The following is a 127,916-nucleotide window of genomic DNA, read 5'->3' as shown; positions in this document are numbered from 1 at the left end:
ACTTTTCATCATCTGCCTATTGGGCATAAAAGCAACCAAGTAGCAACCATGCAATTTCACTCTCGTTATGTTTATCACCCCAGTCCCCCGTGCCTTTTAATATGTGAATCATCACACTGGCTCGTGCATTCACCTCTACTAGCTTGCTGGCCTACCTCTCTCCTAATGAAAACTTCAACAGACTACCACCTTTTGTTAGAGGTTGCCAGCTTGCCACCTACCACCAAGTCCTCATTACCAGCTGGGTAGTGAATAAGTCTCATCTTGATGCCTATTTTCCTGAAGTTGTCTCTGTATCAGCTATTACAAGTTGGGTTTCAGCACAGCAAATACACAAAGTTAAAGTACAAAAGTTTATTGAAAAGTAACACCTGTTAAAGGAGATGGAAAGAAGCAGGACTGGGCAGGGGTAGCTGTCAGAGAGCAGTGACAATCTGACAACATTTCTCCCAGGCCAACAGGGAATTTGAAATAAATATTACTTGTTAGAGAAATCCATATTGAGTGGAAATAGCTAGACTCTTGTATCATCACCTTGCTCAGTCACTGGCTTGGGGGCCACTGGGAAAACAACATGTTCTTGGCTTGAAAGCTGAGGAAGGCCCTGACAAACCTATTAGTTAGACTGTCATGTTGTACTAAGCATGTCCTTTTTTTCTGATGCTTTCACATCTGCAGCCTTATTGACCCTGGAGGGACTGCCCCACCCAGGGCTAACTAATTCCCAAAGATAGCAAATGACTCCTTAGGACTAGCCTGTCATATGCAAGCCAACCCTTCCCACCTGTCTTATGGAGCTCTTATACTCCAAGCCACTATTAGGGCCTCGCCCTAAACTCCAGGGCCAGGTATCATGCAACTAATGACACCCCCTGCACCTGAGAGCCCCTGAAATTATTCAAACTAGCCAATCCGAAGCCTGCTTACCTTGTCCCACCTGTTCCTTACCACAGAAACAATAATAAAGGTCTTCCTTAGAGTACCTCTTTCACCCCTTTCCTTCTGAGTGACCCTCATGCTTCACTGTGTGGCATGGTGTGCACCCTCCTCTTGGGAACTGGGAGTAACAAGCTGTCTTTTCAGTGGCAATCTTCTTCTGATCACTTAGCCTCACCATACCTAAATAAAAAACAAATCTGTAATTAAAAGACAGACACTCATACTCTTTGCAGTTAAGCACTAAGCTTTGTCTTGAAGAAGGATCTGAAGGATAGCTCCATGTCTGCTCTAAGAGTGAATTTTGTAACAGCTGAAACACAGTTACAGTATGCAGAAAGCAGTGAAGGTTTATTTACTCACTCAATAATTCAAAAATTATTCAAATAAATTAGTTGAGTAATTTATATAAATTATTGAAATTATTAAATGAATGATTAACCCCATGCCAGGTAAGGATAACAGGCTTTGAGAATATAGCAATCCTTTCTTTTGTGGACTCTATTGTCTACTGCCTAGGCAAATTTCAAAAAAGTATGCTGAGGCCAGGCACAGTGGTTCACTCCTATAATCCCAGCACTTTGGGGGGCCAAGGCGGGAGGATTGCTTGAGGCCAAAACTTTAAGACCAACTTGGGCAATCTAGCAAGACCCCCATCTCTACAAAAAATTAAGATATTAGCTTAGCATGGTTGTGCACACCTGTAGTCCCAGCTACTAGGGAGGCCAAGGTGTGAAGATTGCTTGAGCCCAGGAGTTCAAGGCTACAGTGAGACACAATCATGCCAATGCACTCCAGCATAGTCTATGGAGGAGTGAGATCCTGTCTCAAAATAAAATTAAAAAGTATACTGAGTGTTGTAATGAGTATACGAGGAGAAGTAAACTGATGAATCACACTGCAGAGGAACCAACCTACCGAAAGAGAAAAAGCCTATAAGTAGACCTTAATGATTATTCTGATTTGGGAACTAAGAAAAAAGTTTATTGAAAGAGGTAGAAAAAGATAATCCAAGCTAAAGGAACAGAACTGGAAGAGATAGAGGGGTAGCATATTGAAGTCACTAAAAGAACTTCAATGGATAGAGTGTAGAGTATTAGAGGTATGGTGGGAATGAGCATGAAACGTGGGCAAGGGCCAGATACTACAGGGCATTGCCACCCATGTTAAGGAGAACAGATTCTATCTTAAGTGTACGGGAAGCTATTGAAGAGTTTTTAAAAGAATAGTGACATAATTCAATTTGTAATCATCATTCTTATAGCTGAGTAAGCCAGAGTGGGAAAAGGATTAGAGGCAGAAGGGCCAATTAGAAGGCTGTGACAATGATCAAGCTGATGATTACCATGGCCTGGAGTCATGTAGTGGCAGTGGGGATGAGAGGGAAAGAAATTGGTTCAATAAATATTTAGGTACATAGGGCACCAAGAAAAGAGATAGAGTCAAGGATGACATCTTAGTTTGTTAGGTTTCTGGAGTTCAAAACTGGGTAAATGGGAGTGGACTTTGTGGAAATAGGGAATACTGGAAAAACAGGTTTAGAAAAAGGAGAGAAGAAGACATGAATACAGAGCACAATGAAAAGATTAGCCTCCCAAGGGATGAGGAAACCTCTTCTGCTATAACAGGAAGAACATGGGCAGATGGGTACAGATCTGTAGACATGATAGCAGGAAGTGAAGGGAGTGTCCATCTGAAGGCTTCTCTTTTGTTTTTCCAATAGTGGAGAGGTAAGTCATCTGCTGAAAGCAAGTGCAGTGAATAAGGAACGGGACATACATACTGGGGAAGAGTAGAAAGATTTGAAGTGGTTTTAATAAACCCTAGCTTGACATTGACCAGGGAAACCTAGCTGTATTGTTAGGCAGTACTGAAGGGCCAGCTAAGACCAATAGTCATAAATTTATAATGTCCTAATTCATAAATTTATAATGTACTAATAGTAGTATCTCTTTAATAACAGAGTTTATCAGTCAGATCATCCAGTATGTGAAATGATGTATGATGTTGCATGCTAAATGTATTAGATTTATTTGCTCTGATTGCGTTTCTCAATGTCGAGAAAAATTACAAGAGTAAAATATGTGAATGCATGCAGGAAAGTGAAATTTACTCTCCACATAAGAAAACAACTCCATGCAGCTCAAAGGGGACGATGCAGAAAACTTAGGAGAGGGGTAAAGGATACACACGTCTTCCTTTAACAAGATTAAAGAATGCCTCTAGTCAAGATGTTTCTTTGGCCTCCTATGGTTAAGTGCATGTAAAAAAAAAAAATACTTGTGGAAAACACAAGAAAATAACTGACTGTCAACATGAAAGCCATCACAGTTTGTAATGAGTGTTGGATTTCTTAAACCATGTTTGTATGAATGCTTTAGGAATAAGACTGATTTGTAGAAGCAAAAGAACATGCCAATCTAAGCAGGGGCAGTATTTTGGAAACATCCAGGATCAGTTTCAAATTGTATGAGGTCTCCACTCCTTAGAGATTATGACCCCTACAAACACACACACACACACACACACACACACACACACACACACACACACACACTGCCATGAGAACAAGTACCCTGCAAACTGAACATGACAAGTGCTTTACATTTATTAGTTCATTTCATTTGATTTGACTAAATTTAGTTTTCGCAACTCTATGAGAATGGTATTTTAACCCAATTTTCACATGTTAAAAAAAACTCTGAGGCTTACAGAGATAAATAACTTTTCCTGACCTTGCGGGGTAGTAAAAAGAAGAGTCAATATTTTACTTAAAGTGTATTCTAACTCCAAAGAGAATACTGTTTCCATTACATCATGCCTTCTAAATAGACAAATGCCTTTGAAACATGGTAGAATGTACTTGTACCTTTGCCTCCAACTACCTGCAAGTCATAAGCCACAAAATTACATTTAGCCACACTAGCAAAATCCAATTATTACCCAATTTTAAAATTTACATTTATAATAAATATAAATACTTGTATTTAAATAACATTTATAGCTTTCTTATGGTGAGCACATCCATTCTTTTTTCTTTTTCTGCAATAACTCTGTGAGGGAGGTCATGACAAATATATAGCCTACCATAGCCTTATGACTGTGCTTTCCTGGACTTGATGACTAAACAAACTTCAAATTCAAAAAAACACTACTGGCCCACACCTTCTTAGGTCATCTGCTTTTTGGTTGTTTTTTTCTGCTAATATTGTTATGACGGTCCCATTGAATGATTCATACTTCCTTCTAAACCAAGTGTGTTAATACACATTTATAGGGAAATATGCCCAGAGTTTAAGGTTTCATGGATCTCTTAACCACACCGTCTCCCCATCAGCAGGCAAAATAACCAGTCTTAATAGTTCTTACGTAGCATAGTTCATCTTCCAGAAATATAAGTGATCTCTACTATGTCCCTGAAAACTGTTCCTGTCATTCCTTCTCAGTCTAGCTGCCTTGGTTTTGTGACTGTTCAACCAGAAGAATGAAATCAGCCTGTAACCAGAAGGCAGACTACTTTTATATTTTTTGTATAATCATTTCTCATTCATGCAATCTCTTAAAAAGAGAATAGGTCAAGGCCTATCCTGCCACTCCCTGAGGATCTAAAGATGAAGAGTCAACATCTTTAAACTGGTCCCTGTTACGAACAATTCCTTTGCCTCACAAACCATAATTTCCTGCCCCACCTCCCTTTCTGTGTTGAGCTCATCATGCAGGAAGTCACTTTCAGACTGAATCCAATTTTCCCCATACCTTTCCCCCGACTCATCCCCAAGTTCTGTTGTGAATAGTAATAGAGCACTGGGATTTGCGCTAATATGTTAATTACGAGACATCTAAACAACATATGTTGAGTAAGTACCTTTGGTAAAAAGGTGTTTGCTGCTGAGCATTCCAGGAAATAAAAAGACATACAAGAAAGAGCATGCATAATTAGAGAAATTTTCTGTAAACAAAAAACAGAAGATAACACTTTAAATCCTAGTAAAAATTATTAAACCAAAAGTAAAATTTTATAAGCCATTAAAATATTTAAATTACTTGGCTCAATAAGCCTCTTCAGTTTATTCTGAAGAAAAATTCAACTGTAGGATGACAAAGAAAAACTATGTTTGTGAAGGTAGTCATTCAAAGAATCATCTACAATTAAAAAAAATAGAAAATATCTAAATACTTCACATTAGAAGATAACTTTGGTACTTTATGATAAGTCCATTTAATGTAATATGATTTACCTTTAAAATGCAGCCATTAGAACTGCTAATAAAGGATGAATCTTGTGAGTTTTAAATTATATAAAACTACAAAGTTATAAATATATAGCTACTAAAAATAAAAATTAGTAATACCGATGTTTGTGAAATAATATTAAGTATAAAAAGCATAACACAAAATTATATACCATGATATAACTATATTTAAAGGTACTTGAAATTAACATGTAAAATTTAAAAATGTTTTGTTTATGTAAGTTTATTTTTTAAACATTTAAATCTTGTTATATTTATTTATTTATTGCTAAAAAAATGGCAGAATGTCAAGCATGAGATACAGTATGTAAAAAATATATTTGGGAAGGGTAGAGAGTAACCACTTATTCCTGTCTTTGTTGTTTGCTTTGCACATTATATTTTAAAAAGTCAAATAATTGAACACATCTGAAGTTGCAGTACTGGAGTAAATTTAACCATTAGTGGTCAGTGCTTTACAAGATGAAGTCAAAGAGTTTTATAATTGAAAGAGTCCTTTAAGACCTCCTGATTCAACTTCCCATTTTCTTAGTAGATACATGTGACTCATGGAGAAATAAGTAAATTTTTTCCCTTAAGCTACACAATTAGTTGGTGAAAAAGCTAAGACTAGAATTCTTATTGTAATACTAATAATATTGTAATAATTCTATTACAAGTTCCAATTCTTTAGCATTCATTAGTTCTCACAAAGTAACCCCAGTATAACCTTCCAAATTTGTATCCTGCTTTGCAATGTTAGACAGGAATGCCCTTTTTCCCCTCCATGCTAGTCTTGCCTGCTTTCTTGAGCTCTCCATCTTTACCCTAACCCCCTACACACTCATACTGTCTTCTTCCATCTGCTCCTTTTCTAGTAGTAGTGTGTTAGAATACTTTTTTTCAAATGATCATGTTTGGAAAAAGACAAAGTGGATTTTAGTTCCAACTATTCTGTTTGCTAGTCTTACTTTGTGCACTTACTCAATTACTGCTCTGTTTCATATATTATGAGAAAAACAGCATTTAATCATAGAGATGAGGGAATTCAGAGGTAGTCCCCATTAATGTATGGAAAGTATATTCTGATAGTTCTTGGCTGGCTGTAGCGAGGTATGAGGTATATGACAGTATGATAACACGAGCAAAAGAAGTGTCAAATCCTCTTGAACTAAAAGTGATTCTACAATTGTGAAGTAGTCACGGGCTTTCACAAAATACCTGTTAACTGTAATTGTGTTTAATCTCAATTTACCAGAATAAATAAATTTTTTGCTAATTTGTGAAATTCCCTGTCTATTTTTAATTACCTTCCACAAGTCATACTATTGGTTTGCTGATTCCCTCAAACTTGTTTAACAAGTTAGATTTTAATTACATGAGATTTCCTCCTTTGTCCTCAACTATAGATCACACGTAATACATGAGAGTCATTCATTTGAGTGGGAATCTCAAAGCAGTTGAGTAGGCAGAAAAAGGAGCCTCTTCATTAAGGATTAAAATGTATAGGTAAGTCCTGTTTTTGTCTTTGTAGCTTTAAAAGTTTTACTATATCTTACAGTATGGGAAAAATATAAAGAAGCTTAGGAAATTTTGACTGTGTCTAGCAGTCTTCCAGTTACTTCTCTGAAAACTTCATTGAAACTCTTAGATATTGTTTAGATAATATGTGATATTATTTCCATAAGGTACATAGTTGCTTAACTGAATTTTTTATAAAACAAATAACCACAAAAATTCAGCTTAGCGTTATGACAACGTATCTTTAAATAAGGAAGTGGTTTCGTTTCCCATGTGCAACATTTTAAAAAGTGGTATGTGGATTTTAAAATTGCAATCTGTAAATAATTCTTCTGTTGTTTAGAACTTTTTGAGGATTCTGTATTTTGACTTCCATTACAGTTTTATTGCTAGTTATTAAATAAATATGCCGTAAATCCTAAAGTACACTTTTAGAAAGTAAAGACAGTATTTTTGTACTTCGTATGTAGTCATGGAATTATTTTCAAGAAATTTGTTGCTAATATTTAAGAAAAAATAATATCTCTCTGGTTTTCTTTTTAGTTAATGAATAAGTATTTTCATATACTTTCACATAAAGAAAGCAAAAATTTGTGGGATAATCAAGTCACACGTTAAAAATCTCAAAACAATGAAATAATTATATAACTTGGTATGTTTATATGTGCACTTAAGTGTATATATATGTATATTATTTACAGAAAAACATGATACTGGTGAGTCATGCTGAAAGGATCTACAAAAACATGAACAATGTGTTGGCTATAATAAGTGTAGTTGAATTTATTTTAAATCTCCTGAACACTGGAAAATTCAATCAAAAGTCAAACCATTTTAAATAATAAAAGTATATATACAATTATATGCACTTGAATATATATATGAGTGAAAAGTGGATAGCTGTCTAAGCTTCCAATGATAGAAGAAATAAAATTATTTCATATTCATGTAATAGATACAAGACATTTATTAAAGTAGCTTAAAAACCTATGAAGTGGCCGGGCGCGGTGTCTCAAGCCTGTAATCCCAGCACTTTGGGAGGCCGAGACGGGCGGATCACGAGGTCAGGAAATCGAGACCATCCTGGCTAACATGGTGAAACCCTGTCTCTACTAAAAATACAAAAAACTAGCCGGGCGCGGTGGCGGGCGCCTGTAGTCCCAGCTACTCGGAGGCTGAGGCGGGAGAATGGCGTGAACCCGGGAGGCGGAGCTTGCAGTGAGCTGAGATCGCGCCACTGCACTCCAACCTGGGTGACAGAGTGAGACTCCGTCTCAAAAAAAAAAAAAAACTATGAAATAATTTGCATACTGAGTTTGTTCTCATTTTACGTGAAAAAAAATAACAAATCACAAAATCATGTTTACTCATCAACTACTACTTTGTAAAGCTGTGCGTGGGGGAAAGTCTAATAAAGAACATAGAACATTTATCAGGTTTGTTATACTAAAGCAGTGAGTTTATGAATTATATTTTTTATTATTCTTAAACCATCTATAACAGTGTAATATTATTTGGGTAATATAGTGCATTTTAAAATGTATTTTGCAGAAATATTTTAATTTTAAAGAAATTGCTCTGATTTTAAAATATTGCCCTTATAAGCAGCCAAGTGTATATCAAAACATCATTCAACGGAAAATAATAAAAGAAGACATGTAAATAACACAAATCCTGAAAGAGCTGTACAATTTCAGAAGGCTTTGAATCAATCAAATTTCTAAGTTGATCCATCATACAGGAAATTTGCCACTCAATCAGAGCCAACCTTGCCAATTACAAAGAATTCTCCTGTGGAATTTTGGTTTCTAAGGATCACACTTTTTGGAATATTTTATCTCTTTAAGAGTCTGTACCTACTACTAATAAATAGTAGCTAGGTGTTTATATTATATAACGGAAGGGAAATTAAATTGTACAATATACTTTTTTTAGGTAATTCTAGGTAATTTTGGCATAATTTTAGATAGGTCTTCAGGTAATTCTGAAATACTTTTGGTTGAAAATGGGCTGCCTTGGATGGTTTGATTGCTTTTTTATAAAAATTAAACTCCTAGCTCTCTTCCAAGCTGCTGCAAGATGAAACGCTCCTTTCTTTGTCTACCCTCTTCCCTTCTTTGGAGAAGGAAATCCCACCACAGGGCCCAGGAACCAGAACAGCTGTGTTACTCATTTCAGATCCTTGGTCACTTTAGATTTTCTCAGGTTCACCAAGGGAACATCTGTGCCCACCAGATTACATAGAAAGTGAGAGATGAGGTTTGGGAAATAGGATAAAGATTTATAAACTGGAATTCAGAATGTAGTTTATGGAAAGATTTAAGGTAAATGAGCATATCTCAGCTCAGGGACAGACAAGTCTTAGCAGGAGTCCTCCTACCAAACAAATCTTATTTCCATTTCTTCCCTTTTCTCAAGACATGATTAACTGACTGCAGAGACATGCCAAAGACAATCAGATGTCCTGCCTCCCAACAGTCCAAAAGAACCTGAGACAAAAGTTGGGGGGGAAGAGCCATCACTGTCAAAAATGCATTACAAATTCTGCCTGTTGTTTCAATCCTGGTTTTTGAACTGCTATAGGAACTTAGAAAAACATGCTTAATAAATTGTAAATCATTAGGCAAAGAATATATTTCTTCATAGAAATTAGACAGGTGGACACCAATTTATATTTACAGTCATGAAGCCCAAAATAGTGCATCTAAAGTACAAGTTGTTGCCTATAAAATCTTGGGCCACATGCTAAAGCAGCTGCTGCATTTAGCCCAAATGTTTTTCTAATGATGGTGTGGGATGGGCCCGCAGTAAGTCCTCCACACTGGAGGATGAGCTGCAGTAAGTCATCTGGGATTATATATTTTCTAGCAAATTATCCAATGCCACTGCCAACGTGTCTTCCAGAAGGCACTCCCAATCTATTTTCTCAGTAATTCATTACTTACCTAATTCTTACGCTACTGCAACTCCTCAATAGCTATGACTGGCACCCCTAAAATAAGTCATGAGGAAGGGAATCAATATCTACTGTTGTAAGGGAACCTAAAGTTACCCAATTTAGGTTGTTATCCAATCCAATTTCGTAAAAGGTATTGCTCCCATTTGAAGGATCCCATTCTTTTGAGCAAAGAAGACTTGGCACGATTTCACAGTTTGGGGGAGTATTCTTTCTCTAGCTTTAGTGTGTGCTCATGACATATAAAATAAAAGCACCATCCCAAGTCTAAAGTCATTAATTGGATAACTGCCTAAGATAGTTGTAAATAAAATGGACTTTGGAAAAGTTTATACTGATGAGTCATTCAGCAGAAAGTAAAAGCAGATTCTATGGAATATTTACAATATCCATTTGCCAGAGGTTTTAACAAGTGTATCAATGATTAATAAAATAATACATGCACTCAGGGTTCAAGGCAGTGGAGCAATAAGTCATTGATGGGCATGATGGTGCATGTATTCTGTGTATTCCCTGAAGTCCGAAGTAGGAGGATCACTTGAGTCCAGAAATTCAGTGTTGCAGTGAGCCATGATCATGCCACTGCACTCCAGCTGGGGTAATGGAGCAAAAACCTATCTCAAAAAAAAAGATTAAAAATTATAAATAAACAAAAGCCACCAAGTATATTTTTTCTAAATTAGACAAGTTTTTATTCTGACAAGCTTACTTCTTAGCCAAGATATCTACCTGAGTTTAATAGTGCAAGAATAAATTAAGATGTGATGTTTCCTTCTCTGCTGAATATTTGTCAGCACAAAGACATGCCATACTATCCCCAATTTTTAAAAAATCCCTCTTTTGGCCCATATCCCCTGTCCAGCTATTGCCTCATTTCTCATCTCCTGCTCTTAAAAGCAAAACTATTCTAAAGATCTGTCTAAACCTATTGCCTCTATTTTTATTTTCTTCCTCCATTATCTCCTTTTGCTTTTTAACTTTTTATTATTAAACATATCACGTATAAATTCTAATTTTAAAAAATGAACCTCTGGGTACGAGACATCTATTAATAAAAACAGCATCACCAGTATCTTAGAAGACCCCGTGGGCACTTCCTGTCTACTAACTGACCTTTCCCCACTTTTCACGATGTAACTGTTACATGGCATGGTATCTTAATTTCTTTCATTTTCTTCATGGTTTTACCATTCGTAGATATATTCCTAAAAAACTTATGGTTTAATTCTACCTGCTTTTGAAAATCATATAAATGAGAACAATATTATATATTATATACAATAAAGTGTGCATCACTTATTCATGTTCATAGCTATATAATATTTCGTTGCAAGACTGTCCTATAACTTAAATATTTACTTTTCTAGTATATTGCCATTACAGATAATGTAGCACTGAATATTCTTACACAGGTCCAATGGTACAAACATGCAAGAGTTTCTCTTGGCTATGTTCCCAGAAATAGATTTTCTGAGTCAAATGGTGTATGCATTTTTATCTTTAACACATCCTCCCTTTTCCCAGTGCAATAGTTTCTGATCTTCACAGCTCTGAAATAGCTCTTGTCTTGCTCCACATTGCAAAATCCAGTGGTCAGATATCAGTGAGTTTCCATAATCACTCCACCAGAGACCATTCTTTTCTTGAAACGTGATCTTCACAGAGCTTCCAAAACACCATTCTTTCCTTTTTTTTTTTTTGCCTATCCCATAGGTCAAATTTTCTCAGTTTCTGTTACTAGATTCTACCCATTTTCCTGCCCCCAGAGTTTAAGTGCTTTTCTTCTTACATTCTGTGTGATTCCATCAGTCTCATGGTTTTCAATATTACATAAGCTAATGATTCCCTAGGATAGATAATGATCCCTTAAGTCCACTATCATTCACTGGAAAACACAAAATACTGTCACTTCAAAGCAACTTTTAATATATGGCAAAATAAACCATTTTGAATCCTAAATACCTTAGTGCTTTATTTATACTTATACATCTTTTATGATATATATAATTACTCCATATATATAGACATGTTTTGAGACAAGAGTCTCCCTATGTCGCCGAGGCTAGAGTGCAGTGACGCAATCTCGGCTCACTGCAACCTCTGCCTCCCGGATTCAAGTGATTCTCCTTCCTCAGCCTCCTTATAACTGGAATTATAGGCACATGCCACCACACCTGGCCAATTTTTGTATTTTTAGTAGAGACGAGGTTTCACCATGTTGGTCAGGCTGGTCTCAAATTCTTGACCTCATGATCTCATGCTCTGCCTGCCCTGGCCTCCCAAAGTGCTGGGATTACAGGCATGAGCCACTGCACCCAGCCAATTACTCCTTATATTATAATTCATTCATTTATTCATTCATTGAGTGTCCAATTTGAGTGAAGAACTGGTAGGTGCTAGGTGTACAGCACTGGAACAAAAAGGCCCAGACCTTGTTCTCATGGTGCTTGCTGAGAAGACAAACACTAAAATACATTAGGCAAGCGAATACCTATCTGATTATAGTTTTGGTGGTGCTATCAAGAAAAGTTTAAGGACTTTGGGTAATTAAGATAAATGGAAACAACCTTCATCGAAAACATTTACTCTGTGAAAATCTCAGTAGGGCAAAATGTAGTCTTTACTGAAAACCACAGACCTTCCCATTCAAAAGACAACCGTTCCAGTGATTAACATGGAAATATATAATTTCATTATGATTTGTTTAATACGACGACACTGAAATAAGTATCATAATAGTGAAAACGAAACCAGTCTAGAAGCTCATGGAAGACTTCTCTGAGGAAGCATTGTTTAAGCAGAAACTTAAAGGCAGGCAAGAAACAGATCATGTTGCTTTTTGAAGACCATGTTTAGGATTTGGGATTACATCCTCAGAGAAACACAAAATTGTTAAAGATGTAGCAGGGCAGATATGTTATTACATTAGAATCTTTTTTCTTTATAAATTACCCAGTTTTAGGTCTTTTTTTTAATTATGCTCTAAGTTCTGGGGTACATGTGCAGAATGTGCAGGTTTGTTACAAAGGTATACATATGCCATGATGGTTTTTAAAAGATGGTTTTAGCTTCATATAGAGAACGATCTCTGTGGAGAAAGGAGATATCTTTTGATGAAGGGAGACTAGTTGGAGGCTCGTTCAGTATTTCAGAAAAAGGATAAACATGGCTTGGATAAAGTGGTGGGAGTGGCAATACAACTTGAGATATGTCTAAGAAGTCAAAAGAACCAGATTTGACATTCAATTGGATGTGAACGATGAGAGAGGTGTCGAGTATGATTTTCAGGTTTTTCACATGAGTAACTTGGTGAATTTTGACATCATTTACTGAAAAAGAAAATGCCAGAAAAGGGTCTCTTTGACGGGGCAAAAGAAGGTTGTGAAAATCAGAAAGATGATGATCAGTTCAGCTTTGCAAATGCTGAATTCTAAGCACTGAATAGAGATATGTGAAAGATGCAGCTGGATATTTTAGTCTGGAAATCATGTACAGATCAGTGTTTCTCAGGTGTAATTTTTGGTTTATCTCTTTCTGAATCGCCCATGCTACTTGTATAAAATGCAGAACTCTGAGACACAAGACCAGACCTACTGAAATAGTCTGGGTGGGTATTGGATTCAGTACAGGAATTTGCATTTTTTCCAAGTTTTCAAGTAATTCTTACTCACAAAAATTCAAGAACCATTGGCTTAGATGGTAATTGAAACTGACTGAATGAGATCAACTAGAGAGAAAGGAGAATACCCAGGATAGAGCATGGAGCAACACCAGATACTTAGGTTGACTAGAGGAGATGCAACTAGCAAAAGATTTAAAAAAAAAAAAAAAAAAAAAAAAACCTTTTTATTATAGAATACTTTAAAGATATACCAAAGTACAGAGAACAATAGAATGAATCCTCACACCTATGGCCAGTTTCAAGTTACCACACCCCAGCAGTCAGTATTGTTTCCTCCATACCCTACTCACAACCAAAAGATACTTAAAGAGGAGATGGGGCCAGAAAGAAAAAAGAGTATGAAATCATGGAAATCAAAAGAAAAAGAGTGTTTCAATAAAAAGGGGTATTCAAGGGTGGAAAATGCTGCTAAGGGGCTATGTAATATCCTTCTTCAGTAAGACATGAGTACTTTAAGGGAAGGACAATTATTTGGCCATTTAAAAAAATGTCCTAAGTGCTTGGCAGAATATTGCAGTAAGTACTTATAGCTATTAGTTTTTCCAGCATTCATTCAATAAGCACTGTACCTACAGAGCACCCACCATGTCTTGGGCTGCAAAAAACAATAAGGCTTCAGAAAAAAAGCACAGACAAAAACGTCAAGAGGTCCAAATGCTGGCCTCTCTGTAGTACCACTTAATCTCACTGCAGATCAGTTTATTTATCTGCATAATCACAAAGTCAGAGTGGATTTTTTTTTTTTTTTTTTTTTTTTTTTGAGACGGAGTCTCGCTCTGTCGCCCAGGCTGGAGTGCAGTGGCCGGGTCTCAGCTCACTGCAAGCTCCGCCTCCCGGGTTCACGCCATTCTCCTGCCTCAGCCTCCGGAGTAGCTGGGACTACAGGCGCCCGCAGAGTGGATATTTTTGAAACTCTCTTCCTTTGCTAACATTCTATGATTCCGCAAAATGCTATCGATCTTATAAAATGTTATTATAAAAATATATCATGTCGTACACCTTGAATATATAAAATTGCATTTGTCAATTAAATATTTTAAAATAAAAATAAAATGTATATATTCTATTGCATGTTTTTAAAAAATGTATTATTTTTAGCCAAAGTTAGGTTCTACATGTAGAAAGACTAACAAATTTATAATTTATTGAACATACAACACAATCTAAGTACTTTATAAATAGCATCTCAGTTATTCTTCACAACCCTCTGAGGCATGTGGCTATCTCCATTTTATGAATGAGGAAACTAAGGCTCAGAGAGGTTTTATTACTTCCCAGTGATCACATGGGTCTGTCTGATTATAAAACTCATGGTTATTACTATTGTAATATATTACCTTTCTGCACTGCCTGTGTAGTAATTAAAAACACAGGCCTCTGGACAGGACTAGTGTTTCATAGTAATCTTTATATAAAAAGAGAAGAAAAAATAAACAAGTACATTTGTTCAGGAGACAGAAAAAAATCCCTTTTTTATGTGACTCTTTGTGCCAGTATTAGATTCCATGGTGAGATTCACAAAGTAGACAGAGCCTTCCTTCCATCATCTAACCTATCCTTTTACTGTACAGATTCACTTAACGAACAGATCATTAAATACTTTGGGAGATACAGCAGAAAAGAAATCACAGTCCGTGCTTGCTTTCGTTTATTTGATTTACCAAGCACTGACATAGGGCCAAATGCCAGACATTATTTGAGTTGTGTTAACACGTTTTTAATTCATTGTGCTCATAAAAACAAGGAGGTAAGTACTACTGTCACTTCCATTTTGCAAACAAGGAAATTGAGGAATTAGGTGACTTCCCAGGCTCACACAGCAAATAAATGGCAGAAATGGGATTTGAACCCAATTAGTCCAGTCTCAGGGTCTGTGCCCTCAGCTGTTATCCTGTGCTGTCTCTCTCACGGAGCCGTTTATTTGTAGGGACAGGTTGTGGATGCAGAGACAGGTAATAACAATATGAGCAAACAGACCTTCCAGGGGAATAAAGTACTTGCAAAGATGAGAGTGTGTAGGAGTGGTGGGAGGATCTATCCATGGCCTAGCCATGGGAAGGAAGAAGGAACCTTCTTGTTAAGAAGGGAGGATAAAGAGAACAGTGTGAAGGTGATGAAGAAACTTGCTGAGTCTTCATTCAATGACAAGGAAGAAAACTGAAATCCAAAGAAGGGATTTGCATCCTGTCGAGCAGCTTTTTCTGATTACAACAGCTTTCCCCTCTCACCCTGCCAGTATGCATACTGTCTCCCTGGATAAGAGAATATATATGCAGCAGTTTTCATAAGCTCTGAGGAACACATTGTATAGGCATCAAAAGTATTCATTCCACAGACCTTGGAACTCTGTTCATTTCATTATAACACAAAATCATCCTGGGAAAATAAAACTGAGAAGCTTGATTCTTTCCTCTGCTTCTGAAGACAATCTGGGCAAAAAGCCAGTAGGATTAAATTCAGAAGGGATTGAATGCAAGATATTGTTTTTAAAAATATATTGATGCAACTAAATATTACTCAAGCACATTTCAAAGAACTAATCTCAGGTTTGGTCCATGATTCACTAAAAGTCACCTTTTTTTCTGTGAGAACAATTACGATTTAGTACGTATGGTTAAATAGAATGAACCATGATGAATACAAATGAGGCTCTGATTCCAGTATCTACTCCTCTCTACTAAATGACCCTCAACCAGTTGCTGTGAGAAAATAATTTCAGTAAATTTCTGGATTCCCTACTCTATCATCCCCTCTGACTTATTTCACCCAATATATGTTGAAATGTCATCTTTCTTTCTTTAGGCTCTTTATTAACAGATTTTTATTTATTTAACCTCTGCATTTAATGATATATTTCTTTCTTACTTATTCTACTCCATCATTCACAGTGCCTCCCTTCTCACCTCCTCACTCCCATCCCCAACATTTTTAACATTGTAACCAATGTTATGGTTTAGGTCTATCTATAAAAATAAAATCAAACATTGGAGGATGCCTACATTTGGAGCAAAAAACACTGCCATGAACTCCTTTAGAGTGTAATGTACCAAATTTCTCACCTCTTTGGGACACATTTTGTAGAGATAATGATGGGTGGAGAATATCTTGACACTTTCTATTGAACATTACAAATCAGATCACACTGAGCTATGTATAGGAACTTCTAAATCCTTCACTGATTTATATCCTACAGGAAGCAAACGTGGATCCACCAGTCATGCATTACTTGACAGGGAAACATTCTGAGAAATGCATCGTTAGGCAATTTTGTCCTGATGCAGGCATCGTAGAGTATACTTAGATACACCTAGATGATATAACCTACTACACACCTAGGCTATGCAGTCTATTACTCCTTGGCTACAGACCTGTATAGCACATTACTGTACTGAATACCATAGGCAATTGTAACACAGTAGTAAATATTTGTGTATCTACATATATCTAAACATAGAAAAGGTACAGTAAAAATGTGTATAACAATTGTATGGGACCACTGCCATACATGTGATCTGTGATTGACAAAGATGTTGTTATATGTTTCATGACTGTAGTTCTATAATAGGGTCAGTATATTTTGATGAAGCAATAAGTTCAGGTTTTGAACATTTCATAATAATCCTATAGCAAAGAGGATTGCCTATTTACTTGGGCTTTAGGAAATAGAGAAGGATCTATTATGCCTTCAGTACAATCACTCCACTTTTCTCTGATCTTTTCTAATGTAATTGTATTTAAAACCCTTGCTACACAAAACGTAGTCTTTGGACCAATAGCATTTCCGTTACCTGGGAGCTTGTTGGAAATGCAGACTCAGGTCCAACCCAGATTCACTAATTTAAAATTTGCATTTTAATTGGCAATTCACATATCCACTAAAAATTGAGAAGTGCTGGACTAAACAACTTATTTCACCCAATATGTGCTGAAATGTCATCTTTCTTTCTTTAGGCTCTTTATGAATAATTATTTATCTAACCTGTGCATTTAATGATATATTTCTTTCCTATTTATTCTACTCCATCATTCATGCTACAAGCTACAAGTTACAAGCTTAGTCTCCTAGATTCCCAAAATGGAAGAGAGGGGTACAGTAAGACATTTCCTTGTGTATTTAAAGACGAATAAACATGTCTCTAACCTGAGTGTGCAATAGATTTCCCCATTCCTCTCTTGCAGAAACACTGAATGCCTTGGCAAGTTAGAACTCACAGAGCAGCACATTCCTGAGTTCCAGGAATACTGTGCTCCTCGAAATGCTAGGTATTTCCAAAATAAATGTTTCTGTGCTTTGATAAGTTTGGGAAACACTGCTGTTTCATCAGTTCAGGCTACAGAAGGAAAAGAAGAAATAGAATTAGAAATGTGCAAAGAGCAATTGACTTTTTGTCATTTGGCATCTTGAGGTTAAACATGAACTTTTCTCTAGGCTTTCCCAGTGCTTTTTCCACTCTGACATATGACAGTGATGAAAATATGTGACACATCTCCATGGGTCCAACCAGGTTTAAAGCAATTCCCAATGCACTATTTGTAATTCCACCCAGAAAACAAAAACAAACAAAAAAAATGCACATGAGTGGGAAGAACATTATCCTAGAATTAAGTAGTTTAAATTGCATAAGAAGTAAATCATTTCAAAACTCGGATGCGTTTTAACCATTATGTGTAACAAATTGTTTGTCACGAATACTAACAGACTCCTGTATTCCAATGTCTCACTAACAATTGCTACCTAGGAAACAGCATTGAAACCTGAACTGAATGGGCTATTGAGTCTTTTTCTGTTCTGGAAGTTTAAGTCCACCCTCATTGTCAATTACACACAGGAAACTTGGTAATTGTATTATTCCACTAAGTTAACAATCATTAAAAGATAAATTTAATTTTAAACACTTTATTGAAATAAAATTATAAAAGAGAAACTTCATGTGTTTAAGGTGTTATGGTTCAATGATAGCTAGTATATGTACAGAGATGTGCAACTACCACCAAAATCCAATTTCAAAATATTTTCATCATCCCCAAAGATATTCAAATACATGTGATATTCAACTACTCATTTCCCAAAGAACATTTTTACAATAAAATATCACATATTTAAACTGTCATGAATATTTCTTTATAATTTGCGGTAGCTGGCAAAATTATTTTGTGCTAATAAAGGTTAGAAGACATCTTTAGTTAAAAATAAAGCGGGGGAGAGGAAAGAAAATGAAAAGAAAGAATGAAAGAAAGGAGAAAGAAAACATATCTATTTGGAAACTAAATCCAAACAGGGAAAATTTTTATTTTGGCCATTTTAGGGGGAAATAGGCAAGGAAGCAAGCAAGTCTGTAAATAGTTTTTTCTTGTTTTGAAACTGGTATGGTCTTCATGGCTCTGTCAATGACTATACTTTGTGGAACTCAGAAAAAAAATATTAACATTGAACAGCAGTGCCCTCTACAGTATATATTGGGCTATACCTGATTAACATTAATCAGTAAGGAGACAGCTAACCCGTCAGGGCTCTCTCTGTTATGGTTCTTGGTAACAGGTTACAAACACTCAGTGCATGTTCTTAAACACCAGTAGAGTCAATAAAGTATTGCTCCCATCACTTTGCAAATCTGGTGACTGCTAGACAAATTTACTTAAAATCTTAGCATCATAAAGTTCTAGAAAAAAATATTTCCATTTGTTCTGTTGTTTCCAAATCATTTTGTCAGACTCACATTTGTAGATGGTGCCACCCCTACCATAATATCACCATGCTCATTTGCAGACAGAAAAGCCTTCATAATCTGAATTATAGAAGCAAGAATCCACACTTTGGGCAGATGTAAAATGCCAGAAAAGATTACTTTCCTTAGCAAAGTAGTGTATATTAAGTGTAAGAGAGCAGTAATCAGAACATGTCTTTCAGTCTTCAACTGATTCTTCACAGAAATGGCAAGTAGTCTTCAGACATCTATTAATAATCATGCAAGGCTGACCCTATTATTAAATATGGGGATAGATGCTGAGTGAAGGAAAACATGGCAAACTTTCCTGACTTGTGTCAGCAGCATTCTCGAAACCCTACTCAGCAGTCTATACCATCCTCCTAGCTATACCATTGCTTGAAGAAGATGGGGTATGAGAGTGACAATACAGATATACCATCTCCTTCCTCAGTTTAAAATAAGATATATAGCATATGAGGATCAGAAACAGCATCTGAAAATTCTTGCCTTGCAAATTATGAGTGCAGAGCTGTATCACAGCTCTGACTGGAAAGGGAAACACTCTGAATTTCTTTAAATAAGTCTTCTGCAGTCAAGAAGTTCTTTCTCTGGAAAGGCTACAAATTAGTCTGACTAATGAATAAAGACTCTTGGCTTTGGTATTCGTCACCTTCCTTTATAGACTTTTCAATACCAGAATCAATTCCTGCTCCTAGCCAATGCCTTCCTAGGAACAGTTCTTGAATGTATTAAATATACAGAAGCCAGAGTAATGAGATCACCGTCTTTTACAATAAAGGCATTATTAATGAATTGGTAGGAAGGAAGAAAGGAAGGAACATAAAAATCCTCACCTTTATGGAGCTTCTTAACTGGTGGAGGGAGACAGATAACAAACAAAATAAGTAAATTGTGGGGTATATTAGAAAGTTATAAGTGTACTGCAAAATAATAAAGCAAATAATAATAATAAAGCAGAGAGAGGAGGTGCAATTTTAAATAGGGCACTTAGCAAGGTCTCACTGAGAAGACAACAATTGAGCAAAGACATACAAGAGGCCAGGGAGCAAGACCTGTGAAAACCTGAGGTAAGAGCGTTCCAGGCAGAAGGAAGAGCAAGCACAAAGTCCCAGAGGTAGAGAGGTCCTACTGTGCTTGAGGAGCAGCAGAGAGGCCAGGATGTCTGGAACAGGATATGGAGGCAGAGTGAAGTTAGAGATAAAGTCAGAGACTTAAGGACATACGGAACCACATTAGAAATTCCTGGAAGTTGTGTCTTGATGCAGCACCAAGAAATTAAGAGGCAAAACAGTACAAGATAAATACCCATGGCTATCCTGGATGTCTAATAAACATGTTCACTATGAAATTTTTATTTAAATATTCTAGAAAATCTTAAAATATGCAAAAACGATGTTGCCACACACAAGAAAAGCGTATGACACTCAGCATGAAGTCCTTAGTGGGTGATCAGTGTAGCACCACAGGTAGGGTAGCTTGTGCCAAGATCATCTTTTTTAATTAGAGACTTCCTTCCATTTTTGGCAGGGAAGGGTGTTTGCTAAAAAAAAAAAAAAAAAAAAAAAAAAAAAAAAAAAAAAAAAAAGGAGCACAATAGCAAATGAAAATAAGGGTTGAGCCTATATCTGTGAACTAATTGGAACAATCTATATAAAATTAAACCTTTGACCTTGGTCTCATTATAGCATACCCTAAGTACCTAAAATAACCAGCTACTGATTGATGGCTTAATGTGGTAGGTGTGGTCCTTCTACCAACTTATTAAATAACTACACACCCAAGCAGCCAGCATGAGTAATTATTTATGTTGTTTTCATTCATTACCAGTAACGCTTTAAGAATTAGCACGCACTAGTAAATGAAGTACAGACCAAATTTAATATTTCTTTCTTTTCTATTTGTAAGCCACAGTTTACAAATATGAAACAAATGAAACAAAAGTTTCTTTTTCCCTGGGTCATAAATCACTCTCTGTGTTTTTAGCCTCACATGTAAAATTATTTCACTTATGGCAATGGTATGGTCATATGATTATAAACATTAATTGATAGGTTCCTAAATTATATACATGTAATATTGCATATATATTGTAAGTTACATACATTATTATAAATTATATAACATATATGTAATCATAATTACCAACTGTTTCCTCTTATTATTAGATACCTAAGGCTATAGTAATGAGAACTTCTTTATTATATCAAATTCATGTGTGTCTACATATATGCCTAGAGATTTTATATTGAAGGTCTGTATTTTTTAATCCAAAGGCAGTGAAATAAGTGGTTTCCAATACTCTTTTTCAGAGCTTCAAATATTACCTGTAAGATAATGACTTCAAAAAAAATACTTCCAGTCCCAAGACCTTTGGTCAGCTGAGACCCGTCTTAACAGCTGACTGCGAGAAATTAACACAAAAATACTGACAGTTACTGAAGTCTCAAAACAACTCAAATTGTCTAGTCATGTGACCAATATAACTAAATCCCTGATCACAGAAGCTCAGTCTTCAAAGTTTCATCTTGGACTTCCACTCTTGCCCCTGGCACTGAATTCTCTATGAGGGAGTGGTCCTAATTCTTCATCTTCCACATTTTCCTCAACCCTTTCTTTTCCACACACACAGCCTCTACATGGCCCTTGGCACTTCATATCCCATTAATGGATTAATAAATTTGTCTGCGCGATGAGACCTCCTGCCTCATAACTCTCGCCTCTTGCAGCCCAACCGGGCCACCAGATTAACCTTTCTAAACCACTGCTGCTTTTCTTTAACTCCTCATTTCAAAAAGCTCATTGATACCCTAAGGCCAAGAAAGAGTCCAAACCCATTACTCACAAAGTCTTCCATAATCTTGACCAGCCTTATTTTTCTAGATTATTTTCCATCTGCTTTCCTATAAGCACCACACTGGGCCAATTACTTTTCACCAAACACACTTTGCACTTCTGCCTCTTCTGTTCCCATTTTTTCATTTACCCAGAAGGCCTACCCATCTTTCAAGGCATAGCTCACATGTCACATGTTCTATGAAGATTGGTGGCATTTCCTCCTCCCTCCTCTGAGTGAAGGAATTTTTATAATAGTTTTAAGGGGTAAAAGTGCAGTTTTATTACATGGATGTATTACATTGTTATGAAATCTGGGCTTTTAGTATAGCCTTCACCTGAATAGGGTACACTGTACACTTTAAGTAATTTCTCATCCTTCATTCCCCTCCCACCCTTCCATGTCTCCATTATTCTACTCTCTCTGTCCATGTGTACACATTATTTAGCTACCGTGTATAAGGGAGAACATGCAATCTTTGACTTTTTAAAAATCTTTTTGTTTTTATTATACTTTAAGTTCTGGGATACATGTGCAGAATGTGCAGGTTTGTTACATAGGTATACACGTACCATGGTGGTTTGCTGCACCCATCAACCCGTCATCTACTAGGTATTTCTCCTAATGCTATCCCTCCCCTAGACCCCTAGCCCCCAATAGGCCCGGTGTGTGATGTTCGCCTCCTTGTGTCCATGTGTTCTCATTGTTCAACTCCCACTTATGAATGAGAACATGCGGTGTTTGGTTTTCTGTTCCTGTGGTAGTTTGCTGAGAATGATGGTTACCAGCTTCATCCACGTCCCTGCAAAGGACATGAACTTATCCTTTTTATGACTGCATAGTATTCCATGGTGTATATGTGCCACATTTTCTTTCTTTTTTTTTTTTTCATTAAGAACTTTTTTTATTGTTTACTTTTTAGTTTCAGTAGTTTTAGGGGTACAGGTGGTTTTTGGTTACATGGATGAGTTCTTTATAGTAAATTCTGAGATATCGGCACAACTATCACCCAAGCAATTGTACCCTGTACCCAGTATTTAGTCTTCCATCCCTCATCCACCTCCCAGCCTCCTCCCGCTCAGGCCCCACAGTCCACTATCACTGTGTATTTTTGTGTCCTCCTAGCTTAGCTCCCACTTACAAGTGAGAACACACAGTATTTGATTTTCCATTCCTGAGTTACTTAGGTAAGAAAATTCTTAATACAAGGCTGATCAACCCATGTTGCCTTTTTTTCTTACTCTCTCAAAGTTATAACCCAAATCGGAAAACACAAGCTCTTCTGCAGAGAGGTGGACTGATTCCTAGACAGGGGCTAAGGGGCCCGTCTTGACTCCTCTCTCCTTTCTGTGTTCCAGTTAACCAGCCATGCTCCCACGGGCCTGAGCCGCTCTTGTCAGCTACGGGCCACCCGACTGCAGCTTCCCTCCCTGAGGCCCTGATTCTTGCTTCTTGAGTGTGAACTTCCTCCTGTCATTTACAGCTGGCTGTGCTTCACACTGTAAATGTGAATTTACAGCTGTGCTGCACACCTGGCCGGGGGTGAGGGGGGCTGGTGCTTGGAAATCCCAGACAATGTATATCAGGACAGTGACTGTAACAATTTTGGCAGATGGTAGGGAAGTGTCTTGTGGGAACCTTTTCATAATTTGCACCAAGTCCCCATTTGGGATAGTGTTGGGGCTGCTCAAATCTTTCTTTTTTTATTATTATACTTTAAGTTCTAGGGTACATGCGCACAACGTGCAAGTTTGTTACATATGTATACATGTACTATGTTGGTTTGCTGCAGCCATTAACTCGTCATTTACATTAGGTATATCTCCTAATGCTATCCCTCCCACCTCCCCCACCCTACGACAGGCCCCAGTGTGTGATGTTCCCCTTCCTGTGTCCAAGTGTTCTCATTGTTCTATTCCCACCTACGAGAGAGAACATGCGGTGTTTGGTTTTTTGTCCCTGCGATAGTTTGCTGAGAATGATGGTTTCCAGCTGCATCCATGTCCTTACAAAGGACATGAACTCATCCTTTTTTATGGCTGGATAGTATTCTATGGTGTATATGTGCCACATTTTCTTAATCCAGTCTATCATTGATGGACATCTGGGTTGGTTCCAAGTCTCTGCTATTGTGAATAATGTCACAATAAACATACATGTGCATGTGTCTTTATAGCAGCATGATTTATAATCCTTTGGATATATACCCAGTAATGGGATGGCTAGGTCAAATGGTATTTCTAGTTCTAGATCCTTGAGGAATTGCCCCACTGTCTTCCAAAATGGGTGAACCAGTTTGCAGTCCCACCAACGGTTTAAAAGTGTTCCTATTTCTCCACATCCTCTCTAGCACCTGTTGTTTCCTGACTTTTTAATAATCGCCATTCTAACTGATGTGAGATGGTATCTCATTGTGGTTTTGATTTGCATTTCTCTGATGGCCAGTGATGATGAGCATTTTTTCATGTGTCTGTTGGCTGCATAAATGTCTTCTTTTGAGAAGTGTCTGTTCATATCCTTTGCCCACTTTTTGATGGGGTTGTATTTTTCTTGTAAATTTGTTTGAGTTCTTTGTAGGTTCTGGATATTAGCCCTTTGTCAGATGAGTAGATTGCAAAAATTTTCTCCCATTCTGTAGGTTGCCTGTTCAATCTGATGGTAGTTTTTTTTGTTTGTTTGTTTTTGTTTTTTTGGGTTTTTTTTGCTGTGCAGAAGCTCTTTAGTTTAATTAGATCCCATTTGTCAATTTTGGCTTTTGTTGCCGTTGCTTTTGGTGTTTTAGACATGAAGTCCTTGCCCATGGCTATCCTGAATGGTATTGCCCAGGTTTTCTTCTAGGGTTTTTATAGTTTTACATCTAATATTTAAGTCATTAATCCATCTTGAAATAATTTTTGTATAAGGTGTAAGGAAGGGATCCAGTTTCAGCTTTCTACTTATGGCTAGCCAGTTTTCCCAGCATCATTTATTAAATAGGGAATCCTTTCCCCATTTCTTGTTTTTGTCAGGTTTGTCAAAGTTCAGATGGTTGTAGATGTGTGGTATTATTTCTGAGGGCTCTGTTCTGTTCTACTGGTCTATATCTCTGTTTTGGTACCAGTACCATGCTGTTTTGGTTACTGTAGCCTTGTAGTATAGCTTGAAGTCAGGTAGTGTGATGCCTCCAGCTTTGTTGTTTTGGCTTAGGATTGCCTTGGCAATGCAGGGTCTTTTGTGGTTCCATATGAACTTCAAAGCAGTTTTTTCCAATTCTGTGAAGAAACTCATTGGTAGCTTGATGGGGATGGCATTAAATCTGTAAATTGTCTTGGGCAGTATGGCCATTTTTACAATATTGATTCTTCCTATCTATGAATGTGGAATGTTCTTCCATTTGTTTGTGTGCTCTTTTATTTCATTGAGTAGTGGTTTGTAGTTCTCCTTGAAGAGGTCCTTCACATCTCTTGTAAACTGGATTCCTAGGTATTTTATTCTATTTGAAGCAATTGTGAATGGGAGTTCACTCATGATTTTGCTGTTTGTCTGTTATTAGTGTATAAGAATGCTTGTGATTTTTGCACATTGATTTTGTATTCTGAGACTTTGCTGAAGTTGCTTATCAGCTTAAGGAGATTTTGGGCTGAGACAATGGAGTTTTCTAAATATACAATCATGTCATCTGCAAACAGGACAACTTGACTTCCTCTTTTCCTAATTGAATATTTTTTTATTTCTTTCTCCTGCCTGATTGCCCTGGCCAGAACTTCCAACACTATGTTGAATAGGAGTGGTGAAAGAGGGCATCCCTGTCTTGTGCCAGTTTTCAAAGGGAATGCTTCCAGTTTTTGCCCATTCAGTACGATATTGGCTGTGGGTTTCTCATAAATAGCTCTTATTATTTTGAGATACGTTCCATCAATACCTAATTTACTCAGAGTTTTTAGCATGAAGGCTGTTGAATTTTGTCAAAGGCTTTTTCTGCATCTATTGAGATAATCATGTGGTTTTTGTTTTTGGTTCTGTTTATATGCTGGATTACGTTTATTGATTTGCGTATGCTGAACCAGCCTTGCATCCCAGGGATGAAGCCATCTTGATTATGGTGGATAAGCTTTTTGATGTGCTGCTGGATTCAGTTTGCCAGTATTTTATTGAGGATTTTTGCATCGATGTTCATCAAGGATATTGGTCTACAATTCTCTTTTTTTGTTGTGTCTCTGCCAGGCTTTGGTATCAGGATGATGTTGGCCTCATAAAATGAGTTAGGGAGGATTCCCTCTTTTTCTATTGATTGGAATAGTTTCAGAAGGAATAGTACCAGCTCCTTCTTGTATCTCTAGTAGAATTCAGCTGTGAATCCGTCTGGTGCTGGACTATTTTTGGTTGGTAGGCTATTAATGATTGCCTCAATTTCAGAACCTATTACTGGTCTATTCAGAAATTCAACTTCTTCCTGGTTTAGTCTTGGGAGGGTGTATGTGTCCAGGAATTTATCCATTTCTTCTAGATTTTCTAGTTTTTTTTTTTTTTTTTTTTCACAGAGGTGTTTATAGTATTCTCTGATGGTAGTTTGTATTTCTGTGGGATTGGTGGTGAAATCCCATTTATCATTTTTTATTGCGTCTATTGGATTCTTCTCTCTTTTCTTCTTTATTAGTCTTGCTAGCAGTCTATCAATTTTGTTGATTTTTTCAAAAAAACCAACTCCTGCATTCATTGATTTTTTGAAGGGTTTTTTGTGTCTCTATCTCCTTCAGTTCTGCTCTGATCTTAGTTATTTCTTGCCTTCTGCTAGCTTTTGAATGTGTTTGCTTTTGCCTCTCTAGTTCTTTTAATTGTGGTGTTAGGGTGTCAATTTTATATCTTTCCTGCTTTCTTTTGTGGGCATTTAGTACTACAAATTTCCCTCTACACACTACTCATTGGTTTCAAAGAACATCTTTATTTCTGCCTTCATTTCGTTATGTACGCAGTAGTCATTCAGGAGCAGGTTGTTCAGTTTCCATGTAGTTGAGCAGGTTTGAGTGAGTTTCTTAATCCTGAATTCTAGTTTGATTGCACTGTGGTCTGAGAGACAGTTTGTTATAATTTCTATTCTTTTACATTTGCTGAGGAGTGCTTTACTTCCAACTATGTGGCCAATTTTGGAATAAGTGTGATGTACTGAGAAGAATGTATATTCTGTTGATTTGGGGTGGAGAGTTCTGTAGATGTCTATTAGGTCTGCTTGGTGCAGAGCTGAGTTCTATACCTGGATATCCTTTTTCTGCTTGTTAGTTTTCCTTCTAACAGTCAGGACCCTCAGCTGCAGGTCCATTGGAATTTGCTGGAGGTCCACTCCAGACCCTGTTTGCCTCGGTATCAGCAGCCAGCAGCGGAGGCTGCAGAACAGTGAACATTTCTGAATAGCAAATGTTGCTGCCTGATCATTCCTCTGGAAGTTTCATCTCAGAGGGGTACCCCGTCATGTGAGGTGTCAGTCTGCCCCTACTGGGGGGGTGCCTCCCAGTTAGGCTACTCGGGGGTCAGGGACCCACTTGAGGAGGTAGTCTGTCTGTTCTCAGATCTCAAACTCCATGCTGGGAGAACCACTACTCTCTTCAAAGCTGTCAAACAGGGACATTTAAGTCTGCAGTGGTTTCTGCTGCCTTTTGTTTGGCTATGCCCTGTCCCCAGAGGTGGCATCTACAGAGGCAAGCAGGCCTCCTTGAGCTACTGTGGGCTCCACCCAGTTCCTGCTTCCCAGCTGCTTTGTTTACCTACTCAAGCCTCAGCAATGGCGGGCGCACCTCCCCCCACCTCACTGCCACTTTGCAGTTCAATCTCAGACTGCCCTGCTAGCAATGAGGGAGGCTCCGTGGTGGTCGTGGGACCCTTCGAGCCAGGCGCGGGATATAATCTCCTGGTGTGCCCTTTGCTAAGACCCTTGGAAAAGTGCAGTGTTAGGGTTGGAGTGATCCAATTTTCCAGGTGCCATCTGTCACAGCTTCCCTTGGTTGGGAAAGGGATTTCCCTGACCCCTGCGCTTCCCAGGTGAGATCATGCCTCGCCTTGCATTGGCTCACGCTCGGTGGGCTGCACCCACTGTCCTGCACCCACTGTCTGACAAGCCCCTGTAAGATGAGCCGGGTACCTCAGTTGGAAATGCAGAAATCACCCATCTTTTGTGTCACTTACACTGGGAGCTATAGACTGGAGCAGTTCCTATTCGGGCATCTTGTGCCACAATAGTTGATTTTTTGTTTCTGAATTGTTTCACTTAAGATAGTAGCCTCCAGTTCCATCCATATTGCTGTAAAAGACATGATTTTATTCCTTTTATGGTTGAGTAGTATTCTGATATATATATATATATATGTATATGTATATTTCTCTAATGATCTGTTGATAGACACTTAGGTTTAATGCACATCTTTGCTATTATAAATAGTGCTGCAATAAACATATGAGTACTGGTAATTTTTGATATAATTTCTTTTCCTTTGGGTAGATACCCAATAGTTGGATTGCTGGATCAAATGGTAGTTCTATTTTTAATTCTTTGAGAAGTCTCCATATTGTTTATAATAGAGGTTTTACTAATTTACTTTTCCACCAAAAGTGTGTAAGTGTTCCCTTTTCTCTGCATCCTCACCAACATCTGTTATACCCTGACTTTCTAATAACCGTTCTGACGGGTGTAACAGGTTATCTCATTGTGGTTTTAATTTGCACTTCTCTGATTAGTGATATTGAGCATTTTTTTCATGTGTTTGTGGCTATTTGTATGTCTCTTTTGAGAAATGTCTATTCATGTCCTCAGTTCACTCTTTAATGGGGTTATTGTGTAATTTTGCTGTTGTTATTTGAGTTCCTTATACCTTCTAGATATTAGTCTTTTGTAAGATGCATAGCTTGCAAATATTTTCTCCCATTTTTCAGGTTGTCTGTTCACTCTGTTGATTATTTCTTTTGCTGTGCAGAAGCTTTTTAGTTTAAGTAAGTATCATTTCTCTATTTTTATTTTGTTGCATTTGCTTTTGAGGACTTAGTCATAAATTCTTTGCCTAGGTTAATGTCCAAAAGTTTTCCCTACATTTTCTTCTAGCAGTTTAAGAGTTTCAGATCTTAAATTTAACTCTTTAATCCATCTTGACTTAATTTTTGCATATGGTGAGAGATAGAGGTCCAATTTTATTCTTTGATATACAGCAATCCAGGTTTACCACCACCATTTATTAAATGGGGTGTCCTTTCCCTAGTGTATGTTTTTGTCAACTTTGTCAAAGGTCAGTTGGCTGTAGGTATGTGACTTTATTTCTGGGTTCTCTATTCGTTTCATTGGTCTATGTGTCTATTTTTATGCCAGTATGATGCTGTTTTGGTTACTATAGCTTTGTAGTATAATTTGAAGTTCACTTCATATGATACCTCCAGCATTGCTCTTTTTGCTTAGAATCGCTTTGGCTATTTGGCTCTTTGTTTTGGTTTTATATGAATTTTAGGATTTTTTCCCAATTCTGTGAAAAATGACATTAGTATTATGATAGGGATTTAATTGGATTTGTAGATTGCTTTGAGAAGTACAGTCATTTTAATGACATTTATTCTTCTGATGCATGAGCATGGGATGGTTTACTATTTGTTTGTATCATCTCCATTTCTTTTATCAGTGTTTTGTAATTTTCCTTGTAGAGATCTTTTACTTCCTCGGTTAAATACATTCCTAGGTATTTTATTTTTTAATCTATTGTAAGTAGGATTGACTTATTGATTTGGCTATCAGCTTGGTCATTATTGGTGTATAAAAATGCTACTGAGTTTTGTACATTGACTTTGTATACTGAGACATTCCTGAATTCATTTATCAAATCTAGGAGTCTTTTGGAGGACTTTTAAGAATTTTCTAGGTATAAGATCATATTGTCAGCAGAGATAATTTGACTTCCTCTTTTCCAAGTTGGATGTCTTTTATTTATTTCTCTTGCCTGATAGCTCTTCTATGACTTCAAATAATGTGTTTAATGACGTGATGAAAGTGGGCATCCTTGCCTTGTTCCAATTCTTTAGTGGAATGCTTTCAACTTTTCCCTGTACAGTATGATGTTAGCTGTGGGTTTATCATATATGGTTTTTATTATTTTGAGGTATACTCCCTTTATGCCTAGCTTGTAAGGGTTTTTATCATGAAGGGATGCTAAATTTTATCAAATACATTTTTCTGTATCTATTGAGATGATCATATGGTTTGGTTTCTAATTCTGTTTACGTGGTGAATCACATTTATCAATTTGTGTATGTTGAATCATACTTGCATCCCTGGAACAAAACCCAGTTGACCATGGCATATTATCATTTTTATGTCCTATTGGATTCAGTTTTCTAGTATTTTGTTGAGGATTTTTATGTAGCATTCATCAGGGATGTTGGCCTATAATTTTCCCTTTTTGTGTGTGTGCCCTTGTCTTGTTTTGGTATCGGAGTAATACTGGAGTCACAGAATGAGTTAGGAAATATTTACTCCCTCTCAATATTTTGGAACAATTTCATTAGGATTGGTATCAGTTTTTCTTTATACATCTGGTAGAATTTGGCTGCAAATGCATCTGTTCCTGGGATTTTTATTGTTGTTGAAAGATATTTTTTTTCTTATTCAATTGTACTACTCATTATTGGTCTGGTCGGAATTTCTATTTTTGCCTGGTTTAATCTGTAAATTAAACTTGGTAGATTTCTACCTGGTTACATGTTTCCAGGAATTTATTGATTTGCTCTAGGTTTTCTAGTTTTTGAGAGTAGAGTTATTCATAGTAGTGTCTAACAGTCTTTGTATTCCTATGATATCATTGTAATGTCTTCTTTTTCATTTCTGATTTTGTTTATTTGAATCTGCTCTTTTTTTCTTGGCTAGTCTAGGTAGTGGTCTATCAATTTTTTTTATCTTTTCAAGTAACCAACTTTTTATTTCATTGATCCTTTGTAATTTGGGGGTCTAAATTTTATTTAGTTCTACTCTGATCATTGTTATTTATTTTTTTCTGCTAGTTTAGAGTTTGGTTTGTTCTTGTTTTTCTAGTTCCTTAAGGTGCATCATTAGGCTGTTAATATGTGATCTTTTAATTTTTTTGACATTGGCATTTAATGCTATAAAATTCCTTCTTAACACTGTTTTTACTATATTTTAGAGGGTTTAGTATGTTTTGTCCCCACTTTCATTCATTTCAAATTTTTTTTAATTCCCTCTCTATTTTGTTATTGACCCAGAGATCATTCAGGAGCATGTTGGTTTTTTTTTTTTTCTTGTTGTTCGTTTTTTTGTTTCATGTTTTTGTATAGTTTTAAGAGTTCCTCCCGGTATTGATTTCTAGTTTTAGACCATTGTAATTTGAGAAGATACTTGATATGATGATTTTTTAAAGTTTCTTCAGACTTGTTTTGTGACTTAATATATGATCTATCTTGGAGAATGTTCCATGTACTGATGAGTATATATATTCTGTGATAGTTAGGCAGAATTTTCTGTAAATGTCTATTAGGTCCATTTGGTCTAAGTACAATTTAAGTCCATTGTTTCTTTGTTGATTTTCTGTCTTGATGATCTGTCTAGTGCCGTCAGAGGGGGTGTTGAAGTTCTCCATCGTTATTGTATTCCTATCTCTTTTCTTAAGTGTGGTAATATTTGTTTTATGCATATTGGTGCTCTAATGTTGGATATATATATATTTAGGATTGTTATATCTTCTTGTTGAGTCGATTCTGTTATCATTATATAACTTTCTTTGTCTTTTTTTTTTTTTTTTTACTATTGTTGATTTAAACTCTGTTTTATCTGATATAAATATAGCTACTTCTACTCTCTTTTGGTTTTCATTTGTGTGGAATATATTTTTTCTATACCTTTACCTTTAGTCTATTAGTGCCTTTATCAGTAAAGTAAGTTTTTTGTAAGCAGCATATAGTTGATGGAGTTCTGTCATGCAGCCATTTTATTTCTTTCTCTGTCATTTCTGTAATTGTTTCATAAGCCCTATGGTTTGGTGGAGTTCTGTCATATTGCCATTTTGTTTCTTTCTCTTTCTCATTTCTTTAATTGTTTTATAAGACAAGTGAGTTTTATACTTCCATGTATTTTTATGATAGGTGAGTACCGACCTTTCATTCCCATGTTTAGAATTCCTTTGAGCATTTCTTGCACAGCCAGTCTAGAGAGTTAATAAATTAATTACTCCAGAAGAGTAGAAAACTAGTATTGACTCTCCTACTCCAAAAGTACCTCAATGGAGATAAGTGTTGACACATTCCTCTTCTTTACTGTAAAGTTACCTGTGTAATAAGAATGATACAGAGCAAGATAAAAAGTGCGGAGGAAAGTGAAAAAGGTAAATCGGTAAACAGGTAATACTGAATATTTTAAATAAATGCGTTTTTTTCTCTTGATAGTATAAGTTAAAATATATAGTAATAAATTAATTAATTAAAATTTTATTTTTCTCAAAAGTTTTTTATGGTTATTTAGCCCTTTATAATTTATACAGCATGCATGTCATCTGCTCTAATTCTCACAAAATATACTGTACAATAACTGTTGTTATTACCAACATGTCGCAGGGGAACTAAGATTCCGCAATATTAAAAGGACTCATCCAAGTTCACACAACAGTTACTGGCAGAAAAATCTTCAGTTCTAGGAATCTTGTTGTTATACTTCAGTTGCCTCTATAATAATACCTTAAATTCCAGTTTACAAACCATTGGTATATACACTGTTTTATTTGATTTTTAAAAAAATCAAATTATGAGGAAGGTATTGTCTTTATCATTTAAATTTTTTTGAAATCTGAAGCTTAAAATAATTATGATTAATGTGAGATCACGTAGCTTATATTTGACAGAGTACTTGAATCCACATCTCCTACCTCTAGTCTAGTTCCCTTTCCCATCCCCTTAGAAGTGCTTTATGATGTAGGAATTAAACACTGTGCTTAGAAGTTTAAAATCAATTAAATAAATCTTTCATATCTCAGTTCCTTCATTTGAAAACATGGCTGATATTAGAACAAAGGAAATTTCAAAAAAAATAAGAAATGATCATGTTTTAATTGGAAAAAATGTCTTGTAGAAAAATTCTTTAATACAACCCTGGGCATATCCTCAAACACTACAGTCCAATGGGAGAAAAAATACCAAGTTCGGTTTTGAACTTTTCTATTTAAGGTGGTTGTAAAGCACCCATAACACGTTCAATTAGTAATTGGAAATGATGATGTGCAGCTCAAAGAGAGAGGTCTGGGCTCAAGATCTATCTTGAGAAATATTATTATTAATAGATGGTGATTCCCTTTGCTTCCCCCCAAGTGAGGTCAGGAGAGACATGAAACCCAAAGCTTTTCCATTCTCTGTAATGTGAAGCAATGTACTTAGGGACGAAGTGTATGTGAGCGGAAGTTCATGTCTCTTTATTCAAATTTACCTGGTTTCTGTTTCCAGCTCTGTCACTCCTGAATAAGCATAAGTTATTCACTCTCTGAGTCTCACCTTTCCTATGTTTACAATGCAATCATAATACAGAATTTACAAGGCTACGAAAAGATCGTGAAGACTGACAATGTACATGTACAATGCCTGACAGATAGACTTTCACAATATAGTATGAAAAGATAAATTTTCCACCCTCATGCAATTTTTTTCAAGTCAATATAAAAGAGAAAGAGTGAGAGGGAAACTGGGTAAATGGGTCACAAATGGATATCTGCTTTGCTGTTTAAATGCAAGCACTAAAAATCTCTCTGATCAAGACCCTGCTTTAAAAGCAAAATATTTTGTTTCACATATTTCCATTGCATTATGAATTAAAATTCAGTATTTACAAACATATTCAGTATTTACAAACAAATTCAGTATTTGTGATTGCATGTAACAGGCACAATAACCCCATGAGGTAACAAATGGGCAAACTGAAACTCAAATAGTAAACAAATGTCAAACATAGAGTAAATACTGTGCACACTTTAGTTTGTGTTAGCAACGTTCAGAGGTTCAACTATAAGTTGAACATGCTATTGAAAGTTGAAACATGCTATTTCTTCAGTTGTTTCTACAGGGTGGAACAATTCATTCTTATGTAATTAGTTATGGCTTGTGAAAGTAAGGTAATTTTGGCTCCACACCCTTTGTTGAGTCATATGTCTCATGGTGCTTTTCAGTTATTGAGTTCAAGACGTTTTTCATGAACTGAAAGCAAAATTGGCTGTAATGTCATCCCTGTGGGAGGCTCATCCAAGTTAAAGCATATATTGACTCTAGTCTTTTGATTTCATTTTTTGGAGGTTTTAGCCTCCATCTTAATCCTTGTTTACAGTTCTTCTCACTCCAAGCTTGCAGATCCTGACATATCAGCTATCTCTGGAAACATAATCAATCCCTAATTGTTGCAGAAAGGAACAATTTGAGATTTGTTTAGCCTTTGGAGTTACATTTGCCTCCAACTCTGTCCCTTTTTGACTCTTTCCCTACTCAGCAGCCACTATTAATTACTGAAATCACAAATACCAAACACTATGCATTTGTGATTGCATGTAACAGGCACAATAACCCCATGAGGTAACAAATGGGTAAACTGAAACTCAAATAGTAAACAAATGTCAAAGTGACAGTTTTCAACCAGAAAATTACTACAGTAGTGGTTGCTGAACACTGGACTCTCAACCCGTGTCAGTGAAAGCCAGTTTTCATTAGTGTAGCAAAATGAACAAATAAGACAAATATAGCAAAAAGACATCATAAAGTTATAGCATTTAATAAATTGTTCTGAGGTTATTTTCTTCCTACGTTATATATTTAAATGCTCTTTTTAAAAGTGATCATGCTTGAGCAGGATCAATTTTTATAAAGTGTTCTGTGTTTATTCAACAAAATGGAAAACTGGCAAATCTATGTCTGCTTCCAACAATCTTCTGAAATGTTACTAGTTCCAGTGCCACAGCGTACAATGTGCAAGTGACACAATACAAAATATCAAGAGGTGCCCTTTTATAGGCCTGTGAGTTGGGTAGAGCCCAAACAATACCAGACGACACTGCAGTGAAATGTGTCCCACAGCACTGACCCTCAGAATGTACCCTTGTCACTTGTACCAGAATGTTGGCAAAACAAAATAGAAAAATATAAAAATTAGAATATGCCTAAATATAACTGCTTCTCAGCTCTATTGAGGCTTTTAAATCTGAAATATGTCAAGAATTAACATAGGCAATAAATATTTATAAATACCATAAGTATTTACAAAACACCTGTATAACCCAAGCATTCTGTAAAGTGTTAAACACTTTGCCTATGTTAAGCATAGGCATGAATAGTATCTTTACCTTCAAGGTGTTCACAGCCAAGTTGGATAACCTATTGAACTAGAAATATATACTTTATAACACATAACATGACCCCACTTAATCTTCAAAACAACCTTTTTTGGTAAGTATTATTATTCCTATTTTTCAGATAAAGAAAATCTCAGATAAATAACAATATGACCTCCAAGCAAACAAAGGGTAAAACTGGATTTCACACCCAGCTCCTCTGGTGACTTTCCCAGTGTGAGTGTGTGTGACTATATATTAGTACAAATTCATGGAGAAAATATGATAAATCAAATAAATCATTGGCTGTTGGAGCAGTTTTAATTCATTTCAGGTGCTTGCTATTCTCCCTGATTCTCTATGCCTCTGCCGATTTTTAATAATATGGGGAATCTTGCAATGAGAAATGCTACTGTCCTGACCCCCTTACTGCCCCACCCCTGCTTCATCTTCCTCAACACTTCTTCCCACTCAAATGATCTCTCTTCAGTACAGCCTTGGGGATGGTGCCCAAGCAAGGATGATTACTACCGTAGTGTCCAGCATTGAAGTTTGGAAGACATTGCAGTAGAACAGAGAATGATTTGTTTGTTATTCTTGGAAACTTTATCAATTGGCAGAAGGGAAAGTAATTCCAAACCATAAGTCAGACTTCCTTCTTCCGTCAGACTAATTGAACTTCAATCATTTTGTGCTGGGGAAAAAAAAAAAAAAAAGCTTGAAAAAAAAACCATTAAGGACAACCCTGTTAAGTTCAGTTTCATTTCTAGGAATATGTTTCTATGGCTAGAGCCATGTGCCAGATAAGAGATCGTGAAAGACAGAAGACAATCGTGAGCACTAAAATGATGGCTGAAATCAGTGAAATGAATGACTTTCTTTGATCTCTCTCTCTCTCGTAAGGCCAGCACGTGTACCATCGACTTCAAGATTTCTGAATCCATATGTCGTATGTTTCATTGTCGTCGCAGGGGTAGTGATCCTGGCAGTGACCATAGCTCTACTTGTTTACTTTTTAGCTTTTGGTAAGTACCAGAGCATTATTACTCTTTAGACTTAATAGTGACGTACGATTTCAGATTTAAAGTTTGGCATTCTTTCTTTTATTATGGCTTTTATTTCTTAATATAATGTGATTATATATCTTACTTATAGTTCTTCCCCAAATATAGATTCATATCTGTATTTTTCCTCAATCAGTATTTTTTCTCTTTCCTATTTTGGCCATTTTTAGTGCCCCAAACATACCTTTTGAGTATACCAAACATTGTTACTCAAAAAAGAATTATTCTATCCAAAGGAAAAAAAAACCTCAATAATTTTCTGATGCTAAAATTTACTCATTTTGTTTTTCATTAATACTATGATTTCCTTCATTGATAACCTGATAAAATCACAAAAGTGAAATATTGCAAAGAACCCTAAGTTTCAACACTAAAATTTGGATGTACCTAAGTATTTGTCCATTCTTATTAACAAATAATGCTCTGTCTTCTGAAAACAGTGTCTTACAGGCCTAACAGGATGGTCAGGAGATAAATTTTCAGTTGAGAAATAAAAAGGGGTAAAGTCAAACTTTTTAAAACATCATGTTCTTTAGTTATTTGTCTCTTTTATTTTGTTTAATTTTTTATTATATCACTAAAGCAATAGACAACATGGACAAGAAAAAATAATGTAAAGAATACACATACCATGCTCATTCATAAACAACTTTCTGTAAAAATCTCTGTGAAGGCTCTTTCAGATGCTTTAACACAGATATGTAAAATGTGTCAAATTTTACTAAATAATATCATATATTAGAATCTTTTTTTCACTTAAAATACACTTTGAGGTTATTTTTATTTCAAATATAATTCTATTAAATCACTTAAATCATGTGTGTGGGTGTGCAGGTATGTACATGGGTATGTGTGAGTGTTAAGAGAAAAAGAGACAGAATATAACTTATAGTATGTCCAATTGTAAACAGGTAAAAATGCTTAACTATGCAAAGGTTGAAATACTTCCAATGGTGTAATACAATTACCAACATTATGATAATGATACTCAATCATTTCAGCCAATCAAATGTAAAGGTTGTGGCTAAATTTTGCTTTTGACTGCATTTTGCTATCAAATCACCTGGAGTCACCTATACCTAAGGTGAACTACAGAGGTAGAAAAAAGAGACATGGAGTTTCGGATTAAATTAATGAATTTTCACTCGTAATGACACGGCATTGTCATGCCTAAAGAGTAAGCCCTTTGGTAAGTCATCTGCAAACTGTGTTCCAATGATCACTTATGGCCCCTAAATGACTTGATCTTCCACTACAAACAACCACCATTCCCCCAGTATCTCCAACTTTTGCCCCTTACCAAGGTGTTTGTTTGCATAAGTAATGCATATGAATGATCAAAGGAAAGCAGAGATTTTTGTTCTGAGACAGATTCCATTAGGTTATGTACATCTTCATAATGTTTATGAGTTGTGTACAGATATGTTTTAGAGACTTTTGTCTCTTTCACACAACTGAAAAGGTCCTCTGGAAGACCCCTGTCGTTATTGTTGTTGTTTTTGTTGTTTTAATGATACATAACATCTTACGTATTTATGGGATACAGGTCATATTTTGTTACATACATAGAATGTGTAATGATCAAGCCCGGGTATTTGAGGTATACAGCACTTTGAGTATTTATCATTTCTATGTGTTGGAACAACTCAAGTCCTCTTTTCTAGCTACTTTGAAATACATAATATATTGTTGTTAACTGTTGTCACTCTGCTCTGCTATTAAACTATAAAACTTACACCATTTATCTAACTATATGTTTATACCTGTTAGCCAACCTCTCTTCAATCCCCCTCACAATGCTCCACCCTTTCCAGTCTCTAGTATCTGTCATTCTACTCTCTACATTGATGAGATCAACTTTTTAAGCTCCCACATATGAGTTAGAACATATTTGTCTTTCTTTTTTATTCTTTTTTTAGTTGTAGAGATGGGGTCTCACTTTGTTGCCCAGGCTGGTCTCAAATTCCTGGCTTCAAGTGATCTTCCCAGCTCTGCCTACCCAAGTGCTAGGATTACAGGCATGAGCCACCATGCCTGGCTAATTTTGTCTTTCTGTGCTTGGCTTATTTCACTTAACACAATGACCTCCAATTCCATCCATGTTGCTGCAAATGACAAGATTTCATTCTTTTTATGGCCAAATAGTATTCTATTGTTTGTGTATATATATATATACGTAAATATATATGTATAATATTTTCTTTATCCATTCATTTCTTGATGGACACATAGGTTGATTCCACATCTTGGCTGTTGTGAACAGTGCTGAGATAAACACCCAAGTACAAATATTTCTTTGACATGGTGATTTCTTTTCCTTTGGATAAATATCCAGTAGTAGGATTGCTGGATCATATGGTAGTTCTGTTTTAGTTTTATGAGAAATCTCAATACCGTTTTCCACAATAGCTGCACTAATTTACATTTCCACAAACAGTGTATAAGAATTCTCTTCTCTCTGCATTCTAACCAGTATCTGTTATTTTTGTATTTTGGTAATAGTAATCTTAACTGAGGTGAGATGGTATCTCATTGTGGTTTTGATTTGTGTTTCTCTGATGATTAGCAATGCTGAGTATTTTTTCATGTACCTGCTGATGATTTGTATGTCTTATTTTGAGAAATGTTCACTCATGTTCTTTGCCCACTCCTTAATGAAATTTTTATTTTTATTTTTTTTTAGTGTTGTGTTGTTTGGGTCCTTGTATATTCTGGATATTAGTCTCTTGTCAGATGAACAGTTGGCAAATATTTTTTTCCCATTCAACAGGTTGTCTTTCCATTCTGTTGGTTGTTTCTTTGCTCTGTAGAAGCTTTTTAGTTTAATTAATTCCCATTTGTCTATTTTTGGTTTTGTTGTCTGTGCTTTTCAGGTCATAGTCATAAATTATTTCCCTAGACTAAAGACATGAAGTGTTTCCTCTTGGTTTTCTTTTAATAGTTCTCATAGTTGTAGGTCTTACATTTTAGTCTTTGATCCATCTTATGTTGATTTGTGTATATAGTGAGAGATAAGGGTCCAGTTTCATACTTCTGCAAATGGATATCCAGTTTTCCTAGTACTATTCATTGAATAGAGTGTGCTTTCCCCATTGTTTGTTCTTAACACTTTTGTTGAAATTCAGTTGTCTGTATGTGAATTTCTTTCTGGGCTTTCTATTCTATTTCATTGTTCTATGTGTCTGTTTTTATACCAATACCATGCTGTTTTGGTTACTATAGCCTTGGAGTATAGTTTGATGCCAGGTAGTGTGATGTCTCCAGATTTGTTCTTTCTGCTCAGGTTTGATTCGACTATTTGGGCTCTTTTTTGTTTCATACAAATTTTGGGATGGCTTTTTCTATTTCTGTGAAAAGTGATGTTGGTATTTTGATAGGGATTGCATTGAATCTATAGATTGTTTTGAAGAGTATAGTCATTTAAATGGTATCAGTTCTTTCAATCCATGAGCAAGAAATGTCTTTCCATTTGTTTGTGTCCTCTTCCATTTCTTTCATCAGTGTTTTGTAGTTTTCCTTGTAGAAGATGGAATTACCTTCTTGATTTGTTTCTCAGCTATTTCATTGTTGGTGTATAGAAATGCTACAGATTTTTATATATTGAGTTATATCCTGCAACTTTATTGAAATTATATATCAGATCTAAGAGTTTTTGGTGGAGTCTTTAGGTTTTTGGGGTATAAAATTATATAATCTGCAAAAAGAACAATTTGAATATGTAACTTCTTTTCCAATTTGAATGCCTTTTTATTTCTTTCTCTCACCTGATTGCTCTGGTTAGGACTTCCAGTACTATGTTGAATAGGAGTGATGAAAGTGGACATACTTGTCTTGTTCCAGTTCTTAGAGGAAAGGCTTTCAGCTTTTCCCTATTTGGTAAAATGTTAGCTGTGGGTTGGTCAGCCTTCATGTTGTTAAGGTATTCCTCTTCTAAGCCTAGTTTGTTGAGAGTTTTTGTTATGACGGGATATTGAATCTATTGAACGTCTATTGAGATGATCATATGTTTTTTGTCTTCATTCTGTTTATGTGATGTATTAAGTTTATTGGTTTGCATACGTTGAACCATTCTTGCATCTCTGGGATAAATCCTAGTTGATTGTGGTATATTATCATTTTGATATGATGTTGGATTCAGTTTGATAGTATTTTGTTGAGGATTTTTGCCTCTGCGTTTATCAGTAATACTGGCCTGTATTTTTTTTTTTTTTTTTTTTTTTTGAGACGGAGTCTTGCTCTGTGACCCAGGCTGGAGCAAAGTGGCTTGATCTTGGCTCACTTTAATCTCCACCTCCCGAGTTCAAGCAATTCTCCTGCCTCGGCCTCCCAAGTAGCTGGGATTACAGATGCCCACCACCACACCTGGTTAATTTTTGTATATTTAGTAGAGACAGGGTTTCACCATGTTGGTCAGGCTGGTCTCCAACTCCTGACCTCGTGATCCACCCACCTTGGCCTTCCAAAGTGCTGGGATTACAGGCATGAGCCACTGCACCTGGCCTGTAGTATTATTTTTTTTTATTGTGTCCTTGCCTGGTTTTCTATCAGAGTAATACTGGCTTCATAGAATGACTTGGGGAGAACTCCCTCCTGTTTGATGTTTTTGAGTAGTTTGAGGAGAATTGGTGTCAGTTCTTCTTTGAAGGTTTGGTAGAATAGCAATAAAGCCATCAGTCCTGGACATTTATTTATTAGGAGACATTTTATTACTGATTCAATCTTATTACTTGTTATTGGTCTGTCAAGCTTTTTATTTTGCAAGGTGCCTTTTGATGAAAATAATTTACATTGGATTACTAGATTAGATATCTTGTCAGATGACTTATCTTCTAGCTTACTCCAGAAAAACTAATGGAGAATCACTAACTCCTCTATAAAGAACATTATTTGAAAATAATTTTTTAAAATTTCACAATTACTTTGGGTTCTTTCCTAATGACACATGAATAATAGTATATTACAAACACTCATTAATATTTCCTGAATAAATACACCACAAACCTCCCTTAAAATATAGCAAGAACAAAAATTATAGTATTTCTGACTATTTTTAATTTCTCAAATAATAATTCCACTCTGATTTTAAAACATCTACACCACTCTGGCTTTGCCAATCTTTTTAAAAATGGAAAAGATAATAATTTTATCATAATTACACTCATATTAAGCATAGAACTTTTTCTTTCAAGGAAAGCAAATTTTTGAAATTCTATAATATGACATCCCATAATCCCGAATAAATTAAAAGTTTAACTACTTAGTAAAGTAAGACTGACCCTCCCTTTTATTTCTTTTCCAGATCAAAAATCTTACTTTTACAGGAGCAGTTTTCAACTCCTAAATGTTGAATATAATAGTCAGTTAAATTCACCAGCTACACAGGAATACAGGACTTTGAGTGGAAGAATTGAATCTCTGGTAAGTTAATGTTTGTCTCTGCTCTTTATTCCATTATAAAATGAATATGATAATAAACCTAATGTTTTGTAATATATTTTCAGTTGCTAGGTGCTCTACATATTTTCCTTCCTTGTATGGTGAAACATGTGTTTCTCTCTGCTTTTATCAAGTTAGTTTACTCATATACTGGTTCTTATTCACATATTTGTCATGAGTAAAAAGTGTTAGAAAGGCCATGATTAAATATGCATTTTATTTGTTTATGAATTCAAATACTGAAAGTTTTTTATTTGTTTAATTAAGCATTGACATTGTCTTTTTAAATTGTTTTCATTTTGCCCCCTTCCCTCTTCCTTGTTCAACTAAAGACACAAGGCAGGAGGTGTTAAAAGACAGGTTTACCATGTCAGTAATAACATAGTTTGGACAACATTACACTTTGGTTCAATGATACACATGGAAGTTTGAACAGAAATATGCAAGGCAAGCTTGAGCTCTGACTTGAAGAGGGCCTCTGGCTGTCTGCCAGGAAACCTCACCAGTGAACCCTTAACATTCATGTATCAACACAAACCAGGGGCTGCCCTTTAGCTTTGACCAGGCTCAGTGTCACTCACTTACCCTTACCTTTTCAAAAATATGTCCTAAGACTATAAAGTAATTCAATGGTTCTACAATTTTAGCATGTAACTGAGTTACCTGGCAGGGTTGCTTTGGTGAGTTCAAGATAAAATTTTATCAGCATTTCTACATTTTCTGAAATATTCCTTAATCCAGGCTTTTAATCCCTTGGTGCTTTTCTGAACCACTGCAATGAGCTTCTAACTGTTCTCACTGTGCGCAGGCTCTTTTCCCTCTAATCTAATTTAAATCTAATTTCTGAACACAAATCTCTCACAGCCTGTTTCCTTCATGTTACCTCCAGCTCAAAACTTCTTGCCTACAAAATAAATTCCAAACTTGTTAGCTAAGCAACTTCTCATGTCTATGCTTTGGCTCATATTTCAGTCATCGTGTGCCCTACTTATTCTTATAGCCAACCTGAAAAGCCATCTTTTATAAGAAATTACCTCTGATCTCCATGGTTGGATATAATTAATCTTCCTTCCACATCACCTCACCACAAAATCATATCTGTGTGGATCTCATGCCACATACCTCTATGTATTTTATGTTAAAAATATTTGTAGACTTGTTTAATCTGCCATGTTAGACTAAGTTCCATGATGACAGCTCCACATCCATTTGATTTTTGTATATCCACAACATTTGGTGGGGTTGATACTTAATAAATGTTGATTGAAGGAAGAGAAGTCTCCCACTTCTGACATAATGAACTTATTTCCCCCAATGTTAACCCTACATCTGGTTCCTGCCCTAGATTCTCTTCCCAAATCATTCTGATTCAACTGTTCATTCCGATCTCATTAAACATTTAAATGATGTATCTAACTCCCCTTGCTTTAGTCTATGCTCACCCTGCAGTCTTCTCATAACTTAGTTTTCAATGATGCTTGCTTCTAGAGAAAAAAAAAATGTGTTAAACAAGCTTATGATTCAGTCCTGCAGCTGTGATGGTTCTCACTGGAGATTAACTCAGTGGTTTTCGAAATATGGTCTCTCTAGCATCACCTAGAAACTTGTTAGAAATGCAAATTCTTGGGCTCGCCAAGACCTACCAAATCAGAAATTCTGACACTGGGGCCTAGAAATCTGTGTTTTAACAAGCCTGCCGGTGCAGCCTGGTCTCTTTGTTCCTCGGAGCCCCGCTCAAAGCTTTCAGCGCTCATCTCCCACCAATGACAGGGTCCTCTATGGAAACCGGCAGGAGGGTTTCCAACTCTAACTACGTTTTAGAGTTTGCTTCCTAGGGCTATCCAGGCACCAAGTATCACAGGTTAGGTTCCCAGGGAAGCAGACTCTAAGACCTGCGTGCAGAGAGTGTCTCTGGAGTGCTCTCAACCAACACCTTCAGGAAGAGAAGGAAGCAGCATTGGGCAGAGGCAGAGTCAAACTACAGTACTGTTGGCACAGAAGACTGAAGGGAGCCAGAGGGAGGGGGTAGAAGTGGGCCCTTAGCAACCATCCTTCACCACTGGGTGTGAGTTGCCCCACCCCCTTTGTGTAACCTCAGTCCCAAGGTGGGTGGTAGTGCAGTAGTGCAGCCCCTACAAGGGCCAAACCAGAGACACACCAGGTGCCAGGAGTGCTGCCAGGGAATAGAGAGGAAAGGATGGGCTTAAGGTAAGATCCACAGAACTTGGCAATGGATTAAAAGACAGAATGAGAAGTGGCAGGTTAGCACTGACACAGAAATGTCTAACTTGGGTAGATAATGGTGCCGTTGGCTGGAAGAGAAAACCGAAATGAAAACAGGTTGCTCAGGGAGACAAAAGTTCACTGTGGACATCTTAGCAGAGTGATTCAATGGGAAAGGAATGGATGCCTAGACTACCTCAGAGGTAGATCTAAGCTGGAGCCAGCAATAAAGATACAAGATGAACAATCCCTAACGAACTGCTCCTCAGCCATGCTCCCCAGCCCCACTGCTTCAGTTTTACCATCCAAGGGAGGCTAGGAGGTGCACCTCCCTCAGTGGAGGACAGCAAAGCACCAGTGGCTCCAGGGAGTTGAGATCTTTTGATACATTTTGTTCTACCATCTATCTGCAAAGCTATCTCTCAGCCATTGCCTGCCTTTACAAACAAGTGCAGTCCGGAATTGGGAGACGGGTGAGATTTATTATGCCTAGAGATCTGGATACCCAGTTGTTTGGGAGTGTATTTTCTGAACCACTTGTTGGTTTAAGTAATGCAGGTTTATTGACGCCACTTCTCTTGAATCCGTGACTCTGGACCCATCACCTAAGTGAATGTGCAGAGGGAACGGAATGGCTGCAGTAGATCTCCATTAAAACCAGTGCATCCTCCCAGACACATACAGTAGCAGGGAAGTAAGTCAATGCCAGGACAGCACCAGCTCCCGCTTCGGTACATTTCCAAAGCTCTCAGTCTGTGTACAAAAGTTTGCTCTGGGGCAGCAGAAATGGCCCTGGGCAGGTAGTCAAAGGTCTGGTTTGATTTCCTCCACTTCCAGGCAAGTCACTACAAGGCTCACAGACTTTTTTCTCACCTGCCACATGGGTCCAGTGAGATCTACTGAGCTGTAAATAATGAAATGAGTGTATGTGCAGTCATCTATAAGTTGTAAAGTGCTACAAAATGGTGAAACTTTGGGATTTAGGTTATTTAAGGCTGAATGCTAAAAATATCAGGCATTGTGGCAAAAGGAATTGAAAAATAAGATTGATCGACTGGGATTTAAAGACAAATGAAGGCATACACGCAAGTGCACATACACACTGACACTGCACAGCTCCCCTTGGAGGCAGATCCTGACAATGCAGACCTGGGGCTCTGCCTCTCCAAGTGCACTCTTTTACTATATAAACCCTCCTTCTCTTCTGGGGCTGTCACCCCACAAGAGCTGGCACTGAACCCCTGCTGCTGCGCTTCCCTGGGGCGTCAGCTTTTGACAGGGGGCTAACTCCCTCTGTAGGAGCCTTAGCATCCCTGGGACCTCCTTCCCCCACCCCCAGCCCCAGCAGTTTGTATCTATTCCTAACTCAGTCACCTGACATTTGTTAAGTTCTAATGAGTGTCAGTAGTAACATTTTCACCCACTCTGTGAAATATGGAATCTTATTCATAGGCCTCTTCTTTTATATTTGTATTTGCATATCAACCAATTAATCAACTTGCTTTCTTTATGTTGCTTATTATCTTAGTCCTTACTAAATTGCCTCTTAATGTTTTCCACATAACAGAAATGTTAAAATGGATCTTTAACATTTTGGTCCAGTCTAACCTGTGCCAGTGCAATGCCAAATCATGAATTAAAATATAATTACAAGAACCACTTATCCAAATTTTAACAATTCCTTCAACTTTACGACAGTATCTTCTACTTCGATTAAAGTCAAGTAAAATTAAAGTTCAATATTTTTATTAAAATATCTCCTTTAACATTCCATATTAATCAACATATTAAAGCTCATGATTCTAAGTAGATTACTGGAAGTTACTTTATCCAATTACAGCAATGGTTAATTTTAGATTATAGAATTTAGAATGACTTTTGCCTTCTTTTTTTTCTTGTTTTTAAACAGAGTCTTGCTCTGTTGTCCAGGCTGGAGTGTACTGGCGCGATCTTGACTCACTGAGACCTCTGCCCTGCAGGTTCAAGTGATTCTCCTGCCTCAGCCTCCTGAGCAGTTGGGATAATAGGTGCCTGCCACCACACCTGGCTAATACTTTTTTTGTATTTTTAGGAGAGACAGGGTTTCACCGTGTTGGCCAGGCTGGTCTCGAACTCCTGACCTCAAGTGATCCACTCACCTCAGCCTCCCAAAGTGCTGGGATTACAGATGTGAGCAACCATGCCTGGTCTGACTTTTTGCTTTCTTCTTAATACTTACTAGTATTTCTTGAATTTTTAAAAAAGAAACATAAAGTACCTTGATAAAACCAACAGTCTCATTGTTCTTAAAATTGCTCAAATGTTCTCTAGAAAAAAAAAAAAAACAAAGTTATCATTTGGTTAAGAATCATGTTGGTCTGACATCAATCATCCTATAGGAGTGAATATTGAAAAAGTAAGATATATTGTGGTGTAATCGACATTGCATAAATTTTACCATTTTGAGAAGAATCGGCTTCAAATCCTGGCTTAATGTAATACCCACCATGCTAGTTAATTTTCTTATCTTCACCTTTTCATATCCACATCCACCTAGGTGCCACCTCACAGGATAAGCCAGCATAATCCATTCTTCTTAATGAAACCACAATACATCTGACCCTGCATCTCAGGAGAACTGTATCAGGCACAGCACTTCCAGTTGACTGTGAATCTGAATGTTAGGCCTCAGGAGAAACATCCTTGCTGGGACCGAGTAGTGATTCAAAGAGATAGTTCATGTTCTGATACAGGCACATAATGTTTAATAATCACATCAGAGTAATTGGGATATCCATCACCTCAAGCATTTATCTTTCTTTGTGTTAGGAACATTCCAACTCCACTCTTGGAATAGGCACCCTGTTGTGCTATTAAATGTGAGATCTTATTCATTTCATCTAACTATATTTTTCTACCCATTAACCATCACCACTTTTCCCCTCTTCACCACTACATTTCCTGTGAGGCTGGAAGATTCTTAAACACAACAGTTAGAGGCCAGCCTGGGTAATATATAAGACTCAATTTCTAAAAAATAAAAAAGATACTACCAACTAATGCTAAAAAAAAAAAAATAGTCCCTGATGCTTAGGTATGAATTAGAAATGACAAAAAAAAAAAAAAAAAAAAAAAAAAAAAAAAAAAAAAAGGCTGCCCTTTGCTTCCTTCTCCCCTTCTCTTCAAGTTTTCCATTGCTACTCATTTTAGTCTGGTTTAATCAGGTTTCATCCATTAAAAGCAATTGTTGGGATCACACATTTTGAGTTGTGTCAGTGGACTTCCCTCATGCTGGCATGACTCCTGCCCCAAGCCCTTAGAACAGTCACCAAGCCATATAACATAACCTCTCATTGAGTAAAACACCTGATGTGTTTAGAATGATTTCTAGCAAAAACCCATCCTGTCCAGCATCATCTCTGTGTAACAGATAAAGGAATAGGTACTGCATCAAAAGGTTACAGAACCTGTCCAAATCAATCCCATGTGTTTTGCAATGGAACTGGGTTGAACTAAAGTGAAAATTCAGTTTTCTACTCCTCATTAACATGTCTCATGTTGCAAGGTTGAGAGGAAGGACAACTGTAATTACAGAGAGTTTCCTCCCTCTTTCTTTCTACAGATTACTAGAACATTCAAAGAATCAAATTTAAGAAACCAGTTCATGAGAGCTCATGTTGTCAAACTGAGGTAAGTAGAACTGTAGAAAAAAATATTTAACTATAGATACAATGTGGCATATTTGACTTTTTGTCACAGAATGAATAGTAAATGACATGTTCAGATAAGTTGTTGCAATATTATGAAAATAGTATTTTAGTCATCTTAAAAAAACAATGCCAAAAAAGTCAAACATATGATCTATTTAGCTACTAATGTAAATAACCATATTACATCTATTCTTATTGGGAAGAGGAAGAAGGGGTGGAGAGAGAGTTGGGGTGAAGGTACAGTAACAAAGTCATCCTATTGTAAAACTCCAGTGGATATCACTCACAGTGCAGCCTATGTCAATAGTCCTTCCTGGAGTTGTACAGTGCTGTGGTTTGGGTGTATCCATCCAAGATCAAGACACTATGACCATCATCAAAAGTGGTTTTTTGGTTTTATCTGCCTGACGTGCTATAATGAAAGGGTATTATGGCCAAATCCAAGGCGTGTTTATCATGAATTAATAATAGGAAGAGTAGCAGCATGCATGCTAGTTATTTGCCATTCCTGCCTTAGTTAAATATGATGTGATAAAACCGGCCTTTCCAACTGAAATAGTCACCCTTACTCACTCTCCTGTAAATGTCTCAAATGACCACATTGCTCTAGCCTTTAAATAATATGCAATAGTTCTTTGGCAGAAGAGGAATTATACCAATTCTTTCTCAAATACTAGCATCACAAGAAAATTAATTCTTACTCTCTGGAGAGTCACCTAGTAAGTATCTGGAGCACACATGTCTGGTCAGGTAAGTTTTGATGAGGAGTTAAAGGGGTAAGAAGAGTCTATGAGAAGGAAATTTTCCAAAACACCTCTCAGTCAATTCAGTGCACATTCACTTAGTACTTTCTTGTGAGTATCTGTATCAGCCACTAATGCTCAAAAGTAAGTAAGCCCTGAAAACCTGTAGGACTACATGAGCCTTCTGCATTTTCTCTTTTCGGTCACTTCCCACTTATCACTCAATCCTCTGCAACATGGCTTCAATACCATCACAAAATATAAACTGCTCTTGCCAATTCAACAATGACATCCAAATTACAAAATCCAAAGAAACCACATCAGTCCTATTCTTGGACCTCTCAACAGTATTTCGTCCTGTTGGCCTGTCACTCCTTGAAATAGGACTATCCCTTGGTTTGTATGGCCTTGTACACCCTGATTTTCCCCTTATCTCCCTAGCTATTCCTTCTTGGTTTCCTTTACGAGGTCTTACTTCTTTGTATATTCCTCATATGTTGCTGAACATCAGGCTGTGCTCTAGGCCTCTCATCTTCTCAGGTCACACTCTCTCTTTTCATTGACCTTCACTGCCACCCATATGCTGAGTGCTCTCAAAGTTATATCTCTAGGCCAGTCCTCTTTTGTCTCTAGACATGAATATATGCAGCCATCTACTTGGTACCATCACGTGGATAATTCTCATGATCTCTTCCAGTTTGACTGCTTCTTTGTTTTTTTCTGGGCTCTTTTTTAGCATTGCTTTACATGGAACTTTATCATGTCTCTCAACCTCTATTTTATCTTTTATCTATGTTAGATTCTGTGTAATTTCTTTATCTCTTTTACATAACGAATTTCTCTTTAACTTTGACTTGTATTCTGTGTAACCCATTTATTGTGTTTCCAATTTTCATGAGTATGATTTTCTATCTGAAAGTTCTATTTGTTTCTTTTGAGAATCTGCCTGGTCTTTTAAAAACATTTCTTATTTTAATTTTTGTGGGTCCCTAGTAGTTGTATGTATTTATGTGGTACATGAGATGTTTTGATATAAGCAAACAATACATAATAATCACATTGTGTAAAATGGGGTATCCATCCCCTCAAGCATTTATCCTTTGTGTTACAAACAATCCAAATATATTATTTTAGTTATTTTTAAATGTATAATTAAATTATTATTGACCATAGTCACTCTGTTGTGTTATCAGATACTAGGTGACCTTTTAAAAATAATGTTTTCTACTTAATCTCATTTTTATGATTCCCTCTTTTATGTCATTTGTCACTTCAAATATAATCACTTGTCTGTTGATTCTATTGTGTGAAGTTTTTGAGGATAATCTTTTTGTTATTTTGATTCCACCTTGGTATGGTTTGGCTGTGCCCCCACTAAAATCTCATCTTGAACTCTGGTTCCCATAATACCCACATGTCGTGGGAGGGACCTTGTGGGAGGTGATTAGATTGTAGGGACTTTTCTCCCCTTTGCTCTGTTCTTCTCTTTCCTGTCACCGTGTAAGAAAGATGGGTTTGCTTCTCCTTCTGCAATGATTGTAAATTTCCTTAGGTCTCCCCAGCCATGGGGACCTGTTTTCTTTATAAATTACCCAGTCTTGGGCAGTTCTTTATAGCTCCGTGGGAAAATATTAATACACTCCTCATGATGTGTTGTTTACCATTGAAATTGTATGCTTAAATTTAATCTCACTTGGGACCCTGTACAACCTAGACTTAACACATCTACCTCCAGAGCAGCTACATCTGTCAGACATTCTAGAGGAATCAGCAGCACATGGATTTTGTTGTTTTTGTTAATTTCTTAGTTTAAAGGTTTTGGGAGTATTCAGGTAGTATTAAGGAAGATTCAGACATGATGCAGCCAGGCCCATGATTACGAATTTTCAGGTGATATTTTTTTTTTCTTAATTTAAAGCTGGATCTTGGAAACAGATAAATTTATTTTTTTATGAGATGATGAGCATATTTTTTTTCATTCTAGTTCATGCCGTTATTGGGGGTTTAGTTCGAGACTCCTGGCCTTATTCTAAAACCTCAAGTTCAACTTCCTATTTTGCACTAGCCCAAGGTCCCATCTCCAGCCTCTATGTAAATGCTAAACACAAGCCTGTGGAATATTCTAGTCTTACCACATACTATTCATATTCTTCTTTATTTTTGGTCTTCCAGGATTTTCCTTACTTTTCTATGAGCCCAGTTTTACACTTGAAATGGAATTTATTATATATTATCTATCGTTTTTATTTGTGTTATACAGAAAGTGTTTTCTAAAATTATTTAGGCTTCCATGTTGCTAGACATGGCAGTGGTAATTATTTGTTCAGTGCCTGTTTCTACATCTAAACTGCCAGACCCATATGGCAACTGTGAATCTTGGTCACAGCTAATTTCTGAAGCTTAGAATAGTGCCTAGCACAAGAAGTCGTTTATCTAACATTTTTTAAAATAAATATTAAATTAGTATCTGGAATGAATATTAAGTTACAGCTGGTCATTGAGGTGAGAGGAGGAAGCCAAGGGAGAATATGAGGACCTCAAAGCCAACTATCTTTAATGTACTTTTTCAGAAAAGAAGATAGCCAATGTTAGGTAGAGAAACTGGTTTATGAGGTAATTTTCATGGAAGAAAATAGAAATTACTGAGGCTTTAGATAATCAGAATATTTAATCAAGTCACCAAGGTTTATTGTGAGGAATATTTATCGTTAATTAAAATGATTGATGAAATCTTAATATATGACAAAAGTTAAAATTTGCTTTTGTAGCCAGATGAATGGTCCAGGTACCAAGAAATTAAGTTGAGTCTCTCACACAAATTTAGAATCTCATCACTTTATGAATTTGTTTAAGGAGATTATTTTTAATAACATTGGCGAAGTCTAAGAATAGCTAATATTTATAGTACACTTACTGTATATTATTGACTCTTCTTTGAAGTTTTGCATATAGTGATTCATCTAATCTTCATAACCCATTTTACATGTGAAGAGACTTAGATATAGAAAGATCAAGAAACTTACATAACTTATCCAAAGTTACACTGTAAAATTCTGGCATTATAACTTCAAAATCAGCTCTCCTATAGTGAGTACAATGTTCTGTGCATTGAAATCAAATTTGTGAGATAGCATCGTGATATAGTATTATGTATACAAACACTGTTATAGAGATCTATCTGAAGTTAAATTCCACAAATGAATTCTTTAAAAGGGTTTAATCAAGAAGAGTATATAAACAGGATGGTGAAAAAGTATCATGTTATTTGTTTTTTAAAATATCTTTATGATTTACAGTCAAGATGGTAGTGGTGTGAGAGCGGATGTTGTCATGAAATTTCGATTCACTAGAAATAACAATGGAGCATCAATGAAAAGCAGAATTGAGTCTGTTTTACAACAAATGCTGAATAACTCTGGAAATTTGGAAATAAACTCTTCAACTGAGATAACATGTAAGTATAATTTTTCATAAACAATTTTATTTCAACATATCCCTCAAGTTTACCAATTCAAATTCACATTTTAATTGAGAGGCTGACTTTTCTTTCTTTGAAACTAAACTATGAAAACAATACATTAAAAAGCTAAATATACCATATAGCTCTCTAACATAAAACATTCTAAGATTTAAAGAATCATTTGGCATTTATATAGTAAATTTTATTTGCTAAAAATTCTCATTAATTATCCCTGCAACATTCCTTATGAGTGATGTTACTGTCAGATGTCATTTGTGGATATGACATAGGAGGGGTACATAGATGCTGAAGGTCAGAGAACTATTTAATTAATGATCCACCTCAGAGGCTCCTTCATTTTTCTTTGTAACATTTATCACAATTGAAATTTCAAAGTTATTTGTGTAATTTTTGTATTGTTTGGCTTTATCCTACACTATAATCATCCTAAAAAAAAAAGAACCAGTCAAACTTCTTCATCCTACTACCCTGCTACCACCTGGTCTCCCTCATATAACACATATTCAATAAATAATTCTTGCATGACTGAAATAAAAGAAATAATATATGCATAGAATTTAGGACATTCCTCCAAGTTAGTCGCGTTCTGCTAGTTTAGTAAGTCATGATTTCTTCACTATGAGCTCAAGATTAAAAGGATTTTGATGATTCCCACACTAGACTGGTAGGTACCAGTTACAGATGTACTAACTGTTAAATATTGAAATGCTTTCCTATTTGTTAGTAAACAATTACTGCATCAGGCCCACAAAGTTGTCTTCCGAGATGCTTCAAATCCACTGCCCTTGCAGCTAAAGAGTTATGCTTAGCAAAGCAAAGAACTCTAAGACACTGCTCTAACTCCATAGCCTGATTGCATCTTTTATGACTGGCCGATGCTCATGCACTGCAGTTTGTTAGGTAGTTGAATATTACCTCTGCTTCCACACATTAAGGAATTCTCATGAATGCACTTCATGAGTGTTTATTTACTTAGCATTATACCAGACAATATGGTGATACAATGGTAACATAATAGCAGTTTCCACCTCCAGAGCCCATAATCTAGTTGAAGGGAAAGATATTCCAACACAAGAGTGTTGACAATCAAGATAGAATATGATCAAAGGCCCAGTGTGAGGCCCAGGCAGTGACCACTGCAGGAAGCTAGGGAAGAAAGAGACCAGTGTGCTTGGGATATCTAGCAAAAGTTTCATGAAGGAGAATGGACTTTGACTTTGAAATATGGGTAGGATTTACATATTCTGAGATGAGAAAAAGAAAATTGCCAGAGAAGGAAAGCGTGAAAAAGGAAAATAGTCTGTACCGAACGTGATGCTTTGACAGAACAATGAAGAAAGGGGCCTGCTGGAATGATTGATTAGTGTTCATCATTCACATCATCATCATCAAAACACTTATTTAATGAGAACTTACTATTTTTAGGCATGGTTTTAATGCCTTATATGAATTTTTTTCTTGATTAATCCTTACAACAACCATATCCCGTAGATAGTTTTATTGTCCCCCTTAGAAGAGATAAATTGCCCAGACTGACACAGTCAGTATATGAGGCAGTCAGGATTCAAACTAAGTCTGTTTTGTTCAAAAAATTAAGAATGGCCAGCTTTTTAAAATGTTCTGTCTCCAAAAGTATGATTTGGCTCCACTGAAGCTTGCAAAACAAATGTGATACCCAAACCTTGTGAAACTTTTAGTGGGAAATAACTTTGGATAAATCGGTTTGAGAGAGCATGGGAACCTGTCTTGAAAAGTTTTAATTTATCTTGCAGGAAATAAAAATGACGGGTTTCTCAATTAAAAATTTCAATCAAGGAAGGATATGATGTAACATAACATTTTTTAGAAAGGATCAGTCTGGTAAGGTAGAGGTGCATAAACTGAAAAGAAGCAAAAGTGGTGGAATTCAGTTAGAAAATTGTTGTAACTGTACTGATGTCAAATGATGAAAGCAGGAACTAAAGTAGTAGCAAAAGGAATGAAGAGGAGAGAATAATTCAAAACATAGAGGACAGAGGTACAGAATCTGGAGATTATAAGACGTGGAAATGATGAGAAAGGAGGAGTTTGAGACAATTTCAGATTTTGGAAGTGGTGTCATTTTACTAAAAGGAAAGAATGAATGGCAAATTTTGGATAAAATTGGGTCACATTGCGTTTGATATGAGTGTTGGACATGCAGAGAAAACAGTCTTGTATGCAGTTCTTAAATTGAAATAGACAGACCTTTACCATCTGATACTGACATATTTTCCTTTCCAGGCTCACCCTCTATTTCCCTAAACACAACACATGCTCTAGCTCTCCTTACTTTATTGCTCCACAAACATCTTACACCTCCAAGCATTTGTGCCCACTATACCTTCCATCTGAAATCTCTTTTGTCCCCTTGTGTGCCTGATCTTCAAAATATAGTGCAGATGCTATTTCCTCTAGCTCAAATGTTATCTCCTCCATATAATTTATATTAGTTATTCTCTTTTTTCTTTTCTCTACTTTGCACTTACATTTATTTGAATGATTGCTTGATTAATTTCTATCTGTAAATTATGTGAAGGCAAGTCCTCTATATTTTGCTCACAGTTAAATCTGCAGCACTTATTATAGAATGGTATCATTAGAGTAATATGCGTATATTTAAGTACATGATAAATTAACTTCCCTTATAGCATTTATCATATTGCATCTCAATGACTTGCTTATGTTTCTGTTTTCCCATATAAATTGAGTACCTTGAAAGAAGAGATAGCTATTAAGTATTTAATGAGAAATTAAAGTACAAACTTTAGTATGCATAACAACAAATTGGGAAAAGGTGGTAAACAAAGAGATTTGTAGGGCCCATGAGTTAGAGATTGTTTCAGCAGGTCTGAAAGGGAGCCTAGGAATCTGCATTTTAGAGGACTCCCCCTACAACAAGTAATTCTGCTTCTTGTTGTCTGAGTACTGTACTTTAAGAAATTATGGTGAAATGATATACAGCCTTTACTGTATTTATCTTATTCCCATTTTTAAATTCTAGCACTTACTGACCAGGCTGCAGCAAATTGGCTTATTAATGGTAAGTTTTTAAATTATTTTGTAATTATAATTTGCCAAATCATAAAGAGTAAAAGTGCAAGTCTTTTGTGTACTTTTGGCCAGGGCAGTGTCTATCAAGTTGATGTCTTTGTTCTTAGTTCGCTCATGTGGTGTTGAAACAAGACAGTGCTGATCCCAAGTGTCCCATGGAATGGACTTTAGGTTTCCCCTTTCCTTTTAGAAAAAGGAAGAAGTTGTAGTGGAGGACTACCCACTCTGTACTCAAAATTGGCCTCATGAAAATTTCCTTGGCAGCTTTGAGAAGCTTTTACTGCCCTGGTTCTAAAGTGGCATTTCTGCAGACTTACAAATTATGTTTGATGACACCATTTATGTAGCTTCTCCTAAACACTAGAGTAGCTTGCTTTGTTGTGAATTCAGGTTAATCACAAAGTATAATAAAAAAGAATTATGAGAAGTCTTCTCAGCTTTGGGTCTATAACCTGAAGGAAAAGTCACTACTTTTCAACATCATCCTATGTATTCTCAGGCTAGGATAGCAGAAATGCAATCCCTAGAAAACAGCAACTTACTTCTCTGACCAAAAAAAATGCAGTTAAAAATGAGTTCAATATACCTGGTAGCTGGCCTATCTTAGGTACCTAAGTGATTTTACAAAGTGATGCTAGTCCCATCAGTGTTTTTCAGCTTCACTACATATTTAATTCATGCTTATTGTTAATGAAACTGTGATAAACAATTTACTAGGGTATTTGTTTGGGTGATGCCACAAAGGAACATATGTATATCTTAATGAAAGCCTGGTCCTCCTTTATCCAGGAAATTTGCTAGGAAAAAAAGCCTTTAGATGTTTGTGCTATTAAACCAGGGCACTACTTAAGAGCCAACCCAGCAATAGTTGTGCAATTTACCATTAATTTCTGAGTAATAGACCACAAAAGAGAAGAAAATCATGGGAATGGGAGTTAAGAGGAATCGGGTGATCAGCCTACCCCAGCCCATTTCAGCTCTGGTCAGTAGAGTGGTCACAGGCTCTTTGAAAACATTTAAATAAACCTTATTTAAATGAAACCCTCTGTCACCCTCAAGAATATTCTGTGGTATAGCAGCTCCTTTTTGAGGGCATGTTTGGTAATACAGCATCAGTCTTAGACTGGATTCTACAAGATGAACTGCAGTCACTAAGGGGTCTTTTGGATGAGACAAGTTTTCCTCCAACTTCAGTGTGTGCATGAACCTCACATCAAAACACAGCTTTAGATTTGTCCCATGATGTGGTTCTGAGAATCAGCACTTCTAATAAGTTTCCAGGGGATGCCCATGCTGCAGGTCCACAAACCACACTGAGCATAGCAAGACCATTGAGAAAAAGGAAATTTCCCAGGAGTCTGTGGCCTGAGCTGGCACATTCAATAATGATCTCTCTTAACCTCAACTCATAGGGAATTCCAGGGAACTCTGAAACTGTCCAAAATTTGAAGCCCATATGCCAACTAAATTCAGAAATGTTCTCCAAAATGCCATCTATAAGCAACAGTAGTCACAAATGAGTTGTAAAAATACATTGATCATGCTTTTTGGAAAGTCCAGCATGTCCTCAGGAAGAATGTATAAGGCATAAAAGTCATAAATTATGGAAAAACTCTTCAGCTTCTTCCAAATGTAAAGGAATCATGATCTTCCCAGCACATTAATGCCCTTTTCTCATCAGAATGTGGGGCCGGTCCAGACCTAATAACATTGTCTGAGCAGAGAATCATTGGAGGCACTGAGGCTGAGGAGGGAAGCTGGCCATGGCAAGTCAGTCTACGAGTAAATAATGCCCACCACTGTGGAGGCAGCCTGATCAGTAACACGTGGATCCTGACAGCAGCTCACTGCTTCAGAAGGTGAGAACACCGCTACCTACCCATCTGGGAACAATCAGAATAGACAGGTCATGAAGACTGCACCCTAGGATTGAATTGAGCCAGAAATAATTCAGTACAAAAAAAATCAATAAGAATTTTCTTCCTATTCATGAGAGGAAAAGCATTTTTCCCCTTTAGCATGCTAATTTAGTGCTATTTCTCTGTTTCAGGTAATAGTATATTAGCACAGTAAAGAACAAAAATTTATATGTCAGAATGTTTTTTAAATCCTAGCTATAAAAGCTTAAGAAATTTACTAAATCTCCACAAGCTTTATTTTTTTTTTCCAAATTAAGGGACAACACTGTTATCTGTGACTTAGTGTTACTGGTAGCATTGAGTACACCAATGTAAACATATGTTAAATGTCAGCAAAATGAATTGTTGTGGAAGATTTGTACATTATATCATGGAAGCTGATGGCTAACCTAGAGACCACCCCATGCCATTAATTTATTCATTCATAAAGATTATCGAGTATCTAGTATGAGCACAGTGTTATATATTGTAGAAGCTACTAGTATAAACAAAGTATTGCCTCTGCCTTCAAAGAGCTTACACTCTAATGTTGGAATTAGAATGCACAAAAATAATGATCAATTACAATGAGTAGCATAAATAAAAAATTTTTTAAAGAGGCAACTTATAAGAATTCTTAATTGAGGTGACTAAACTATTGCCAACACTAGGGTGATATGCTGCCAGTGGAGAGTAGGTTGCATAAACTTACCCTATTGGTAAAAAGAAAAGTTCACATTGCTCATAAAAGAAGGATTTTAGACTTCAGCATAACTAAAATCTGTTTGTTTCAAACCTGCCGTGTTACTGGGGCATTATAGACCACAACAGTTGTTGGGAACTTAAATCAAAAAGTTCACCCAGAAAAATAATGGAGATTTGAACTCGTGTGCCCGTGATCATATCAATTTTCTTCTCAGACTCTTACTCTAAATTGGACTTCCTTATCACACACACACAGTCTTCTATAGCCAGATCAATCCAGTCTTATTTCTCAAAGCATGTACCTTGAGCTTCAGATAAACAGCATTGTTCTCTTGCCCTGGACTCTTCCTACATTTCCCTACCTATGAGTATCTGCTCAATCTGCTTATCCTTGAAATGTCAATGTATTTCCCAAATCTCTATTTGAATTTTATGAAATTTTTGATAATTTCTAAGTAGTCTTTTTCAGATTTATAGGCACTACTTCATGGTACAGTGCCTGTTACAAAAGTATTTGTTAAATTTAGAAGGAATAAAGGTTTAAAAGACGAGGGTCGTTTCTGAACTAAAGTTTTAGGAAATCCCAAATTATTTTGAATTTTTCTTATAGTAATTTTATAACAATATTTTTATATGCAGTGAACACATTTGAAATTTCAAAAGATACTTCCAGAATTACCAGTTTTCTGATATAGATTGGCAAATTTATTACTACATCCCAAATAACCCAAGAGACAAAATTCACAAAAACATTTCAATCTTCATTGCCACTTGAAAGGTCAAAAAGCAGAAATGACACGCACTGATTTCAATCATACTCTTGAATGTGGGAACCAGGCATTCAAATACCTGGACTTATCAGGCACTTAGCATAACCAAGAATGGAATAGAAACCTTACTGGATTCTAAGCCCTATTCAGGCCCAACCACCAAAAACTAAGTAAATGATATCACTATAATGAAAGCCACAGTTATAAACATCACCAATGATGACCAAAGGAATCCATGGAACTTTGAATTTTGCCACCCCACATCCTTCTATTCATTACCATGATTGATCCACTAAAGCTAACAAACTGCGTGAACCTTGTATTGGGTCCTTCCCTAAAGACCTGATTGTCACTGAGAACCATCAGTGAGCATTTGTTTGGGGCACAACCAGCCTTACATCGAAGTACATAGAAGTGATGAGGTGTTATCATAGAGGATTATCGAATTATCACCTCTTCTATGTAGCTTTCCCTGATACTCTCTTTCCTCTACATTGAGTTCCACAGAAATTTGTTTATCTGCCTTTAACAGTTGTCCTCATGATTTGTGATATTTGACTTACCTCTTGTCAGTTTCCTTCACTAGTGTGGAGTTCCTCAAGGAAAGAGATCATAATTACTTTTATTTTTATTCCTGGAGACTCATATTATTCCTTATACAAAGTAGACACTTAACAATGGCTTCTTGAACTATAATTAATGAAAATAATAGCTACCTTCATGAAAGTTCACTTTGTGCCAAACACTATACTTGACATAATACATTTCTCATTAATGCTTAAAAATTGTGTGAGAAGGTATCACCACTCACATTTCATATGTAAATAAACCCCAGAGCTATTAATTAACTTGTCATAAATAACACTTTTAATATGTGGCATAGCCAAGATTTAAATATAAATGTGACTAGTTCCAAAACGATGCTCTAATTCACTAGCTGGAAAGAAGAAAAGGAGGAAAATAAACAAGTAGGAGGAAGAGAGGGAGGGAAGAGAGAAAAGGAAGGAAAGAAAGAAGAGTCTCTTCAGAACTTTCACTGTAAAGACTCCGAGCAAAGGAAGTTGAATATAAAAACAATCATGGGTTTGTTTTCTAATGTTTTTTTCTTCAAAATTTTTAACTCAGGTTCACTCTTACACAAACTACTGTGTCTTATAAAAGTATTTCAGGTCATAGAATTTTTATTTTCTGTATTAACTTCACTATCTAATCTCCATAAAACTCCTAAATTGGTATTATTTGGTTACATTTTGTTTTTACTCAACCCTTAGGAACAATGTTAAGTTAATCAGCCCTCCAAATCACAGATCCTTATTTTCATCAGTCTGTACAAGGCATTTCTCTCATTTTATTTTTTTTTTCCTCCTGTCATCCCTGGATTTCACTTCCACTGCCCTCCTTCTGCCCATATGCCTCATACTAATATGTTCGAAATATACATGTCTTAAAAGTACATGCATGCACCTATAAAACCTATAGTGCTTTTTGGTATGTATATGTATTTAATTTAAATAAGTAGCATTGTGTAAAAGTCTAACATTGTTTCTTACCGTTTTCACTCAATCCTTGGAATTTTCATCTGAAGCACTGCTGCATAGCACCCCACAGTATGCAGTCACCATATTTCCTTCATCCAATTAGGTTGCATGACCTACCTTCCCATTGCCACAAAGAGCACACACAAAATATTTGTGCTTATCTTTCTGTAAACCTCCAGTAATTTCAGAAGCACACAAGCAGGCTGTAAAATATACCAGACTACTCTCTGGGTACTTAAATCTTTACCAGTAATGCAAAAGAGGTCCAATTTCCCTCCACATCAACATTTAGTATTATTCTTTTGTTTAAGTTTTATCAGTCTTTTAAATGTACATAAGATGCTCATTTTTATAATTTTAATTTCTCAGATTCCTAGTTTGAGTATCTTTTCATATATCTAAGAGCTGTTTTGATTTCCCCTACCATGAACTGCCATTGATATTCTTTGCCTATTTTATAATGGTTTTACTGCTTATTTATTACTGGTTTACAGACTTTTAAAATATATTCTACACAAATTTTAGATAGTAAACATTACCAATCTTTTCCCATGGTTTCTCATTCATCTGGTAAATTTAGATACAGTATATCTCATTTTGATTTAATAGAATTCATTCTTTTTTAATCTTTTAGTTTGTGTTTTTGTTGTTTAGCCAAAAAGTCCCTATTCCTAGGTCACAAAGGTAATGTCCTTTTTTTTTTCACGCTACTGTTCTATCTCTGTCTTCCTCTATGTATATAGACGCACATATACTTGTATAGACACACATATACATATATATGAGGGGAGTTCAATAAGTTTATGGAAAATAAAATTAAAAGATAAAATAAAAAATTATAAACTTTATTTCTCAACATAAGCTCCATCAACTTCAAGACACTTTTGTAAGCAATAATACCAGCCATACAGTCCATCCCTAAAGAACTGAGGGTCCTGAGAATTTAACTATGTCAATGCAGTCTTTTTTACATTACCTTTTTACAGTACTTATTGAAGAAAAACGGGTGCCCTTTAAAGATTGTTTTAAGATTAGGAAACAAAAATAAATCAGAAGGAGTCAAATCAGGACTGAAAGGTGTATGCCTAGTGATTTCTTACTGAAACTTTCATAAAACTAACCTTATTTGATGAGAGGAATGAGCATGAGCATGGTTGTGGTGGAGAAGAACTCCGGTGGAGCTTTCCTGGACACTTTTTCTACTAAAGCTTTGGCTAACTTTCTTACTCTCATAAGAAGAAGATGTTAGTTTTCATTGACCCTTTAGAAGGTCAACAAGCAAAATGCCTTCAGCATCCCAAAAATCTGTTGTCATGACTTTTGTTCTTGACTAGTCTGGTTTTGCTTTGACTGGACCACTTCTACCTCTTAGTAGCCATTGCTTTGATGGTGCTTTGTCTTCAAGATTGTATTGCTAAAGCCATGTTTCATCTTCTGTTATAATTCTTCAAAGAAATACTTCAGAATCTTGAACTGAAATGTTTAAAATTTCTACTGGAAGCTCTGACCTTGTGTACAGCTGATCTGGGCAAAACAGTTTTGGCATCCATCAAGTAGAAAGTTTGCTCAACCTTAGTTTTTCAGTCAGAAATGTATAAGCTGAACCAGTTGAGATGTCTATGGTGTTGTCTATTGTTTCTCACTGTTAATTGTTGGTCCTCTTTAATTTAGACATGAACAAGATGAAATTTTTCCTAGCAAATTGATGTGGATGATCTGTTGATGCGGACTTCACCCTCAACCACATCTCTTTCTTTCTTAAAACAAATTATCCATTCATAAACTGATGACTGGGGGAGACGTTGTCCCCATAAACTTTTTGTAAGGCATAAATAATTTCACCATTCTTCCAGTTTCATCATAAATTTGATGTTTTTTTGCTTCAGTTTTAGCAGCATTCATGTTGCTTTGATAAGAGCTCTTTTCAAATTAATGTCTTAGTCCTCTTAGTGCCTCAAACTGATCCTGTTCAGTATAACAAGTTAGTATAAGTCTATTTGCATGCAAAAATTTTTGAAATCCATGCATAATTTGTTTATAATATACATTTTCCATGAACTTTTGAAGACTCCATACGTACATATGTATATATATGCACACACACACCAAGATCTTCAACCATTATCAGACTTAGTGCAGAAAAATTATTCATCCAGTAATAAGATAAGAATGCCCCTTGTCATCACTACTATTTAAATGGTGCTCCTGGCTAAAGGAAAAGATAGGAATTGAAAGAAATTAGTTAAATCTAAAATGTTTATTATTTCAGGTTTCTTAGTTGCTTAAATGGGAAGGGAGGTATGGACAAAAGAGAAATCAAAGATATTTGTGTTATGCTACTTATCATTAACGTATCAGCATAACTTCATTGGAGTAGAAAAACACCAAGATCACCCCAAGATATGTTTTCTAAAATCTTCTCCATTTCTTTAGACAAGTGACCATGTATTCTGCCAGTGAAGAATTAAACTCACTTGCCAGCTTATAATGCAGGAATATATAACAAAGAGATGTGGATCCAATAGTTTCTGGATAGTGGTACAGTATGGCTAAGACAAATTTATATATCTGAAATGTTCACAAATTCCCTACTCATATAACATGTTTTCATAATGTTTTAGCAACTCCAATCCTCGTGAATGGATTGCCACCTTTGGTATTTCCACAACAAATCCTAGACTAAGAATGAGAGTAAGAAGTATTTTAATTCATAACAATTATATATCTGCAACTCATGAAAATGACATTGCACTTGTGAGACTTGAGAACAGTGTCACCTTTACCAGAGACATCCATAGTGTGTGTCTCCCAGCTGCTACCCAGAATATTCCACTTGGCTCTACTGCTTATGTAACAGGATGGGGTGCTCAAGAATATGCCGGTAAGTGTCTCAGAAAAAAAATTAACAATAGAAATGTCTTACATTTGCTATTATGTAATTTTTTTTAATTAGGAAATGCCTGGAATAGGTGTTTCTATTCTTCTACAGACAGAATCATTCTATATTCTGTTCAGACCAAGCTCTGGCTACCCCTGAGTTTCCTTAGCAAAGCAAAGCAATGCCCAGGAACTATGGAGAATTCTCAAATATAGTAAAAGGAAAATGTAAAACAAAGTTTTGAAGAACATGAGTTATTTAATAATACGGAGATTCTATAAGATTCAAACAGCTTCCCTATAAACAATAAGAAAGATTTTGTTTGTTTGTTTGTTTGTTTGCTTGTTTTTTAGAGACAAAGACTCTCTTAGACTGGAGTGCAGTGGCGCAATCATGGCTTACTGCAGCCTCAAACTCTGGTCTTAAGAAATCCTCTTGCTTCAGCCTCCCAAGTAGCTGGAACTATAAATAAGTGTGTACCACCATAGCCAGCTTTTTTTTTTTTTTTTTTTTTTTTTTCTAGAAACAGGTTCTTGCTATGTTGCTCAGGCTGGTCTCGAATTCCTGCCCTCAAGTCATCCTCCTGCCTTGGCCTTCCAAAGCAATGGGAGTATTTAGATTAGACATTCTATGAGGCCTTAATAATTCTCAAAGTAGTAATTGCCCTTTGAAGTATTCTAGGATAAAATAAATCCTGCCTCTATGCAAAGACTCGATCTGTACATAAGCATTGTTTATATTTGTTTATTGAATGAATAAAATGGAAACTAAAATGAGGACAATGCACAAGAGCTACTAGAACCAAAGAGAAAGTAAGAGTATCAGCAAAGGAGTTGAAGGGTAGCATTGACAATTTCCCTGGGCTTTTACCCATGTTGTAGATTGTCTCTCCAAGGAATAATACAAAGCCTTAATAGTTCTAGAACATGTTCTATTGTGTTTTTGTGGCCCAAAGTAATTTGGTGTAATAGATAAAATTTGCACCAGTCGTGAAAAACTGGTGGTGTCATTCTGAGAGTACATCAATATAAAATAGACTAGTTCTTTAGCCTTGAACCTAGGCTGGTTTCTCTTTTGCTGCTAGGTTAAAGGTTATTCAATATGTAATCTTCCAATCCAAAGTCTGTCAGTGGATAATTTAAATTCTTTTAGTCAATTTTAAGATAGCAAATTTGTTTTCTCTAAAGGTTTAAGGGGCACTGTGTCACAAAACTAAAGCAAAAAAAAAAAAAAACTGATCTGCGAAAGGGGTTATCTTCATCTAGTTGGAGAATTTTTGCTGCAAAGAAACTCCAGAGTAAATCTTTAGGAGCCTTCACTGTTAAATATGAAATAATGTTTGGAGTACACTTATTTCTTCTCAAATTTATTATAGGATCAATAATGTACATATCTTGAAGTCCATTTTTTTCCTGCTTTTATACCAAACAGGCTCCACAGTTTCAGAGCTAAGGCAAGCACAAGTCAGAATAATAAGTAATGATGTATGTAATGCACCATATAGTTATAATGGAGGCATCTTGCCCGGAATGCTATGTGCTGGAGTACCTCAAGGTGGAGTGGATGCATGTCAGGTAAGCTCAAGACAATCTCATCCATGTCATCATCCAAGAAGTGTATGAGCACTCCCTAGTATGTGATAATGTGATAGACATAAAGGGAACAGTTACAATACACAGTTCTGTTCCTCTAAAATTTATAATCTAGATTTTAGAAATAAAAATTTTTATGAAGTTTATCTATCATGAAAGCATTCACTCTGAGAGGCCACATTACAGAGTAGTTAACCATCCAAAGCCAAGAATCAGAAAGATCTCGATTTGAATTCCTTAACCTCCATTACAAAGTCACTTTATCTAAAAGCTGGGGATAATCATAATAGCACCTAACTTTTTGCGTACTAAGAAAAATTAAATGAAAACTAAATATGTCAGGCACATTTTAAGCAGCAAAGAAATCTCATCTATTTCACTGTTGTTAATGTAGACCATGGTCACTGGTGTTAATAACTTTAACCTCAACCTTTTAACTGCTATGAAGGATTAAATAAAAAATTAATCACTATATTATAAAATTAATATATATAGTAAATGAATTTTAAGAGATAAATAATAATTTTTGGACACCTTGAAGACAGAAACTTTATACAAAATCCTAGTAATTTAAGTCACAAAAGCTCCTACAATAATGAAACAGTACAAATGAAAAAGAAAAGAAATAACTATTAGATTTGGATCTAGCCCATAATTTTTAACCAAATGTACAAAAACAAACAATAAATATGAAATTCTCACTGTAAAGTGATTAAAATCAAATTTTAATTCTAAAATGTTAAATTAAATTATCTAAACATAATTGATGCGGTTATGTCTTTTAATAGGTTTTGTTCACATATCTGAAATCCAACTCCATATAGTAACAGGAACAGGTAGTGTCAGAAATGGAATATTCTTTTAGCCTGGAGTTTTAAAAAATCGATCTGTTTACTTGAGGAACTTGTTGCTGTTTTTCTGGGTGAATTGTATACAGAAGGATAAGAATTATTCTTCACATCAAAAGGTCACTGACTTTCATATTTAGTGCTCATGGTCTTTAAAAAGTGGATAAAAAGTAGTTCTCACATTTTAGGTAAAGCCTCCAATCCATGAGCACTTTTCCCAAAATGAAACATTTTTATCAACTGTAAGTTGTGTGTAGGTGGAGATTTGTTTTTCAATTGTCAAGTTACTGTTAATTACCCAGTCCTTTATCTCCTTTCGGTGGAGATGTCTCTGCAGTAGGAAATCTTCCTTGCTCTCCTTCCTGTTTCTCTGTTACTACTAGCCCTGAAACAACAAATTCTCAAGTTTCATGATAGCTTTCCAAAGGATCCATCAATCAAATAAGCAACACACCTCCACACTGACAACTCCAGACCTACTGAGAGCATTAATTAAGACTTAAAAATAAGCATGAGTTTTAAAGGGGTGTTATTCATTATTTTCCCATTTATAATGGCCTTACCTTCTGTCCCTCGGTGCATACAAATTATTCTCTTCCTTCAAGCCCAGTTCAAACCATAACTCATCATGATACCGTCCATGTGTATTCCACTCTAGGCCTCACTGATTTTTAACTGAAATACTATAATGCATAGTCCACACTTAAAAAAAAAAAAAAAAAAGGACACAGCACTTTACATAAGAACTTAAAAGATCTTATTTGTTTTGTCCATTCTTTTGTTCATTTTTACATTCATTAATTCAAAGGAATTATATTAATTACTTTCTATGCACCAGACATTATGTTAGCACAACAATACTATCCCTGCATTCAGCAAGCCTATAGTCTACAAGACAGGACACAAATTCAAATGTCTGCAGTCAGGCAATGAAGCTGGCTAGATATGGAAAAATTACAAGTCCCTCTTGCTTTAACATTTACTTGCCCACATTTGGTCAAACATCATGCAAAATAATTTCTCACTATAGAAAAAGCACTACAAAAACAGTAATAGAAAGTACTGAGAACTGGTTAACTGAAGCATGCATATGTCATATAAAAGAAGCAGGTGACAACCAGCTTCACGAAGTATTTGCCATGCATACTGGCACTTCACACACTGACTCTTCTCCCCATCTAGACCAGTAATTAAACAGGTATGGATGAGCTAGCTACTAAGAGCAGCCAATGAATAGCTGACTAATTTAGAAGCACACTTGGTAATAATAGCTGACTTTTATTAGTACTGACTATACAATATGCTAAGCTGTACTCAAAGTGCTTTGAGTTTTAAACTCATACAAACATTATAAGAGGAAACAGAGGTACAGAGAGCTATTCACCAGCTTATCAAAGGTCACATAGCTGGTAAGTGGAGGACTTAAACCCAGAATGTAAGACATACTCAATATGTCTCCCCAACTAGATTATTATGCGCACAAATGTTTGTTGGTTTGTTGGTTCATTATTATGACTGGGTGGTAAGTATCTCATTAGGAGTGTTTTGCTTATGACTATATATATTTCTTCACCAAAAGAAGACTTTTTGATGATATACTATGCATCAGACACCATGTAGTGTGCCAAGGTTAGGAAGATAAGTGAGACTTCCAGAAACTCATTCATTCAACAAACATCTCCTAAGGGCTAGAAGCTTCGGTTTCAGCAGTGTACAGAATAGGTATGTTTTCTTTCTGTTGGACCTTACAGTATATCTGGGAAAACAGACATTGAACAAATATAATAAATGCAAGTGAGTGTTTCAGAGGCATGCAGCTGCTATATCAAAAACAAAACAAAACAAACAAACAAAAAACTGACCAATGGGATTAAGTGTAAATAGGCACACAAATGCACAAATGTGCTTTTATAAAGTAGTGGAGCAGTGACAGAGACACACACAAGATGTAAGGACACAGTGAAGAACAATTGAGCCCAAAGCTGGAAAGGGTGAGAGTGGGAAGGAAAAAGGTTGCTCAGAGAAGTCTTCCTGAAGGAGAGAAAGCCTGGATGAGTAGGAGGCAACCACGCAGTGACTGAGGGAAATCTGAAAGATGTATTTGTTATCTTCTCAGACTTGCTGAAGGAACAACTTGGGTACTTTGAGGATTTCAGTGATTTTTCCACGACTTGGTATAATATTTCAAAAGGAAATAGGCTGACATTATTCATATAATGGATGTGACTCCTTCCTCAACTGCCATAGAAATAAACTCCTTAATATTTTGGGTTTGTCTTTGTACTTAAGTAATAAGTCATTCTGTTTTTTTACAGGGTGACTCTGGTGGCCCCCTAGTACAGGAAGACTCACGGCGGCTTTGGTTTCTTGTGGGGATAGTAAGCTGGGGAGATCAGTGTGGCCTGCCAGATAGGCCAGGAGTGTATACCCGAGTGACAACCTACCGAGACTGGATTAGGCAACGAACTGGGATCTAGTGCAACAAGTGCATCCCTGTTGCAAAGTCTGCATACGGGTGTGCCTGTCTTAAATTCCAAAGCTTTACATTTCAACCGAAAAAGAAACTGGAAATGTCCTAATTTAACAACTTGTTACATAAACATGGTTTAACAAACACTGTTTAATCTTTCTTTATTATTAAAGGTTTTCTATTTTCTCCAGAGAACTATATGAATGTTGCATAGTACTGTGGCTGTGTAACAGAAAAAACACACTAAACTAATTATAAAGTGAACAATTTCATTACAGTTGTGCTAAATACTAGTAGTGAGAAAAACAGGAACCTTGAGCATGTATACTAGGGGAATCTGCACAGGTCTAATGGGTCATGGGGTCTTCTCTGAGGGTTTCACTGAGGATGAGAAGCAAGCAAAATGTGGAAACATGCAAAGGAAAAAGTGATGGAATAATATTCAGGACAAAAAGAACAATATGAGGCAAGAGAAATAATATGTATTTAAAATATTTGGTTACTCAATATCTTATAGTCAGTATGAGTCCTAAAATTAAAAATGTGAAACTGTTGTACTATATATAACCTAATCTTAATTATTCTGTACGAACATGCTCCCATAGGAATTAGTGGATAATTTTCAGCTCTTTAAGGCAAAAGGTAAAATAGTTCACTCCTCAACTGAGACCCAAATAATTGTAGATATTTTTCATGATGACCCATGAAAAATATCATTCATCTACCTAACGGAGAGACTATATCTACTTTACAGAGAAGTTAAGAAATATACCTACACAACCTTCTCAGGTGCTTTACAACTACATAGTACTTTTAACAACAAAATAATAATATTTTTAAGAATGAAAAATTTAATCATCAGCAAGAATTTCCCACTACAGACTTCCTCTCACTGGTAGTTATATTTTTGAGAGTAAAATGATCTTCAAATGCTAAATCTAAGTAATGAATTGAAAGTTTAAAGAGGGAGAAGAGTTGGTTTGCAAAGGAAAAGTTTAAAAGCTTAATATCAATAGAATGATCTTGAAGACAGAAAAAACTTTTTCACTCTTCCTCTCTCATTTTCTCTTTCTCTCTCTCTCTCCCCTTCTCATATACATGCCTCCCCCACCAAAGAATATAATGTCAATTAAATCCACTAAAATGTAATGGCACAAAAATCTATGTAGTCTGAATCATTAATATTCCTGAGTTTTATGAGCTCCCAGTGCAGCTAAAGTTTGCCTATGCATGATCATCTACGCGTCAGGGCTTCCTCCTTCTAGAAGCTAACTCCCTACATCTGGACGTCAGGACTGCTCCATACATTTGCTGAAAACTTCTTGCATTTCCTGATGTAAAATTGTGAAAATACCTACATTAAAGCCATCTGCTTTAAGGGAAGGGGAGTTGAAAATGCAACCACCTCTTGGCGAAATGTACAAAGACATCTTTGCTATACTTTATTTCAAATAAATTCTTTTAAAATAATTTCTCTGCCTAATTATTTATGGAAGTTACGACTTTTGAAGGACAATTCAAAAGCATTTATTTAATTGGTTCTGCAATGAAAGAACTGCCACGTATACTCTAGTAAAGGCCTGGCACTTTCTCCTACCTTGTAATCAAGAGCTATAATTGAGGCAAGCGTCCAGCTTGACACTCCTCAGCTGCACCCTGTGAAGACAACATTGAACTGGTAATTTAGAGTAAACCTCAAGGGAAGGGAGTCTTTGTGCTTGAGTATGTTTGTGTGTTTGTGTGCGCAGCTGCCCTCATATAATAGCAAGCATATGTGTGTTTATTCTTATGTATTAAAAGCTATATAAAAGGAGATTATTATTTAGCAGAAAATAGAGCAAATTCAATTATTTATTGAAAACAATAAAAACTTATTTAGCAAAATATGCATATTTTGTGAAAAGATTTGAAAACTAGGGGAGCATTTATTTTAAGAGCTTTTTTTTATGTGCTGATAAATTCAATTTTTCTGACACCTATGTGTGGCTTTATGAAAGTAATTTGAGTAGTTACAGAGGAGTGGTGATTTATAAATGCTTTCAATTCTTAAAAAATCATTCTGGGAGCTCTGGAAGAAACTTTCTAGCACCCTAATTCAGTTGTAGAAAGAGTTTTTGAACAGGGAAAATCCTGTTCAGCATACATACTAATCAATTCTTAAAAGCACACATACTAATCAATTAAAAAATATGTCAAACAAAGTGAATATTTGGCACTAAAACTGAATCCTCCTGAATTTAAAATAGTGAACAGAACTAATGAAAAGAGAATTATTCAAGAAAGTTTAGAGCAAACAGTTGACTACTTATTGCACTAATTGGACGTCTGAATTACAGAGAGTAAACTGTTCCTTTAATAAATGTATTGAATCCTACTATGTTTGACGTTCTCTGCTAACCAAAGAAACAAAGACAAATAAGACATAACACTTTCCCTTAAGACACACAGAGAACAGTGAAGTTGAAAAACATTATGCAATATAACATAAAGGATGAAATGATAAAGAGTACAACATTTCTGACCAGACAATAAAAGAATGGGAAGGTCACAGAAGACTAATAAAAAATATATTTAATTTATAATAAAATCAAAACTGAGCCTTTCAGAGCAGCAATTTGCCATAAACCATGATAAGTTCCCTGTCATTAGGGAAAAGGAAACTAAGAACTTCTCAGATTATGAATCTAAATCCTTCACAAGCTCCAGTTTACACAACTCACTTTCTTTTTTTTTTCCAACTTGCTAAATATGAAATGGTTCAATGAGACCAAAAATAGATTTCTCCCTTTATATTTATTACATGTCTACATAATCCAGATATCAAACCTAGTCCTTTTCATTTCAAAACAGTCAGTTTGATTAATCTTCTGTAGGGGAGACAAGTTATTTCCATCTCTATTTCTGGTGTTTCATTTCATTTCTTTTTTTTTTTTTTTTTTTTAATTTAAAGACAGGATCTCACTATATTATCCAGGCTGGAGTACAGTGGCTATTCACAGGTGCAATTATAGCATAATACAGCCTCAAATTCTTGGGCTCAGGTGATCCTCCTGCCTCAGTCTCCCAAGTAGCTGGGACTATAGGCATGCACCACAGCATCAGGCTTGGTGGGTTATTTATAAAGGAAGCAGTTGTCATTTGAAGAAAGAGATTCATTTCCATGAGAACATTTTTTAAATCATGGGAGACTTTTAAGCAGAAGCCGGATAATCACCTGCAGAGATATTTTGCGGAAATGTTTTGAAAGATTTCTGTAATGAGTTGGGCTTAAAATCAGATTATTCCCAAGACTGCTACACAGTCTAAGATGCTACCCATAGCAGTTCTGAGGATCATAAGATCTCTGAGAGAAAGAGGAATTTCAGAGTTTGGATATTGATTTGTTAGTTTGTTTAATCTGGTACACAACTATGAAATGAATCACCTAAAGAAATCAAACCAATCACAATGTGAATTAAGTAACAATCCATTTTGGAGAAAAAGGCAACCAAATGAAATTGAGGAGATGATTCAGAAAACAAACAGAACATTTTCCACGAATGTCATTCCATTTAACCTACCTACAATCATACAAGTTATACTGAAATTACCAGTGCAATAAAAATCTGTTGACACATGTTCTTACTTACAAGTGAGAGCTAAACAATGGGTCCACATTGACATATAATGGAGAATAATGGACACTGGGGATTCAAAAGGGAGACGTGGGTGAGGACTGAAAAAGTACCTGTTGGTTACAATGTTCACAATTCAGGTGATGGGTGCACGACAAGCCAAGACTTCACCACTGCTCAATATATCTATACAATAAAACTATACTTTTACCACCTGAATCAATTAAGATCATTTTTAAGATGGTTGACATGTTCAGAAAGAGATTTTTCTGCAGATTTTATGCATCTATCCATTCATTCGTTTTTTTATCCACCCATTTATTTATTTATCAATAGTTTTTGCTCACTTGCCATGTGCCAGATACTATTCTAGGCCAGTCAAACTGAATTCTGGGAAAGAGCAAGACAGGCAAAAGAAAAAGCAAGTATAGGCCGGGCGCGGTGGCTCATGCCTGTAATCCCAGCACTTTGGGAGGCCGAGATGGGCGGGTCACATGGTCAGGAGATCGAGACCATCCTGGCTAACACGGTGAAACCCCATCTCTACTAAATATACAAAAAGTTAGCCGGGCATGGTGGCGGCGCCTGTAGTCCCAGCTACTTGGGAGGCTGAGGCAGGAGAATGGCGTGAACCCGGGAGGCGGAGCTTCTAGTGAACTGAGATCGCACCACTGCACTCCAGCCTGGGCGACAGAGCAAGACTCTGTCTCAAAAAAAAAAAAAAAAAAAAAAGAAACAGAAAAAGAAAAGAGAAAGCAAGTATAAAGTTCCTGAGGTAACTATAAAGTTGGTGGGTTTGGAAAACAGTAAGAAGCCAATGTGGTTGGAACAAAATTAATGAAGGGAGCCTGGTATTAGGTGAGGCTGAAGAAATAGACATGTGGGCTACATAGATAAGTTTTTGTTTTATTCTAAATGTGAGGACAAGAGTATGGATGGAAATCATATGATCAATTTTCCATTTTCTAAAGATGAATCGGGCTACTCTACAGAGAACTACCAGAGGACAAGAGTAAAAGTGAAACTAATCAATAGACCATTGTAGTCATCTACGAAAAGGATGAGCTTGACTTGAATTAAGGAGCTAGCAGTGAAGATGGTAGAAAACGTTGAAATTTAGGAAATATCTATAGGAAAAAAAAAATAATTTCTGATTGATTAGATTTAGGTGCTGAAGAAAAGAGAGAAATCAAAGTTGACTAAAGCTTTGGTCCTGAAATAGAAAATAATGGAGAGAAAAATCTGGGAGGAGAACCAAGTTTGAAGAGTAGAGAATCAAGAATTTCTTTCCGAATCCGATACATTTGAAATGCACAAGTTATGAGAACAGGTAAAAAGTTGCAAATAGGCCAGACGCGGTGGCTCACGCCTGTAATCCCAGCACTTTGGGAGGCCAAGGCGGGCAGATCACGAGGTCAGGAGATCAAGACCATCCTAGCGAACAAGGTGAAACCCTGTCACTACTGAAAATACAAAAAAAATTAGCCAGGCGTGGTGGCGGGTGCCTGTAGTCCCAGCTACATAGGAGGCTGAGGCAGGAGAATGGCGTGAACCCAGGAGGCGGAGCTTGCAGTGAACCAAGATCACGCGACTGCACTCCAGCCTGGGCGACAGAGCAAGACTCCGTCTCAAACAAAACAAAACAAAACAAAACAAACAAACAAAAAAGTTGCAAATACATATCTGTAGCTCAGCGGAGGGATTGAGGTTGGAAATATAAATTTTGTGACATTTACAAGAACAGTTTCAGGGAAGTAGAGGAAAAAGTAGTGTTGGAATAACAAGAAGAAAGAATGGGAAATATAGCTTTTGGAAAATAATGTAAGATCATATCTTTTTTTTTAAATTTATTTATTATTATTCTACTTTAAGTTGTAGGGTACATGTGCATAACGTGCAGGTTTGTTACATATGTATACTTGTGCCATGTTGGTGTGCTGCACCCATCAACTAGTCATTTACATCAGGTATAACTCCCAATGCAATCCCTCCCCCCTCCCCCCTCCCCATGATAGGCCCCGGTGTGTGATGTTCCCCTTCCCGAGTCCAAGTGATCTCATTGTTCAGTCCCCACCTATGAGTGAGAACATGCGGTGTTTGGTTTTCTGTTCTTGTGATAGTTTGCTAAGAATGATGGTTTCCAGCTGCATCCATGTCCCTACAAAGGACACAAACTCATCCTTTTTGATGGCTGCATAGCATTCCATGATGTATATGTGCCACATTTTCTTAATCCAATCTGTCACTGATGGACATTTGGGTTGATTCCAAGTCTTTGCTATTGTGAATAGTGCCGCAATAAACATACGTGTGCATGTGTCTTTATAGCAGCATAATTTATAATCCTTTGGGTATATACCCAGTAATGGGATGGCTGGGTCATATGGTACATCTAGTTCTAGATCCTTGAGGAATCACCATACTGTTTTCCATAATGGTTGAACTAGTTTACAATCCCACCAACAGTGTAAAAGTGTTCCTGTTTCTCCACATCCTCTCCAGCACCTGTTGTTTCCTGACTTTTTAATGATCGCCATTCTAACTGGTGTGAGATGGTATCTCATTGTGGTTTTGATTTGCATTTCTCTGATGACCAGTGATGATGAGCATTTTTTCATGTGTCTGTTGGCTGTATGAATGTCTTCTTTTGAGAAATGTCTGTTCATATCCTTTGCCCACTTTTTGATGGGGTTGTTTGTTTTTTCCTTGTAAATTTGTTTGAGTTCTTTGTAGGTTCTGGATATTAGCCCTTTGTCAGATGAGTAGATTGCAAAAATTTTCTCCCATTCTGTAGGTTGCCTGTTCACTCTGATGGTAGTTTCTTTTGCTGTGCAGAAGCTCTTTAGCTTAATGAGATCCCATTTGTCAATTTTGGCTTTTGCTGCCGTTGCTTTTGGTGTTTTAGACATGAAGCCTTTGCCCATGCCTATGTCCTGAATGGTACTACCTAGGTTGTCCTCTAGGATTTTTATGGTATTAGGTCTAACATTTAAGTCTCTAATCCATCTTGAATTAATTTTCGTATAAGGAGTAAGGAAAGGATCCAGTTTCAGCTTTCTACTTATGGCTAGCCAATTTTCCCAGCACCATTTATTAAATAGGGAATCCTTTCCACATTTCTTGTTTCTCTCAGGTTTGTCAAAGATCAGATGGCTGTAGATGTGTGGTATTATTTCTGAGGACTCTGTTCTGTTCCATTGGTCTATACCTCTGTTTTGGTACCAGTACCATGCTGTTTTGGTTACTGTAGCCTTGTAGTATAGTTTGAAGTCAGGTAGCGTGATGCCTCCAGCTTTGTACTTTTGACTTAGGATTGTCTTGGAGATGCGGGCTCTTTTTTGGTTCCATATGAACTTTAAAGCAGTTTTTTTCCAATTCTGTGAAGAAACTCATTGGTAGCTTGATGGGGATGGCATTGAATCTATAAATTACCTTGGGCAGTATGGCCATTTTCACGATATTGATTCTTCCTATCCATGAGCATGGTATGTTCTTCCATTTGTTTGTGTCCTCTTTCATTTCACTGAGCAGTGGTTTGTAGTTCTCCTTGAAGAGGTCCTTTATATCCCTTGTAAGTTGGATTCCTAGCTATTTTATTCTCTTTGAAGCAATTGTGAATGGAAGTTCATTCATGATTTGGCTCTCTGTTTGTCTGTTACTGGTGTATAAGAATGCTTGTGATTTTTGCACATTAATTTTGTATCCTGAGACTTTGCTGAAGTTGCTTATCAGCTTAAGGAGATTCTGGGCTGAGACAATGGGGTTTTCTAAATATACAATCATGTCATCTGCAAAGAGGGACAATTTGACTTCTTCTTTTCCTAACTGAATACCCTTGATTTCTTTCTCTTGCCTGATTGCCCTAGCCAGAACTTCCTACACTATGTTGAATAGGAGTGGTGAGAGAGGGCATCCCTGTCTTGTGCCAGTTTTCAAAGGGAATTTTTCCAGTTTTTGCCCATTCAGTATGATATTGGCTGTGGGTTTGTCATAAATAGCTCTTATTATTTTGAGGTACGTTCCATCAATACCGAATTTATTGAGCGTTTTTAGCATGAAGGACGCTGTTGAATTTTGTAAAAAGCCTTTTCTGCATCTATTGAGATAATCATGTGGTTCTTGTCTTTGGTTCTGTTTATATGCTGGATTATGTTTATTGATTTGCGAATGTTGAACCAGCCTTGCATCCCAGGGATGAAGCCCACTTGATCATGGTGGATAAGCTTTTTGATGTGTTGCTGAATCCGGTTTGCCAGTATTTCATTGAGGATTTTTGCATCGATGTTCATCAGGGATATTGGTCTACAATTCTCTTTTTTTGTTGTGTCTCTGCCAGGCTTTGGTATCAGGATGATGTTGGCCTCATAAAATGAGTTAGGGAGGATTCCCTCTTTTTCTATTGATTGGAAGAGTTTCAGAAGGAATGGTACCAACTCCTCCTTGTACCTCTGGTAGAATTCAGCTGTGAATCCATCTGGTCCTGGACTTTTTTTGGTTGGTAGGCTATTAATTATTGCCTCAATTTCAGAGCCTGCTATTGGTCTATTCAGGGATTCAACTTCTTCCTGGTTTAGTCTTGGAAGAGTGTAAGTGTCCAGGAAATTATCCATTTCTTCTAGATTTTCCAGTTTACTTGCATAGAGGTGTTTATAGTATTCTCTGATGGTAGTTTGTATTTCTGTGGGGTCGGTGGTGATATCCCCTTTATCATTTTTAATTGCGTCGATTTGATTCTTCTCTCTTTTCTTCTTTATTAGTCTTGCTAGCAGTCTGTCAATTTTGTTGATCTTTTCAAAAAACCAACTCCTGGATTCATTGATTTTTTGGAGGGTTTTTTGTGTCTCTATCTCCTTCAGTTCTGCTCTGATCTTAGTTATTTCTTGCCTTCTGCTAGCTTTCGAATGTGTTTGCTCTTGCTTCTCTAGTGCTTTTAATTGCGATGTTAGAGTGTCAATTTTAGATCTTTCCTGCTTTCTCTTGTGGGCATTTAGTGCTATAAATTTCCCTCTACACACTGCTTTAAATGTGTCCCAGAGATTCTGGTATGTTGTATCTTTGTTCTCATTGGTTTCAAAGAACATCTTTATTTCTGCCTTCATTTCATTATGTACCCAGTAGTCATTCAGGAGCAGGTTGTTCAGTTTCCATGTAGTTGAGCGGTTTTGATTGAGTTTCTTAGTCCTGAGTTCTAGTTTGATTGCACTGTGGTCTGAGAGACAGTTTGTTATAATTTCTGTTCTTGTACATTTGCTGAGGAGTGCTTTACTTCCAATTACGTGGTCGATTTTGGAGTAAGTACGATGTGGTGCTGAGAAGAATGTATATTCTGTTGATTTGGGGTGGAGAGTTCTATAGATGTCTATTAGGTCTGCTTGCTGCAGAGATGAGTTCAATTCCTGGATATCCTTGTTAACTTTCTGTCTCGTTGATCTGTCTAATGTTGACAGTGGAGTGTTGAAGTCTCCCATTATTATTGTATGGGAGTCTAAGTCTCTTTGTAAGTCTCTAAGGACTTGCTTTATGAATCTGGGTGCTCCTGTATTGGGTGCATATATATTTAGGATAGTTAGCTCTTCCTGTTGAATTGATCCCTTTACCATTATGTAATGGCCTTCTTTGTCTCTTTTGATCTTTGATGGTTTAAAGTCTGTTTTATCAGAGACTAGTATTGCAACCCCCGCTTTTTTTTGTTCTCCATTTGCTTGGTAAATCTTCCTCCATCCCTTTATTTTGAGCCTATGTATGTCTCTGCGTGTGAGATGGGTCTCCTGAATACAGCAGACTGATGGGTCTTGACTCTTTATCCAGTTTGCCAGTCTGTGTCTTTTAATTGGAGCATTTAGTCCATTTACATTTAAGGTTAAGATTGTTATGTGTGAACTTGATCCTGCCATTATGATATTAACTGGTTATTTTGCTTGTTAGTTGTTGCAGTTTCTTCCTAGCATCAATGGTCTTTACATTTTGGCATGTTTTTGCAATGGCTGGTACCGGTTGTTCCTTTCCATGTTTAGTGCTTCTTTCAGGGTCTCTTGTAAGGCAGGCCTAGGGGTGACGAAATCTCTAAGCATTTGCTTATCTGTAAAGGATTTTATTTCTCCTTCACTTATGAAACTTAGTTTGGCTGGATATGAAATTCTGGGTTGAAAATTCTTTTCTTTAAGAATGTTGAATATTGGCCCCCACTCTCTTCTGGCTGGAGAGTTTCTGCCGAGAGATCTGCTGTTAGTCTGATGGGCTTCCCTTTGTGGGTAACCCGACCTTTCTCTCTGGCTGCCCTTAAGATTTTTTCCTTCATTTCAACTTTGGTGAATCTGGCAATTATGTGTCTTGGAGTTGCTCTTCTCGAGGAGTATCTTTGTGGCGTTCTCTGTATTTCCTGGATTTGAATGTTGGCCTGCCCTACTAGGTTGGGGAAGTTCTCCTGGATGATATCCTGTAGAGTGTTTTCCAACTTGGTTCCATTTTCCCCCTCACTTTCAGGCACCCCAATCAGACGTAGATTTGGTCTTTTTACATAATCCCATACTTCTTGCAGGCTTTGTTCATTTCTTTTTCTTCTTTTTTCTTTTGGTTTCTCTTCTCGCTTCATTTCATTCATTTGATTCTCAATCGCAGATACTCTTTCTTCCAGTTGATCGAGTCTGTTACTGAAGCTTGTGCATTTGTCACGTATTTCTCGTGTCATGGTTTTCATCTCTTTCATTTCGTTTATGACCTTCTCTGCATTAATTACTCTAGCCATCAATTCTTCCACTTTTTTTTCAAGATTTTTAGTTTCTTTGCGCTGGGTACGTAATTCCTCCTTTAGCTCTGAGAAGTTTGATGGACTGAAGCCTTCTTCTCTCATCTCGTCAAAGTCATTCTCCGTCCAGCTTTGATCCATTGCTGGCAATGAGCTGCGCTCCTTTGCCGGGGGAGATGCGCTCTTATTTTTTGAATTTCCAGCTTTTCTGCCCTGCTTTTTCCCCATCTTTGTGGTTTTATCTGCCTCTGGTCTTTGATGATGGTGATGTACTGATGGGGTTTTGGTGTAGGTGTCCTTCCTGTTTGATAGTTTTCCTTCTAACAGTCAGGACCCTCAGCTGTAGGTCTGTTGGAGATTGCGTGAGGTCCACTCCAGACCCTGTTTGCCTGGGTATCAGCAGCAGAGGCTGCAGAAGATAGAATATTTCTGAACAGCGAGTGTACCTGTCTGATTCTTGCTTTGGAAGCTTCCTCTCAGGGGTGTACTCCACCCTGTGAGGTGTGGGGTGTCAGACTGCCCCTAGTGGGGGATGTCTCCCAGTTAGGCTACTCAGGGGTCAGGGACCCACTTGAGCAGGGAGTCTGTCCCTTCTCAGATCTCAGCCTCCGTGTTTGGAGATCTACTGCCCTCTTCAAAGCTGTCAGACAGAGTCGTTTGTGTCTGCAGAGGTTTCAGCTGCGTTTGTTATTGCCCTGTCCCCAGAGGTGGAGTCTACAGAGACAGGTAGGTTTCCTTGAGCTGCTGTGAGCTCCACCCAGTTCGAGCTTCCCAGCAGTTTTGTTTACCTACTTAAGCCTCAGCAATGGCGGGCGCCCCTCCCCCAGTCTCGCTTCTGCCTTGCCGGTAGATCACAGACTGCTGTGCTAGCAATGAGGGAGGCTCCGTGGGTGTGGGACCCTCCCGGCCAGGTGTGGGATATGATCTCCTGGTGTGCCTGTTTGCTTAAAGCGCAGTATTGGGGTGGGAGTTACCCGATTTTCCAGGTGTTGTGTGTCTCAGTTCCCCTGGCTAGGAAAAGGGATTCCCTTCCCCCTTGCGCTTCCCAGGTGAGGCAATGCCTCGCCCTGCTTCAGCTCTCGCTGGTTGGGCTGCAGCAGCTGACCAGCACCGATCGTCCGGCACTCCCCTGTGAGATGAACCCAGTATCTCAGTTGAAAATGCAGAAATCACCGGTCTTCTGTGTCGCTCGTGCTGGGAGTTGGAGACTGGAGCTGTTCCTATTTGGCCATCTTGCTCCGCCCCCCTGTAAGATCATATCTTGATGACTTCAAGGTAAAGAAAGACGTTTTAAAGATGATTTAAAAAAAGATTTCAGTATCACAACTAAAAGGTACTTAAAGGAAATAACATTAAATTTTTTAAATTAGAAACTTTTTGTTATTCAAAAGACACTATTGTAAGATTAAAAGGCTAAATAACAGAGAGAGAAAAAATATTTGCAATTGTAGGGGTGGGAAAATTTGACTTTTGCCATCTTAAGGTTTTTTTCAGCTAGACCTGAGAATTAAGTTGACATAAGACAGATCAACAAGAGAAAATCATACAAAGTTAATAGAAGTTCTATGTGGCACAGGAGCCTTCATGAGAAAATGAAGACCCCAAAATACAGTTAACAGTTGAACACATGCTGAATTGAAGAACACTAAGGTTTAAAAAAAAAGTAACTAAATTATAAGAGAAGGCTAGAAGTTATTTTATTTTATTGTTTTGTTTTATTGTAGACAGAATCTCGCTCCATACCCCAGGCAAGAGTGCAGTGGCACAATCTCAGCTCACTGCAACCTCCACCTCCCAGGTTCAAGCAATTCTCCTGCCTCAGCCTTCCAAGTAGCTGGGATCACAGGTGCCCACCATTATGCCTGGCTAATTCTTGTATTTTTAGTAAAGATGGGATTTCACCATGTTGGCCAGGCTGGTCTTGATCTCCTGACCTCAAGTGATCAGCCTGCCTTGGCCTACCAAAGAGCTGGGATTACAGTACCAGATATTTTAACAAGATCTGTGCAGAATGTTCTCAGTCTCAGCATGCCATCCTTGATGATAAGAATTGTTCTTTCCTTTTGGTAGAGGGAGTACATCTTTGACATGGGAATGTCATCTCCTGCTTTTAAGAAACAGTACAAAGGTCAGAGTGATCTTATACCGGCTGTTTTCAAATGACTTTAACTAAAAATAGTCAATATGCCAGAATAGCATATTTTTAATTTCTATACAATACATAGAAATTAAAAAACACATATCTAGAATGTGTGAAAAAAAACTACAAACAAATTTTTTAAAGACCAATAACATAATAGCAAATGAGCAAAGAGTTGGATTAGGCACATCAGAAAAAAAGAAGTGGCCAATAAATGTAAGAAAAAAAGGCTTAACCTTATTGGAAATAAGAAAGATGAAAATTAAAACTATTGTAATATATCACCACTACACACTTATCAGAATGGGTAAAAATTAAAAGTTGCCAATATGAAGAACTAGCAAGAATGTGTGAGTGTAAATTGCTTTAATAAAATTTGAAAATGGTACTAATAAAGAATATCATATACATATCCTATGACCTAGGAATTCCATTCTAAAGTGAATATTATGTAAATGTATGTACATGTGCAGGAATATTCAAAGAAGCATTATTAATCATAGTCAAACAGTGGAAACAACCAAATATCCATCATCAGTAGAATGAATAGATTTTGTTATAGTCATACAGTAGAATATCACTCTACAACAAAAATGAAAAACATAAAATTAAACAAAAGAAGTCTGGCCAGGCACGGTGGCTAACATGCAGTATTTGGTTTTCTGTTCCTGTGTTACTTTGCTGAGGATGATGGCTTCCAGCTTCATCCATGTCCCTGTAAAAAAAGTGATCTCATTCCTTTTTATGGCTGCATAGTATTCCGTGGTCTATATGTACCACATCTTCTTTATCCAGTCTATCATTGATGGGCATTTGGGTTGGTTCCATGTCTTTGCTACTGTAAGTAGTGCTGCAATAATCTTGTGTGCATGTGTCTTTATAGTAGAATAATTTATATTACTTTGGGTATATATCCAGTAATGGGATTCCTGTGTCAAATGGTATTTCAGGTTCTAGATCCTTGAGGAATCACCACACTGTCTTCCATAATGGTTGAACTAACTTACATGGCCATTAACAGTGTAAAAGTGTTCCTATTTCTCCACAACTTCCTCAGCATCTATGTTTCTTGACTTTTTTTAATAATTTCCATTCTGATTGGTGTGAGATGGTATCTCATTGTGATTTTGATTTTCATTTCTCTAATGATCAGTGATGTTGAGCTTTTTCTCATATGTTTATTGGCCACATGTATGTCTTCTTTTGAGAAGTGCCTGTTAATATCCTTTGCCCACTTTTTAATGAGGTTGTTTTTTTTTCTCTCTTGTAAATTTGGTTAAGTTCCTTGTAGATTCTGGATATTAGACCTTTGTCAGATGGATAGGTTGCAAAAATGTTCTCCCATTCTGTACGTTGACTATTCACTCTGATGGTAGTTTTTGTTTGTTTGTTTGTTTGTTTGTTTGTTTTTTGCTGTGCAGAAGCTCTTTAGTTTAATTAGATCCCATTTGTCAATTTTGGCTTTTGTTGCAATTGGTTTTGGTGTTTTAGTTATGAAGTCTTTGCCCATGCCTAGGTCCTGAATGGTATTGCCTAGGTTTTCTTCTAGGATTTTTATGGTTTGGGGATCTACATTTATATCTTTAATCAATCTTGAGTTAATTTTTGTTTAGGTGTAAGGAAGCGGCGCAGTTTCAGTTTTCTGTCTATGGCTAACAGTTTTCCCAGCACCATTTATTGAACAAGGAATCATTTCCCCATGGCTTGTTTTTGTCAGGTTTGTCAAAAATCAGATGGTTGTAGATGTGTGGTGTTATTTCTGAGTTCTCTGTTCTGTTCCTTCAGTCTGTGTGTCTGTTTTGGTACCAGTACCATGCTGTTTTGGTTACTGTAGTCTTGTAGTATAGTTTGAAGTCAGGTAGCATGATGCCTCCAGCTTTGTTCCTTTTGCTTAGGATTGTCTTGGCTATACCAACTCTTTTTTGGTTCCATATGAAGTTTAAAGTGTTGTTTTTGTTTTTGTTTTTTTTCTAATTTTGTGAAGAATATCAATGGTAGTTTGATGGGAATAGCATTGAATCTATAAATCACTCTGAGCAGTAGGGCTATTTTCACAATATGGATTCTTCCTGAGAATCAGTATGAGGATGGAATGTTTTTTCATTTGTTTGTGTCCTCTCTGATTTCCTTAAGGAGTGGTTTGTAGTTCTTGAAGAGGTCCTTCACATCCCTTCTTAGCTGTATTCCTAGGTATTTTATTCTCTTTGTAGCAATTGTGAATGGGAGTTCACTCATGATTTGGCTCTCTGCATGTCTATCGTTGGTGTATATTAATGCTTGTGATTTTTGCACATTGATTTTGTATCCTGAGACTTTGCAGAAGTTGCTTATCAGCTTAAGAAGATTTGGGGCTGAGACAATGGGATTTTCTAAATATAGAATCATGTCATCTGAAACAGAGACAATTTGACTTTCTCTTCCTGTTTGAATACCACTCACTTCTTTCTCTTGCCTGATTGCCCTGGCCAGAACGTCCAATACTATGTTGAATAGGAGTGGTGAGAGAGGACATCCTTTTCTTATGCCGGTTTTCACTGTGGGTTTATCATAAATAGCTCTTATTATTTTTCAATATTTTCCATCAATAATCAATGAGTTTCTAACATGAAACAGTGTTGAATTTTATCAAAGGCCTTTTCGGCATCTTTTGAGATAATCATGTATTTTTTGTCATTGGTTCTGTTTATGTGATGGATTACGTTTATTGATTTGCCTATGTTGAACCAGCCTTGCATCCCAGGGATGAAGTTGACTTGATTGTGGTGGATAGACTTTTTGATGCGCAGCTGGATTCAGTTTACCAGTATTTTATTGAGAATTTTCACACTGATGTTCATCAGGGATATTGACCTGATGTTTTCTTTTTTTATTGTGTCTCTGCCAGGTTTTGGTATCAGGATGATGCTGGCCTTATAAAATGAGTTCAAGAGGACTCCTTCATTTCCAATTGTTTGAAGTAGCTTCAGAAGGAATGGTACCAGTTCCTCTTTGTACCTGTGATAGAATTCGGCAGTACATCTGCCTGGTCCTGGGCTTTTTTTTTTTTTTTGGTTGGTAGGCTATTAATAACTGCCTCAATTTCAGAACATGTTATTGGTCTATTCAGGGATTTGACTTCTTCCTGGCTTAGTCTTGGGAGGGTATATGTGTCCAGGAATTTATCTGTTTCTTCTAGATTTTCTAGTTTATTTACATAAAGGTGTTTATAATATTCTCTGATGATAGTTTATATTTCTGTATGGTCATAAGGGTGGAGGGCTATCATATTGTCTTATGCCCAATTTCTGCCTCCAAAGAAAGAAGAAGTAAAAACTAAAAGGCAGAAATGAAATCCACAGGCAGACAGCCTGGAGCTGCACCCTGGGCCTGGTAGTTAAAGATCGACCCCTAACCTAATTGGTTATGTTATCTATAGATTACAGACATTGTACAGAAAAGCACCATGAAAATCCCTATCCTGTTTTGTTCTGATCTAATTACCGGTGCATGCAGCCCCCAGTCACGTACCCCCTGCTTGTTCAATCAATCACGACCCCCTCACACGCACCGCCTTAGGGTTGTGAGCCCTTGAAAGGGACAGGAATTGCTCACTCGGGGAGCTCGGCTCTTGAGACAGGAGTCTTGCCAATGCCCCCGGCCAAATAAATCCCTTACTTTAACTTTAACTTGATGTCTGAGGAGTTTTGTCTGTGGCTCGTCCTGCTACAGTCGGTGGTGATATCCCCTCTATCATTTTTTACTGGGTTTATTTGATTCTTCTCTCTTTTCTTCTTTATTAGTTTAGCTAGTAGTCTATTTGTTTTTTGGTTTGTTATTTTTTTCAAAAAACCAGCTCCTGGATTCATTAATTTTTTTGAAGGGTTTTTCATGTCTCTATCTCCTTCAGTTCTGCTCTAACAGATATTTCTTGTCTTCTACTAGTTTTGGATTTGTTTGCTCTTGCTTCTCTAACTCTTTTAATTGTGATGTTAGGGTGTTGATTTGAGATCTTTCTAGCTTTCTGATGTGAGCATTAGTGCTATACATTTCCCTCTCAACACTGCCGTAGCTGTGTCCCAGAGATTCTGGTACATTGTCTTTTTGTTCTCATTGGTTTCAAAGAACTTTTTGACTTCTGTCTTAATTTCATTATTTACCCAGGAGTCATTCAGGAGAAGTTCATTCAATTTCCATGTAGTTGTATAGCTTTGAGTGTGTTTCTTAATCTCGAGTTCTAATTTGATTGCACTGTGGTCTGAGAGACTGTTACGATTTCATCTCTTTTGCATTTGCTGAGGAGTGTTTTCCTTCCAATTACATGGTTGATTTTAGAATAAGTGCCATGTGGCACTGAGAGAAATGTATATGCTGTTGATTTGGGAGGTGGAGAGTTCTGTAGGTGTCTATTAGGTCTACTTGATCCAGAGCTGAGTTCAAATCCTGAATATCCTTGTTAATTTTCTGTCTTATTGATCTGGCTAATATTCACAGTGGGGTGTTAAAGTCTCCCACTATTATTGTGTGGGGGTCTAAGTGTCTTTGTAGGTCTCTAAGAACTTTCTTTATGAATCTCGGTGCTCCTGTATTGGGTGCATATATATTTAGGATAGTTAGCTCTTGTTGCATTGATCCCTTTACCATTATGTAATGCTCTTCTGTGTCTTTTTAGACCTTTGTTGGTTTAAAGTCTGTTTTGTCAGTGACTAGTATTGCAAACCCTGCATCTTTTTGCTTTGCATTTGCTTGATAAACTTTCCTCCACCCTTTTATTTTGAAGCTATGTATGTCTTTGCACATGAGATGGGTCTCCTGAATACAGCACACCGATGGGTCTTGATTCTTTACCCAATTTGCCAGCCTGTGTCTAATTGGGGCATTGGCCCATTTACATTTAAGTTTAATATCGTTATGTGTGAATTTGATCCTGTCATCATGATGCTAACTGGTTATTTTACACACTGTTTGATACAGTTTCTTCATGGTTCCATTGGTCTTTATATTTTGGTGTGTTTTCACAGTGGCTGGTACCAGTTTTTCCTTTCCAGATTTAGTGCTTCCTTCAGGAGCTCTTGCATAGCAGGTTTGGTGGTGATGAAATCTCTCAGCATTTGCTTGCCCGGAAAGGATTCTATTTCTCCCTCACTTACGAAGCTTAGTTTGGCTGGATATGAAATTCTGGGTTGAAAATTCTTTCCTTTAAGAATGTTGATGATTAGCCCCCATCTCTTCTGGTTTGTAGGGTTTCTGCTGAGAGGTCTGCTATTAGTCTAATGGGCTTTCCTTTGTAGGTCACCTGGCCTTTCTCTCTGGCTGCCCTTAACATTTTTTCCTTCATTTTGACCTTGGAGAATCTCATGATTGTATGTCTTGGGGTTTATCTTCTTATGGAGTATCTTAATGGTGTTCTCTGTATTTCCTGAATTTGCACGTTGGCCTGTCTTGCTAGGTTGGGGAAGTTTTCCTGGATAGTATCTTGAAGTGTGTTTTCCAACTTGGTTCCATTCTCTCCCCATCTTTTTCAGGTACTCCAATCAACCATAGGTTCCATTTTTTCTGTTTTTGTTTTTTTTGTTTTTTTTTTGTTTTTTTGAGATGGAGCCTTGCTGTGTCACCCAGGCTAGAGTGCAGTGGCGCAATCTCGGCAAGCGATTCTCCTGCCTCAGCCTCCCAAGTAGCTGGGATTACAAGCACCTGCCACTGCACCCAGCTAATTTTTGTATTTTTAGTAGAGATGGGGTTTCACCATGTTAGTCAGGCTGGTCTCGAACTGCTGACCTCTTTATCCACCCACCACGGCCTCCCAAAGTGCTGAGATTACAGGCATGAGCCACTGTGCTCCGATTGTAGGTTTAGTCTTATTACATAGTCCCATATTTCTTGGAGGTTTGTTCATTCCTTTTCGTTCTTTTTCCTCTAATCTTGTCTGCATGCCTTATTTCACCAAGGTGATCTTCAAGCTTTGATATCCTTCCTTCCACTTGGTCGATTCAGTTGTTGATACTTGTGTATACTTCACAAAGCTCTTGTGCTGTGTTTTTCAGCTCCATCAAGTCATTTGTGTTCCTCCCTAAACTGGTTATACTAGTTAGCAGCTCCTGTAACCCTTTATCAAGTTTCTTAGCTTCTTTGTGTTGGGTTAAAACATGCACCTTTAGCTCAGCGGAATTTGTTATTACCCACCTTCTGAGGCCTACTTCTGTCAATTTGTCTATCTCATCCTCTGCCCAGTTCTGTGCCCTTGCTGTAGAGACGTTGCAATCATTTGGAGGAGAAGAGGCACTCTAGCCTTTTGGGTTTTCAGTTTGTTTTTGTTGATTCTTTCTCATCTTCCTAAGTTTGTCTAGTTTTGATCTTTGAGGCTGCTGACCCTTGGATGAGGTTTTTGTGAGGACTTTTCTGTAGATGATGCTCTTGTTGCTTTCTATTTGTTTTTCCCTCAATGGTCAAGTCCCTCTTCTGTAAGACTGCTGCAGTTTGCTGAGGGTTCACTTCAGGCCCTATTCATCTGGTTGGTTCACTCCTGTGCCTGGAGATGTCACTCAAGGGGGTTGGAAAACAGCAAAGATGGGTGCCTACTCCTGCCTCTGGGATCTCTTACCTCGAGGGGCACTGACCTGATGCCAGTAAGAATGTTCCTTTATAGGATGTCTGACAGTCCCTGTTAGAGAGTCTCACCCAGTTGGGTGGCATGGGGAGTAGGACCCATTTAATGAAGCACTTTGTCCCTTGGTGGAGGGGTTGTGCTTTGCTAGGTGGAAACTCACTCATCTGGGCTGCCCAGATTCCTCAGAACTAGCAGGAGGAAAGTCTCTGCTGCTCTGCAGAGACTGTGGCCACCCCCACCCCTAAGGGTTCATGGCCAGTGAGATCAGAGTCTATCCCTGAGCCCTGGCGGGAGTTGTTGGAGTTCATGCAGGGAGGCCCCACCCAGTGAAGAGGGATGGGTCAGAGTCAGGCCTGAAGAGGCAGACTGTAGTCTGCCACAGCCAGTGTGTTGGGTTGTGGGGGATACCTCTTAGGACCAAGCCATCCAGCCTCCCTGGTTCCAGCAGCGGTAAAGTATAGCCTGAAGCTATAGAGATGGTTGCTGCCCTTCCCTTGCCCTGAGAGCTTAGTGTGTTAGGCAGCTAGCAATCCCAGTGTTGGCTGCCACCCCTCCCCCAAGGAGCTCAAATGACTTAGACAGCAGGCAGTCGCAGCTGAAAGGCTGGCCACCCCCCACCCCCCTGGAGAGCTCGCAGGCTTAAACAGATTCTGAGCGGCTGTTGAGAATTTGCGTGGCTCCCTGGTTGGGACCCTAGGTCCCCGTGGATGTGAGCTCATGAGTGGGATCTTCCAATCCATGGTTTGCACAGTTCCATGGAAAAAACACAGTTTCTCCGGTTAGGTAGCACACTCACTCACCACCTCCCTTGGTTGGAGGGTGGGGGCTCCCCTGCCCGTGTGGCTCTCTGGTGGGCCACCACACCACACTGCTCTTCCTTTCTCTCCACGGGTCACACCAGCCTCCTAGTCAGTTCTGATGACAGAACCTGGATACCTCAGCTGCCAATGCAGGATGAGCACACTGTTAGGGTTCTTTCTGATGGGAATCTCCAATCCCCACTGCTTCTAGTGGGCCATCTTGGCCCCACCCCCCCAGTAATACTTTCAATTATGGAACTTAAAGGAATTATATATATTCATAGAAACACAACTATGTCACACATTAACTAAAAAAAAAAAATCAAAGAAAGCACTTTCAAGTAGAAATAGCTAGAGAATTTGACTAATACTAGTTTTCATGTGTTAGGTAACTTTTATAAAAATAATTAAAATATGAATTATCAACAATAAGTATACACATATATTTGTTAACAAAACCCAAGGTGCTGTTTCTCAAATTATGAATTGCATATATTCCAGAATTGACTCTTATATTAGCTTTATTCGTATTTTAATTAAAAATTTTCCATATCATGTTTCTTTTCAAATGGCTTTCTTATGCTTAAAAGCTGATAAATTTTCTTCTTTTCTAAGGACCTTCTAAAATTGAAATATATTTATGTTTTATTCTGTGTAGCTTCCTCACTGCTAACAAATTTTCCCTTTATAAAAAGTTTTCTATTTGAAAGCTGGATAGGAAAGCAAATGTATCTTATACTTACTTTTAAAAGATATTTATTTTTAAATTTCACCTGAAATGTTCAAAAGTGATTATACATGAATAAGCCAACATTTTAAAAAATGTTCCTTCATTTTAAAAGAAAGTATTGGGTAAGTAACATTATAATAATGGGAAGGAATTTAAAACTTAAAAAAAAAAATTGATGACACTGCCAACCATCAATCACTTTTCACTTTTCTATATTCTCATCTGAGAATTTTCAGTTCTCATCTAAATACATACATAATTTTACTTGGTTTATAGTCATTAAAAAACTTGCATTCTGCCTTATTCACTTTATATGTTCACATTCATTCCATGCTGCTTCATTATAATTACAAAATTTTTAAATTTAGTTTATATGTCAATGCATCAGTTACTATTCATTTAAAAAATAGATTTTCATTAGTTCATGTTGTCCTGACAACATATCTGAAGAAAGGGATATTGATGAGGTATTCTTCCTGTCCATGCTTTCCAGTGTACTGGATAAAACTTTAAAATTTGTCTGTTTAGAGCTCATTGTCACCTTGTGAATGTTCTTTAGTAGTAGCAATGAATTCAGAAGACTTTGCCACTTCTGTTTCCTTTCAGTAAATATGTACCAGTCAATTCACAAAAATATAAATAAATAATAATACAATAGAAAATGGTTTTTTAACCTTTTAAATCTCAATCCAATGGTTGGTTTGTTGACTTTACTGGTAGCTTTTAAAGTGGACATAAAAATTGTAATAAGAAGGAAAAGAAGAAACAAAGAAGAAAAATATATTTTATTTTTATTTTTGAAAGTGTTATAAATACATCATAACAAATGTTAGGGGTATAGAGAAGACACTTTCAAACACATAATATTAGGAAATTATAACTTCCTTAAACAACTTTCTATGGCATTCTTCTTTCAAAGAATATCTTAAAAGTATCTTCCTTCTTTTAATACATCTAAACATCTCATTGCTTAAAAACAATCTTTTATGAAAACTTCCTTTCTTTCTTTCTTTCTTTTTTTGAGACAGAGGCTCACTCTGTTGCCCAGGCTGGAGTGCAGTGGCACGATCGACTCACTGCAACCTCCCGGTTTCAAGGGATTCTTGTGTCTCAGCCTCCCAAGTAGCTGGGACTAAAGGCGTGTGCCACTATGCCTGGCTAATTTTTTTGTATTTTTAGTAGAGACAGGGTTTCACCATATTGGCCAGGCTGGTCTCAAACTCCTGACCTCATGATCCGCCTGCTGTGGCCTCCCAAAGTGCTGGGATTACAGGGATGAGCCCCCGTGCCTGGCTGAAAACCCCTTTTCTTAAACAAAAAATGAATATGAGCTTTAAAAGCTGCTTCTTTTTAAGCCTGTATCAAACTTTCTATTCCATCTGGCATATTTTCTTGCTGTAAACTCAATTAAGCCCCCTAGAAAGTAATTTTCTCAATTCCATCTCTCTTTCAAGCCTCCACTCTGTCTAACGACAGCAAATATACACCCTATTCTTGTTAGATTTTGCCAATTCAGGGTTTTCTTAGACAGTATGAGGTTTTCCCAGTTTTAAGTTACCATATCCTTTATCCTTCTCTAAGTTCCGAGTGACCCAGCTGATACATTGACAATGCACTGGGCTGAGGGGCTGATCTTCGGTCGTCATCTGTTCACACTGTCATCTCCTGAGATGTACATTGTGCTGTCTGGTCTTCAGTGATGATCAACCCTCCACACCTATCCTCTCAGTAGTCTGAGTTCTCATTGTGTCTCCCACTCAGAGATCATATTGCTAACGACTGCACATTCTCCAAACTGGTCTGCCAGCTTTCTCTTGAACTCATTTACAGGAATATAACACATGGTCTACTAAGCCCCACTATCACCATCAAACTCAACAAGGCTATTTCGGGGTCTCTGCCTCAATACACTTAGAGGCCTTCTCTACTCAAGGACTTAAGCACCATTGGTGTACAAGGAGCTCTGCAAGTTTGTCATTTTTCAGCTCCAAATGTGAAGGGGGACATAAGCCCTCTCTATTTTCATCTCCCTTCATGTTTATCTGAGTTTTATTATCACTACTCTCCAGCACTAACTCTGAGTTAGGGAAAAAGCATAGGAAGGGTTAAAGGTCATAGACTTTTTCTCACTCTAGTACTTTCCTTTCTGACACTCTACTCCCTGTTCTAGTCCATGAAAATGTATCTAGTCTGGTCAGATGGAGAGAAAATTTGCTCTGAACAGGAAAGTATTTTTCAAATCTATAGTATAGGTTGGGTGTTAGCTTAAAATAAGAGTATATACATTTCATATATAGTGAAATAATGCATATACAAAAGCATATTATGCTGATATATAGTTAAGAGAAAAAATTTTCAAAGTAGCACAAATGCATATATTATAAGAAACAGAACATTTTCAATAGCCTTGAATACCCCGGTGTAGAAGCTGTTTTTGATCATTAGAACAGCAGTCTCTTTCGACTAAAAATAAACACATTTTTCTTTTAAGATATTGATTCTGCCATAGGCTTAAACAGCCTATTTAAAATTGTCTGCTATGGACAAGCCTTACCCAGTGGCGATGAACTCAATGCTGTAACTACAACATGAAGTGAGGGGAAGACTGTTCCTTTCTTACCTTTAATGTATTAAGGGTAATGTATTAAGGTATTAAGTGTGTTCCCCTTAATACCTTACAGTATTCTTTCTCTTTTTCTCTTTTTTCTTTTCCTTTTTTTTTTTTTTTAAGAGTCTTGTTTTGTTGCCCAGACTGGAGTGCAATGGCGTGATCTCAGCTCACTGCAATCTCCCCCTCCCGGGTTCAAGTGATTCTCCTGCCTTGGCCTCCTGAGTAGCTGGGCCTACAGGCACTCACCACAATGCCCAGTTAATTTTTGTATTTTTAGTAGAGACTGGGTTCACCAGGTTGGCCAGGCTGGTCTTGAACTCCTGACCTCAAGTGATCTGCCCGCCTCAGCCTCCCAAAGTCCAAAGGATTACAGGCGTGAGCCACTGTGCCCAGCCTTTAGAGTATCATTTCTAATTATGTAATTAACATCATGTCAGTGCCATAACAGGTGTGCAATATATATTTTTTGGTCAATGAAGGAAGAAGATAACCCGTGTCAGGATCTTTGATCTCCAGAAACCATTTTAGGACAATAATTAGGGAAGCTTCTCACCTGGTCTCTTATCTAATATACTAATGGGATCTAATAGGATCAAATTAAATTACCAGCAATGGCTGGGCATGGTGGCTCACACCTGTAATCCCAGTATTTTGGGAGGCCGAGGTGGGAGGATCACTTGAGGACAGGAGTTTCAGACCAGCCTGGCCAACATGGCAAAACGTAATCTTTATTAAAACTACAAAAATTAGCTGAGCATGGTGGCACATGCCTATAATCCAAGCTACTTTTGAGGCTGAGGCATGAGAATCACTTGAACCTGGAGGTTGTAGTGAGCCGAGATTGCATCACTACGTTCCAGCCTGGGTGACAGAGCAAGACCCTGTCTCCAAAAAAATAGAAAAAAAAAAAAAGAAATTATGAGAAATGAAAAAACACAACATATAACATTTCAAAACGTTATTCTGAACACTTGTTTTGTTTTCTGTAAAAGGTAAGCACCACAAAATAGGTCAAGATGGTGGTGTCTCAAATATTTTATCTCAGGTATTGTATTATGTCTCCTTTTAGTCTCAACCTTGTATATTATCATATTAGCTACTCCTACCGAAATGTTTTCATTTTTCCTAAATTTTTATTAAAATATTGAATGAAGCAAAGCCAAAACAAAGTGTGTACTACATAACTTCACTAGGATTCATATTCAATTACTGATCAACATTACTTGAATAGAGTTGTTTAACAAGCTGGTCACTGACCAAGGCATTATCATGCAGCTTATTGTTTGCTATGTCGTTCACCAGGATGCCATAGATACCTTTGTCCAAACAATACTTTCATGAAATCATTCATCAGTGTTGCTTTGATTCCTCCACTCCCTCACTCCCCATACCCAGTCAATCATTAAATTCTATCAAGTCCAGATATCTCCATTTCACTACCTTAGTTCAAAGCACTGGCACCTGAATAACTGTATAGCTGTTCCCTTTCAGTTCCAGTTTCTCCATTTTCCAATCTTCTTTCCAATTAGCAAGCCAGAGTTATTTTAATTAAATGTCAATCTAATCATATTTATATTCATCACTGGCACTGTATTGCTCTGAAATCAAGTCCAAACTCCCTAAATAGACTAGCATGCCTTACAGAATCTGGATTACTTCCGATTTGCGTCACCCTCCCTCCTGTGAAAATCTTCCACCACTGCCACCCACTAAACACACACATACATACACACACATATGCACACACACACACACACACACACACACACAAACTCCTGCACCCTCTACAACTTGGTCGTTACCTTGGGGTAATTTTCAGTCACCCCAAATTGCACTTCTCCCTTTATTTTTACCAGGGTGACTCATTACCTTCACCTGTCTAAATATTACATTCCTATGCATCCTTTTAGGTGCTGGGTTAGATATGACATGTTCTGAGTATTCTTTCCTGACTCCTCCCCAGAACAATGGGATTAGGTTTCACTTCTGTGTTCATATAGTACTCCACGTATGCTCTGTCCAGTGTTCATTTTGATGTGTTTCAATTTCTAGTTTATTTGATAGCTTTCATCTTAAGATTGTAATCACCTTAGAGTATTATTTCTAATTCTATATTTAACATAGTGTCAATGCCACAGCAGGTGTGCAATATATATTTTTTGATCAATGAAGGAAGAAGGTAATCTGTGTCAAGATCTTTGACCCCCAAAAGTCATTCTAGGACAATAATTAGGGAAGCTAATTATTAGCTAATTATTATCCCTGTTCCCTAGTCTAATATACTCCAAGTCCTGTGTACATTTTGTTGCAAGATACCAGGAGTTTATGAGCTTCAGACGATAAAGCAATATGTTTTGAGAGGCCCACATGGAGAAAGTAGGATTGAGCTAACCTCAAAGGATTAGCAGGATTTACAATGACAAAGAGAGTGGGAATAGTATATTAATATATTAGAATTTTGCACATATGCCAAGGATGGTGTCTGGAATGCTCAAATATATACAATTAATGTAGACTTTTTAAATGTAGATGATCTGATCAAGATCCTATTAATAACTGAAAAAAGAACTGACATTATGGTTCTTTTCATCTTTCATCCTAATACAAATATGGCTTCCCTGATTATCTTCCCCTGTAAATGTTTTTGGAAGGAGGGAGGTAGGACAATGATTCTACTTGATCATATACTGAGTTTGAGTTTCTTTAACAAAGACTATTATCCAAGAATCCTCTTCTCCTAGCATAATTGAGTTCTCCTTTACTGCTGCCTCAGATGTCTAGGAAATTCTTTCCTTTCCAGATAGCTAAACATTAAGGTATGTCCTATCTGGTCTCTACACCAGTATCAAAATTGGTTGCTAAAAACCACAATGCCATCCAAAACTTTGGGAAATTACTGGTTAAATCCATATTTTTTAAAATAAAAAACACCCTGTGCATTTCAGGGATTCAAATTCTTTAACGAGCACTAGTATTAGTGTGGCAATAAAAAAATTCAGGGAGGAATTCATGAAAGGATGATACATGGTTGAAGGATGCAAGAGAGGCCAGGCATGGTGACTCATGCCTGTAATCCCAGCACTTTTGGAGGCTGAGGCAGGCAAATCACTTAGGTCAGGAGTTCAAGACCAGCCTGGCTACCATGGTGAAACACCGTCTCTACCAAAAATACAAAAAAATTAGCCAGTCGTGGTGGCATGCGCCTTTAGTCCCCCAGCTACTCAGGAGGCTGTGGCAGGAGAATTGTTTGAACTTGGGAGGTGGAGGCTGCAGTGAGCCGGGGTCGCACCACTGCACTCCAGCCTGGGCAACAGAGCAAGACTCTGTCTCAAAAAAAAAAAAAAAAAAAAAAAAAAAAGGAGGCAGGAGAATTATAAGTTGAAAGGGTTAGAGCTTGGATAGAGCTTGGAGAGCCATTGGCTTTTCATCAAAGAGGAACAAAAAACATTGCCATAATTTTTGGAAGTGGATTCCAGGGAGTGAGAAGAGCAGCCATTTGTCTCCAAATTCACAAAAATGTGAAACTGAGTTAAGTAAGGCTCACTGTCCTTCTCAAACCAGGTAGCCCTGTGGTTTCCTCATTCACACTGAGTTTGAAATTCTACCTCCACTTGGGTCATATAAATATTTATTATTTATGAAGTGACATATACACAGCTCATGTTTCACTAACATAAAATTAATTGGTAAATGTTCAGAAAACCCTTTGAAGATGAAAAGTTGTATAACTGCTAAGTATTATTATGTCATTGTCACAAAACACATAAAAGTCACAGAACCTCTTAAACTAAATAGGTGGAGAATGACCTGACTCAGCACTCGGGAGAGGATGGCAGAGGGTCAGTCTCGGTGGAGTCAGCAGGCATGGGCACCTCTGTAGGACAGGGAGGCTCAAGGGGGGTGATAACAGGAGAGCTTGCCATTACTCTTCAGGTAAATTTTATACAAGGACCAAATTTGTAAAAGTAACTTAATTTGTGTTTTAAAGGTCTTGAAAAGGAGTTGCTTGCTTAATATTTTTGTAGAAATAGAAGCACTATAAATCCTAAATAAAAGAAAAACAAAAGTAATTAAGATGAATAAATTTTAATTATTAGTGTCTGTTTGGCTGATTAATTTTTGTCAGTAATCTTTCAGTCACAATTAGTGCATTCATGTAAAGTGCGTATGTAACTGCTGAAACGTCAACATGTTTAGGAGATTTCCTTTTTATTATTTTTGTGCTTTTATTTTAGGTTCAGTGATACATGTGAAGGTGTGTTACATGGGTGAATTTGTGTCATGCAGTTTGTTGTACATGTTATTTCATCACCCACATATTAAGCCCAATACCCAAGAGTTATCTTATCTGCTCCTCTTCCTCCTGCCACCCTCCACCCTCGAGTAAACCCCAGAGTCTGTTGTTCACTTCTTTGTGTTCATGAGTTCTCATCATTTAGCTTCCACTTATAAGTCAGACCATGTCATATTTGGTTTTTTGCTCCTGTGGTAGTTTGCTAATGATAATGGTCTCCAGTTCCATCTATGTCCCTGCAAAAGACATGATGTCATTCTTTTAATGGCTGCATAGTATTCCATGGTGTATATGTACCACATCTTCTTTATGCAATCTGTCATTGCTGAGCATTTAGGTTGATTCCACGTCTTTGCTATTGTGAATAGTGCTGCAATAAACATCTGCGTGCATGTGTCTTTGTGGCAGAATGATTTATATTCCACTAGGTGTATACCCAGTAATGGGGTTGCTGGGTCCAATGGTTTTAGCTCTTTGAGGAATTGCTATACTGCTTTCCACAATAAGTGAACTAATTTACACTCCCACCAACAGTGTATAAGCCTTCCTTTTTCTTCGCAACCTCACCAGCATCTGTTACTTGTTTGCTTTTTAGTAATAGCCATTCTGACTAGTGAGAGATGTTATCTCATTATTGTTTTGATTGCATTTATCTGATGACCAGTGACACTGAACTTTTTTTCATATGCTTGTTGGTCACATATATGTCTTCTTTTGAAAGGTGTCTGTTCGTGTCCTTTGTATTTTATTTTATTTTATTTTACTTTATTTTGCTTTATTTTTTTGAGGCAGAGTCTCGCTGTGTCCTCCAGACTGGAGTGCAGTGGCGAGATCTCGGCCCACTGCAAGCTCCGCCTCCCAGGTTCACGCCATTTTCATGCCTCAGTCTCCCGAGTAGCTGAGACTACAGGTACCCACCACCACGCTCGGCTAATTTTTTGCATTTTTAGTAGAGATGGAGTTTTACCATGTTAGCCAGGATGGTCTTGATCTCCTGACCTCGTGATCCGCCCGCCTCGGCCTCCCAAAGTGCTGGGATTACAGCCACCGCGCCCAGTCCATGTCTTTTATTTTTGAAAAGATAATCATACTATGAAAATCAAGAGGACACAAGATATCTATTTCCAATGATGTATGTTGATATAGAGACACTAATAGATATGTTTGCACCATTCTATTTTACCTATAGAAAGTGGTAAGCCAGAATTTAAGTCTTAATTTTTAATTATTGGGGCACTGCAGTGCTTCACTTCTATACATTGTTAGTGGTATGATTTAACATTTTGGTTGGAAACAAGAACAGCAACAATTAGAGAGTATTTAGTTCCTTACCATTAGCAATGCCTAATACTTAAATAGCAATTGGCCTGAAAGTCAAAAAAATTGCTGACTGGTTCTATGGCACACATAGGCGGACAAATAATTTTTACATTTTTATTCTAAAGCTAATGAAATTAACACAAAGACAAATGTTCACATACACATTTCGGTCTTTTCTGGCACTCCAACAAAATGCATGCATTGATAAACCTATTGAGACTGACTCATATTTTTAATAAAATTTGTAGACAGTTTTTTGGTTTTCATATCTTGCCATCATCTAGATTCTAGCTGCAGTATAATATTTGGCAGAGTGTAATTTCCTGATAAATAGCTTTAAAAATCAGTCACTTTACATATTCACATTAATATTTAGCTTAATTAGCTGTAAGAGAAACTCTGAAATATTTCCCATCAAATTAAGTTACTGTTAATCTTATTAACTTAATTAACAAAACTAGCTAAAATGTTTCATCTCAGCTTCTAAGTAATATGTTCTATGTCTTTCATGTCAGCTTGCTCAGCTCCTTCTGCTTCATAAACTATGTATGAGAAAGAGTGTGTAGACAGACCCTGGTTTCATCCTTTCAAGGAATGAATAATTATTTTAAGTACAACTCACTAGTGACTCACAGTTTCTGAAATATCTAAATAATGCTTTATATCATTAGCACTTTATTATTATTATTATTATTATTATTTATTTATTTATTTTATTTATTTTTATGAGACGGAGTCTCGCTTAGTCGCCCAGGCTGGAGTGCAGTGGTGCGATCTCAGCTCACTGTAAGCTCCGCCTCCCGGGTTCACGCCATTCTCCTGCCTCAGCCTCCCAAGTAGCTGGGACTACAGGCGCCCGCCGCCACACCTGGCTAATTTTTTGCATTTTTAGTAGAGACGGGGTTTCACCGTATTAGCCAGGATGGTCTCGATCTCCTGACCTCGTGATCCACCCGCCTCGGCCTCCCGAAGTGCTGGGATTACAGGCGTGAGCCACTGCGCCCGGCCAGCACTTTATTGTTATTATATCTGAATGGCTTCAGAGTATACTTGGTAAATAAATATAACACATATAGAAAATTAAGGCATGTTGCTAAAATCAAAGCAGGATTTTTATTCCTCACTTTAATTTCCACCCAAGACCCAATTTGTGTTGAATGATAGTCTGTTTTGCAACCAACATTCCACATAATAATAATACTTTGGGAAAATAGGATTTATTTGTGTTACATTGTTATAGAGAATGCTTTTAAAAAAAAAACTGGATGTTGACAAAGTTTAATTTTCCTGTGTGTATGCATAAATTTTGTATGTATTTTATATTGTGTGTACATGTATTTTGTGTATGTGTATACATAAGTATTGAATCTATGTATATATGTACACACACACGTACACATGCTGGATAACTACTTTCTCAATAAAACCTTTTGCAAGTAGGCAGAACATCTGAATCTTAGAAAATGCAGACTAAAATGATAGAAATAAGCAGCTCATCTACCTTTAAAATTAATTTTTGTTCATTAACCATAATTTCACATTTTCAAGTCAAGATAGATAGCTCACTGTAATGATCTTAGATTTGGGCTGTAAGATAAGTGAGAGTTGTAAATTAAAATGACTGTATGGTTTAATTTTCCTTCTGGAGATCAGGAAAGAAGAACTTTAATCCCAACTCTAACCCAAATTTAAATACACTGATAATAACTAAAGAAGAAATTTCTACCTTAAATGCTAATCTTTTCTAGATTTGAAATGTCCTAAAGTGAAAATATTGTCCCACAGTTTCCCTTATTTAAAATTAGAAAACTGGAATGGGTGATTTGCAAAGTTTCTTCCAGTTCCCAAAGGCTATGAGTCTCTTACTCCAGGACATTTATGTTAGATGGGAGTTTGAGGTCAAACAATGCTCTCTCTTAGACAAATTATTGCACACAAGAATCACTTGTATATCATCTTGTACACAAAACAAAAGATGAAAAAATAAATGAAGAATATTTTTGTATCTGTAGATTGAATTATGATATTCATCATTATTCAATTTTTCATCTACAAAAGCAGTAATTTTTAAATAGTTCAGTCTAGTAGAAGGACACAATTAAGAAGAATAGAAAAATATAGCCCAAATACTTGCCACATAAAATTTCACACTTATTTATTACACTATCATTGGGGCTTATCCCATGGCAAGCTGTGTTGAGGAAACTATGCAAACATATACCAATGGGTATAGAGGAGGACGTTTTACAATACATACTCACCCCTAAGAAATTGATTGAATAGGGTTTACCATATCATTTAGTCAATATTATTTCCATAAATTTTAAGCACTATCCTAGACTCAATAGTCAGTTGATCAGATTGAAAAAGTACCTTCCTCTAAGTTCTTACATAGTGAGATTTTTTTTAGGTTTTTTCAATGGACCAAACATTTCAAGGGTATAAATATCCATAGAAATATTGAGACAATTTTTACACACAGTGCGCAAACATAATTTGAACAAAATTCTTTACAATGTTGGGAGTGCTATTTAAGTAAAATTAAGTTTCCCCAGAAATTAAGACTTTACCTGCATTGGAGATCTAGTTAATACTGTCTGTTCAGAGAATATCATCTATTCGGACACTGACTGCTAGAATACTAAAAAACAAATTTTCTGATAAATATTTGATTGTTTGCAGGTAAAAATAATATAGGTACTAATATAGGTCTCTCAAATTAATATTTAGTAAAGTCATTTCAATGTATGTTGATTTTTCTTTATATATATTGGAAACATCTTACACACACACACACATACATATAAGCATATTCAAAGTATTACAGATGGGTATTTAGTATCTAAAATACTAAAATGTGTTTTATTGTATTAATATAAAATATATAAATAAAAAATAAAAATATTTTTATGGGCTGAATTGTGTTTTCTCAAATTTTTATATTGAAATCCTAATCCCTAGTACCTCACAATGTAACTTATTTGAGGATAGGTAAATAGAAGCAAGTTAAAATATGGTTATTAGGGTAGGCCATAATCCAATATGACTGTTGTCCTTAAAAGAGGAGGAAATTAGGACACAGATATGTGCAGAGGAAAGATCATATGAAAATACAGGGAAAAGACTATCTAAAAGCCAAGGAGAGAAGCCTCAGAAAAAAACAAACCTGATAACACTTTAACTTCAGACTTCTATCCTCTAGAATTGTAAGAAAATTTCTGTTGTCAAAGCCACTCAGTCTATGTACTTCGTTATGGCAGCCCTAGAAAGCTAATATAAGATGCAGTATAGTATAAAGCATATAAAACAAAATTAATTTTTTATAGTTTTTGCATTTTTACATTTATTAGTAATCTTGTTCATCATTGTATTCCCCTTGACTGGAATAATAGTTTGCACATAGAAAATGTTCAACAAACGTGAGCACAATAAATTACTTAATTAGCTTCTTAAGAGACATTTCTTCCAAATCTGTGTAGGCCAAAGTAAAACATTATTTAACAATATTAAAACATAAATATATTGGGGCAAAGTTGTCTCCCAATTCATAAATAACAGACAATTTATTCTAAAAGTGTTTAACATTATTATACTCTTCCTCTGTCCAATTACTATTTCCAAGTTGTACATACAACTTAATACATGTAACAGTCCTATAAATCTGTGAGTAGTGATGAATAGACCCTAGAGCATCTGAAAGCTGCTTTAATTAAGGCATTAAAATAGCAGACTTGAATCCTAATATCAATAATTACTCTAAATGTAAATAATCTAAATACCTAATTGAAAGATATTGACAGAGTAGATGAAAAAATACCACCAGTCATATGTTGTCTACAAAAACTCACTGAAATACAATAATATAAGTTAGTTAAAAGTAAAAGATCAGAAAAAGACCTATCATGTAACATTAATCAAAAGAAAACAGGAATAGCTATATTAATATCAAATAGACTTTAGAGCAAAGAAAATCACCAGAGACAGAGAGAAACATTGTAAAACGATAAAAGAATCAATCCACTGTAAAGACACACCAATCCTGAAAATGCACGAACCAAACAACAGAGCAGCAAAATATGTAAAATAAAATGTGATAGAAATGAAAGGACAAATAGAAAAATTTAGAATTATAACTGTAGACTTCAACATTCTTTTCTCAATAATTGTTGGAACTACACAGAAAAACAAGAATCTGAAAGAATTCAACAACACCATTAACCAACAGGATCTAATCAACATTTTAGAAAACCACACCCAACAACAGCAAACACATTCTATTTAAGTGCTCATAGAACATATACCAAGATAGATTATATCCAGAGCCATAAAACAAACCTTAAAAAATGTAAAAGAATTGAAACCATACATAGTATATTTTCCAAGCACAATGAAATCACACAAGAGATAAGTTTTAAAAAGACAAATATCCTTGTTAGCATATCTCAAAACACTTAGAAATGAAACAACGTATTTATAAATAATCCATGGCTCAAGGAGGCATTGTTAAGGAAAAACTTAAAAATACATTAAACTGAATAAAAATGAAAATAAAACATATCAAATTTTGGGGGCATAGTCAAAACAGTGCTGAAAATGGAATTTTGTATACCAAAAGCATAAAATTAGAAAAAAGAAAAAAATCTTAAATCAGTAATTTAAGCTCCTACTGCAAGAACCTAGTAAAAGAAGGGAAAAACAAACCTAAAACAAGAAAAAGGATAGAAATAATGATTCAAATAATATTTGCACAAATAAAAAGAAGACATAAATGAGAAGAGGGGGATTAAGGAGGAGAAATTTTTTTAACTGCTTATAGAGAAAATGGTAGGTTTATAGAATCAGCAGAAATGTCTCTGGGACCTAGAATTCATGTAAGAACATGTGAATTACTCTGAGCATAAAAGTAACTGCATTATTCTATCTTTTCCATAGGACGCTATTTCCTACAGGAAATAAGATAACATAATAGTATTGGTCTCCTAGAATGCACTACAGTATTCATGGCCTTTTCTTCAGAGACATCAATAACTAGCTCAAACGCTGTCATTTTCCTGAATCGTCTCTCTTGACTCTATGTTTACCCTCAGCATCATTTACCTATTCCTCTTCTCAATAAAATTTTATTGAAAAGTTAGGTATGCCTGCTATTTACACACACACACACACACACACACACACACATATATATATATATACACACACACAGATAGAAGATTGGTAAGTAAATAAGGTTATCATTTTTACTTATAGTCCTGCTTCTACCCTCCCTCCACACTCAGGCTGTGCTAGGGGTGAGAGGAAAGGAAGTGGAGACATTCCTAAGCAAGAATGACCTCCCAAAGCACTAGTACAGTACAGACAACTCTGCCTCTCCACCTCCAAGCCTCCTCCAAAAGCAAATCACTTTATCTCAGAGTCTTCGTTTCTTCATCGTCAAGAAGAAGATTATAATATAGTCTTAGTTTCTTTATCTTCGAAAAGAAGATTATGACATCATATCCATATTGAACCACTTCATAGCATTTTTTTCTGAGAATAAATGAAAAAAATACATCAAAAGTATTTAACACAGTGCATGTCATAGCATCAGTACTCAGTAAATACTAGCCAAGATCTCTTTATATCTATCTATCTATCTATCTATCTATCTATCTATCTATCTATCTATCATCTATCTACCTAACCTATCTACCTATCTACCTATCCATCCACCTATCTGTCTGTCTATCTAACATATCCTTTACAAGGGACTATTTTCCAAGCCATTGCATTTATTCTGAGTAACTACACTTGGATGTTCACTACAGAGCTAACTGAGTTTGGGGAACATACATATATGCTTTCTCTATATGGATTTAAAGCAAAGCAGTAAGCCCATTTAAAAAGGTTTTACAAGCCACAGGAATGAAGTAAATCAGGAATGAAAATTACTGCTTTTACAGGTGTAAAAACAGATAAGCAAGCAAAGTGTCCATTAACATTTCAGGACTGGGTGTGGTGGCTCGCACCTGTAATCCCAACACTTTGAGAAGCCAAGGTGGGTGGATCACTTGAGACCAAGGGTTTGAAACCAGTCTGGGCAACATAGTGAGACCCCCATCTCTACAAAAATAAATTAAAAAATTAGTCAGGCATGATAGCATGCATCTGTGGTCCCAGCTATCTGGGAGACTGAGATAAGAGGATCACTTGAGCCCAGAAGGTGGAGGTTGCAGTGAGCCATGATCACAACACTGCACTCCAACCTAAGTGACAGAGAAAAACCCTGTCTCAAAAAAAAAAAAAAAAAAAAAAAATTCGCGCTTAATACCTACCCCAGGAAAATTATATAATTCTTCGTTATAATACTAAACCAAGCCAGGGAAAAAGATTTAATCATCTATTATTGGTTTAATTTGTTGATTCATTGACTGAACACTGATTATGACCCAGGAAATTGGAATAAAATTCTAACTCACAAATTATTTGTTTATGCTAATATTAAATTTATTTTCTTTTCCTATGAACATGCCAAATGATACTGGAATGAGTGTATAAAAAAGCTTTTTTTGATGATTTTTTTAAAAGATGCCATAGATGATCAAATCTAGAAATCAGGCCAGGCAAGGTGGTTCATGTCTATAATCCCAGCAATTTGAGAGGCCAAGGCGGGTGGATCACTTGAGGTCAAGAGTTCGAATCTAGCCTGGTCAACATGGTGAAACCCTGTCTCTACTAAAAATACAAAAATGGTAGTGGGTGCCTGTAGTCTCAACTACTCGGGAGGCTGAGGCATGAGAATCGCTTGAACCTGGGAGGTAGAGGTTACAGTGAGCTAGGATCACAGATCGCACCACTGTACTCCAGCCTGGGTGACACAGTGAGACTCTGTCTCAGAAAAAAAAAAAAAAAAAAAAAAACTACAAATCAAAATATCACATAATTTCTATTTAACATTTGTATTAGCTATAGCTGTTATGCCTGTTAAGTCATTTATCTTAGATCAGTGGCAACATCAGGAATAGTGAAAATAGGTTATTGATTTTTGGTTTAAAGTAAATGCACGGAAATTCACTGTTCACTGCACAGTAGATATTTAAAAGACTTTACGGATAGAAAAATCCTTAGAAATCCCAAGTCTGGTTGCCACATTTACAGACAAAAAAATGAAATGAAATTTAATGAAGTAGTGATTCATCCTAAATCATAAAGCAAATCATGGACATACCCAAGACTTGAATTGTGAATTCTTATTCTATGGTCTGTGTGTTCTCTACACTACTTTTATGAATTAGTTTAGAACTGATGGCTATGCTAAAAATCTGTTTAAGCTGCAGATTTAAATTTCCTAGTGGAAAAAAAAAAAAAAAAGATCTGCCTTTTTTTTTTCCTTCGAGATGAAGTCTTGCTCTGTCACCCAGGCTGGAATGCAATGGCATCATCTCGGCTCACAGAAACCTCCCCATCCCGGGTTCAAGTGATTCTCCTGCCTCAGTCTCCCAAGTAACTGGGATTACAGGTGCCCGCCACCATGCCCAGCTATTTTTTTTTTTTTTTTTTTTTTAGTAGAGATGGGGTTTCACTATGTTGGTCATGCTGGTCTTGAACTCCTGACCTCAGGTGATCCACCCGCCTCAGCCTCCCAAAGAGCTATGCCTTCTTTTTCTAAATTTGCATCCAATCATTCCAAGTCCAAATGTTTAAAACTCTGTTCTCAGTTTTAGCATCAAAGAAGGAAGGCTATAAATCTATATCTAAACTTAACAAAAAACGCTGAGGGGAATAAAATAAGTATTATAAAATATTAAATTTAATAAGCAATTATGACGTATTTATACGATGCCTTGTTAGGTGCTATGGGGAATTCAAAGAGAAAGAGAATATTGTCCCTCTCAGCAAAAAGTTTACTTACACTTAAACTTAAAGAAAGAGTTAGTGTATATGAGATGAAAGGCACAATTAGCATCATTGTTTCACAAATGTATTTTAAGCTTGTTCAGTATAAGCTGTGTGGTGTGGAGGTGACCTAATGCTGTGGTTAGTTGATAAAATCAACAGTGACTGAAAGCTGCTCAATGAGAAGAGTTGAAAACTCTTGTCAACAAGATGCCCAGAGCCCCATATTTTTTAGTCCAGTAGTCTGTACATCCTTTGTCACCATTTTGGCCAACAGTCCCAGTCGGGGCCAGGATCCTTTGCAACAACTCTTATAGAAGGTGTTTTTTTTCAGAGCACTTCCTGTCAAGATTTTTTTTTTCTTATTTATTCACAGATTATAATTGACAGAGAAAAATTACATATATTTATCATGTAAAATATGATGTTTTGAAATACACAGACATTGTAGAATGGCTAAATCAATCTAATTAACATAAGTATTACCTTCAGATATTCATCATTTGCATGGTGAAAATTCTAAAATCTACTTGTTTAGCAATTTTCAAGAATATAAGACATTGTTATTAACTACAGTTATCCTGTTATACAATACAGCTCTTGAATTTATTCCTTCTATCTGACTGAAATTTTGTGCCCTTTGACCAATAAACCCCCAATCTAATTTCTAATCCATGGTAACCACCATCCTACTCTCTACTTCTACGAGTTCAACTTTTTTAGTTTCTCCATGTAAGTGAGATCATGCAGTATTTGTCTTTCTGTGCCTGGTTTATTTCACTTATAGTGTCCTCCAGATTCAGCCATGTTGTTTCAAATGACAGGACTTCCTTCTTTTTTTTTTATTTATTTATTTATTTATTTATTTATTTATTTTATGTTTTGTGGTGAAACTTGGTGAATCTTTATTAAACTAGGGCCCACCCCAGGAGGACGGCTGGGGTGGGGACAGGGTCTCAAATGACAGGACTTCCTTCTTTTTTATGACAGAATAGTATTCCTCTATGGATACATCCCACATTTTTTTTAATCATTCATCCATTGATGGACATTTTGGTTATTTCCATATATTGGCTATTGTGAAAAATGATGCAATGAACATGGGAGTGCAGATATCTCTTCAACATACTGATTGTATTTCCTTTGAATACAAACTAGCAGTGGAATTGCTGGATCATATGGTAGTTCTGTTTTTAGTTTTTTGAGAAACCTCCATATTGTCTTCCTTAATGGCTATACTAATTTACATTCCATTAACAGTGTGCAAGAGTTCACTTTTCTCCACATCTTCTCCAACACTTGTTGTCTTTTGCCTTTTCCTTTGCCCATTTTTAATTGGGTTATTTGTTCTCTTGCTATTGTTTGAGTTCCTTATATTTTGGATATTAATCCCTTATCAGACATGTGGCTTGCATATATATTCTCCCATTCCAAAGGTTGTCTCTTCATTCTGTTGATTGTTTCCTTTGCTTTGCAGGAGCTTTTTCGTTTAATGTAATCCTGTTTGTCTATTTTCCTTTCTGTTGTCTGTGCTTTTTCATATCCAAAAATTATTGCCAAGGCCAATGTCTTAGAGTTTTTCCTCTATATTTTCTTCTAGTAGTTTTACAGTTTCAGGTCTTATGTTGAAGTCTTTTTATCAGTTTTGAGTTATTTTGTATAAGATAAGAAACTCCAGATTACAGTAGATATGAATCTCTAGATTACTATCTTTCCCACCTTTAGATTATAGTTTGATGGGAAAGACAGTCAGTGGACGAATAATCACTTTAGTAAATGTATAGTTCAAACCTCTTGCAGAGGCCATATTCATTTTTGCCCACCATTATATTGTCAGAGCCTAGCACAGGGCCAGACACATAGCAGTAAATATTTATTGGATGCATTAATGTTTCATAATATCAAAGCTGCAACTAACAATCAGGATAGCAAGAGAGAACATATGTAACTCTTCTCAACTCATGTTACACAAAAAATTAAGCCCTAAAAATGTGACACAAGTGAGTATGTTTTCAGTTCTTCCAAAGGTGATACATAGTTACTACCATTCCAGTTGCATAAGAGAGAGGTTTATTCGTTTCATATAATTGTTGCCATAGGACAGTAGAGTTTAATTTTCTTCCAGAATGTCAATTTAGGATGGATGATGACAAGTATGGCAGAGGTGTGCTGCTAGTAGACATTGCTACCCCCAGATTTAGGATGTAAAAAGTACTTCAGTTATTAAGATCCAAAAACATAATGTATAATTTTATTTTCCAGTTACTCCTGAATCTCATGAAAAGTAACAATGCTACTACTTTCCAAGAAACTAATAAAATAAGTATTTCTAGAGTGTGTTATTTAGTGAGAGATCAAAGTTTTCTCTATCAATTCTAAACTCTCTAAATCAGAAGACTTTAAAATTGCCTATTTAGCATAAAACCTAGAAAAACCATTGATAGCATAGTTTTCCTCTGCCTATGAAATAATTATTTCCTGAAAAATCTCTCATAGGGTAAATTCCTTGACCTAATTCTATTGATTTCAATGGGAAAAGATTTTAAGCATCCCCAAGCCCTCAAATTTGTATTCATTTATGCTTGAAAAATATCACATTCCTGTAACAAAGAGATGATTACATAGTTAAAATTAGTTAAAACAATTTTTCTTTTATTAAATAATTTATGACTTCTTATAAAATCTCATTAGGCTATTCTATAGTTTAACAGTCAAAACAGAATATACATATGATATTTAATGTTTATATAATTCAAACTTCAATGCAAAAAAAAGAAGGAAAAGAACAAGTAGAGAAATGCAGGTGGGCCGGGCACGGTGGCTCAAGCCTGTAATCGCAGCACTTTGGGAGGCCGAGACAGGCGGATCACGAGGTCAGGAGATGGAGACCATCCTGGCTAACATGGTGAAACCCCGTCTCTACTAAAAAATACAAAAAACTAGCCGGGTGAGGTGGCGGGCGCCTGTAGTCCCAGCTACTTGGGAGGCTGAGGCAGGAGAATGGCGTAAACCCGGGAGGCGGAGCTTGCAGTGAGCTGAGATCCGGCCACTGCACTCCAGCCTGGGCAACAGAGCCAGACTTCGTCTCAAAAAAAAAAAAAGAGAGAGAAATGCAGGTGATATCTCACTTACCAAACAGTTGACTTCACGGCATGATACCTTTGACTATCACTGCCATAAGCTATCAAGCCAAGAGCTAAAAGAAAGAACACAACACTAGATTAGCTGAGCCAACTATAAAACTGCAAAAATGGCCACATAGTAGATCCCTCCTGAAAGCTCTGAAAGGAAAAATTCAAATCAGTCTTTGAAAAAGCAAAGAAATGCCTTATACGTTAAAGTGAGAGTTTTTAATAAAATGCCTCATAAAATTGACTACTCAGAACTTTAGTTAGCATACTTAAGGATATGACTATCATTTGTTTTAAAATATAGTCATCATTTTCCAAATAAAAATGTCTTGTGTATCCTGGCAAACTCCATCTCATGAATGGAATAGGTATGAAAAACATTTTAAAAAAAAATATTGACTCAAAACCATGATTAGTTTAAGTAAAAATTCAAATTATATAGAAATAATAGAAAAAATAATACCAAATACCTTAGTATACAAGGACAATAGCCCAGACCCACTACAAAGAGCTTTACAAGAAAAATGAAGCTTGGTCTAGTAGTCACTTGTGAGTGGCTAGCCTACACAGAGGTATAGATTGTTAGCAGAGCATACCTTTTTCATGCAACTTAATCCTGAGACAATGCATGGCTTCATTTATATCATGCTTTAAGCAACTGAACTAACCAATCATTCTTTGCTAAATTCCAAAGGACATTTTTTAAAGCATATTATTGCCCAGAGTGTGCTTTCTTAATCAAGAACCAATCTTCAGTTCTATAAACCTGTGTTATGTTAGCCAAATGTTTCTTAAATTATTCCAAGTAGTGTAAGACTTGGACCACCCACAATTCTCTGAAAATAAGTATTTTCTGAAGTGGCAAATTTTCTGAGTAGTTTATCTTTTAAATAAAGTATAAAAGTTCTTTTTTAAATTATTGATAGGGTTTGGCTCTGTGTCCCCACTCAAATATCATGTTGAATTGTAATCTCCAGTGTTTGGGGAGGGACCTGGTAGGAGGCCATCGGATCATGGGGGCGGTTTCCCCTTGCTGTGCTCATGATAGTGAGTGAGTTCTCACAAGATCTGATGGTTTAAAAGTGTGTGGACGTTCCCCTTTCTTCTGTCTCCTCTCACCTTGGGAAGAAGGTACTTGCTTCCTCTTCACCTTTTGCCATGATCGTAAGTTCCCTGAGGCCTCCTTGTCATGCTCCCTGTTAAGCCTGCAGAACTGTGAATCAACAAAACCTCTTTTCTTCATACATTACCCAGTCTCACGTAGTTCTTTATAGCAGTGTGAGAACAGACTAATATAATTATATTTTTACAAAAATCTTTCTCAAATTTACCACTGACTTTTCTGACATCACTAAGGGTATATAGTGGATATTGTGGTGACCTTCAGGCATTTTGGAAAATGTACAGTTATTGCCACCTTCACCAAGTGACCCCAATATTGGGTTTTTGAGTTCTCATATTTATTCTTTATATTTTATTTATTTGTCATTCCTCAATATCAATCAGTTCAGTGTTCCTTTCCATGGTCTTTCTTCTGTCTTCTTCTAGTTCATGTTAAGTATTTTGCAGTAATTTATATATCTATATTAGAAAAACTGGCTGGGTGCAGTGGCTCACACGCCTGCAATCCCAATATTTTGAAAGGCTAAAGTTGGAGGGTCACTTGAAGCCAGGAGTTTAAAACCAGCCTAGGCAACAAAGTGAGACCCAATCTCTACAAAAAATAAAAATAAAAATTAGTCAGGTAGAGTGGCATGCACCTGTAGTCTTAACTACTCAGGAGGCTGAGGGAGGAGGATTGCTGGAGCCCAGGAGTTGAGGACTTCAGTGAGGTATAATCACGACATTGCACTCCAGCCTGAGCAACAGAGTGAGACACTGTCTCTTAAAATTAAAAAATTAAAAAATAAATTGGAAAAATAAATAGCCTTTGAATGAGAGTATGTTGGGCCTTCTTAGTTAATTATGTAAGTTTCAGTGTATTGATTATATATATATATCTTTTATATATATCTTTTGGCTCCACAGACACCCTTGTTTCCTGATTCTTGGCTTTATTCTCAGAGAAAGAATATTCATAGAGAAAGTGTTGCCAAGTCTCCTGAAAGATGTGGAGAACTGTACCAATTGGTATTTCAAAATGTTTTTCTATAAAACCAGGAATATACTAAAAGGATTTTTTAGAGCATTTTTCAAATTCAGTCTTGTGCTTAAAGTTTGCAACTTTTATTATTAAATAACACAACTATATATTAGACACTGTCTGGATACTTTATGAGAGTTTAATTATTGGTAAATTAAAGAAATCCACTACCACTAAGGCACATGAGATAAACTTCCACAAAAATATCCATGGACTAATTGTTCTTTTTTTTTTTTTTTTGAGACAGAGACAGAATCTTACTCTGTAACCCAGGTTAGAGTGCAGTGGTGCAATCTTGGCTCACTGCAACCTCTACCTCCCAAGCTCAACCGATTCTCCTGCCTCAGCCTCCTGAGTAGCTGGGATTACAGGTGTGTGCCACCATGCCTGGCTAATTTTTTGTATTTTTAGTAGAGATGGGGTTTCACCATGTTGGCTATGCTGGCTTTGAACTCTTGACCTCAAGTAATCTGCCTGCCTCGGCCTCCCAGCGTGCTGGGATTACAGGCATGAGCCACCTGCCCAGCCTAATTGTTCTTATGTTCTAATCTCTGTCAGAGGAAAAATCATTATAATTTTTGAATAGTTATTTTTTATAGTTGGGCACTAATTTTAAATGATTAATGCTAAAACATTCCATCTTGTTGGCCAATGCAGTTAATAGCCTGGACTACTGGGGGAGTCCATCAGGATTGATTCAGTTCTAGACACAGAAAATCTTTTCGAAACTTCAGATCAAAGTAGGCAGGCTATTAGTACACTAGACCCAAATAGACTTTATTTATTGTAGTTCTAAATTCATGTTGCCAATTTAGATCAAATATACCCAGGATGAGTCCTGAATCTCAGCCGTGTGCTCTCTGCATCACATCCTTTCTTTGACACTACTTGAATGAATTCCCAATCAGCTTCTCCACTTTAGATAGCTTTGTACCACTATTTCTACTTTAGCTAATTTGTAGTTTTGCATTCTCATCCTCTGCTAAAATGGAAGCTCTTCATAGAAACAGCCCTTTTGACTGGACTACCAATAACTAAACTAGTTCTTGACACCTCCTCCACTAAATGGTTGGGGTCTTTAGCCCATGGGATTGAGCAGCTGGAATCAATCACTACTGTGTTGATTGATGACCAGTTCTGAGGTTGGAATACACCTGTGTGATGGTTAATTTCATGCATCAACTTGCCTGCCCATGGAATGAATGCCCAGATATCTTGTTAAACATAATTTCTGGGTATATGTGTAAAGCTGCTTCAAAAGAGATTAACATTTGAACTGGTGGACTCGGTAAAGCTGATTGTCCTTCCCAACATAGTTATGTGTCATCCAATCTATTGAGGACCTGAGTAGAACAAAAGAGCCAAAGAAGGTTAAATTTTCTCTCTGCCTGACTGTTTGGTTTCGGACATTGCTTTTCTTCTGCCCCCAGGCTGGGACTTACACAATCACCTCTCCTGTTCTCAAGTCTTTGCACTCAGGCTGGAACTACACTAGGTCTCCAGCTTGCAGGTGGCAGATCAGCAAATCACAGGACTTCTCAGCCTCCATAATCCTGTGAGCAAATTCCTTATAATAAATATATATTTTACACTTTGGGAGACCGGGACAGGTGGATTACTTGAGGCCAGGAGTTTGAGATCAGCATGGACAACATGAAAAAACTCTGTCTTCACCTTTAAAAAATGCAAAAATTAGCCAGGTGTGGTGGCGGGTGCCTACAGTCCCAGCTACTCAGAAGGCTGAGGCAGAAGAATCACTTGAACCGTGGGAGGTAGAGGTTGCAGTGAGCAAAGATTGTGCCACTGTACTTCCACCTGGTGCCAGAGCGAGACTCTGTCTCAAAATAAATACATATATATGTATATATATATATATATATTTCACATATATTTATACATATGCACATACACTATTGACTTTGTTTCTTTTTTCTTTTTTTTTTTTTTTTTTCTTGAGACGGCGTCTTGCTCTGTTGCCCAAACTGAGTGCAGTGGTGCAATCATGGTTCACTGAAGCCTCAATCTACCTCCCAGGCTCCAGTGATCCTCCTGTCTCAGCCTCCTGAGTAGCTAGGACTACATGTGCCAGCACACCTGGCTAATTTTTTATTTTTTGTAGAGATGGGGTCTCACTGTGTTGCCCAGGCTGGTCTGGAACTCCTGGATGCAAATAACCCTCCCACCTCAGCCTCCCAAAGTGCTGGAATCACAGGCATGAGACACTACGCCCTGGCTGGTTCTATTTCTCTAGGGAACACTAATTAATACAAACTGCTGAAGTGGACTGCCAGTAACCACCAAGCCCAAATTTGCTATGGCCTTTCAGAAACTCCATTTGCCTCACATATTCCTAGGAGGCCAACTGCACATACAACTAGACCAATTCTATCTCCTTTCAAATGTGTCTCAGCTTCCTTTCATTTCCCAGGACCCTGAGGCCCTGAAGCCACAGTATTACTCATTCCGGGCTTGAGTGAGTTATAATCAAAATTAAGAGTGAAAAGCTTTGGGTTAAACAGTTTGTACTTTGGTAGTATAAAGGGTCTATATGAGAGACATATAATCATAGTTTTGTTTTCTAAAATTTATCTGATAATACTGTGTAAAATGCACCAGACGGAGGAGAGTCTTCAGGTAGAGGAATCAGTTAGGAAACAATTACAATGGTCCAAGTGTGAGGAACAGAAAACCTGCACTGTCATAAAGAAAATAACACTAGAAAGAGTGGACATATGTCAGAGATTATATTTATAGAATTGACAGAACTTATCTACTTGGATGTGAATCACAACTGTGAGAGGAATCAAATACAACATCCAACGCTGAGTAACTAGAGGTATGATAACCTCGTAAAGAAAAGGAGACAATGCAGAGGTGTATAAGACAGGAGATGATTGTTTAGCAAGCACTGAGAAATAAAGAATTGGTCATCTGGAGAAAGCTCACATCTAAAACCCCAAATACAGCCTTCCCAAAGGCTGATAATGAAATCCTGAAAAAGGATAGGATTACAAAGAATACATGAAAATCAGAAGAGAGAGGGTCAAAGGTAGAATGTCAGGGAATATTTCACTTATTAAAAAGAAAAAGGAGTCAGAATGTCAGATGATAAAACAAAAAAAAGATAAATAAAAATAGTTTGATAAACATTCAGTAAGGAAGCATGATTTCTCATTCCAGGAAAATGGGATAAATGTGTTTTTGCTTATTCCTCCCACTAAATACAACTAAGAACTCTAGCCATTAATTACAAAACAAACAGAAGCAGCCAGACCGGCTAGTGACTTCAGAGTTTAATAACATAATGGTGAGTTCCATGAGTTTTCTTTTTGCTTCATATATCCCAAAATCGGAGCTAAAGAAGCCAGCACCCCCAAAACTCCCAAGGGTACAGGAAGAAAAAAGAAGCCCCAGAAAAAGCCCGCTCTTTCCGGCCAAAAGACCAGGAAAGGATCAGCCTAGCAAGATAAAATTCTTTTTTTTTTTTTTTTTTTTTTTGAGACAGTCTCGCTCTGTAGCCCAGCCTGGAGTGCAGTGGCGCCACCTCGGCTCGCTGCAAGCTCCGCCTCCCGGGTTCACGCCTTTCTCCTGCCTCAGCCTACCAAGTAGCTGGGACTACAGGCGCCCGCCACGCCCGGCTAATTTTTTTTTTTTGTATTTTTAGTAGAGACGGAGTTTCACCGTGTTAGCCAGGATGGTCTTGATCTCCTGACCTCGTGATCCGCCCGCCTTGGCCTCCCAAAGTGCTGGGATTACAGGCGTGAGCCACCGCGCCCGGCGATAAAATTCTTTTAGACAATATTGGCTCTACTCCAGCCAAAACACCATAGAAAAACTATTGCCTCACCGGCACCCATGCTGGCAAAGGCTGAGTTGGAACCCTATATTTTCACGCTTTCTAGCCTCTAACAAATTATGTACAGGATGTGTATGCTGAAAACTGCGCAACACTTATACTTCAACAAAATTTAAAACTTCTGCTCTGTGAAATACCCTGTTAAAAAGATGAAAAGACAAGCCACAGACTGGGGAAAAATATTTGCACATCACATAACAAAGCACTTGGGTCTAGATTATATGAAGAATTCTTAAAACAGTGGCGCAATCCTGGGTCACTGCAACCTCCGCCTCCTGAGTTCAAGCGATTTTCCTGCCTCAGCCTACCTAGTAGCTGGGATTACAGGCGCCCGCCACCAGGCCGTGCTAAAATTTGTATTTTTAGTGGAGACAGGGTTTCACCATGTTGGCCAGGCTTGTCTCAAACTCTTGACCTGAACTGATCCACCCGCCTTGGCCTCCCAAAGTGCTGAGTAAAGCGTGAGCCACTGCACCCAGCCTATGAGATTTTATTGTAGCTCATAATGTGGCAAAAAATTAATAAGGAACAGGAAGAGGCATTCAAAATATTAATAACTCTTTTAAAAAAAAAAAAGACAGAGAGATAGTTACCAAGTGTGTCAGTCTCATTTCTATTTAAAATTTAAGCTTAAGGATTTAAAAAAAAAATGTTTCAAACCAATTTTTTTTTTCATTTTTGTACTTTCAACATGCTTGTCTCTTATGCAGAATTTCTGAAGAAATGGAAGAATGCTACATGTTTTGAGTAAGAAAATAATAGTTACAGTTTGTGTTTAATGACAGCTTAATTATGCAAATTCAAAAACCATGTAATTGCCATATATAAGTGCCATATAAGTATTGCAGCAAGTAAGTCTATAAATTCTGTCATAAATTCTGTTATTGGGTCTATTAACTACCACGTAAATATTTATTTTTCTATATTTTCCCATCATACACAGTTTCCAGAAGAAATGCTTTTTTAACTATAGGAAAGACACATTTATTGTAAAAAGAAACTTGAAATAAATTCCAGAAGAAAAAAGTGAATTCATTAAGAATGAATGAGTTAATATTATTAGGTGATGGGTAACTTGTATCAGAAACTACTATGTGCAAACTGGCAAGGAAATATGAAGCTAAGTGATAATCTGAAAAGAGGGAGATAAGAAGGAGAGCTTACTGGAAAAGATGCCTCTTAAGATAGGTCTTTAAAAAAAGCAGTGGGCATCAACTTGAAGGAACCCACACTCTTCTCTGCTGAATGAAACATCGGGGCTATGCCATCAAAGTGCAGACCCTTAGAAGGTATCTAGGTGCCTGGAAGAACCAAGCTGGAAACTTTCCAAACTGAAAGTGCTAATCCTAAATATTAAACCCCTGTTAGTGTGTGTTTTCAAAAGAGCCCCTTAGAAACACATGGATGGCACATCAAAAACATAAGACTTGTTATAACATACATTATCCATTCCTCACTCTATCAACATGATTGCCTAAATATATGATTTGCTACACGTCTTCTTCTGTCTTCATCACAACAGCCTTTTGTACTGCTTCCAAAGCTTAAAATAAAAAAGTCTTGTGTTATAGGAGAAGCATATGTAATATCCAAATAAAAAGACAGTCCTGATTTTTCATATTTCTTGAAATCTGTATGAAGGTTTAAAGAAATTGAAGTACAGTTTTACCTTAAAAACTACTACCTGTGTATACAACTCATTATAAATTAACTTTAATTAATTTATAAAGATTTAATTTTATTTAATAAAATCTTTAGCATTATATCTTCAGAGTCAAAATGGTAAACATCGAAGATACGTACTGTGAAAGACTAACCTACATGACTTTAAGACATAACATACGATATGTAATATCTAACCACAGAGATAAATTTCAGTCTACTTAGTAACATAAAGAAAAGCATTTTTTTTTTTTTTTTTAGCTCAAATATGCAGCCAGGGACTAATCAAAACCTGCAGTGAGGCCAGGTATGGTGACTCATGCCTGTAATCCCAGCACTGTGGGAGGCCGAGACAGCAAGATCTCTTGAAACCAGGAGTTCAAGACCAGCCAGGGCATCATAGCGAAACCCCATCTCTACAAAAACAAACAAACAAACAAACAACTTGCAGTAGCAAAGAATTCAAATTTTGTTCAACCACAATCCAGGTACATGCTCTGCTCCTTTATTTTTAATGTAAGCCCGTCTTATTAGAGCTTTTTTGGAAAAAGTATTATAAATAAACTTCCATGGTGTCATAAAACAATTTACAGTTGTTACCTTGTTCAGTAAGTCCATGTATGTAAGTTTCAACATTTTCAGAAATCTACCATATGAGCATTTTTAATATCTCATAAAGCACATTCCATAAGAGAATACAGCTCAATTCTTCTAAATTTGTGTTGGTAGGCTCAAAGCAAATTTGTGTTGGTAGGCTCAAAGCAAAACGATCTAAATTCATCCACTAATTTAGCATTTGGACCCATGTAAAGTAATGAATTCACCTAAGTAGAGTTAAAGCCTGTGGTCTATGTAGAATTTATAGTGTAAGTTAATCTATAGCTACTGGAAAATCATTCCTTATACTTTAATATTACAGAGTCTAGATTTGATTATCCTTATCTGTTTCTGATTTCTTCTTTTAAGGAAGAAATATTCACTGGAAATCAGACTTTATGAGAAGTCATCCTTCTTAAAAGCGCATCCAAAGTTGCATTTTTCACTTCCCAACCTTGGCAAATATGAACAGTGGTCATGAACTTGCTACACTAAAGATCCAAAAGGCCCATTTAGAAAGTATCTAAGATTTTTTTCTAATCTAATGTTCAACAGCCAGTGAATTTTGCCTATTTTACCCCTGAAATAAATCTTGACTCCCTTCCGCCCTTCCGGAAGAATTTTTCTTGTCAGCTATGCCCATTCCCCCTGTCACTCCTCTATGCTAAGTGACTTTTCTTGGTGTTTTCGATTGTCTGTGCACACTTCTTCCATATTATTGTGAGCCCAAAAGTATCTGAAACGGGTCTCAATCAATTCAGAAAGTTAATTTTGCCAAGGTTAAAGACACGCCCGTGAGACAGCCTCAGGAGGTCCTGATAACATGTGTTCAAGGTGGTCAGAGTAGTTTGCTTTTATACATTTTAGGAAGACATAATACATCGATCAGTACGTGTAAGAGTTACAATAGTTTGATCTGGAAGGGCAGGACAACTTGAAGCAGGGCTTCCAAGTCACAGGTAGATTTAAAATTTTTCTGATTGGCAATTGGTTTAAAGAGTTATTATCAGTAGAAAGGAATACCTGGGTTACGATAAGGGGAAACCAAGGTGTTATCATTCAGATGAAGCCTCCAAACAATAAGATTGTTTCTTATTAGACTTAAGGTCTGTGTTGATCCTAATGCTGGCTGGCTTTTCTGGAATTCCAAAAGGGAGGAGGGTACAATGAGACATCTGACCCCCACTTCCAATCATGGCCTTGAACTAGATTTTCAGGTTAATTTTTGAAAGATCTCACCTGAGAGGAGGGGTCCATTCAGATGGCTGGGGGGACTTAGAATTTTATTTTTAGTTTACAGCACTTTCACATTGATTTTAACTTATATGGTTTTTTTGTTTGTTTTTTTGTTTTTTTTTAATCTTTTCTACTAGACTCCAAGTTTACTAAGGGCTGGGTCCACCAATGGTCCATGAAGAATATCTATTATTTGATTCCTGCCCAACAGGAGAAGACCAATGCACATTTGCTGAGCTATTTTTCAAAACTGCTTTGCCTTATTATCCTCTGATGGAATTTCCTCTTGGCAGGCATGTGCCATTGTTTTTTGTCATTTCCTTTATATGGGACATTGCAAACAGAGTGTCTTAGGCTACAATGTTGACTCCTTAACTCAGAGGCAAATCTACAGGAATATCCAGATTCTCAGGGTGTGCCAAGGGGCTTAAAAGGAAGGAAACAAAAACAGTCACAGCAGTGACTTAGCCAAAAGGGGTGATGGCTTAAGTCACTTCCCTGCTCATTTTAACCTGTCTTCCACCTAACCAAGGGATAGTTATTCTATTAAGTTCTGGGATAATACAACTATTAAAAGTAAATTATGGCCGGGCTTGGTGGCTCACGCCTACAATCCAAGCACTTTGGGAGGCCAAGGTGGGTGGATCACGAGGTCAGGAGTTCAAGACCAGCCTGGCAAACCCCATCTGTACTAAAAATGCAAAAAGTAGGCAAACGTGGTGACACGCACCTGTAATCCCAGCTCCTCAGGAGACTGAGGCAGGAGAATCGCTTGAATCCAGGAGGCAGAGGTTGCAGTGAGCAGAGATTGCACCATTGCACTCCAGCCTGGGTGACAGAGCGAGAATCCATCTCAAAAAAAAAAAAGAAAAAGTAAATTATAAGTCAAAAACATTTCTTCTCTTTAGCAAGACACACATCAATAAAGAAAATCTCAAAGTAAGAAGAAATTTCCATGAACATTATAAGATTTCTAAATAATTAGTTCCAAAGCTATTGGAATTAACATTTTTTCCAGTCCAGATAAAAGTTTAATTATTCCTAACTAATCTTAATATGGTTTGATATATTTACCAAGCAACAAAACTAAAAACTGAGCCCTAGAAGTATCATGTCAAATAAAAAACAGCCTTTGGAAGGCACCTGTGAAAGATTAGATGAAAAGATGCCAGCTTTCAATTTAAGTAGGCGTGTCTCATATCAACTCACAACCCTGATGACTATTTAGCCCTCACTGCTAAATTACTTTGGCTTTTTGTTCAGCCAAGTCGACTTTCTGGTAAATGGTTCTTTTGTCTCCCTGATTTGAAGTGCAACCTAATAATAAGAGTGTGTTATTGTAACTGGCATGTAGAACAGAATATTCTTTTCTTTCTTGAATTTATAGAAATCCAGGAACCTAATAAACATGAACCTACAGTGACATAGTATTTAATTCATGCAATAGCTGGTGATTTATTTTTGAAGAGAAACTCTTTAAGTAGATACGGTAAGTAGGTTTATGGTCCTCTGGATTTGAAATTTGAAGCATCACTCATTTGTTCACCCTCTCCTCACACATTTATCACATGAAATGGACAGGTTTGCAATTCTGCAGATTCTACTAATCCCTGATATGGGGTCAGAACAGGTTTGAAATTCTACAGAGATATGGATCTAATAATTTGTCTATCAGGGATCCACTAATTTAAATTTAATTCAGTAATGAAGGAAACTTTAACATTGTCTACTAATCCCTGGATAGACAAATTATTTCAGGAAATAGTTACTCCAGTAAATAATTCCTTTCTGTAATACTCCTTAAATAATTTTCTACCCAGGGATTAGTAGACAATGTTAAAGTTTGCTTCATTACTGAATATTACTGAATTAAATTTCTTTTGACCCAAAATGAATGGAAAATGGGATGACATGCTTAACCAAATGTTTTGAGTAACTGAAACTTAACACACAAAGAGTATAAATTTTGAAAGAGTTAAAATATTGTAAAATGCACTTGACACAATAAAATACATTAAATACAACAATATATGTACTCTCTCCTCGTTATTAATGTTATTTGTTAAGATACATAATTATTTGAGTGTCTTAGCTTGGTTTCTCAAAAAGCAGATCGTGAAACAAAAGCTTGCATGCAGTAGTTGACTTGAGAGTGAGTTGGCCATCACTAGGGGCAACTCCAGCTCCATCCTCTGGGACCTAATTAGTTGTATTTCAGAACTGTACCCCTGGTGACTAAAGAGGGAAGCTTTTGTCCATCAGCTCCCACTTTACATTCGTCAGTGGCTATCCTGGCATTAACTCCTGCGTTTCCAAATTGTCCATCTGGGAGTGTCCAGCAGGTTTCTTCTGGCTGAAAGTCAGAAGTCTGGTCAGGCCCGGTGGCTCATGCCTGTAATCCCATCACTTTGGAAGGCCGAGGCGGGTGAATCACGAGGTCAGGAGATCGAGACTATCCTGGCTAACATGGTGAAACCCCGTTTCTACTAAAAATACAAAAAAAAAAAAAAAAAAAAATTAGCCAGACGTGGTGGCGGGCCCCTATAGTCCCAGCTACTCAGGACACTGAGGCAGGAGAATGGCGTGAACCTGGGAGGCGGAGCTTGCAGTGAGTGGAGACGGTGCCACTGCACTCCAGCCTGGGTGACAGAGCGAGACTCCGTCTCAAAAAAAAAAAAAAAGAAAGAAAGAAAGAAAGTGAGAAATCTTAGGTGCTGACTTTAGCAGGGCACCTATCAAGTTACCCTTGAGCAAAGCAGATCCAAATCTATGTGGTCACCACAACTGCAGTTGAAATAAGAGATAAGAGCTGGACACGGTGGCTCACACCTGTAATCCCAACACTTTGGGAGGCCAAAGTAGGCGGATCACCTGAGGTCGGGGGTTCGAGACCAGCCTGGCCAACAGGGCAAAAACCCCATTTCTACCAAAAATACAAAATTAGCCAGGCTTGGTGGTGCATGCCTGTAATCTCAGCTACTTGGGAGGCTGAGGCAAGAGAATCGCTTGAACCCAGGAGGCAGAGGTTGAGGTGAGCCAATATCACACCATTGCACTCCAGCTTGGGCAACAAAAGTGCAACTCCTTCTCAAAAAATAAGAAAAAAATAAATAAAAATAAAAAATAAAGGAATCAGAGATAAGTCAAAAGAATTTAAAGTGGTCCATAAAAGGTGTCAAATACATTCAGTTTTCTGGTGTTGTCGATTCAGAATATGATAGAAGATCATAATTTTTCATATATTTTAGTACTTTCCAGGATCCAGAACTCTTTTTCAGATAACTTATAATGAAGAACTTGAGAGTCTCTTTAGAAACTGAAGAATGAATGCAAAGATGTTATTACTTGCTATACTAACTTATGAACATAGAAATTATATAGTCAAGATTGAATAAGATGATTATGCCTACAGAATAATGTGTTTCCAAAAAGAAAACAATTAACATTAATATGAAAATAAAATGTGTTCATAAGTGTAAATATTTTCATTTTCTTTTCCCTTGACTTTTAGACATTGCAATGCTGGCAGCAGAAAATCTTCTCAAGTTAGTTCATCAATAATAAGTTGCTTTCAAGGGAAAATTAATTCTTTGGATGCCAAAAGAGACCTCTCCTTGAGAGTCATCGTGATATCTATAAATGTGTAATAATAGAAAAGTTGCTTTCAGAAACTTGCATAAAGGTTACCGAGTTGGCCTTAAATTGACTGATATCATTGATTAAAATGAGGAATACATTATCACGTACCATATGGCAGAGGGGATATAGGGATATAGGGGATATAGGGACAAGCAATGATAATTAAGAACTTAGAATCAGCTACATATGAATTTTGAGTCCCAGCTCTGTCACTTACTAACTAGATGAATTTTTACAGTTATTTAACTTATCAATGCCCCAGTTCCAAATTATTTTGAAGATAAAAAAGGTAACACAAGTAAAGTACTTATCAGAGTACATGGCTCATATTATGAACTCAGTACATTTCATCTATTAGTACTTTCTATTTTGCTTATGAAAACTCCAGGCCTAGAAACTCACTGGGGAATTCTGATCCTAGAACCCAAATTTAGTGTGCAAAGAGTAAGCTGCCTTACATACAAGCAGCTTCTTCCTGGCTGGCCAAGGCATTCTGCTTCCATTCTTCCACTACCTGCCTAGGAAATATGATCTTCTGGGTTGCTGGAACCTAGAGCAGGCTGTCAGTTGAGGCACTGCTGTTATCTGGGGCCTGAGACTGACTAAGACAGCTGGATTAGAGGACTTACCCTCTGGAACCAGGTGACACTGACCCTGACTGCTCTTACTATCCCTCAGTCACAGCATAGCTATTTCTGAGAAACCTGGGCAAAACTTAAATGGAAACCTGTACTGGATTATTTTTCTCTCTTACAGAGTTTGAGCAAACAATCCTCAAGAAACTAAATAAGATATCTTACAGTCAATTATTCTAATGAAAAACTTCAGTGCCAATATGATCAAAATCCACAACTGAGATTTGTCAGGTTCATAGAAGAGAGATAGTCAAGACAGGAATAAAAGCAGTGGTAAGAAAGAGATCTGCCCATTGTCTATCCAACTGGAATACTAAACAACCATCCATAACAGTATTCTGAATTTGACTTGGCCTCTTTAGCTTCTTTATACTTTAGAAAGGAGGGGTAGGAAAAAAAATCAAACAGCATTAAAAAATAGAGCCTTGATATGCAACATAGAGTGTATTAAAATGCAGTAATAGACAATGGAGTAGAAGTTACCAGAGTTGGAAGGCTGTACGAACTCAGCAGATTTGCCTATGTTTCTGAAAGTATCAGTCAGCAATTTTCATTATAGTCCTTAAATACTTGAAATTTTTCATATGATCTCTTTTGACATAACAAAGCTATAAGATGACATGTAAGACTCAGCAGAGGTAATAAGGTAATAACTGCAGAGGTGGCAGCTGAAAGCCTAACAGATGCAGTTATATGATTAAATGAGAATTTAGAATGAGAGTTAATGCATGAATACAAATGGGATTAGAGTTCTGAGTAAGAGGAGAAACATGGAAGCAGAGTCACAGAGGGCAGGTTCTCCTCACCCACAGAGAAGCATCTTTGTTTTTATATTTATCTGAAGGAAGCTGAGTAAAAGCCAACTTCCTGTAGGAGTTGTCCAGACAGAAGAAAGGATAGGAAGAAACCATTATACCTCTGGTCGTCCATGATAAGGGACAACCATTATATCATGGTTGTCTATGATAAGGGAGTGGAAAGAAAAGGAAAAGGGAGTTACATTCAGTAAGTCAGTGTGAATGCTGGTTCATTCAGAAAAAGCAACCACAAAGGCCACAGTTTAGACAAGTGAGTTTTATGAAGAGGATGCCTTCACAACATGAAGTTTGGTTTGCGACAAGAGATAACCTAGAATTAGAAGCAATATACAAACTCAAGGACTTCAGAGGACCAGTTGCCTTTTTTAAAGTTTACATGAAAAAAGTTTTAATAAAAAAATTATAAAAATATACATGATTCTCCTTTATCTTCTAATGCCCTTTCACCCTCAGGAATAAAAGCAGTGGTAAGAAAGAGATCTGCCCATTGTCTATCCAGCTGGAATATTAAACAACCATCCATAGGTTGTTTACCCTCAGGAAAGAGTACCTCAATATACATCTAGTCACATATAATTAACATCTCTATGAAGCAATTGACCATCTAACCTTTCCAATTTATTTAAATATTCTCATTCTCAGTAATAAGTACTTTTAACTAACCCACTGTTTCTCAACATTAACACTGTTGACATGTGGGGTCAGATAATTGTTTCAGAGCCTGTCCTGTGTATTACAAAATACTTAACAGTATCGCTGGTCTTTACCCACTAGATACCAGTAGCCTCTTCACTCCACAATTGTGACAATCAAAAATGTCTCCAAGTGTTACTAGTGACCAATCTGTATGGGTTGGCAGCAACCTCAGTTCTTGCCTCCTCAGAAAAAAGAATTCAGCCGAAGGGGCATAAGGCAGAATGAGGGACCGAAGCAAGTTTTAGAGCTGAAGTGAAAGTTTATTAAAAAATTTTAGAGCAGGAACAGAAGGAAGTAAAGTACACTTGGAAGAGGGCTAAGCAAGTGACTTGAGAGATCAAGTGCACAGTTTGACATTTGACTTGGGATTTTACATGTTGATATGCTTCTGGGCTCTGCTTTACTTATCCCCTGATTCTTCCCTTGGGGTGAGCTGTCCCCTGATTCTTCCCTTGAGGTGAGCTGTCCACAGGCACAGTGGCCTGCCAGCACTTGGGACGGGCTGCATGCACAGTGTGTTTACAAAAGTTGTATGCATGCTCATTTGAGGCGTTTTTCTTTTACCAGTTGAGATTTCCTAAAGGAAGGTCATATACCAGTTAAATTCCACCATTTTCCGTCTTAGTGCTCACGCTTGAGCCCACTTGCCCAACTCCTAAGATCTTATTGGGAAGCTGCTGATCACCCACTTTAGGTGTCTTCTACCCATTGGGTGACTGCCTTTCCCTGGCACTGGCTGTGACCAATTATTACTTTAGAGAGACTGTTTAACAACCACCTCACCATCACCTGATGGTCACCTGACATTCCTGGTTGCGGGAGTGCTCTCCTGCTCTGTTCATGTCTACCTAACTACTTGCTCTAACACAAGGATAGCCAAATACATCTCTCCTGGAGAGGTGGTGTACAATATTGTCCTGATTGAAAGTCACTGCATTAATCTATGCCCATGCATTGATTATGGCAAGTATTTTCATTATACAAATGCTTTGGAATATGCCCATTACAGAAAAGGGCTTTGTAATCAAGTATCATTTTTATTTCAAAACATCCTCCTGAGACAGGTCCCTTCTTAAAGAAATACACAAACAAAAGCTATCTCATGGATAATACAATATGGACTTCATTTCATTTTTCTTTTTCTTTTTCTTTTCTTTTTTTTTTTTTTTTTGAGACGGAGTCTTGCTCTGTCACCAGGCTGGAGTGCAGTGGTGCAATCTCGGATCACCGTAACTTCCGACTCCCTGGTTCAAGCGATTCTCTTGCCTCAGTCTCCCGAGTAGCTGGGATTACAGGCATACGCCACCAAGCCAAACTAATTTTTGTATTTTTAGTAGAGACTGGGTTTCACCATGTTGACCAGGATGGTCTCAATCTCCTGACCTTGTGATCCACCCGCCTTGGCCTCCCAAAATGCTGGGATTACACAGGCATGAGCCACCGTGCCTGGCCCAGTATGGACTTCGTTTCTACAAATATTTCTTGAGTTCCTTTTATGGGATAGATTCTCTGTGATAGGTTCTACTATACCAATATACACACATAAGCAGAACTGTATTTTGAGCAGGTTGTGGACAATGCACAACAACTCCCTCTGGCAACAAAATAGCAGAGGGTCCGGATGCTGAGAAAGGAGAATGGCCCTGGCAAGTTAGCCTTCCACAGAACAATGTCTACCAATGTGGAGTCCCGTGGCTTCGTAAAGCTAGTTTATCACTACTGCTCACTGCTTCATAAAGTAAGGCCTCAAAGCCACTCAAGTCCTTAAAAGCCTACTGTCTTTCAATAATACACCCACACAACTACACGTCCAACTGTCTAATACTGTTAGGTATAGTCTCAAAATTACTCAGTTAATTATCAATGTAATGACAGACATAGGCTGAAGCAGGATTTGTCAAAAATGGCACTATAGACAGTTTGGATTGTATAAGTAATTATTTGTTATGGAAAGTTGTCCTGTGCACTGGAGGGTATTTAGTGGCATACCTGACTCCTAACCATTAGTAGCACCCCTCAGTATTGACAACCAAAATGTCTCCAGACATTGCTAAATGTGGGGGATGAAATTGTCCCCTGTGGAGAACCACTACACTACAGTCACTGTACTTCATCTTTATAAAGAAACTATAAATCCCCAATTGAACTTGGATCTTATTTCTTTCTCGTCATTATTGCATTTGGTTTAAAGTATTTAGTCATAGGTTTTGAATTCATTCTACATCTTTCCATATTTGTACAGCCCTATCTGAAATGATGATATATTTAAAGGGTATATTATTGTACCAATAGTTTGCCCTTTTTAACTAAGACATATTTACCCTTTTGTTTGATGATACTTTTAATTAACTTACATTGGTATTTTATAGCACTCATTGCGTCTTTTTTTTTTTTTTTTTTTTTTGAGACGGAGTCTCGCTCTGTCGCCCAGGCTGGAGTGCAGTGGCCGGATCTCAGCTCACTGCAAGCTCCGCCCCCCGGGTTTACGCCATTCTCCTGCCTCAGCCTCCCGAGTAGCTGGGACTACAGGCGCCCGCCACCTCGCCCGGCTAGTTTTTTTTTTTTTTTGTATTTTTAGTAGAGACGGGGTTTCACCGTGTTAGCCAGGATGTTCTCGATCTCCTGACCTCGTGATCCGCCCGACTCGGCCTCCCAAAGTGCTGGGATTACAGGCTTGAGCCACCGCGCCCGGCCACAAATCCTGGATTAACGAATAATAAGTCAGAAATACATTTCTATTTGTAGACTTTATATAGATTTTAATGGTCAAAAAGAGGATTTAGACTATTTCCATAATTTCCCTTAGTTCACTTTCCCATACCCTTGCCCATTTTCAATTTAATCTTATTATCCTATATTGTCATTATTTATTTTTCTAAATCCCCTTCAGTCTTTTCTGTACAGAATAAGAAATAAAATGTAGTTTTCATGGGTTATCTTCTAAAAATAACATTGCATTATTCAAAATCTGCTCATGTTATCATTATTTTTATTTTTCTCTTATACACAACTTTATTTTTGTATGCTTATAAGCATTATGGGAATTCAAAACATACCTAATTGTTTTTAAAATTGTAAGACATTAATTCCTACAAGTCCAATATATAGGATTTTTAATTAATAAATCTGTTTTTTTAGGGTCCATGATCCCAAAGAATGGAATGTTAGTTTTTGTCTTATTTTAAGTCATCCACAAACACAGTGAAATATCAAGAATGTTATAATTCAAGAAAACTGCTATTACCCTGCACACGATAATGACATTGCTGTTGTGTATCTATCTTCACCAGTGTTATATACAAGCAACCTCCAAAAAGCATGTCTTCTAGATGTTAATTATATATTCCTATACAATTCAGAAAAAGTGGTCACTGGACGGGAAACATTTAAAGTCTGATGGTGAGTTCCTCATCTGACTCCATTATATGGTTTGAATTTTAGGAGGTTAAAAAGAAAAATACTCAGAATTACACCTAAACCGAAAAATACTTTCTCTGGATCATTTTTAATAGTGCAACGTGGAATGGGTTGAAAATTATCCTCAACAACATTCATGCAGAAACTATAACTTCATAGAGCTATTTACTATAATTCCTCTTAAGATGGCAGTTTTTCAAGAAATATATTATTTGAATAAGTAATTCATTTCCTTCATTCATTTAATAATGAAAAATAATTACCACCTTTGTTCCAGGGATTGTTTTAGGTGGTTTGGATACATTAATGAATGAAATGGGCAGATATTCCTGCCTATTTTCTTAGCAAAAAAAAAAAAAAGGAAAAAGCTTTCATCCTTAACAAAGGAAAACGGACAATTTCATGAAACGAAGGATATAAGTAGATGAAAGGAAATAAGTAAGTTATAGCAAATTTTATACAGTTAAGTGCCATAGAAAAAAATACGAACTACAGGAGATTCAGCATTTTTAATAAGGTGACAAGGTGATACTTGAGCAAAGATTTAAATATGTGCATCCCCATGACCCTAATAATGTGAACATTTAGTGACTATTCATGGTTATTAATGCAGTTTGAAAGCAGAAAAATAAAACTAAAATTAATTTCAAGGTTCAGAATTACAGTAAAAAATGTAGCCAAAAAAATTTTAAATAATCATAAAACGTATGCTCCTGCAACATGAGTTTTTCATTTTGTTTTCTTTTGTTTGGTTGGTTGGTTGGTTTTTTGTTTTGTTTTGTTTTGTTTTTTGAGACAGAGTCTCGCTCTGTTGCCCAGACTGGAGTGCGGTGGCATGATCTCGGCTCACTGCAATCTCCGCCTCTCGTGTTCAAGCGATTCTCCTGCCTCAGCCTACTGAGTAGCTGGAACTACAGGCAGGAACCACAACAGTTGGCTAATTTTTGTGTTTTAATAGAGATGGGATTTCACCATGTTGGCCAGGCTGATCTCGAACTCCTGACCTCTGGTGATCCACCCACCTCGGCCTCCCAAAGTGCTGGGATTACAGGCGTGAGCCACCGCACCTGATTCATTTTGTTTTCTAAGACAATCTTTTCTGTACAGAATAAGAAGCAAGATGTGGTTTCCATTAGTTATCTTCTAAAACATAGCTTATTGAGTTATTGAAAATATGCTCATGCTATTATTTTTATTTTTTGCTCATATACAACATATTAATACATTAATAAATATATTATTGCCTATTAATACATGTAATAAATATAAAATTTCAAAACAATTCAAAAGAAAAAATCTTTTTACATATAGATGTACACACTAAATATTTCTAAAAATGGTCATTTTTCAGCAATAGCTTGGTATGTTTATAAACATTACTTGCTTTTTTTGTTGCTAAGAAAATAGCTAAAAAATTAATTATACTTAACACTGATTTGATTTAGAAATTGTACATAGTGTTAAAGTTAGATACTAATAGCCTAGCCAGAAAGATTAATAGTGACATCAACAAAAATTATATAATTTTCTTCCTTTGGGAACTACTCTTAATGTACTCAAAAAGGGATTAGTGAAGATTATAGATAATAGGTCCTGAAACAATGGAGAGGCAGATGGCAGAGTCGTCACATCTGGAATGCTGTGTGCCGGGTTCCTGGAGCCACGTGTGGATGCCTGCCAGGTAAGTCTGTGTATTCTAATTTCAAGAACTTTATTCTTGTAGGTTTAAATTTCCAAATAATCAGTTCAGTTTTCTCAAGGGATTGAC

The 127,916-nt window shown here is 36.8% G+C and overlaps 1 protein-coding gene across 1 annotated transcript; it reads left to right on the top strand.

Annotated features, from left to right (window-relative positions):
* The first annotated feature begins 6,600 nt into the window (after window positions 1-6,600).
* LOC105463606 (transmembrane serine protease 11D) lies at window positions 6,601-69,076 on the top strand. The gene is made up of 10 exons (XM_011710814.2): window positions 6,601-6,677; window positions 36,103-36,224; window positions 41,563-41,681; window positions 47,524-47,591; window positions 51,651-51,808; window positions 54,858-54,896; window positions 56,589-56,766; window positions 62,440-62,699; window positions 64,128-64,270; window positions 67,452-69,076. Exons 1-10 carry the CDS (start codon window positions 6,670-6,672, stop codon window positions 67,611-67,613), a joined length of 1,257 nt encoding a protein of 418 aa, XP_011709116.1. The 5' UTR covers window positions 6,601-6,669; the 3' UTR covers window positions 67,614-69,076.
* Window positions 69,077-127,916: the final 58,840 nt, after the last annotated feature.

This window comes from Macaca nemestrina, chromosome 3, assembly GCF_043159975.1.
Source record: "Macaca nemestrina isolate mMacNem1 chromosome 3, mMacNem.hap1, whole genome shotgun sequence".
Lineage (NCBI taxonomy): Eukaryota > Metazoa > Chordata > Mammalia > Primates > Cercopithecidae > Macaca > Macaca nemestrina.
Note: the sequence above shows the minus strand (reverse complement) of the source record. Positions and strands in the feature narration are given on the sequence as shown.

Bases quoted from the DNA above. Each gene is read 5' to 3' on its own strand.
- LOC105463606 (XM_011710814.2), top strand. The intron at 54,897-56,588 runs GTAAGTTTTTAA...TTTTCTCATCAG, and splicing joins AGCAAATTGGCTTATTAATG to AATGTGGGGCCGGTCCAGAC. The intron at 64,271-67,451 runs GTAAGCTCAAGA...GTTTTTTTACAG, and splicing joins GTGGAGTGGATGCATGTCAG to GGTGACTCTGGTGGCCCCCT.